The sequence below is a fragment of the Pseudonaja textilis genome, chromosome 7, assembly GCF_049901715.1.
Source record: "Pseudonaja textilis isolate UNSWEBS1 chromosome 7, rPseTex1.2, whole genome shotgun sequence".
NCBI lineage: Eukaryota > Metazoa > Chordata > Lepidosauria > Squamata > Elapidae > Pseudonaja > Pseudonaja textilis.
The window spans coordinates 24737767-24881945 of NC_141996.1; the positions used below are offsets into that span (position 1 = coordinate 24737767).

Below are 144179 nucleotides of genomic sequence, written 5' to 3' on the forward strand. Positions count from 1 at the left end.
GTACAAGTTTTGAATATTACTTGTAAATATTTGTGGTGGCAGTCGAAGTGTATCCTTTGCTTTTATGCAAGAATGCAGTGGTTTATGCAAGAGTCAAGGTAGCACAGTCGTTAGAATGCAATATTGCAGGCTAACTTTACTGACTGCCAGCAGTTTGATTATGACCGAATGTTGACTCAGCATTTCCATTCTTTTGGGGTCACTAAAATGAGGATTCAGATTGTTGGGGACAATATGCTAATGCTGTAAATTGTTTAGAGAAGGCTATAAATACTAGGAAGTGGTATATAGGTCTAAGTGCTCTTGCTAATACTACCAAAAAGAAAATGAAGTATTCTTGAGTGTAATCAAAAATACTATCTAAAATTTCTACAGCTTTAATGATTTTTTTCATGTTTGTTGTTTATTTAATAAATGCTATTTACAGTGCTGAACAGACTTTGTAATAGATCACAGTTTTTTGAATTCAGATTTAAAATTAAAAGTGTTATTCCTCGAATATGATTTAATATAATGTATGCACAAAAGTGACACATAACAATTTTATGAAAGGAGAAAGGGCAGATCCAATTCTTCATGATTTGACGGTATCTGCAAAATGCATGGATGACCACAAGGTGGTAGCAAACTGCTATATGTTGCTTTTTATTTTTTTTAAAGGAGACATACTTTAATTTAATGGCCTTTAAAGCATGTTTAATAGCTTACATACCAAAGTCTTTATCTGGAATTTTGTTGGAATTCTTCCTCCTATGAACATGCTTTAACTGCAGACAGATCAAGTCACTTTCAAAAAGGGAAATCTGAAGCACTGTAAACGGCTTAGTTTACAGCCGATACTTAGAAAGGTTCCAGAACCAATCATAAACAGATCAGTTCATAACTGCCTGCAAAATGATATATTATATACTACATCTCAGCATGGATTTGTTATGAACAAGTTTGTTAGGCAAACCTTATTTTGCTTTTTGATTGGCAATTTCTTTAGTTTATTGAGGAAATGTCAATATTTTAGATCCTGATCTCTGCAAAACATTTGAAAAATATCCCTCAACACTGATTAAACGTGAACTGGATTACATAATTGTGGTTACAGCTAACCCCCAAATTCTATTCATTAGTAATTTTCATCAAACTGGAACAAAGAATCATACTGTTGCAGGAAATTAAGAGACTCAGACCTTGGAATCCAAAAATAAGTTGTTTTTATTTGCACAAACAAGTTCAGAATATTTTAGACAGAGCTACTTCTGAACAAACTTCTTATAGAACAGCACATGTCTATATACTTCTTCAGAAGGGGCAAAACACAGAAATGTAACTTGTCAGTCATTCATTGGTTACTTGAAACACAGCTTTCCCCCTCCCCTGTTGCTAGGCTAGGATGGCTGGATGTCACAAACCCATCTTGCTAAACTCCCTAGCTTGTGGTTTTGTTACAAGCAAGACAAGGTTTCTTGGCAAATATTGTGACCGATAGATGATCCTTGTGGTCTGGCTTTTCACATTTCCTTGTTCTTTCTCTTGCTTATTCCACATATTTCACTATCTATATTTCTCTAAAATTAATATATTTTAATGTCCTGCCTTAATACAATCTAGTTTGCCTCAAAATTTGGGTTTCCATGACATGAAATTTAACAGGGAGAAATGTAATTTTCTTAAACTTAGGAAACAATTCAAATTCAGCAATTCAGAATAACAATTCAAATAAGATATAGTAATTGGCAAGAGAAGGTCAAAGAGGGGAGGGAACAATTAAGTCACCCTTTTGCCAATGCTGCATAAGCTCCACTCCTTTTATATACACGACATCATACATAAGCATGAAAAGGGCAAAGCTTACACTGAAGCAATAGGACACAGCCTTTCTCTTTAGGAAGTGCTGAATCCCACAGATCTCACTGCAAATAGTGATTAATTGCAAACTAATATGAGTCAGCAGTGAAATTTGGCTCCTAAAGAGGCAATTGCAGCTTTAAGCCCTATCAACAAAAGTTTTGTCTCCATTTTTAGAGGAAGTCATTTCAGAATAAAGGACAGATAGTAATGGATTTACATTACAGGGAGACTAATTCTATTTGAATATAAGAAACAAGAAACTTTCTAGCAACAGTTTGACAGCAGAAGTGGTGGGCTTCCTTCCTTCCACATTCAGAGGGTAGAGAACTGCCTAAAGGGGAATATATACAAATAAATTTTGTGTCTGCTCTCTGAATTGCAACGTTGGGGTTTATATTGTTTTTTGTTTTTAATATTTATTTTTGTTGGGCTCCACTCAAAGCTGATTGCTTTGGTGCTGTACACAAATATAGTAAGTAAATAAATATGATTTATTCACAGAATAGCAGGTCGAAGTCCCTTTCCAACTATAATTGCAGTCCATAAAATTTGTGAGCTTTTAAATTCTCCAGAATTCTTAAATCCAGAGCAAGAAATGGAGGAAACAAATCGGATCCGTCTTTAGGTTTGCAATTGAAAATCCATCTGAGAGGCGGTTCGGAGACTGAGCGAAACACAAAAGAGCAATTTGAGAAATGCAAGAGTCCCCTGCTCCGCCCAACATTTAATTGCCGAACTCTAAAGACGGTTTCACTCTTAATTACCGTCAATTTTGACGAGAGCCTCATTAGCCTTAGGTGGCGCTTTCCTAGGATTACGTCCCTACGCCAAGAAGCAACGGGACAGCGGAGGCTTTCGAAACGAGCGGCTCTGAACACAGCACGGAAAGCGAGCGTCCCACGAATAAAGGTCATGACCATTTCTTAATGATAATTAAGGCACAGGTAGCTTTCATGCCATGCTGCGAAGGGAGGGAGGGAGAGAGATAGTGAAGACAGAGAGACGTGTCGAACCGCGGGCTGGAGAGAATTATCTGTTGCCAGGCCCCGTTTCTAGGCAACCACAGCGGCGGTACCAAGAACCGTACGCTCTACTTGCAGGGAAGAGCCTCTATGGTTGCTAAAAGTGGCCGTTCTGCCTTCCTCTCCGTGGTTGATGGGACGTTTGGCTGACAACCCCGGGGCTTAGGAGGGGGCGATGGAACGGAAGGAGCGCTTGGTCCAGCAACGCGTAAACGTAAGTACCGAGCAGGCAAAGGAGGAGGAGGAGGAAGAAAAAGAGGAGGAGGAGGAGGAATTCTTGGTTTCGGATGCTTAACACTTAACTCGGTTTCCTGTCGGACCCGTGTGGACTTATCAGGAAATATAGTGTTGTAATGGGATGTTAGGAATGTTGCTTGGGTATCCCCAGAATAGAATAGAGTAGAATACTTTATTTGGCCAAATGTGATTAGACACACAAGGAATTGGTCTCCGGTGTTGAAGCTCTCAGTGTACATGCAAAGCAATAGAATCCTCACCATCATCATAGCAATAAGAGGGTAGTAAATAAGGATAAATGGCCATGCTAAAGCCATACTACACGGATAAATATATAGACAGATAAATATAAAGTGAATTGACTACAGCTGCAGCTTTTGATCCGTTTTTCCCCGGAGTAAGCCTTATTCAATTAAAAGGGACTTCGGAATAGTCATGCATGAGGTCCTATGGCAAGGCTACTACCCCTCATGCTTCTCTTTGTGGGAAGGCTACTGAACAGATTTACTTGAATGAATGCACTGAAATCAGTTTCATTCACGTTGATCTAGAAGCGAATTCGCTGAGAGAGATGGGATTTGGTTCTGAGCGCAGATCTAGAATACAGGTGAAACTCAAAAAATTAGAATATCGTGCAAAAGTTCATTTATTTCAGTAATGCAACTTAAAAGGTGAAACTAATGTATGAGATAGACTCATTACATGCAAAGCAAGATAGTTCAAGCCATGATGTGTCATAATTGAGATGATTATGGCTTACAGCTCATGAAAACCCCAAATCCACAATCTCAGAAAATTAGAATACCGTGAAAAGGTTCAATATTCTAGGCTCAAAATGTCCCACTCTAATCAGCTAATTCAGCCATAACACCTGCAAAGGGTTCCTGAGCCTTAAAATGGTCTCTCAGTCTGGTTCAGTCGGAATCACAATCATGGGAAAGACTGCTGACCTGACAGTTGTGCAGAAAACCATCATTGACACCCTCCATAAGGAGGGAAAGCCTCAAAAGGTAATTGCAAAAGTTGGATGTTCCCAAAGTGCTGTATCAAAGCACATTAATAGAAAGTTATGTGGAAGGGAAAAGTGTGGAAGTAAAAGGTGCACAAGCAGCAGGGATGACCGCAGCTTGGAGAAGATTGTCAGGAAAAGGCCATTCAAAAGCGTTGGGGACTTTCAGAAGGAGTGGACTGAGGCTGGAGTCAGTGTATCAAGAGCCACCACACACAGACGGATCCTGGACATGGGCTTCAAATGTTGTATTCCTCTTGTCAAGCCTCTCCTGAACAACAAACAACGTCAGAAGCGTCTTACCTGGGCTAAAGAAAAACAGAACTGGTCTGTTGCTCAGTGGTCCAAAATCCTCTTTTCTGATGAGAGCAACTTTTTGCGTCTCATTTGGAAACTAAGGACCTAGAGTCTGGAGGAAGAATGGAGAAGCATACACTGGCAGATGCTTGAAGTCCAGTGTGAAGTTTCCATAATCTGTGTTGATTTGGGGAGCCATGTGATCTGCTGGTGTTGGTCCACTGTGCTTCATTAAGTCCAGGGTCAGTGTAGCCGTGTACCAGGAGATTTTGGAGCACTTCATGCTTCCTTCTGCAGATGAGCTTTATGGGGATGCTGACTTCATTTTCCAGCAGGAAAATGCTGCCAAAAGCACCAAAACCTGGTTCAATGACTCTGGGATTACTGTGCTTAATTGGCCAGCAAACTCGCCTGACCTGAACTCCATAGATTATTTTCTCGCATTGCCAAGAGAGACATGAGACCGAACAATGCAGAAGAGCTGAAGGCCGCTATTGAAGCATCCTGGTCTTCCATAACACCTCAGCAGTGCCACAGGCTTATAGCTTCCATGCCACGCCGCATTGAGGCAGTAATTTTTGCAAAAGAGGCCCAAACCAAGTACTGAGTACATATGCATGCTTATATTTTTCAGAGGTCCGATATTGTTCTATGTACAATCCTTGTTTTATTGATTGCATGTAATATTCTAATTTTCTGAGATTGTGGATTTGGAGTTTTCATGAGCTGTGAGCCATAATCATCACAATTATGACAAATCACAGCTTGAACTATCTTGCTTTGCATGTAATGAGTCTATCTCATATATTAGTTTCACCTTTTAAGTTGCATTACTGAAATAAATGAACTTTTGCACAATATTCTAATTTTTCGAGTTTCACCTGTATAAAGCTTTGTTGTTTCAGATAAAATGTGTGAGCAGTGCCAGGCAAAGCCCATGAAATGAAAAGGAACAGATATTCCCCCACCTTCATTACATTTCAGTAACTCATTCTGTGAGTTATTACTGGATAACTAAGTGCCAATTTTTAAATGCCCAATTTAAGAAGAGAATATGCTGTCAGATATTTAGTTTTGTAATGGGCATCACACTGGTTCCCAATAAAACAAAAGAGGGGTAAGGGGTTATCCTTTTAATATTGCACAAAACAAAATCATCTACTTTCTCTCTTATTATAAATACATGAGTTTATAAACTTAGATAATACATTTTAAGAAAAAAGTTTTTTAATTTTTTTTTAAATGCATGTTTCTGGAGTTTTGCAGAGGTGAAATATCTCAAAGAAAAAGATGAACTTTCTATGACACAAAGCATTTAGGGACTGAAGTGAGAGATACTTTTCTTTTTAAAAGAAAATATCACCCCAGGTGACTTTGTTAAATGCTTGATTCTGTTTGGTTTTATTCTTGGGAGTTTATAAGTAAAGTGCTTTTTACATATATACATTTTGGGAATACATGTACACACCACACAGACGCACAGCACACTAAGGAAAATGTGCATGAATCTCTTCGATTTTGCCAGGCTTTTCATATATGATTACTGATAATATGCATTTCTGTTTTGAATACTAGTTACTAGTTCAGTAAATGATGAGTAATCACATCTGTTGAAACATTTATAGCTCAATTGATCCTGTTTGACTCTTTCCTTCAATGTGACAAGTTAATGAATGTGCTCTCTGAAATCATTTTAGTTTGCTGCTCCTGTTAATAAGCCAGGATTGGTAAATAATTTTGATGTATGGTCCTAGTAGAAAAGGGAGCATCATAGTAAGACTCTGCTGATGTACAGTTATATGTGAATTTGACCTCTGTTATTTGGTTTTTTAATAATATTGGTTTTTTTCTTTCTGCAATTAAATGTACCTAAATACAATCATGTTAGAATCATAGGAAAATTTTATTTAAATGTATAAGCCAGGCTGGATATTTTAAGATATAAAGTTATCTCTTTTTTTTAAGGGGTTGGAGGTTATCTTTAAGTTGGTCTTTATTTCAGGTGAGAGCCTAGAAAATTCATGCAGTTTTTTTGACAACATTTTCAGAAGTGGTTTGTTAATACCTTCTTTCTAGAGTTGAGAGAAAATGGGCTAAAGTCACCTACTGAGTTGGGCCAAGGTAGGACTAGAATTCATAGTTGTCTTGTTTCTATCTGGATGTTTTTATTCACTTCATTTTTGATATTTACAAAATATTTCAGTTTAAAAAAGTCTAGATAGGTGTTTATTATATTAAGTACAATTACAATAGGATTAAGCATAATCCCAAATTGATATTTCAGAAAGTTCATGGTAAAAAAAGTTACATTTAATAATTGTATTTATAGAACTACGAGATCTGGATTATGGAAATAACTGTTAAATAACAGCAAAGAGATGCAACCCCCAACTTTTTCCTGCCAACAAGTGATCATCCAGATTTTTTACAACTGTCATTTGCAAATCCTATACTTTTAAAAAGTAACAGCATTCCAATTTGCAGAACAGGGAGAGAATTGTGTAAATTGTAGTTACTCAATTCTCTATTTGTCCTGCAAATTGGAATGCTGTTACTTTTTAGAATTCAGTATTCTGATTACTTCTTTTTCTATGTTTACCCCCTGAAATCTAAAATTTATGCTGGTCATCTTTTCTTCCTGTTTATTTTTATTGCTGATGACAAAGTGCTTATAAATGCTAAATAATCTGGAAGATTATGGCTCTTTTAAAATGAAAAATAGATTAAACATAAAAATTCCAAAAAAATTAACACTGAATAGATATATATGAATAATAAATAAGCATATGTGGAAATGTACTTTTTCTAAGGAAGAAAGTAAAATTTCAGGTAAGTAGTGACAATAATTTTTGATTTTCCATACTAATTAGGAAGAAAGACCATCCATTAAAACCAGAGCTGAGTTTAATTCAAATGTACATAATAACCATATATTTTAAATACTTATTTAAATTTTACTGAGCTGCTCTGCAATAGAGCTCTAGAATCATTACCAAGAGCCTGTTGTGGAAGATTAAGTGAGCCAGGCTTGGGTAACAAGACATACTTGCATTTTTTTATTAGCATTTCTGTTTTGTTTGGTTCATCTGCCAGAGTTGTATGTGGAGCCCTTAAGTCTATATTAGAAACATGATCAGAACAAGTGACAACTATACTGGAGGTTGCAAGGGGCCATATGAAATGAAGGGACTTTAGCTAGTATATGATGGGTCTTAATCCCAGAAACAGTTTATAATTGCAGTATTGGTGATCATATCTAATGGCCAAGATACCTTAGAAGTTTTATTTTAATGCTGTGTTCATATAGCATATAAAACAGAAACATTCACTTGATAGAAATTCAGGTTTCATCATCTTCGCACTGTGTGCTGCACTTCAACAAACTCTATGGAGTAAAAATGGCTTAATATCTTGACTATAAAATGGTCCAGTGCAAACTCTTATTTCAAGCCAAATAAAAATTTGGCTTTATTGCTTCTCCAATTATAGTCGTCTTGTTCAAAATTGCAAGGCAAAATTCTTTTGAGATGTTTGTGTAAAACATTTTGCTTTTATTCTGAACATAACATGCCAAGTCAGCCAGTTTGTGTAGTGGTTAAGGCATGAAGCTAGAAACTAAGAGACTGTGAGTTCTTTAAGTTAGATTTAACTTCTTGGCAGGGATTTTTCTTAAGCAGTTTGCCATAGTTTCCTTCTGAGAGAAAGCAGCTCCCAAAGATCACGCAATTGGCTTCGTGCTGAAGACCAGGATTTTTCTTAAACAGGTCTTAGGCACGAAGCCAGCTGGGTGATCTTTGGGAGCCATTTTCTCTCGGAAGGAAACTATGGCAAACTGCTGAAGAAAAATCCTTGCCAAGAAGTCAAATCTAACTTAAAGGCAACAAATAAAATAAAATAAATAAATATAAAGCCATGCCAGCCATATGCAGCTATCTAATCTGCTACAAATAACATTACGGGAGATTATCATATATAATATACAAAGGAAGTATGCAAAAATGATGCTCTTAAGAAAGAGAGGACAGCTGGTGTGATTACATATCTTAAGCTGGGGTCCAAATCCTGTGGAAGTGCTGAGTTCTAGCCGAATTAATTTTCAGGATGACCAAATGGAGAAATTATGAAATAAGTATAGAATAAGTCATATTAAATACATTAAGTTTAATTTTAAAAACATGTTTAAATTCAACAAAGAAACATTTATTTTTACTTTTCATTGGCTCTTACTTCTGGCCTGCTGTTCTTTTTGGAAAGGACTCTTGGTTTGAAAAAGTTGCAGTCTGCTAGTTGAAATTACTGAAAAGGAAGTAATTTTTCAGATATTAGCAATCTAATGAAATTTGATTTCTGAATGGCGATATTTATGCACAAATCAAATTAAATAAGGATCTATCCAACTCTTAATTTCTCTGTCAACAAAACCTTATAACAGGAAGAATCTTGGGTTGTATTTCTAAATCTGTGTCACAATCTGATCATACTTTCCAAATGGAAACGTGTCAAATAAATCTAGGAAGAATTGGAGGATAGGGAAAAGTCTATATAGCTATGATACAAATAGCTATGATTACTTTAACTGCTCAGGTAAATTTTGCCCAGATAGAGATATGTATATGTTTTCTAGATAACTAAAATTTAATTGGTTTATTGTACAAATAGCAAGATGGGATGAAAATCCAGCTCCTGTTTTATTCACCTGCAGTTTTTACCCTTCAATTTCAGGACAGATAATGTGATCAGTTTGAGGCGCAGATTGTTTTGTTTTAATTTTATGTGCTGTTTTGAGAACAGCATTTCTTTTTTTTTAAAAAAAGCACTCTGAACATTTTTACCATCTTTATTTTTTAAAGATATAGTTGAAGTATGTTTAATATGTAAATTTTGCCATAAAGGATCCTTTCTGTCCACATGGGATCTCTCTGTATTTTCAGCTATTTCTGCTTTATTTTTAGTACAACTGTGCTCGCTTCTCTGACATATTTAAAATGTGATTAAGCTTGACCCAGTGAAGTTGCTTTACCTTTTCAGACAGCTATGCTTAATAGGGCCTGTAATAATGTTCTAACCTGTTTAATATTAACAGAACAAGCTTGTTCCTTAAGCTTTTACCTTAAACTTACCTTAGTTTAAAATGACTACTGTATTTATCTATGAAGTCTTACCAATTATTGCTGCAGGCACACTTCACATTTAGGAGGAGTTGGGAGTTCTGTCTGTTCCCTTTTATAGGTAGCCCTTGACATACAACCCTAATTGAGCCCACACTTTGCTAAGCAAGACAGTTGTTAAGTGAATTTTGCCCTATTTTACAATCTTTTCTGCCACAGTTAAGTGAATCACTGCAGGCGGTAAGAAAGTAACAGGATTGTTAAGTGAATCTGACTTCCCCGTTGATTTTGCTTGTCAGAAGGTCACAAAAGGTAATCAGATGACCCTGGGAAACTGCAACCATCAGAAATACATGTCAGTTGCCAAGTGTCCAAACTTTGATCATGTGACCATAGGGATGCTGCAATGGTTGTAAGTATGAAAAAAACCCATAAGCCCTTGAATTCAAATATGTCATATAAATCACTTTTTTCAGTGCCCGTGTAGCGTTAAACAGTTACTAAACAAATAGTTTTTTGCATTAACTGTTCCATGACTGAGAGAGACCATTTGGGATGATCCATATCTAGATGGAAACTTTCTAGTTTGGTCCTAAAATGTGTATGCATGTCTTGAAATGTGAATAAAATATGCAGAACCAAAATATGCATGTTCCACACAACATTGTTTTGAGATAGGGCAAGTAGAAAAAAAGGCAATGGTATATGTTAGGGATACACCCTAGCAGAATCTGCCTAGTAGTCAGGCAGGCAGGCAAAATATGTGAGGTAAACGTTTTTTTGTAGCTTATACTCAGTAAAACAGATACACTGTGCTAGTTAAATAGTTTACTCCAGTAAGAGTTATAGCATAGTCAAACAGTCCATATATCATTCACTAGTTCAGTCCATCCAGGGATTATTCAGTTGCAAATTCCAGTGTCGAAAAAGAGAGGTCAGTAAACTTACAAATATCAGTCCAGTAATATATCTCCTCGCAGTAGAAATATGAAGAAGTCAAAACTCCTCTCTTCCTTCAGCAACTCAGCAGTAGGGAAAACAAGCAGTTAACAAACCATCAATCCATGCAATCCAGTCAGGAATCGTCAGGTTCTCTTGCTCCCTCTTATGGCGGTTCAACACCGCACCCAAAATTACATGCTTTGCAGTTTAAAGTGACACACACTTAAACTTACTATCATAGTTTATATATATTATTTTACCCAAACTATGTTAGGTAACCTATGTTATTCCTAACATTCTCCCCTTTTTGGTAATATAATATATATATATCTATTTACAACCTTAACCCCTAGTCATCACAACTCTCTTTGTGTTTCACTGCACCTTGGGCTTTTGTAAATTGATCAGCAATATTTTGCTCAGTCATACAATATTCCAGTCTTATTAAACCATTTTTTACAGATTGCCTTACATTCAGATATCTAAGACCTGTATGCTTAGATCTCGTTTTCACAGCAATATTTGTAGCCAACCGTATGGCTGCTTGATTGTCCTCATACACTACAATGGAATCTTTAACAGTTAATCCCATATCCAATAATAACTGTTTATACAGAATTAAATCAGTACATAATAAAGATAGACATGAAAATTCTGCTTCCATTGTGGACATACTTATGTGTTGCTGTCTAATTGACCTCCAACCAATCAATGCTTTTCCATTACTCTATGCCAATTTTCTTGATCCTTTGCAGGATACATTTTAAGTTCTTCCACAGTAGTTGGAACTTTACTAACTTGGCAAACTACACTTGCTTGGTACCTGTCAGGTGGTCTGGTTTCACGTGTTGAACGTCTGGGCATTACAGGGCTTACAGGTGGACTTTCATGTACTACCTGTTCCTGGTTATCTATTTCTTCCTGTTTACTTATTTCTTCTTGTTCTGGTCCTATTTGCTCTTCTTGTACTTCCTCTCTAATTGGACTCTTCTTATCACCGATATGTTGGTTTGGTGTTTTGTAGGTTTCTATGATTACATCTCTATTCGAATCTTGCTCCAGTCTTTCTCATCCTACATGTTCATGGAATTGTGCACTAGCACTACAGTAAACTCTAGATGTACCTTCTTCCCAGAACCTGTAAGATTTATGGTTAGATTCGTAACCTACAAAAAATAATCTTTTAGCCCTATGCTGCCCCTTATGTCTCAGTTGTGTAGGAATATGCACCCATGCTGGTGCTCCAGATGTGTGCATATAGCTTAGGTCAGGTTTTCTACCATGCCACCGTCTGAATGGTAATTCACCTGTTGTTGAGTTAACAACATTATTCAATATATGATTACCACACATTATTGCTTCTCCCCACAAATTTTCAGGTAATCCTGAATCGGACAACATAGTATGAGCCATTGCCTGTATTGTTTGGCCTCGTCTTTCTATAAAGGAATTATGTTGTGGCCTATATGGTGCAGACTTTTTATGTTCTACACCTGCCATCTTCAATCTATTTTGGAATTTATTATTTATAAATTCCGTACCATTATCAGTTACAAGAGTTACTAGTTTCCTTTTAGTTTTTCTTTCTGCAAACTTCAACCAATTAAAGAAATTCTGATAGGTTTCCGTTTTACTCTTCATTAAATAACAGAAACCATATCTAGAATAATGATCCATTATACTTAATATATAACAAGCACACTTGGTTTTTTAGGACCTATAATATCAGCAAATACGACCTCTAGAGGCTCTTTAGTTTTAAATCCATTAACTCTATTTGCTGGTATTACCTTGCTTTTTTCTTGACTGCAAGCATTGCAGTGCAAATACTTACTGCAAGGCTTCAGTTTTATACCTTCAGACAGTTCAACCGTTTGCTTGAGCATTTTAAAATTTATATGCCCTAAACGTCTGTGTAACAAATGTATGCATTCATCATGAGGTTTAACATTATTATACACTGTGTTAGCCACCTCTAATTATCATTTAACACATACAATTCACCTTTTAAAGTTGCAGCCACTTTTTTACCTTCCTTTTCTATTATGCAGTTTTCTCCCCTAAAGGTAACTACATAACCTAGTTTAATCAAAACTCTAACCGAAAGCAAATTAAACTTAAGTTGTGGTACATATAACATTTTTACATTTTCTTGCATGCAAGAACAATATGCAGTACCTTGACCTCTTGCTTTGATTTTCTAGCCATTAGCTAATGATATCTGCTGTGAACTCGTGGACATCTTAACCAGTCTTTTCTTATCTTTCGTTATGCAGTGCAATGCTCCACTATCTACAACCCCAAAATTATTATTGTTCACAGTTTCGTTGCTATACATGGCTAACTCTAAGCATTTTTTATCCTTTTGATGCCTTTTTGCATTCTGGCTGGCATTGTGGCATTTTGCTTTCTTGCAGAATCTAGCCAAATGTCCTTTTCTTCCACAATTAAAACATTTTCTAATTGTGTAGGCTGACGAAGATAATTCCTCCTCTTGTGGTTGTTCCCTTCTGAGTTGATCCCTTTTCAAGCCTTCTCCTGGCTTCTTCAATTAATCTGTCAGTAATGTCAGTTAATGTGAGGTTATCTTTTGGCAGTACTTCCAGCGAAGTTACATAGTCATCATAGCTCTCATCTAATGAAGACAAAATTATATAAACCTGATGCAATTCAGTGAAGATAAGTTCTTTTTCATGCAGTTCCTGAAAAATCCTCTTCATAGTGTTTATATGAGTCAACATGTCTCCATTCTTTTGAAGATGTGTTCTGAACAGCTTCCGTGTAAGATTTATATGTGCTCCTATACTGTCTCGAACATAAATCTTCTTTAAATTCTCCCAACATTTCACAGCTGTTTCTTCTCCATGAATATGGACAAGCTGCTGGTCACAGAGTGTCAGTCCTATTATACAGAGAGCTTGCTCATTCTTCAGTTTATATTCTTGTATTTTCTGGGCATCATCTTCATCATCCGGATCCCAAGCATCTACCTCTGGTGGGTTTTGAATTATACTCCACAAACCTTCTCTACGTAGAAGTAGGCTGCATTTCATAGACCATGAAACATAGTTTGTTCCATCCAGTTTGGATATTAAAGACAAACTTGGTAAATTGACTTGTGCCATCTTTCTCTGGATATTAAACTATAATTAATAAAACACTGCTGTCTGTTAACAGTATTGTGTAACTACACTAACTCTCACTCTATATAAGCCTGTTATATCCTGGTTAGTCTGACTGTGCAGCTGGGCCCATAACCAGTGTTAGGGATACACCCTAGCAGAATCTGCACAGCAGGCAGGCAGGCAGGCAAAATATGTGAGATAAACGTTTTTTTGTAGCTTACACTCAGTAAAACAGATACACTGTGTTAGTTAAATAGTTTATTCCAGTAAGAGTTATAGCATAGTCAAACAGTCCATATATCATTCACTAGTTCAGTCTGTCCAGGGATTATTCAGTTGCTCCAGTGTCAAAAAAGAGAGGTCAGTAAACTTACAAATATCAGTCCAGTAATATATCTCCTCGCAGTAGAGATATGAAGAAGTCAGAACTCCTCTCTTCCTTCAGCAACTCAGCAGTAGGGAAAACAAGCAGTTAACAAACCATCAATCCATGCAATCCAGTCAGGAATTGTCAGGTTCTCTTGCTCCCTCTTATGGCAGTTCAACACCGCACCCAAAATTACATGCTTTGCAGTTTAAAGTGACACACACTTAAACTTACTATCATAGTTTATATATATTATTTTACCCAAACTATGTTAGGTAACCTATGTTATTCCTAACAGTATAACTGGTAATGTTATGTTCCAATGTGGCTCTCTCCTCTGTCTGCATTTTAGGCAGGAGCTGGGGCTGTTCATTGGCTGGCTGGTCTGACAGCTGCATTATAAAAGGGGGCTGTCAGAAGGTGTCAGCTGTTGCCCGCCACCACGTGCATACTTGTTAACTTATGGCTGTCGCGGGTAACCCTTTTGTGTTAAATAAACACTGTTAACTGTTTTAAAGGGTTTGTCTACATTCCTGGCGCCGCCAATCTAACAAGTAGTGGCACATGGGGGGCTATGAGAAATAGGGAAAGGAAAGGTGAGAACAATGAAGTTGTGGGCAGAATGCTTTCACCCTTGAATTCAAAGAGGGCATATTTGTCTAGCCCACCATCCCCTTGCCCAGGGGTGAAATTCAAATTTTTCCCTACCGACTCTGTGGGTGTGGCTGTGGGTATGGCTTGGTATAGTAATTGCAACCAGGAGCAACCAGGGATGATTTTTAACCAATTCAAATTGTCCCTACCACCTCTCCCAAGGTGGGCCGAGGTGGCTGAATTTCACCCCTGGGTGAACCAACTTGATATTCCTATCTTCTCAGAAATATATCCCAGGATAACCAAAATCATTCAGAGTTTCAGAAACCTAAAAAGGAACCAGACCATCATGATTCTACCCACAACGGCCAAACCACAGTTATTATAGACAGAGCACAATATTTACAAAAGCAAAATAAATACTAGGAGACAAAGAAACTTACATCCTAACAAACACTAACAGAATACAAAAGCTAGACAGAAGACAAAACTATTGCTGTCTTTTTTTATTTAGGGATTCCTGCATTTTTAAACAAACCTAGTTCTGAACCTGTGAGACTCAACAGACAATCCTTTCTGGTGTGAGATTTTTTGATTTAAAACTTCCCTGACCCAAAGTTATTTTAACTGCTATTAAGGGGGGGAAAAAACTTCATAAAAAGAGAAGGAACAGTTAGTGGAAAGACCGGGGTAAGTTCTTTCCTTCCTCTTGGCTGAAACAAGAAGATAATGAGAGCAAGTTACAATCTTGATCTGAATTCAGATTGGGGCAAGGTGAATGGATGCTTGCTTGAATTTTCTAGGACTCTTATTTTTTTCAGCCCTAGGCTAGCTTTTTGGACATTTTCAGCTAATCTTTTTCTAAACATACCAACTCTCTGTTCCTTTTTACTTGTAGTATAAAGTAACCTTCTCTGCTCAAAGATTCAGTCTTCAGTCTCCATAATTTCCAACTGGTGGTTCATATTACAGTTGTACTATGACTTGATACGTAGTGAATATACTGTGCAGCCTTTGCTGCTCCAGTGTCTTTGATAATCAATTGAAACAACTTTCAGTGCCACTCCTAATACTAACTATGCTTTCTTCTAGAGGGAGAATTATATTAGTTGATGATGGCCAAAAAACAAAACAAAAAAAAACCCCACCCCAGGAATCTGGTCGTACCTTTTCTGACAAGTAGATTTCCTATATTAATAAACTTTGTCAGATTTTTCTGATTTTGTTTTCAGATGTCCTGTGATAGGTTTCAGGAGACAGAGATGATCTTGGCAGAAGCAGTCAAGATGATGTTCTGAATATTGAGAAATAAATGGCTACTTCAGAGAATATCTACTCTAAAAAATAATTCTTCCAGTTTATCTTGTATTAGCTTATGTCTCCAGAGCTCTCCTGCTTTAAAAAAACCCATTATTTACTGACTTTTAAATGCTAAAGCATGCCGTTAAGTGTCAGGGAAGCAAATGGCAAGCTTATGTTATCAAGCTCATATAGATCCTCACTTTTTTCTGTTATGTTTTTCAGCGTGTGCTTGTGCCCACTTACGCATACATTATGGTCAATGCTGAGAAATTTCTTAATTACTTGCACTGCAAAATTTATTTCTCTTAACGCTGATCCAGCAGTACTGTGCATCTTTCTCACTCTAAGGCTTATTTAACTTGATTGTGAAATGAATTAATTTCATTTCCCTAAGTTATATTTATGGTTTTATAGTCAAAGTTACACATTGCACATAATCGGGAAGATAATCACAGGGAACTGAAAGAGCAATTAATTATCATGAACAATTAAATAACTTTAACATAAATTAATGATTATTTAGATTTTCATTATAGCCAGTATGTTCAAAGTAATGTACTGTTTTTTCCCTGTTCTCCCATGAAATCTAAGGTTCTTATATCTTAAACTTTGCACATTTTACATTTCCCTGGAAAAATGCGCATTCATTTAATTACCTGTTAACCTTAGAGAGATATTTATTATGTAAACTGTATAATAAAGCTTTCCCCCACTTGTTTTTTTTTAGTAATATTGCCTTGACCATCCTGATTCGTAATGCAGGAAGTGAAACCCAACAAATGTAAAGGCCAGTAAGTTGGGAAAAAAACTGGTTTACCCAAACAGTCACTAGAACTTGTGTTACTGCATATTCAACAGCTTTTGACAATTGATGAGTATTTGAGAAACAAACCTGAGCGGAAACCCTGAAAACTCAGCAATTCTGACCTCAATAGAAGCTATGTGTCAATGGAATTAATTAAGTTTTGTGCTTTCCCATATTTTTCAGTTGCACATGTGGTAATTCTGAAGTACCTTCTTTTTTTCCTACTTATCTGCTATTAAGAAGAAATGCTGTGTTCCTCAAAGCTGTACAGTTTTCCTATCTATTTGTCATTCAAGTTACAGTTAGTATGTGTGCATTTAGTCTGGCTTTGCACCTTTTTCATACCTTCTTGTTCCCAAGACTGAATTGTGAAATTGGCAGTTGCAAGCCTTTTACTTTTTGTATGTGGCTTTAAGGAGCCCATTTCTGCCCTTTCAGTATTGCATTTCTCTGACTATCTTGTTGGTACTTGATGGAGCAATACCTGCAAGAGTCACTAACTGATAAAAGAAGCAAAAGTTATGTTACTTGATTATCCTGGGAGCCCATCTTTAATAACCCCAATTGAACCGGATTTTCAATTGCTAAATAGTTGTTATTTATTTTTATTTTATTTTATTTATTTGTCAATTGTTTACGAGATAAGTAAAAGTGTATACATAATTATGAATACATGGAATGAGTACATATAAGAAAAATAAAAGAAAAATAAAAGAAACAATAGGACAGGGACGGTAGGCACGTTGGTGCGCTTATGCACGCCCCCTAGAGACCTCTTAGGAAAGGGGTGAGGTCAATAGTAGACAGTCTAAGGTTAAAGTTTTTGGGGTTTGGGGAAGAAACTACAGAGTCAGGTAGAGTATTCCAGACATTGACCACTCTGTTGCTAAAGTCGTATTTCCTGCAATCAAGCTTGGTGCGGTTAACCTTGAGTTTGTATCTGTTGTGTGCTCTTGTGTTGTTATGGTTGAAGCTGAAGTATTCATTGACAGGTAGGACATTGCAATGTATGATTTTATATACCATGCTTAAATCAGACCGAAGACGGCGTAATTCAAGGTTTTCTAGTTCTAGAATTTCAAGTCTGGTGGCATAAGGTATTCTACAACGAGTAGAGGAGTGGAGAACTCTTCTTGTGAAATATTTCTGGACTTTCTCAATTGTGCTAATATCAGATACGTAATGTGGGTTCCAGACTGATGAGCTGTATTCGAGTATTGGTCTAGCAAATGTTTTGTATGCTCTAGTTAGTAGTGTGATATTACCAGAGAAAAAGCTACGTAAGATTAGGTTAACAACTCTTAATGCCTTTTTGGCTATGTAGTTGCAGTGGGCACTAGCACTTAGATCATTAGAGGTGAGTATTCCAAGGTCCTTTACAGAGCTTGGATCATCAACAAGATCTTGACTATTCAGCTTGTATTTTATTTTCGGATTTTTTTTGCCAATATGTAAGACACAGCATTTATTTGTTGAGATTTGAAGTTGCCATTTGTTTGACCATTCTGATACACAGTCAAGATCTTTTTGAAGGGTAGCAGTATTGTCTGTGGTATTGAACAGCTTTACATCATCAGCGAAAAGAACGCAGTTGCTCTTAATATGATCACAGAGGTCATTTATGTAGAGTATGAAGAGAGTTGGTCCTAGAACACTGCCTTGGGGGACACCACTATTGACAGGTACAGAATTTGATAGGACACTCCCAATTTTGACCATTTGTTGTCTGTTTGACAAAAATGCTTCTATCCAGTTATTCAGTTGTCCAGAGATACCATAGGATTTTATTTTTAGTAGTAGTTTGTCATGTACCACTGAATCAAAGGCTTTACAGAAGTCTATGTAGATTGCATCTATTGTTTTGCCCTGATCAAGTTGTGTAGTCCATATGTTTTTGCAGTGTAAGAGTTGCAGATTACAGGATAGTTTTTTTCTGAAACCAAATTGTTTATTGGAGAGTAGGTTGTTTGTCTCTAAGTGGAGGATGATGGATTGGTTAATAATTGATTCCATGACTTTACAGGTGACGCAGCATAAGGAGATTGGTCTGTAATTTTCAACTAGGCAAGGGTCTCCCTTTTTGAAGATGGGGATGACTGTGGCTTGTGACCATAGGTTAGGCAAGGAACTGGTCCTGAAAGATTTTTCAAAGATTATGCTTAGAGGTTTGGCTATGGCAGTGGATAACTTTTTTAAGAAATAGACACATATTCCATCCGGTCCAATAGATAGGGATGGTTTTAGATTGCGTAGTGCTTTTTCAACATTGTCTTCTGTAAAATCGATATGTATTAGATCACTGTAGTTATCTGTGGTTCGGCTAGGAAATGCTGGGCATGATCCATTGCTGTTTACAAATACTGAGCCAAAAAATGTGTTAAAGATGTTGGCTTTAATGGTGTCGTCGTTGCAGTCTTTACCATTAGGTCCTATCAGGGGTGGGATGGACCTTGAATCTTTTAGTTTGTTGTTTACAAAATTGTAAAAAGCATTGGTGGAATTGGTGCTTAGAAGGTTTTCCTCTTGTTTAATGTGATAATTGGTGCATTCGGTCTTTATTTGGTGGCATAAATTTTTGTATCGGCTTTTGAAATTGGCAACGTGACCAGATTTGTTTTTCCGCCAGAGTGATCTCTTTTTGGATTGAAGTTTCCTTATTGTTATGGGCAATTTGGTTTTTGGTTTTGTTTTGGGAGTAGTTGTTGGTACATATAGTTTGATGACTCTTTAGTGGTTATGAGAAACCATATGACTGTACCACTTAATGACAACAGTTTTCTAATCCTGGTTGCGGTCATGAGGCCAGAACTTCACACTTCTCCTACACTCTACTTATTGCCTCTACTTCAACTCCCCTCACCCACAACCTCCTGCCATCTCTTTGCCTTTTTGGCCACCCTGCACTCCCACTGCCCTTATCACTTCCTGCTTCCCCTTAGCTGACCCCTGCTATCTTTGTCCGCTTCCTGCTGATGAAGTGCCCAACTGGTCCTATATTAGGCAACTGTTGACCACACATGACCTTCCTGAACTATGGTTTGTTCTGCACAGTCATAGCTTTGAATGGTCCCTAAACAAATGGTTATTAAGTGAGGATTGCCTATATTGCAAATCTATACCAATTTTTAGATCTTGGAAATCTAGAATGGGTTAATGCAGCTTTATTTTTAAATATACATTAAAACAGGAATCTGATTAATGTGTACTGCATCACATTGTATCAATCAGACCTCACTTTTATATGTAGAAAGCAATGATGGTACCTGCTGTTTTAAAGCTTAAACATTGCTTTTGAGGAAATACAATGAAAGCTTTGAAGCTTTGTTTCACAGATCTTTTGCTTCAGTTTGGCAGAATATAGCAGTGCGGCTATGATGATAGAAATGGCAGTAATTTGAAGAGTTGGCCAAAAACCAAGGTGCTTGAAATTAAAAACCAGAGTTTTTGAACAGGAGCCCAGTAAATAATATTTGGAAACTATCTTTGCTTTGTATACCAGTTAAAATACCTGTTTTTCAGCTGAAGATATTGTGAGAATCAAGGATATAGCTTATTGATCTATTAGATTCAATAAGTCCTGTAGATGATAGCAGGCCCCAGTAGAAAGAGACATGAACTAAAGTTTTCAGCTAGGATGTTTTCAAAATATACCAGAACTATTTATAATCCTGCTGAGCCGTTGCTAACTGTGAAAACATATTTTTGCAAAGTACTTGGATGGATAAGTTTAAAACAGGAAGAATGAAACTGTTGGAAATGAGGAACTCAAAGTGATGTACACAGGTCTTTAAGGAAAGTGACAGTGAAGTTGTGAAGCGTGTATGTGGTTAGAAGTAAAGTATAAAGGATAGAGTTGAAGTTCAGCTTGGGGCCCTTTGATTTATGGTAGTCCTTGCAGGACCTGCTATATGTCATTGGACCCCATTGCAATGGCTTATTAATGTAAGTGTATTACTGCTATTATATCTTTTATATCTATTCATCTTAAAGTAAGAATTTTTGTTTGTGTTGCTGTCTGTTTCCTATTGATATTTTTTTTATAACAGTATAGTTTGTATTGCTTACAAATCTGACTTTTCTAATCATGCAGTTTACAGACCATTTTATTGTAAAATATAGGAACATTGCAAGATTTTTAAGTTGAAATCAGACTCTAAATATGTAACAACAGGACTAAATCCATAGGGGGAAAGTTAAGAGAACTCAATACTAATTTTCCAGAAGTTAAGAGAACTCAATACTAATTTTCCAGAAGTCCTCTGGGTCTGCATATCCCAGATGCATATCCTGCCATAGTGGATGGTTGGAGAGTCCTTGATTCTGTTGCTTATCTTCAAGAACTTCCTGCTGTAGGGAATGGTAATTCTCAGTGTATCACTTGCTTTCAAGGAAATATCTCACCTGATAGTCTTTCTGCTAATACAGATGTGACAGAGACATGGGATTTAGGTGTGCTGTGTTGTTTCCTGATACATTTTTTAAAAAATTAAAAGAAATTATATAGTGCTACTTCATTATTGATTTTATTTAAAAAAGGAAAGGAGAAGATAGAATCCCTTTTTAGATAGTCACATGCGGGGGTGAGATTTTACCTGGTCAGACTGGTTCTATAGAGCCAGTTGTTATGATTCTTCCCAGTTCGGAGAATCGGCAAATCACGCTACTGGCTGGCTCCTCCCCTCCCCTCCCCACTCACTCACTCCTTACCTGGCATGAGCACCATCAAACTTACCTGCCTTTGGTAAGTTGCTATTCCCCCGACATCAGATGTTCTGCTGTACCAGGAGATTTAGATTAGCTAGAAAGCAGGAAATCGTTAGATTTCCTGCTTTCTAGCTAATCTAAAAGTAGAGCTGAACCTTCTAGGACTGAAGCTTCTATTTTTCAGTGCAGACTCAGGTAGTAGATTGCAAAATCATAGATCTCTAAGTGAATCTGTGATTCTGTGAACAACTCAATCTGCCTGCCTGCTTTGCTTGATTTTCGGTAAAAGTTGCTCTTTTTTAATAAAAAATTCAATATTTACATAAAAATAATATTTACATACAAGCCATGCCCAGCCAGTCACATGACCACTAAACCACACCCACAAATTAGGCCACAGCCACAGAACCAGTTGTTAAGAAATTTGAAGCCTGCCCCTGGTCACATGCATTTTACCTTTCAGTGACAAAAGAGTAATAAAATATAGAATTGTTCAGATCATTCAGACTGCATCTCAGAAAGTTGGTCCTTTGAAAAATGTAAAAGAAAATATAAAGTTTGCAAACCATCAGGATTTTCTGCTCCTTTTTAGGAGCAATTGGAGCATAAAGGTTCAAATTGCAAAAACAAGGAGTTATTGACAAAACATAGAGCCAATAAATATAAGAGACAAAATGTTAGAATTAAATACATACACAATAAAAACAATTAGTTTTATTCAATGTTTTATGGTAAATGTATTACTATTTTTTAGGATAAATTGATGCATGAAGCTAGAGTCTAAATACTTTTCTTTTTTTCCATCTTCTTGTAAATTGTAACTTTTTATGAGTGATTCAGGAATGCTATATTGTACCTATGAACTAAGAAAATTTAGAATAAGAAGGAACATTATTCTGACATGTGTCTGTTTTGCAGAAGAGGTTATTACATTTTGCACCCATTTCTGCTTTTAATTTTGTGTGTGGCGGACCCCAAAGCTTTTTGCATTATAACCTTTTCTTTTATTTCTGTCTCATTCTGTACAGGTCGTTCCATTTGAAGTTTACTTCCACTGCTTATTTGGTTAGAATCTTATGTGTTCAAAAGCCAGAAGAAATGTGACACAATGCAAATCATACAACATCTTTCTTTAATTTGATTTTCCTGCTTTCCTGCATTGTAGCAGGACTCCATCAAGAAAAGTATCCAAAGAGAAGCTTCTAATCTATGAAGGGCCATGGGCTTTTGGCCTGCCAACTTTCATTTCTCCTACAAACTCAAGCTATTGATGCTCATTACCCTCTGCATCTTATTGATAGGCTGGGCTACCTCTACTTACCGGGTGGATATTTTACATGAAACTCCAGCAGAAAAAGGCATGGTTGAAAGTTTCAGGAAGCCAACCACTATTAAGGAGGAACAAAAGGAGAATTCAAAGGCCATCCTTATCAAGAAACTACCCACAGCAATACCCCCCTGTCCTTCTCTGTCTCCTTATCTACGTAAGTCAATTCACATTTTATTCTTTCTGGGGGAAGAAGGGGGGAAGTTAAGGCCTTGAGCTAATCCCCCCCCCCCAAGTTTAGTCTTTATGATGAAAATGCTAAATCCCAAAATTGTTCTGTTGAACAGATTAGTCATCTTCTGTCTTCTAGTAATATATTCCTGTGTCTGATAGAAAGTCTCTTAAGCAGAGGTGGGCAATTAATTTTCTGAAGGGGGTCACATAAAAAACTGGGAGTTTTGTGGAGGGCCACCACTACCCCCCCCACCCCACTGCCACTTTCCCTGCTACCATACTGATGCCTTCCCCCGCCCAAATGTCGATGTCATGTCCCCAAAGCCAATGACACCACTAGTTGGACTGGGTCTGCCGATGGATTGAAAAACACCCAGGTCTGTTTTTAAGGATTATTTAAATACTTGGGTCATATAGCAAAACTGCTATTGTTGGATCTTAAATTTCATCATTAATGTGACCCAAAATAATAAGATTTTTTAAAATATTTGTATTACTTCCTGTAAAATGTCAGGAAATTCCAATATTTCCTCCATAATCTAAAAATATTTTTTTAAAATATTTATTTCAATGTGTTAGCTTCCAAATGGACATCCTACATAATATCAAATAATAAAATCCATTGATGGGATTCATCAAAAAGCAACTACTATTCTAATTTAGCAAAGTATGGATACAGCTTTAATGAAAAATTGTAAACATCACATATTCCGTTGCTTTTGCAGTTCTTTCTTTTGGATTTGAATCATAAAATGCTAGTGTGGAATTAAATGTATGCCCTATTTTAAGTATAATAGTATGAATTAAGAAGCCAAAGCCCCAAGAACATAGGGTGGGACATCATATTGTAGTTATTTATTTATTTAGCAATGTTTGTAGCCTTTCTCAATCCTGAAAGATTCAGGACAATGAACCACAAAGCATATTGACATAAATACAGCAACAATAAAAATAGTACAATTCAATCATAAAAAGGCATGTGAATGGCATCCATAGCCGTTGGAAAATCCAGATTTAAACAGCTAGTGAAATGCAAAAAGGAACAGGGCCAAATACCCCGCAGGAATCATTTACCAAAGTATGTAGCAGTATCACCATTAGCCTGTTACATGTGTGTTGCTCATTCTTCCAGTAGTCTGGCTGCTATATTTTTTGCTGCTTGACTCACATACACTGTTGCAGCAGCTGAGCAAAATGATGATCATCGTATGAGTTACTATTGCCAGAATATTGTTGGCCAACTGGAGTTTTAATTGACACACACTCTGTATCTGAGCAAAAGCCTCTGTGGTCCATCTTCCACTTGACTGGGGAGCCTGTGGTTAGTTTCCATTTACAGCTTACCTTTATTCCAAGACCCTAAAACCCGGTGCATAAATCTTTCATAATTTATCCTCTCAAAAACAACCCTGTGAGTTCAGTGAGTGGAAATGGCTTAAAGTCAGTGTGCTTTATGGTCAAATGAGAAGACGAAACCCCATCTTCCTGATCTAAGTTGGGTACCTTAACCATTGAAGGACATTCACTCTTAAAAGACTGCAGTGGGCAAGATATTGCACAAAGAAGATTGAAGTTCAGTGCAATGGGTCAACTTAAACAATGACATGTGTTACAGTAAATTCAGTATTTATGGTTTGCAAACCATGTTTTATATTTTTAGCACTACCCATTAGCCATGGTGCTATGATTTACTTAGCAAACTGTGCACCCAAGAAGTCAAGTTCTGGCAAAAATGTAAAGCCAATCATTACCTCCCCCATTCTGTCCCCAGCAAAATCGTGGATAGCTTACCAGCAGTGCCAATTGTTTATATGGCATTTACTCAGGGGTGGGATTCAACCAGTGTTATTACCAGTTCGGTGCTTACATATACGCTGTACATGCATGTAATACAATGAAAGCTGTGCCTCCCGGACAGCTGATAAGCGCTGCACACAGGTGCGCAGCGTTTGAAAACACCCTTTTCCCCTGCTTTTTCAACCTCAGCTGTGCTGCGCAAAGCAACTGAGGCTGAAAAAGCAGGAAATAAAGTTCAGGTAAGAGCCAGGGCGGGCAGGCGGGCCAAACAGCAGCAAACACAGAACCAGTTTGATGTCTGCTGCTCTTCAGAGCCACCGGTTCTATAGAGCTGAGCAGAACCAGTAGCATCCCATCCCTACATTTACTGTAATGGAGCTGAATTTCAAAAAACTGGGAACGGCAGACCTCTTCCTTATCCTTTTTATGATTCTATAACCACAGGAGCTGATCGACAGTGCAACAAACGACCTTTCCTTCACAGGAGAAGTTTAGACAGAGGTTCAATAGCCAGTTGTCAGATAGTAGTATTCGGCAAAGTATCAGAGTAAAAGATCTCCAGCCCTTCCCCACTCCTTACAGTCTGTGGTTCTATCATCCCCAGTCAGGGGCTCTGAAGTTTACTGTAGTGAGAATTGTGAACACCAGACTTGCCTTTTCCTATAGGAGGCCCCAGCAAGCTGACTTTCAGAGCTTCCCTCACTCTGGAAGAGCTGCAAAAAGAGAATCCTTCGGTAGCCAAAGGGCGCCACAGGCCAAAAGATTGCACAGCTCAGCAACGGGTGGCTATATTGATTCCACACCGCAATCGAGAGAAGCATCTGCTGTACCTGTTGGAGAATCTTCATCCATTCTTGCAGAGACAGCAGCTGGATTATGGCCTTTATGTCATCCACCAGGTGAGTCCATATAGAGTAGACTGAGAAAAGCAAAAGTCTCCCTCAAATCGAGTAACTTCTGGTGACTTCATGGACATGTCCAGGCAGTTTGTTTGGCAATAGTATGGAAATGGTTTGCGTTCTTTGGTGATGGGTTTTTAAAATGTAATTTAATTTTTTCATTATTTGACTTTCCAGACTAACCTGAGGTTATTTCTGGTGATCTCCCATCCAATACTAACTAGGTCTGACCCTGTTTGTTCAATCAAGAACTGAGTACTACTAATGCCCTGAGATATTTTTGGGTGCCCTTTGCTTATTGTTTTTAACTGTGTACTTTTTTTTTTAGTTAACTAGTAATGTATTGGTTCTGGGAAGTCAAAATATTATTTCTATAGCTCCATTTACAAAACCAACCCAGAGTGTCACCAGCCCTGAAATGTCTTTGTATGTGTCCGTATTAAGTTTATTTTGTCTTTTGCTTTAAGAGCTTAAAGCAGATTAAACACATTAAACAGAGTAGGTGGCAAATTAAGTTTATGCACCATTGGTAGAGTATTATTGTTTTCTAACTGCAGGTCCTGAAATATATATTATCTTCATTGCCCGTTTGCATCCTGCTCATGGTTTCGTATCTGACTTCTTTTTAAGCTATAGCTATCACTTCTTGTGCTCACTTTTTTTTTAAAGACTGAGACTTTTTTCTTCTTGAATAAAAGTTCTCAGTCTTTAATTCTATGAAAGCAAAGGCATTACAGCCTGAGAAGCAATAAAGCTGTACATTTATTCATTAATGTATTTATGGCTAATGTGTTGCTGTTGGAGGCTGTTATCTCTCATTAACAAAGAGCTGTTAGTTCAGTTTCAAAAATGCTTTAAAGTAAAATCCAGAGTTAGAACATCTGATTTCTCATCACCATATGTGGTGTGCATCAGGGTTGTGTTTGACCTCGGTGAGCGTGACCAGGATTGGCATGGCCAGCTCGATGTCACGCGTGTCGGGAGGCCCTATGGTGGTTCAAGCACTCTGCCAGCAAAAATGGTCACCCAAGCACTGTTTCAGCTGCGACAGCCTCATGCAACCCTCTGCCAGTCAAAACGGAGCTTGGAAGGGCTGCATGTGGGCCGGGCCAGATCTGGCCCCTGCTCCTTGAATTTGATACCCTTGATTTATATGGTCACCATCTCTTCATGATGATTGTCAGCAGCTAACTGCAGTCGAAAGCCAAAAAAATAATAATACTGTATAATTGGTCAACAATATAAAACCACAACCCCCCATTTACATAGCCACGCCGTGGACTATATGCTACATGTTCCAACCCTCATGCCTGGTGATGTCTTCAAGGCTTTACAAAAGAGCAACAGGATCAGGATCAATCTGACTAAATCATTGCAACCTCAGATTGAAGGACATATTCTGGCAGACTTGAGAGGAAGAGTCAAATAGAAGTCGGCCCAGCTGCCTTGGCTCTTGTTCGAGGCAATCAGAAGAAATAAGAGGTCTTGGTTTTATACCCTTGCCAGGGTGTTGATTGCATTGACTTTTGAAGGACATTGTGAGAGTGCTTGATGTGGATAGAATAAACTAGTGTATATTTATTGTTTATAGGCTGGCAATGCCAAGTTTAACAGAGCAAAACTTCTAAATGTGGGATACCTGGAAGCACTGAAAGAAGAGAACTGGGGTTGTTTTATTTTCCATGATGTGGATTTGGTGCCAGAGAACGACTTCAACATTTATGTATGTGGCAGTCAGCCAAAACACTTGGTAGTGGGGAGAAATAGCACAGGTTACAGGTAAGAAATATATGTGCTTTTATGTAATTTAATATATTTATGAGTTATATTTTTGACCCTGGTTTGTTTGGCTTTGAAGTAACAAATCTTGCTGCAGCTAAATTTAGAACCTGCCTCTAGTCCTCTGAATTATTAGCATATCCAAGTTGAATCAATGTAGAAATTAGTGACCTAAACTGAGGATTTTCCAATTTCATGCAGATGTTTAGATGCCCAGAACTGTATATTGAATTAATGGATTGTAAGAATAATGTTGAGAGATAAGAGGAAGAACTGCAACCTCGATAATGGTTTGATAAGAGATATCCAAAGTCCAAAGTTTTTTAAAATGGTGGTGGAGAAAGTATCTGTGAAACATAAAGGTGGAGGAAGGGGAAACTGCTTTCAGACTTCCAAAATTATATTACCATAATCTTACTATAGAGGTAATATTATGGATAGTATTTTTGAATATAATGAATAACAAATCCCTAATGTATTGAGGAAAAACAGTTTTTGCAAAAAATTTCAAGTAGAGAAAAATAAATAATAAAACTCTTCATGTTTACAATACATAAAAAGCCTTACTGATAAGTAGATGTTTTAAGATAATGCCTGGAATCTGCCCAAATGGGAAAAATTTTGGTTCCTTTCAGTTTTCTGACTTTATCTGTAATCTTCTCTAGCATGGCACTCGAAGAAGGCTTAATGAGTCATATCTCATTTGTTAGCTTGTGTAAGGTTTTCTGTTGTTCACCTATTATTATTTTAGCTGTTATACGTAAGTAAACAATAAGTTTACTTAATTAATAATAATAATTAAACAATTAATTTACTTTCAATCAAATAAGTCCAGTACATTCATTTTTAGTAATGAAGATATTTGAAGAAAATGAAGATGCTAAGGATTTTAAGTGGAAGAGTATGATTTTCTCATGACTTCCATAAATGAAAAACTCCTTTTGTAAACATCTTCCACAGCATTTGGAAGAATAAATATGACACATGTATAGTCATCTAACCAAGGTAAAATTCCAGCAAAGTGTAATCTTTCACTGAGGCTCCTACCTTGAATTAGAAGTAAATCCACTTAGTTTCCATATTGTCTGCCATGTTGGCTCCTTTATAGTTTTACCAAAATCACTATTCCACACTTCCTTTAAGCTTAGGAATGAATCTCCTTTTTCTAATTGCAATGATTAATTTTGTACCATCAAATCAATGTGGACTTTTAATCATATATAGATATTTATAAGATAACCTGTCTCTAACTTGGCCCTTGAGCAATTCAAAGGCATCCCCATTACCACTGTTAAGTCTATCCAGGTTGTTTCTGGTTGTCCTCTTTTCTTTTCTTCCACCTTTCCCAGCCTCACAGCCTTCTCTTGAGTAGGGCAATTTGAGCCTAGTTATTCATCCCTCAAGTGTGAATTCTGGATCCTTTTGTTTGTTTTTTTGCCTGTAATGTTTTCTCAGTAGTCTTTTCTATAACTAAAGATCAAAAGCATCAATGCTTTTTCTATCCTGCTTCTTAAAAGTCAAATTTTCACTTCTACCCAGTGTTGTAGGGAAAATAAATGCTTGCACTGTTCTCATCTTTGTTAAACATACACACATTAGAACATCTGATTATGTTTTCCAAGATCTTCATGGCTGCTCTGTCAAGTGCGAGGTACTGGTATATTTCTTGACTACTTTTTCCTTTACTGTTGATGGTTGATCTTAAAAGGCAGAAGCTATGATATTTATCAATTATGTCTTTCCACTGTCAATTACAAGGCTCATTATTATCTGAACTTTGTAATTTTAGTTCCATTTTTTTCATTGTGGTCCTTGACTTTTAATACTATAGCTCTTAGTTCCTTGCTTTTTTAGCTCCCCAATTAATATCATCATCATAACACACTTCTTCATTGATGTATCTTCCGCCAACTTTAAAAACACATGTTTTCTTTCAAATTCCTTTTAAATATTTTCACTGTTTAGATTGAATAAATAAGTGGAGAGTGTACAGCCATCTCTCACTCTTTTGCCAGCCTGGAGCCTGTCTTTTTCAGCATGTTATCTCCAGAATGTGACTTCCTAACTTATGCATGGGCATCAACATTTTTAACATTATTACTTTTGATTGTTTCAAATAGTTAAATATGAATTTTCCAAAACTGATATAATTTTGGATGGGCAGCTCAGCTGACCCCTGGATTCCTGAAGGAAAAAATAATAATTATTCTGGATTTCATAATTAGATACTAAGTATTAGCCACTTTCTAGAAGGTGACAGAAATTGGACAGACCTACTTTCTTTCTCCTGGTTTTATTTGGTAGCATTTACAGCATGTATTTCTACCTGGGATTCAGGGTTGAACTACAGTGCCAATGTAATTTAGATGGCAACTTTTTTTTAGCAAAGGAGGGGAAAGTGCCAGGCCATCTGAGCTTCCTGTCTTCTGATAAGTTGCTGCCACCTACTGCCCTATTCTGGTGTTTGTAAAAAAGTATGCCTTACATTTTTACTTGCCCCATTTTGTTTTAAAATAATACATATTACAGACAAGGTAATGTCGCCCAGTTTTGTTTTCCATTGCTAAAGTGTAATCAGCTTTGTTATTCTGAAGAATCATGGATGTTGTGAAATATGGAACTGAGCAAGACTTACTTAAATGTCCACAATTAGACGCAGAGAAGATAAATCCTTATTTTGACCCACCACATGCATTTTCTTTTGTTGGCCAAAGTTAATATGATTAAAAAAATAAAAAATAAAAACAAAGTTCTTTTTTAAAGCACGGGTTGGCAACTATTGGCCAGAACAGAATTATGGACAGATCTCACACTCCCTGTCTTGTTTGACATTTTATACCTTGTTTCACTTTGTACAGTAAGGTGCTAAGAAAACTCCTAGTTGCTTGCTGAAATAGGTTCATCAGCTGTTCCATGGAACAAATTACGCTGCTTACTGGTCGACCTAGTATTTGTCACTGCTCTAAACAACTTGGTTGTAATTGTAATTTTTGAATCTTTTGGGTTAAGCAACAATTTGATGAGAGACGTATTTGAACTTTGATGGGTGCACTCATCAAATGGTTTAATCATGATCACCACCCTTCATAAACACTCATGTACTAGAAGATGAATAGTTGTCAACCTTGCAGCATTTCCACCTCCTGTCATAAAGTTATGGATATGATAAGGGTTTCAAGGATCTTCTCAACCAGTTGTCTATAACATCGGTCGCCAATTCGTGAGAAAATTTTGATGAGCCGCAGAGAAATTTCACCCCCAGAGCAACCCCCGAAAGCAATTAATCCAGGCTGCACAGAAACACAAGGCTGCGCAGCCCACATGGCCCGTGGGAACCCTTCGCGCCCACTCACTCCTTACCTGGCAAACTTGCCTGCTAAATTGCTATTTTTCCTTTTTCCGACCATCATCTATTCTGCTGTGCCGGGATATTTAGATTAACTAGGATGTAGGAAATGGTTGGATTTCTTGCTTTCTAGCTAGTCTTTAGATTTTCGGCTCTGCTTTTAAGCACATCTGAACATCCCTTACAACTGAAGGTTCTATTATTCAGTAGAGACTCATGGCAAGCAAATTTGAGAGACGGAGCTAGCTGATGATAGATAGATAGATCACTGAATGATTCTGTGAGCAACTCAATCTGCCTGCCTGCTTTGCCTGATCTTGGGTAAAAATTGCTATTTAAAAAAATAAAAAATTCCATATTTATATAAATATTTATAATATTTCAATACAAGCCATGCCTAGCCAGTCACATGAACAATAAGCCACACCCACACATTAGGCCATGCCCACAGAACTGGTTAGTGGTCCCTGGGATTTAAAATTATGAGTTTGGTGGTCCTTGAGGTCCAAAAGGTTGGCAACCCCAGTCTATAATGTCCCACAAAATTCTTATGAGATGGTTGCTTAGCTTAACATGGTAGGCTCATACATGCATGCACAACTCCATTGGTGTGAGAGGACGGTGTGCGAAGCTCCCTTCAGATGAGCAGTGGGCACTTGCACTTGTGCATGAAGCTCATTTGCATAAGCTAAGGGTGCTTAAGTGGAGGGGACTTGGGCTCATCTGCAAAGCTCCATTTGTGCAAATGGAGCTTTGTATGTGAGCGCAAAGGCCCACCATTCGCGTAAGTGGAGCTTCACATGCACAAGCATACATGTTTGCCCATCACTCGTGCGGTCTGGTTTCGAACAGGTTGCAGCCTGAGGGTTGGGGACCCTTGTTTTAAAGGAATGTTTCATTTTGGGAAAGGAACCCTCACTATAACAGAACCAGTCCCACAGGGTCTGTACATTACCACAATGGATTAAGCTAACTTATTTATATCTGCTGAAGAAACTTATTAGTATCTGCTGAAGAAAGCCCAACTGGTGTCAACTCCTTTATTTTCATTTTGCTGTACTTGCTACTGAAGGAGGTAAAGATGCATAAGGCTTATATCTTGATTTATATGATTCTCCATTGGACCGTCCATTATTATAAATCAAGATATATAACATTAACTTTTTTTTCAGGGTAGAGGGAGTCAGAAGTGAATAAAGTGAATCAAATAGACAAATCACCCCTTCGATCCTGTGATTTAGTGAATGTAAATCTCACACCATATGGAATTAATCAAGAGGTTTGATTTGGGGAATTCCCAGATCCCCACATTCCCCCAAAAGGGAGATAAAAGGGAGATAAGATGCAGGTGCTTAGTATATGAGTTTAATCCACCAGTACAGAATAAATGGGGTCATTATAATCCCAATGGGTAGTGAAGAGGCTTGTCATCATTGTCAAAATCAATGTGCAGTATTAGTTGAGATAGTAACAGCCGAAAATCTTTGCCATACCTTTCTTGGGAAAACTTAGGAAAATGTATTGCTGGATATTAATGCTTTTTTATCTTTGTTTTAAAACTTGGAATTGTGCAAACTTTCTGTTTCTGATAAATATGTAAATGCCATTTTTTAAAAATAACTTTCCTGCCCCTGCATATGTGCTCATAGGTTGCGTTACCAAGGATACTTTGGCGGTGTAACTGCTCTGACAAGGGAGCAATTTCTGAAGGTGAATGGATTTTCAAACAACTACTGGGGCTGGGGAGGAGAGGACGATGACCTCCGGATCAGGTACATTTCAGTCAAATGCAAAGTGGGTGGCACAGATTGTGGGTGACGGGAATCTTTCTTGTGGCATGACTCACATTTGGTTAAGGCAAATTATCTTAAGAGAGTCTGGAAACCCGAGACCAGAGTTGGCATTGCAGGAAGCTTAATTAGAAATATGAAAGTGTGTCTTGACTTTTTTAAAATGTGGAAGCCCACTCCACTGACTAGGATTGGCTGCACTTATATGAGATGATTTTCTTAAGACTGCTTGGCATGACCACGAACAACTTTCTTGTTACTTGTTTTTTTAATCACCCCTCTGTATTTGGCTTATTTCAGGTATCTTCTTCCATGAAGCAGCATGAAAGTAATGCTGCCCTCTTAGTGCAAGGTGGGAATAATTCAGCAACAGATGAACAATAATCAAACCATTCAAAATTGTGCCAATGTATGGAAACCTATGATGTAACTGTAGGCTGATGTCTTAGGCTTGTTCTAGTACTTGTCTGCACACTACCATAGTTGCTATTTGCAGAACAATACAACTGCAGTGTATCTGCTTTAGGGTCCAGCGGTACAATTAAGAGAGGAATCTTCAAACAGTCTCTGGCTTTTTGTGCATGTGCTTCTGATGAGCATGAACTATTCACGGGGAGACAATGAAAGACAGCCTTCAGAACAGTTGTGCAAGGCTTCTGAGCTGGCTGAGCTCTGATGGCCCAAACAGAAGGATCTCACTAGACCTAGTTGAAAAAAAACAAAGGAATATAGAGTAGAGTTCCAGTAAAATGAATAGCAATTATATAAAATCCTTTTCAGGTTCATATCAGAAATTTCTGATGTCTTTTTCTGGTTGTGTTGGCTCTGCCTGTCAGTAAATGTAGCATTTAGAATTGGTTCATTCTGTTTGTCTTTCTTCCTAAAGGTCAACAGAGATGGGTTTTGCAAGAAGATAAATGCTTAGCATTCGGAGGAACAGATAGTGCAGTCCTCATTTTTAAAAGAAGGAATGCTAAAAAGTGCTATGCTAGAATCAAGAATGCTTTGTTTGCTGTGGTCTGTTTTTCATTCTATAAATTGTGATACCAGCCTCTCCTAATCTGGTGCTTTGTAGTGTTTTGAAATTATAACTTCCAAAATTATCTCAATGCTTCTAGAATCTAGATGATACTTGTCTGGCGAACACTGGAAATAGATCAGGGCATTTCCATTACCCACCTTTAGTCAATTCATTCCTAGTAAATTTGCAAATGATCAGTATTGCTGAAATTAATCCAAGGTCTTGGCCATTGAATCCTCCTGCTCAGTGTATCAGTTGAGTTTGAAACATCCTCAACAGAGAGTTTTCCAATCTGTTTGACAGTGTCAGTGACAAGCAAAGCATCTCCCTATGGAGATGGTTCTGTTCTCAAACATCTGGTCTCTGTTATGTTTTTTTTCCTTTATAATCAGGGGCAGACTTCCTTCCTGCATTCTCTCTCTCCTGTAGCCAGGAATAGTTAAGGACAAGACCATGATGACAAGACCATGTTCATACAGGTAGTCCTTGACTTAAGACCAAAATTGGGACCAATATTTCTGTTGCTAAGAAGGTAGTGTTAAGCAAATCACAAACATACAGTGCATAATCCTCCTTCCTCCTCCCCCTATTTTCCCCACAACAGCAACATGTGAAGTAAGTTGGGCAGAGAGAAAGTGATTGGCCCGAAGTCACCAAGCCAGTTTTCATGCCTATGGTGGGATTAGAACTATAAACCATATCCTGGTTTCTAGGCCAGCACATTATACCAAACTGGCTCTCTGTCACTGTAATTGAACAGTTACGAGGGAAGAAAAAAATACTATAAAACAGCTGCTACAATTGTCAACTCTTGTAGATGTCACATGATGAATCCTATGGTTAATGATATCAATATAAATTCAATAAATAAATAAATAAAAGCCCCCATCAAGCCTAATAGAGTAACAAAGATTGCCCTTCCCCATCCAGGTCATCCACAACAGCACTCAATGCAGTAACAGATGATTATATACTCAGGTCATCTGCTTCTTTCAAGGACCTCTGTAGCTGAGCCCCAACTACAGATTTTTCACCATCCCTTGTGGTCAGAGTGTAGGGCTTCAACATAGGCTATTGCTTGTGATTGGTTAAATTCCTTGTTTGTTTTTTTCCATTGCTTTAGGCAGGTAAAGATGCTTGGCAGGTAAGTCACATCTAGTATGGCAACAAGTCTCAGTCACTTGTGAAAAGCTAAGAAAGCATGATGCCTGCCCAGATATCAGAACTTACTGGCCATATTAGATACAATGTGCAGGAACAATTTCAATGATTATTTATGAGATCTACCTTTCCTCTAGGACCTGAAGGTGATATACATAGCATTCCTGCCTTCAGTTCTTATAATAGTTTTGCAGAGTGAAATGGATTGAGAACTAGTAACAGGGATTGGCTATCCTGGTTTAAAATGGACTTGAACCTGAGTTTCCTATGTTCTAGCCTAGTACCCATTCCATAACACCACAATGTAATATGAATTATTCTGCTTACTATTGGCAGTATTACATATATTGACATGATTGGTACTTCTAGGGAAAAGTGGTTTCAAAGGCAAATTTAAAAGGCAGAAAAGTAACATGTACGTGAACAATTTTCCCTGCTCTGTTTTCAATTCTTTGCAGGCCTTTTCTTTCATTTTGTTAAGAATAAAAGCTCATCTGGAATCCTGAAAAACAGAAAATCAGCTGCAGAGTGAAATGCAGGAACAAATTAATAGGCAGTTTTCTCTATTTCACATCCCACTCAAGCTATTTCACTTTAGAAGCAGCAGCAGTTGGAGAATTAAGATTAGGAAAGACAGTTCTGAGATCAAAAACTCATCTAGTTCAGGAATTTATTTCCAAGTTGACCAGTAAGTAAATAAATAGTTGTGTTGTCTTATCCTGGTGATAGGTACAAAGAACCTAATTGATTAATAGTTCTGACCAATAGCCTTATCTATCATTTTAATGTTATTAAAACTTTCTGCTCTAATTGCCATCCCTGTATCTTGTAGCAATGTATTCCACAGGTTGCAAATTCTTTATTTTCACAAATTTCCCATAATTCAGCTTCATCGAATGTTGGTTGGGGTGCGCCAAGGGAGAAAACTTTGATCTTATCCACCTCTTCATCAGCATGAATTTGTTGTATATAATTCAGCTGTGCAAATTTGATATTTGATTCAGAAGAGGTACTTTGGAGCACAAATGCATTGTCTACAACTCATTAAATCAGTTGTATATTTCCAAGATCACTTGGCTGCTATGAACGCTTCCCCAAAGCATCATGATTCTGGAAAAAGGCATATTATTTTAATGAATTACAGCTAGATACAGGGCTTATATTCCTGTATATTCTGATACGTTCTTCCAAATTAAACATGTATTAGTCTTAACATGCAATTGCAGCTTGTACAAGATTGTCCTTCCTTAAAACAAAATCCATTTTCATCCATTAATCAAAAAAAATGCCAAATAATTTTTCTGCCCTCAACATAGGGTTTTTGGAGAGGAAGTATGATTCATGAAAATTGTGCTATTTCCACTTTTCAGTGCCAATTTATGTAGTGCTCATTCTGTGCTTGCTGCATTCTCATTCATATAACCTTATAGTTAGATTTAAGGGAAGTAAAATGTGCAAATTGAGAAAGAGCCTTTATTCTAGAGGTTCTCTTTTCAGGACTGGAATGTTGAATTCATGTCATGGTTGCTTTCATGTGCGCTTTCCTAGTCACTATCAGTAAGCAAAATGGCCAGGTAGCTCTCCATCATGTTTTCTAATCTACCATAATGCTTGTACTTCACAACTTGTCATTACTCACAGATTGTCACATTTTTGTTTTCAGGGTTGAAATGCAGAAAATGAAAATAATCCGACCTTCCCCCAGTATAGCCAAGTACACTATGCTCTTTCATACCAGAGACCAAGGCAATGAGGCAAATGGCCAGAGGTAAGTTTAGAAAACTCTTCTGTCTATGAAGCAAATTCCACTGAAGAGTATAATTGGTGATGGGAAAAATTAGACTGGACTGTGTTCCTGATAGATACATTTAAAATTGCTTATTATACAGCCTCTTGAGGTGCATTTTAACATATGACTTAATATTGACCTGTTTTTTCTCTTTTCCTCCTACCTCCAACATTAAAATCTCTTCAGAATGAATCTCTTGCATCAGGTGTCTCAAGTATGGAAGACCGATGGGCTAAATTCATGCTCCTATAAACTGCTTTCAAAAGAATACAATCTTTTATATACGAATATTACAGTGGATTTTGGAAGGCAAACTAAGTTCACATAACCATTTCTTATGGCTAATAAATTTTATTCAAATGGACCCCCCAAAAGTAATGACTTGAGCTACAGCAGTGAAATATTTCATTTTCTGTTGGTGGATACTCAAGTTCTTTATACAGGGAATGTTTTTGAGCTATAAGACAACACTGGAATTAAAGACTTTCTTTGGATAAATGTAACCCTTTGTAAAGAATTCTACTGAACATTTTTTTTAAAATGAGATATAAGAACAATTCAACGGTTAATTTTTCAATAAAGCAAGATTTTTTTTTCCAATCCAACTTTTTAAAACATGTTTTTTTTAGTTGAAGAATTGCTCATCATAATATTCTAAAGAGAGATGGTACATAATTTCTTTTTCTTAAATAAGGAAAAAATTAAACTTTGAATAAAGTGTAACAGCTGTTGATCTTCAGTTTTCATAATTATCCGAATATCTTCTGTTCATTAAGAATGTGTGATAATTTACTACTAAAAGAAGTTGATTAGTCTGTGCTTTTCATTTTTTAAATAACTGCCAAACTTATTTGAATAGAGTACACAAGTAGATAAATTGATATTAAAATGATAGATACTCCTTTATAAGGTTAGAATGCAGAATCGTCTTAAAATAGAATACTTCTTCAGGAATGATGGGAAAGCTGGGAGATAATGAATATGAGATCTTAGTATTAAACATACAAACAGTCCTATGGTTAAATGTGAAATCTCATTTTTTTTAAAAAATGAGCCAGAAAAATAATTTGTGTTCTAGCTACTCAAAGTCAAATTATTTTTATATTGTCAAAGTGGCTACTAGCAAACCACATCATAAACTTGAAAGACAAACAATCTTTATTTTCTCAATTGTTTACAAATGAACAGAGGGAAATAGATTCAACATTGGTATTTTGAACTATCCGCGGTCTTACTTAAATATTTATAGATTTCCTACTTTTGCCTTTCTATAGGATGGCTGCTATGATGGTTCAGTGAGCTATATATATATATATATATATATATGAGATATAATACAAGGTAAATCTCCATATCCATTAATTCCATATTTTTAATATGGTAAATACATAAACAGCTGTTCTGTCTCAGCAGTTTGTTTACACAAATATATCAAACTTTTAAAAATAACACAAGTCTCCAATGAAATGTGTTAAAAGAGCACACAATTGGTTCAAATACTTATGTAAGATGTTTATTAATGTTTTTTAATTAATGTTTATTAAAACTCACTAAAATATTTTTAAAATAACACCCTGAATATAATTAAAAAGTAGCTTTCTTAAAATATGGGTATAGAAAACTGAATTTAATGAAAAACCTTTCAAAAGGAGACCCATAAGTCAATTCCAAATTCATATATTTCCTGAAAAATTGGTAATAAGTAACATTAATGTAACTTTTTAAATATTTGCTATGCAGAAGACTTGTGCTTAGAAAAGAAAAGAGCACAGGATTCAATAGATATTTTGCGATTGTTTATAGACAGATTTGTTGCTGGTACTTGACAATTCCTATAGCAGAACTGTAGCTTCTAGCTCCTGACGGTTTACTGCAGAACAAGATAGGATAATTTCTATGTTGCTAATGTCAAGCAAAACCATTCTGCCCCAAATACTAATACAGGGTTTCTTTAAAACCCTGTATTAGGCTCCTGATTAATTTGGTTAAATGAATGCAATGTTCTCTTTCCCTTCTTGCATTCCTAGTGAGTTTAACTTGTAAAAAGCTCCAGCATTTCAAAGCTTCAGATGATGCCAAAGTCAAGTGTTATTCCCTTTTTTTTTACTTGGAGGCGGTAATGCTGGAGTGGCTCCAATATCTACCATAATGTGTGTATAAAGATGTTTTTTCTTCTTTTCTAAAAGTTTGAAGACAAGGGAATTTGTTCCATCGTCTTTCCAGGTTTGGGAAGTATGCAATTCAGCAGGCCTATGGAAAGGAAGATTCCAGTTTAGATAAGCCAGGAATATTTTGCATATAGAAATGTAAATCAAACAATGTTGCATTACTAACTTTTTAGAAAGGCAAAAGGAAATTGTTTCTCATATTACAAAAAACCATAGGTAAAAGGAAACTTGTTTCTAATATATTTTTAAAAAGAATCCTCGTAAGGGGAAAAATTAATATTACTAAGGACATACTGTATATCAGAAGTTCTTCATGAATGGAACATTCATTATGCAAAAATATATTGTCAGAGTTTAGTAAGTAATCTAGGCAAGACCCCAATCATATATAGTCATTTGGGCAAATTAAAAGAAGTGAATTATAGCCAGAGAAGCCTGCTTTTGGTGAAAAACCTTTGTCCTGATTGAGACCTCATTGATGCAACTTGAACTGGGATTACACTCCATGTTCTAATTTATCATGCAAAAACAACGAGGTGGGAAAAGGAGGGATAGAGCCAGCCTTCTCTGATTCTAACTAAGTAGAGCGTAACAAATATTTACTTTCAACCAGAGGTGGTATTCAGCAGGTTCTGACCAGTTCTGGAGAACCGGGTAGCGGAAATTTTGAGTAGTTTGGAGAATTGGCAAATACGACCTCTGACTGGAGATTTTACACTATCCTTTCCCAGCCACGCCCACAGAACCGGTAGTAAAAAAAAAAAATGAATCCCACCAATACTTTCAACCCATGTGATTGGTGTTCTGTAGCTTTTGCCTTTAAGAGAATGTTTACTTTTGAATATTGGAAACCGTTTTTGAAATATGGAGATAGGATCTCTCTCCCTCACTTCCAGTAATAAGCAGTTGATCATGTATAAGATGGAGGGGAATTTCTAGGTCAGATGATATAGTTACTAACCACACTGCACTTCTGTTTGGCAGTTCCAATAAAACCACAATTCACGCTTCCAGAATATATATTACTAGTATTGTACTTAAATGTATTTGCTCTACTCAGCTGATGTTTAGTTAAAATATTTAGCCCTGCCAATGGCTACAAACATTCCCTTTTTAAAAATCAATTGTTTAAAAGGAGCCTAGGTAGCCTACAGAACTTACATACAAGTCAATTATATTACTACTTTATATTTTTAATTTAATGAAAATGTCAACAATAAGTTAACACTTATTTGAATGTAACATTGCTGCTTAAAATTAATTGCTGAAGGTCCTCCAGAAGAACCATATTTCCACTTTCTGAAAGGCCAAAGGTCACTGTTGTGTGAAAGGACAAGTTATTCACAATTACAACAGTGCTGAAAAAATAACTTAGCAATGGCGTTGCTGGCCCTAATTGTCACAAAGCAAGGATTACCTGTAGCGATCTGCCTCTTGAACTGTATGGTAACCAGAGTGGCTCCTGCAGCATTGGTGCAATATCTACGTTGATCTATTACATCAATGGTGCAGGAACTGCTCTGGTTATTCACAACTAACCACAGCAATTCTGCCACTGCATTCTGGATCAACTGCATAAGATGGTTCTACTTCAATTTAAAATAGCTACATGACAGATAGGAATTTGATCTGCAGTGTTATACGTGAACAATACTTCATATAAGGGAGATAAAATTATGATTGAATTTGACCAGAAAAGAAAACAAAAACAAATAAATGCAATCACCTTTTTAGATTCAGCAATGGGCTAGCTGTTTGTCCATAACCCATCATTTTATAACGTCCAACATGAAGAGGAACCTGAATTATTTTCATTCCCGCTATATGGATCCTTTTTGAAATAAAACATGGTAGGAAAAATCACTTCCTCAATGAGAAAACAGGCAAATGTACAATAGAAAAAGTTATGGCAACTACTTTTTAGACAGTAAATAATACTTCTCTCTTTTCTGGCTGAAATAAGTTTATAACTTTAAATATTCCTTATAGTGCTGACCGCTTTTCTTTAGTCTTGAGAAGATTTTTTTTTGCTGAAACTGGGTTCCTGTGGTTTTATGTAGTGGATGGGTAATATTGTCTATATGAGTGTGTGTATGTGTGTGTGTGTGTGGACAATTGAAAACATGCTGTTAATTTTCTCTAAGAGAAACTTTGCAAGAGTGACTGCAAAACTAGTGCAGCACCAGGAAGGAAATACACAAATGAGAATCTTGCTCTTCAGCAAGTCACTTATATTCATCTGAGAAAGAAAGCTAACTATATATTGTTCTATAAATAAAATGAACAGATTGAATTATGGGTGGTTTTTCATAAATACAGAATTGAAGTTTGGTTGCGAAATGAGAGGTGAATGAGAAAAAAACATGTATGAATATGTGATGCTAGTGTAAAGCTCAACATTGAGCAGAAAGTTAGAAACTATGTACAATGACCCCTTGGTCATTTAATGCATTTTTAGAAAAATCTATATGGAACATTTACAGTGAAGATAGAAGCATAGATATACTTTTGTTTACAGATGATGCCATAACCCCCAAACCCAAATTATATGAAATAAATGTCAGGTTATAGTATGTAAAAAAGAATACAAGTATGAAAATTAATGTTTTGAAGACAAAGATTAGTTGAAAATGAAGTTACGCATAATGGATGAAAAACTACAGCTAACAGATGATTTCTCATATAGCTTGGTATAATGTTTATTATAGATGAGAAAAATGACAGAGTGCAAAGAACTGCAATTAAAAAATATAGGAGTTCTAAATATGCAGTTCTTTGAGTAAAAACCCATTCAATGTATGGCAGGAAAAATACTCAGTTATAATGTGTTTTAGCAGGGGGAAAAATAAGGAAGATATCCTTGCATAGACTAAATAACATGTATGTGTTCCTCAATACTTGCTATGTTCCCGACTTCACTTAAATATGATTTTTTAAAAAAAACACTTTTAAGATTAAGTCAATGTTGGAAATATGGCCTATACTAGAGGCTGTCTTAAAAATATTTTTTTAAAAAAATCATATTTAAGTGAAGTCGGAAACATAGCAAGTATTGATGGCAGCCAAAAGCTTTGTCTTGTGGTATATGGGGTGCTGTAATTGCTATAAGAGATGCAGTCAATAATTTTGTTACGGTATCTATCTACGGATTTTTGAACTTTGAGATTATTCCATTGTTTCACTCTATATTATTTATTATAATAAAATGATATACCAAAATACTTAAGCATGTCTGATACTGATCATAGTAAAAATATTATTTCTTGGTCATAAAGTGCTTGCTGAAGCTAACTATTTTGAGGTCTTCATCAAAAGCTTTTGAGGATATTGTTTTTATTATTTTGAGAAATGGTATAAAGTAGTCATCTGAAATAAAATGCAGCAAACTTTCGATAGCCTTCTCTTAAGTTACTTAATTTATTAACCTACCCATGTTTTAATTCTATCAGAAGACAATCTAAATTACACCTTTTGAACTAGCTGAAGAAAAAAGAATTTGATATATTGTGGGAAATACTGTAGATTAAATACTGAGTGGATGCATATTAGATCTTCTATAACCTAATAATGTTCCAAACTGATTGTTACCGACAGATATAATTTGGCAGCAGATGGTAGGCAGCAGGAATGTCAGAATTGTGCTAGACTTGCAACTTCTGAAAGGCATGGGCAAATGATAAAATATAGTGAGTTTACTTTCTTGTGAGAAGCATTTCTTGAAATTGTGTTTATCCTAAAATATTATGATGCATGGGAAGAATATTTTAATGTTAGGTAAAATCACACACAGCAAAGAGGTTTTCCAGCCTTTGCATGATTTAAAATGGTCCAAGGACTGAAGTGTAATAAAATAAAAAACAAGTTAAACATTTCATATATTGGACAGTAGCCAGTCTTAATAATTCTGGATTTACTGATACTAACAAAATCATCAGATGAGTTCTTAAAATAGACTTTAAGAAGTTTACTTGAGAGCTTTCCCGTGTAGTCACCCATCACTAAGACAGACTATTGTATCAGGAACTAGATGTAAAGCAGCACATACCTTTTAATTTAGCATACGGACTATGATAAAATCACAACATTCCTTGGTTTTGGTACTGAAGCTAATTTTTCAGAACATATAATGTGTATATATGTATAAGTGTGCCAATGAAATATCAGCATGGCTTATTGGTTGATTAAAAAACAGAGATACACAAGTTTTGGAATACAAATGAGTGTTTTGAGAAACAGGCAAAAACTGTTAAAAAATTCTAGTAATTTCTTAATAAACTAGAATTAATTTTTATACAATTCCAATTGAATATTTACTTTATTGTAATCTGACTTTTATGGAATTAGGAAGATAGCTTGAAATGCTAAGATAAGCAAGACAATAGTATGTGATGATATTCAGATGTATTTCAACCTTTAAAAAAAATGTTTATAATACGTTGTACGTACAAAATATAATGATGGGTTTAGCTTGATTTTTCTTCAAACAATTTTAGGAAGAGGAATAAAATGGTATTATTTGATTGGAGAATATTTAAATATTCACTATTAATAGCTGATGAAACAAGGATGTCTTTGTTGCTTTACTTAATACTGGCAATATTTATCTTGCTTAAAACTTTAATGCTTGAACGTACTTTAAAATTTCAGTCAATAAATACCTTTTTGCAATGTCATCATCTTCATCAAGACGCTCCCAGTATGTATTTGGAAACCCATTTATCTTCATGTAGTGGTCTGGGGTCAAAGCAGTAACACCACCAAAAACAGATGAATATGGCAGGCTGCACAGAAAAATAAACTTAAGGTAATTCATATGATTTTATTAGTAAAGACACACTGATTCACCATACAACCAAATGAACTTGGATACTTTTTTTTTTTACTCCAGCCCTTTCACACCTATACAATATATTGCATTAATTAGAATTCTATTGTTGATGCTTTTTGTTGTACTAAGCTAGAAATGAACATAGGAAAATCAATATGCTGTAACAATTAAAATTCTGGACTGGGAATTCTTAATTCTTAATGGGTGACTACTAGGTCAATTATTACTTTAAGGCAGATATATTTACAAGCTGTTGTAGTTAAGGTAATATAACAGAAGAGACCTAGAACTCAGAGTAAAGGTAGCTATGCAATAATTAAATTGTGAAAGAATTATTATGGAAACAAATAAAAGCAAATTCTATATATAATGCTGAAATATATATATAAGTCTTCTTAGATATATAAGATTGATGTCTAAATAATTATATTTAGTATCAGAGTTTAAAACACCATTAGGAAAATATTTCAGCATCTGAATTTACCCATGTTGCAAATTAAAAAGTGGCTATGATTTCTGAAAATCATTGCTTGAGTGTCTAAATAAGCTCCTGCAGTAACTTTTTAAAAATAAGACACTTATGTGCTGCCATCCTAACTATAATTCCTAAATGTTTAAAATGTTATTCAAAAATGTATACATTCAATCCAAATGAAACCGGATCTCCTGAACAGAACATGAAAAGTTCTGAATTAATTTTTAAAAAGTGAGGAATAAAAATTTATGTTTATTCATTATACATTACTCAAAAAATGAATTAGTAAATATATTCAATAAACCATGTTTGTTTAGATTATTTTATTTAATAAAGATATTTACTCTCATACTCTTAGACATTACCGGTATAACTTGTCAACAGCAGTGGATAAATGTTTGGGATAATATTTATCACAGACATAAAGATTATAGTCATTTTCTGGAATAAGATCCATATTATGTAGAAGCAGACAGTCCCAATCATTGTCTTTCATGGCCTCATGGACGCCAACATTAAACAGCTTTGCTCTGTTAAATGGTCCAGTTCCAGCCTGGAAAGAAAACAAGACACTCAATCAAGTTATATAACATTGAAGAATGACAGCAATGACTCTTCATATCTGTATTGTATTCATTTTACAAAAAGCTTCTGATGTGATTGGATGAGTTGTGTTGGGTATTGGATGATCAAGTGGTTGTGAAAATTGGATAATTTGTTAGTCCTATATTCATAAAAGATAAAATTAATGATTTATCTGTGATTAACATACAATCTGAATACTGGGAAAAGAACTAGAGACAAAGTAGAAGGAAAACTGTGTTAATCTAATGAAAAAATCAGGAGTAGCAGTTTTTCTGACTAAATTTCAATAAGGTGCATAAGCTTAATGAGGTTTAGCACCCTTTACTAGAAGCACTCAGATATAAGACAAAGGGGCTAAAAAATGAGCAGATAAAATAGAATAGGAAGGAAAACAAGAGGTAATGCAAGTTCACAAAAACAGTAAAGGACATATAATTTGAAACGAGAAAATCCATCAAACATTTAAGACAAGAGTCTTAGTATCATCAGAACTAATAAAAATAAAAATATTTATAATCTATCCCAGTTCCTTGTGGAGGACTTGATAGGTAGATAAAATGGCAAATCTAGTCTAAACATCTAATGAACTATGAATAAAAAGAATGTATTAAATTTGTATGCTGCCTGACTTTCAATGACTGGGCAGCTCCAACAATCAAACCGAAATTACTACTACTACTACTACTACTACTACTACTACTACTAATACTAATAATAATAATAAACACAGTCCATAACTGAACTCATGGGTAAAAAGCCAGGTCTTATGACTCTTCTAAATAATAATAGAGTCTATTTGGTTCTTAGATCTTGTATTGAACTAACACTATGCATGAAACTGGATTAGAGTCCATTGTAATACATAGAATCATCAAGTTTCATATAATATCTTTAAAATATATGTTTGATTTTCAATTAGACATTCCTCCAAATGCCCTAAAATTAAATAGTAAAATTAACAACTTTCAAATGAGCTTTTCTATTAGTATTCTATTCTATTCATATTAACGAAAATATATATGGAACATTACTTTAAGAAGAATCAATACAATGATTTGGCTAAGGCTGTAATCATAGTTTCTCCCAGACAGACATAGAAACTGATTTATTGGAATATAAACCATGCATGTTTTAAAAAGTGTTATCACTGTTGAGATTTCATCTTTCTTTAAAACACATAGAGTAGTTTCTACCTTTATGACATCTTTAAGGCAATCTTATCTACATGTATTTAGGCTTCTCAGAATCTATATACTAAAACTCTTGTCTATAACCTTTAACTGAAATGATACACCATAGGCAAAACCGTTTCAACCAAATAGGTATCTTCAATGGGCTACTTTACAGAATGCGTTAAAAATCCAGGACCCATGACTCCCATGAAATTAAAATTTGAAAAATTTTATAAAATTTTGTCACATAAAAAATATTTAATGACATAATACAAAATGTCACAAAACATTTACTATGGTCAGCTCCTAAATTCTGACTGTACTATATATTCAATGTAGGTTACGTTCAAGGCAGATGTTTCTCTGAATATCACCCTGAATTTTAAAGAAATTTTCAAGATATGCCCAGCCACCATTGAAGGCTTAAGGAATATGGTATGGAAATAGCTCTGAAATGACCCATGGGAGCATGGATTTGTCCAGTTTCCAAATCATATTGACTCAGAATATGAAGCTGGGGAAGGCCTATCCAGATCTGCTAAGATAGTCAACAGAATTATATGTAACTATTTCCAGTATCTTCAGATACCATCTACTCAACTAGAGAATTGCTTAATAGTTTGGCTTACCTGATGAATCAAGTAGATACAATAGCTAAGCTGTTGACGTTGGAGAAAGGGATGAAGGTAATAGAGAAATTGGTGCAAGTGCTTTTCACAGTTTCCGCATGGTACAATTACAGCCGTTTGGTAATGGGCTAGACAATGAGGTGGGCTGTAACAGCCACCCAACTGGACATACGGATTTTTCTGGATAATTGTCCTTTCACTGTGTAGTGTATCAAAGGTGATGGTTAAGAGTCCAACTGCATAAAATATTGATTGACCAATGAGAAAAAGAAAATTATGAAAAACTTAGATTTGTTCACATTTCAAAAAGCACACCTGGAAAAAAGATGATTTTTACTATTTTTTCTCTAGAAATATTTCTAAATGTAATCTCATGGAAATACTGGCTATGTTATTTCATTAATATTTTAGCATTACAACAAGGAGCTCACATGAACTTTGGATCTAAACTCTCCTATCCTTCAGCATAGCTTTTAAAATTTCTTTAAGTATGGGTTATTCAACTAAGCCATTTTCAAAGCTCCAAATTGTCTTCTTTGAGTCAATTATACAAATTTGTCTATGTTAGAACATTTTGCCAGTTAATATAAAATGAAAGATTAGGAAAAGATGATAAAAAAAGTGAGAACCGATATTGTAAACACTAAACCATGTCCCATTGAAATATTTTTTCTGTATGAAAATCTGTATACTCATTAAAAAGTGAATAAACATCTTTCTTAAAAAAAGTATTTGAATTTTCAGTTCTATCATATTTAATCTAGGTCTACCCATTTTCCATGGTAAGTAAAAATCACATAATGCGTATAAATTACATAGAATACAATTTCTAACTAAACCATTCAGATCAAGCCAGATATTACATATCTTATATTTGGATTGGAAATTCATAATGGCATTGAAATACATAATTTTACTGCAAAACCAATGGTTTCCAAACAGGAGTAAAATTCAGCAAACAGCAGTTGGTCTAGCTGGCGCTTTTTGGCTGCTGATCAAAATGAGTTGGGCAAGCTTTGTGAAATAGAATGGATGATATATTGTGTTATGGTTTCCTTGCCTTTCTACTTACTTTACCATACTGTTATCTCTGCTTTGTATTTAAACAAAAATACCAGACCATAAACACTATGAACACAACATCTGAAATTAAAAACAAAAGGTTTACAGAAATATTCATCCAAATACATTAGTGCAAGTAAAACACTGTATAACTGACTAAAAAAATAATTTGTACCATAATAAAAAGACTTGTTCTTACTGGGAAAGGAAAGCAGCTGAGATTATCATTTTTCTATATTATGTTACGTTTTAATTTTATTACTGTTTTGAGATGTCTGTAAACAGGATCAAGATCAGGTATGATTCAAATGAAACATAAACCTAGTCAAATGAATAAACTTGCTGTCCTTTTACAAAATTAGTCTCCTGTGTTTCTCACAAAATAAGGCCGGGACTTTTTTTTTTTTTTGAGCCCCGAAAAAACGGCTATGCCGTCTTTTCGGGGGTGACTTAATTTCCTCCCCCACCTAGAGCAGCCCATACGCACGTACCTCTCCACGAGGCTATTTCTATCGGCCGACAAAAGCTCCCCCGAAGGCAGAGTCCCCACGCCTCTTTGGGGCGAGGCATGGCTGCCCGTGTCCCCTCGCCATTAGGCAGTGTCTTTGGGGCGATGAAAGCTCCCCAAGGGCGGTCACCAGCCACTTCAATCAGCCAATAGAAGCGGCCTCGTGGTGCTTGCCCTGAGGCTGCTTCTACCAGCTGATCGAAGTGGCTGGTGACTGCCCTTTGGGAGCTTCCATCGCCTGAAAGACACTGCCTAATGGCGGGGGACACAGGCAGCCACACCTCGCCCTGAAGCGGCTGGAGACTCTGCCTTCAGGGAGCTTGTCGGCCAATAGAAACGGCCCCGCGGCAAGGGGAATGTGCGTGCGCTCGTCCCAAGGCCGTTTCTACCGGCCAATCGAAGTGGCTGGTGACTGCCCTTGGGGAGCTTCCATTGCCCGAAAGACACTGCCTAATGGTGAGGTGATATGGGCAGCCATGCTGCGCCCCCAAGTGGCTGGGGACTCTGCCTTCAGGGAGCTTCTATTGGCTGATGTTCTTTCGGTAGATCGGGGTATTCTAGCCTAGGCTATCTGCAGGGCACTCCTAAAGACAAGTTTTATCCCCACTCCCCGCCCTTCCCCCCCCATTTCTCTTTACCTCGTGCAATTCTAACGAACGATGTGAGAAATGGCAGGGAAACGCATGGATTAAATGGGCCTAAATTTTGGGGGTGGGGCTTAATTTCACCTCATGCCTAGAAATCATGCTGGGCCTTCCTACTGGTGGAAGCCGTATTGTTGGAGAAACACAGTATTATTTTGACCTACTTTGAAGCAAACAGCAACAGCAGCTATTAATGCATACAGTAGTAGTAGCAGTCATGTTCGCAATGAGTGACCTCCAGAAAGTGAATAAAGGAAATCTATACCAATTATTGTTTAGTAAGTCTTAGGATCTTGTATAACATGGCACACTTCTAATCACCACTGATAGACAAGAGAACAAAAATAATCAAGTATAGCTTTCAAATGCTAGTCAAATTATACTGACACATATCAGCGTAAGGAAACTGGGAAAAATTAGCTTGAATTGTGAGTATCATTTTATACATACCAAGTATGTTTGACTGCGGTGTACAAGTCTGTATAGTATTATGAGGAGCAGGAGTAAATAAACTAAGATTTATATAGACATCCTCTGATTTTGAATAGTCCAGCGACTTATGTATTTCTGAATGACCCTGAAATAAAACTGAACTGCTGCCTCGGTAAAGAATCAAGACGAATATAATTTGAAAGATTACCAAGAGAAACAGAAAGCAAGAATTTTCTGCTCGAGAAAAATTCATTTTCTTCATAAAGAATTTACTTTAGTTCTTCAGAACTTTCCAGTGTTTTAACTTTGCAGATATAGTAGCTAAAGTTTCAGTAAATGACTCTTTGTGGTAACTGAGTATGAAAATTGTCATTTTTTGGAAGTATTCTAGATTCTCAGCATGATTTCTTGCAATTCACAGGACGTTCTAGATGAAATGCTTTATATTTTAACCATCTTTGGTGAATCAATTCTTCCATTATCCAATCTGCAATTGTAAGAGAAAAGCAGTAAAAATGTGCTAATAATATAGAGCTTAAATACAATTCACTCCTCCAATTGTATATTGGATTTATACACCAATTATATACCAAATTTGTTATATATTATATACCAATTATATACCAAAATAGTTATGCATGCCTAGTATTGATGGTCAAATATTAATAGGAATTCCTATCTTAATATTCAATTACAATTATAATTATACAATTCTGAGGCATTCTTCAAAATATTTTTTTTTAAATATTGACAAGTGCCTTTTAAAAAGCATTTTTCTCTTTCTCCTATTACTCTACTAGCACAATCTTTCCTGGTTTAAAATCAGCTCATTTTCTGAGTTAGGAAAGCCTGTAGTTCTACATTCAATCTCATTTATATTCTTGTTTTCTGTTTTTGCTACTCAAGAATATTTCTTCAGAACTTTTTTGGAGATGCTGTTTTAATTACATTAACTCAAACATACATCTCCAAATGTTGCAGTTTCTCCTTAATTTACTGATATAAATTATGACAGAGTGAAATCTAGTTTAGTGCTCTTTATCTTCCTCGTGCATCTGAAAATACATGCTTCTTCCATAAAGATAAAAAAAGTTGAACATAGTATTTATTGGAATCAGCTGCTGGCTACTAGTCTTTTTTTCCAGGCAGTTAATTCCAAATGGTCTTCGATTCCAACGTTGATAAAATACTAATTTGAAATAGCAGACAGAGGCTCACTTCCTATTACTAAGCATGGCATATTCACTGCTATATCTGATCCCCATAAAATGTTGTTCAATATAACTAAAAAAAGGGATGTACTAAAAGATAAGATTTTACCATTAGCCGAACATTTGTGTTTGTGTCCATGTTTTCCTCACAGAAATCCTTTCTTCATAACTTTTTCCAGCTTCAATTTTATTTGTGAGCATGTGTAAATAAGTGCGAACATTTAATTTTAGGCTGGGCTAAGCGTATAGCTAAGAGAAAATAATTCGTAATATCGTAGATTGGCAGGCTTGGCTAATATTAAAGGCACATAAAAAAAAAAGAAAGCTGAAGTTCTGAGAGAAATAATACGTAACTTTATTCCAGCAAATTTTCTTTTATTCACATCACGTGAGGGAAAGTGGAAAGCAAATATTTATCCGGATATGTCTATTAGTGCTCAGAAAGGCAAAAAAAAAAAAGTTTTAATGCACGCCCTCTTCGCCAAGCAACAAACTTCGTTACAATTCCCCTGCCCGTCCAAAGCACCCGACAATTTAACTCGGAAACGTCCTTCTCCAAGGATTTTTGGAGGGAGAATCTGTGCCTTAACTTTCTCAACGCTTGCCGCGGAATTGGGCCTGAGGTAAAAATAAAATAAAATAAAAATTAACTACTTTTTTTGCGGTGCTGTTTTCGCCTGCCTGGTGAATTAAGTTAACAATTCCACCACCTTCCCCCACGCCGTCGCCGTTCGAGTTCACCTTCTTCCAATCCGAGAAGTAGCACCCCGTAAGCCCCAACTTTTCCTTCCTCGCCCCCAAAACGGACCCACCTCAGAAGCCTCACCAGCGCGGCGCTTCAAAGCGCCGAAACGTAACCGCACTGCCCTGCCCGCCTTCGAAACGCGCACAAGGAACTTCCAAGAGGCGTCCGCAGGGGGACCACGCCCCCTTGTCTTTTTTTTTTCCCCAACGAAGGAGTATCTGGGACTACATATACCAAGATGCAGTGCAACATCTAGGCCTCCCCCTCCCCCGAGTTAAAGCAGTGTATGCTGGGAATCAGAGACGGGAAGAAAGGGGATTACATAAGCGCCCTTTGTGGGAGGTTTGCGTGACGCAAAGCGGTGATGCAGACTTTGGCTTTCCTTTAGATTTCTTTTTAAATGACCTACACATGCCCTTTTCGTTCCTTATATAAATAGCGTCATATGTATTCATGTTGTCGTGGTTCGCATCCCCCACGAAATAAAACCAAACAAACCACGTTATAGCTTACTGCATGTAAAGTAAATGTAAAGTCAAAGCATGCCTTTTTTCCCCAGTCAATCCCATTGAACTTCATCATCTTCTCAATCAAATGCGCGCTCGTTATAGAGTAAGCAGTTTTAAAGTTTATGGGACTGACTTTTGTATAGGGAATGGGAAATGTGAAGGGGACCAGCCCGATGAAAGGGATCTAGGAGTCCTACTGGGGACTGACAGCCACTTAAATATGAGCCAGTGGTGTGCTAGAAAAAGCCAATGCAGTCCTATGTGCATCAACAGAGGGACAATATTAAGGTCATATGAAGTATTAGTATACTTTATACTGCTTTGGTAAGATCACACTTCGAAATAATGCATCACGTTCTTGATCACCGTGATTCAAAAAAAGATGTTGAGAAAGGGTGGAGAAGAACAAAGGGGGCTGGAGGCCAAAACATATGATGATTACTTGCAGGAATTGGGTATCTAAGAAAGAGAATTACTAGGGGTGACATGATAGCAGTCTTCCAATATTTGAGAGATTGTCACAGAAAAAAGCACCTGAAGGCAGGACAAGAAGCAATGGATGGAAACTAATCAAGGAGAGATCCAATCTAGAACTAAGGCGAAATTTCCTGACAGTTCCAACCTCCCTTACAACTATTCTGTATGTCAAATTTTGTACAAATACAATCCTCACAATATTTTTTCACTTATCAGGGAAATATGCAACTGTATATACAACTGTATAAATAACAATTATTATAGGATTCTTTAAGACTTTTAAGAGGCTTGTGACAGCAGAGGACTGATTTCTCATTTCACCCTTTCCTCTTCCACTTGGTTCTCACTGTATTCTACATCAATCCAGTTTTATTTTTGTTCATGTAAGTCAGTGATCTAAATGGGATCCATAAGTGGGAAAATGTGAAATAACTCTTGCTATTATATTTTACTTGGGTTGTTTCTCTGCCTTTAATGAAAAATGTTGATTTATCCGATTATTTTAAATATTCAATTATAATTGATACATTGATTATATGCCATCAAGTCATTTTCCACCTGATGGATTTTCTCCATGAACTAATTTCACTGCAAAAATTGGATGACCACTAGATGGCACTAAAGATTTAGAGTGTTCTGTATCCTTTTGTCACCATCTTATGGTAAATTTAATTTTGCACTCTAGATACTACAGCCCTAATTGCACTTACGTTGTGATAGCATTGCGGGAGACATTCTCATTGTCTTCTTCTTCTTCTTCTTCTTCTTTTTCTTCAGCGTTTGTCTCGCGCTCGGGCGAGGTCCGCTAATGTCCTTGAGTACTGCTTCCACACCTCTCTGTCTGCCACGCGTGTCGGGTCTGCCTTCGCGATCTCTAGATCGGCCTTGATCGTGTCCATCCAGCGTTGTTTAGGTCTACCACGCGGTCTCGCTCCTCCGACAGTCACCTTCATTACAGATTTGATGATGGATTCTTCCTTGGCGCGGCTCACGTGGCCGAACCATCGTAGCCGGGACTGCCTCATGACCGTGGGGATGGGCACGACGTTGAACCGCTCACGCACTTCTTCGTTCCTGACGCGATCGAGTAGGGTGAGGCCTACCGACCATCGGAGCATTCGCATCTCCATTATCTGGAGTCTGCTTTCGACTTCTTTGGTCGTCGGCCAGCACTCTGCGCCGTATATGGCCACGGGCGCACCACAGAGTTATAGATTTTCGCCTTCAGGCGCATCGGCATCTTCTTGTCACAGAGGACGCCCGTGACGGACTTCCATTTGCCCCACGCTGCATTGATCCTGGCTGCCACCTCAGTTTGTAATAGGCCTTCTTCCCCAAGAGTAGTTCCCAGGTACTTGAAGGTGGAGGCGCGCGGTAGCTCCTGCCCGTTCACGTGGATGGAGCCTGTCATTTCATTGTCAGTGGTCAGGTATTCAGACTTCTTTAGGTTCAGCCGGAGCCCGAACTGCTCGAGGCGGTCGTGCCACTGTTGGACTCGGTGCTCGAGTTCAGCCTTGCACAGGTTTGCCAGGAACACATCATCGGCGTAGAGCAGTCCATGGGGCGGGCGTGTACAGGTCGTGGTGTAATTGTGTCCATCACCAGAATGAACAGCAGTGGTGAGAGAGCAGAGCCCTGGTGTACGCCGACGGTAATATTAAACTCTTCTGATATCCCAGCTGCCGCTTTTACACGGCTTTTGTGACATCTGTATAGGAGTTGGACCCATTGTACGAGCAGCTCAGGCACGCCGTGATCTCGCAGTGCGTACCAGATGAGATCGTGCGGGACACGGTCGAAGGCCTTTTCCAAGTCTAGGAAGGCGGTGTGGAGCGGGATTTTCTTCTCTCTGTGAGCCTCCATCAGCATCCGCACACCGAAGATGGCGTCGGTGGTGCCGCAGTTCTTGATGAATCCAGCCTGGTTGACGCTGATGTCGACGATGTCCCGAATGCGCTTATCAAGGACGCGTTCAAAGATCTTCATAGTGTGTGACAGTAACCTGACCGGTTCTGTAGTTGGAGCAGTCCGCTGGGCTGCCCTTTCCTTCCAGATCGGAACAGTGGTGCTGCGGTACCAGTCGTGTGGCACTTTTCCCGTGGAGACGATGTTGTTGAACAGCTCGCACAGCCACAATGCCGAGCCCGGTAGTGCCTTTTTCCAGAAGTCGGCAGGGATGTCGTCTGGTCCTGTTGCCTTACCGCTTTTCATGGCCTTGATGGCGTCGGCGACTCGCTGGCATAAATGCCTGAGACTGGGCCTTCAACTGGGTCACCTCGCGGGGTTCGTGGGTGTGGAACTCCTCGGTGGAGATCTTCTCGAAGTATTGCCGCCACCTCTCCGCAGCGTCTCTGGGGTTGACGATCAAATTTCCCTTTCGTCGTTGATCCCATGAAACTGGTCAATGTCCAGGGTCTTCCTGTGTCTGCTTTTGGCTAGGCGGTAGATCTCATTCTCGCCTTCTCGCGTGTTCAGCTTCTCGTAGATGTCATCGTAGTGGGAGCTTCTGGCTGTCGCTACTGCTTTCTTGGCTGCCTTTTTGGCCGCCTTGTATTCGCAGAGCTCTCGCTGGTCTTGTCCTGAAGAAAGGCCTTGTAGAGCCGTTTCTTCAGGTGTACGGCATCTTGTACTTCCGGTGTCCAGAGCCATGTATCTCCCTCGATGCGTCTCCGTCCTGGCTTGGTGCAACCAAGCTGTTGGCAGCCGGCAGTGTGAACAGTGCTCTTCAGCATGGACCACGCTTCCTGTGGCCCGTCGACCATCTGCAGGAACTGCTCCGGTTTGATGAGGGGTCCCGCCATCTTCTTCTGGTTCCACCACTTGATTCGTGGCTGGTCTGCATTCCTTTTGTCAATCCTGGTCTTGGGCTTGCTGATCCTGATCTTCGCCATCAGCGGCCTGTGCTGACTGCTCGATTGTGACGGGTACACCTTGGCGTTGAGCACGTTTTTAGCGGCTCTTCGTCGTACGATGATGTAGTCGATCTGTGTGTGGTGGCTCCCTTTCTGCTATGGTAGGTGAGGAGTTGAGATTCTCGCCTAATGAAGCAGGTATTCGTGATGGTCATATCATGGGAGTCGGCAAAGTCCAGGATCCTCTGGCCATTCTCATTCAGATCGCCTGTGCCGTGCCCACCGTGGCACTGGTGTCCGCTTTTGTCCCGCCCTACATGACCATTCAGGTCGCCCGAGATGATGATGTCGTCTTCGTGTGGGATCTGCCTGAGTTGGATGTCGAGCAGTTCCCAGAAGGTATCCTTCTCCTCCTCGTGACATCCGGTCTGAGGGGCGTAGGCAGACAAGATGTGTAGGCGCTGCCTCTCGGTCGCCACGACGATTATCATCAGTCGCTCTGTGAGGCGCTTAACTTCTGCGACGGAACTTTGCCAGCTTGGACTGACAACCACAGCTACACCGCCGCGGTTTTCCTTACAGCTGGTGTATATGATCTTGTAGCCGTCTATAGTCGTAGCCTTGTTGCCCTTCCAGCGAGTTTCCTGGAGGCAGCAGATGTCCAGCTTCCTGTCCCGCATGGCCCTGACGATCTCGGTCGAGCGTCCAGTCAGCGAATCCACGTTCCAGGTGGCCACCTTGAGCGCCTGGCAGTCCTCTGTTCCCCGCTATGCGTTTTTCACACGGATCGGGTAGTCTCCGTGCGCATCGGACCCGGACGCAGTCGCCATAGCTTTCTCACACGGTGCAGGTGCGCCGTGCTTTCCGCGTGGACCATTTCGTTGATTTTTGGCGCAGGCCAATGGTCTCCTGCGCCCGTCGGTTCCCCCGAACGCGGTAGCATTGGACGTGTGTTTTGTAGTGGACGTTTCCACCATGTTGATGCGGCATTTGAGTACTCCAGCCGGCCTGTCGCGTGGGCCTGTCGTCGGAGGGTCTGCTCTCAGTTACGGTCAGCGTTTGGCGGCTTCGCGCATCCAGGGGACACCACTTGGAGGTGGCAGACCGCTCGTCTTCTCTCTTTAAAAAACACTGATTGGCAACTGTTAGTATAACTCTTAAATTATCCTTATTTTATGAGTGCCTGTCAAACCCAGAATATTTTTGTCAAAGGGAAAAGAGAAACCAAATAAATCCCTATAATTAAGTTTTATGCAAAGTACAATTCTAGATATTAAATGTTTACACTTAATTTTAATCCACAGATGTCCTACACCAAAAATCCCAAACTCCTATCCTCCAACTTTTAGCTATTGTTCTATTCCCAGGGTGAATTTATCTATGTGCCTATGTGCCTGTGTCTGTGTGTGTATTTGGTGCTTTAGTGTTGACTCCAAGTAAATGCCTGGACAAGTCTCTGCAATTTTGTTAACAAGATTTCAGAAGTGGTTTACCTTTGCCATATGCCAATTAAGAAAGGGAGTAGAAGCATGGATAATGACCCACAGGGCGATCAGGAGAATAGAAATCTTTGAAATGGATCAAATGTGTATAAAATGAGATGTTCCTCTAAAGAATAGGCAAAGATGGGGAAATTGTAAATAATAATTAAAAAAGGAAATTGAAATTGTTGGATCACATGATATACAGTGAATAATTTCAACTATTTCAATTAATTATACAAGGAAAGATTCAAGAGACATGCACCACTGGATGACTGTATTATACTTTGGCTGAAAAATCTACATGCATGGTTTGGCCAAAATGTAATTTTGTTCAGAAAGACAAATCACGTTGACAGTTGCCAACCTCCTCTAGGAAAAGAAGAAGAGTTAACATTAATTGGATGATTTAGCAGGAAATTTTAATCTTTTGCATCCTTCCAGATCCTACTTATAAAAGAATCATTTATTTGTTTGATTGATTGGTAAGCCATCCATTGCAAATTCATGACTCTGGGTATAAGCAAATAATTCTCTATGCACAAATTTCAGTCTTTCTGAATTAAAAGTTGATTAAAAAAAACTGTTCCCACTGAAGCATGTGAATGATATGGTAACTATTGCTATTCCATACATCTGCTGTGGAGTTTAGAGGAGGAAGAAGTGGAAAAGGAACAATATTATTTGAAATTTTATGTACTGAGCAAGAAACTATTTTGCTAGCCAAAAATCTGTCTTTCTCATTTTTTATGCATCTGCTTTAGAAACTAAAGTGATGCGTTTTTGTAAAGAAATGGGGCTAAATACAATCTTCAACAGAGCTTGAAATTAAGTTTGGGCAAAGTACTGTAAATATCTGAGGAAGGTGACAGCTTCTGTCCCCCCAATATAGTCTTCAAATATGTTTTTCTTTTAAATCAAAGTGGAGTTGGGTGAAAGAAGCTATAATAAAATTGCCTTACCTACTGGTATTTAATCAAGTATACATCAGCTCTGTACACTTAGTTCCCAATGTTAATTGCAAATAGAAATAGGAATGCTGGACCAAAATCTATTCTGCAACTTCCCAAACTGTTTCTTCTTCCTCCACAAAAAAATGACTCTGTTTTTCTACTTTATTTTCAGTGCACTGACTGGCAAATGTTAAAAAATTTTGTTCTGGTGGTAAGTTCTTTGTGCTTACTTTATACTTGCAAGTAATTAAGTGTGTACCTGCTAGCATTGCTTTTGTTACACATCTCTCTGAGGCTTTGCTAGCTGCCCAAACTTCTCAGGCTAAGAAAGACCAGTGGAGGAGTGAACACACCATGCCTTTCATTGGGATTTAATTAAGCAGTCTGGGAGATCCCTGAAAATGTTATGATACAAATGTTAAACACACTGTCATTAGATGCATTGTAATTAAGTAGAAGACCCTCATCTTACAATTTATGAGAATGTGCCTGAAGTTCTGTTCTTTGTTGAAAGAGATTCTGCAAGAGAATTCTCTTTGATTGAATTGAATTAAGGCTGATAGAAGGTTTCCATCATGGCACAAAATGATATTTTGGTGGCTCTAGTAATATAAAGGTCTGTGTCACAGCAGCAGTGGTATCTGGCGGAGAAGACAAGGAGGGGATCAGATTAATATCAGTGTTGTACATATATATCAAAACAGGTAGAGTGTGGTGATGCTACAACACTGTCTTATCTTAGTTATTCTGGCCAAAGCTACAAGTTTCTCGAATACTACATGGGGATGGTAAATTCAGAATGGGAATTCAGTCTCTGCTCTCATTAGACTGTTCTATTCCTTTAGACTGTTTTTAAAAAAGCATGTTGCACTTCTGTATATCCAAATCATGTTTACCTGACCACATTGATAACATTCTGACACTTTTCTCTTGTCCAGTGAATGTTCCTAGTTTATGTTCTCAGTAATATTTTGTGACAGAGATTCTTTGTCTTTGAGAATTTTTTTACTGCCATTGGATATATATTCCTATCCTTTCTGACCTCAAAATTTCTGTGCAGAAAAATACAGAAAATATAAAAAATGTAGAAATCAAAGTCTACGGAACAACACAGCATTGCAACAGAAAGCAACTTTAACATCTATTTGGCAGAAAGAAATTGTGATTTTTTTTCCATTGACAAAGAAGAATTCTCAAAGCAGCCTTTTCTGTATTCTGGAGTACTAAATGCTAATTATAATAAAGATGCCAAAGAGACAAATGAGAACAAAAGAAATATCATTTTTTCTTTCACAGATTTGGAATCATAGATGATTAGGAAAAGAATCTATCACATCATAGATTCTTTTCCTAATCATAGACATGAGAGTTAGAAAGGGCCATTCAGGCCAGCATGTCCTAATTCCTGACAGGAATATAACAGACAGATGCCTGACTAGCCTCATCTTGAACACATCCAATGATAGGGAGCTCATCAATGATTAATGATTCTACCGTAGCCATTGATAGGAAGGTTTTTCAGTTGGTATCTATCTTTCTATAATTTGGGTCTATTATTCTATATTCAGCTCCCTGGGAGAATGTCTAGAAAGTCTTGTTTTCTTCTATATCACACACTTTCAGGTATTTGACATACAGTAGTTGACATTTAACATATGCCATTCCTATTCAGTTTTCTCTTCTGGCTAAATACTTCTTGTTTCTTCCATCACTCTTCATATAATTGAATTTCTAGTTCTAACTTTCTGATAACTACCTTCTTGGAACTTGTTCCAGTATGTATCAACCCTTCCCAAAAATGTGATGCCAAGAACTGGATACAATAATTCATAATAAGAATAATTTATAATAACACTCTTGACAGTTAATAGGATGTTTTACAGATATGTAAGCAATTTAAAAACAATTACACAAAACCACAAAGATATTAAATGCATAGTTTGAGACAAAAAAGCATAGAGTGCATAAACAATAGCCAGGAAGGCAGGGGGAGAGAGCAGATTTTAAAGCACTTATTAGTGCTGGTCCCTGATCCAGCATCTGATGCAGCTAATATTTCGCCATTATGCTTCAGCCTGGGGGCTTGGCAATTCTGCAGCATATTGAGACCTGGATAACATCTGTCATGCAGAAACAGGCATATGATACTCTGCATCTTCTGCAGTCAGCAATGCCTTCTGGTAAAACGAGCCCTTCCTAAGCAAGCTTTGTAGCTGCCTGTCACTGACCCCTGTTGACTTACTGTGATTAGCTAAAGGCAGCCAGAAATGGAGTAATAGTACTAACTATCTTAGGTTTACTTGTATAATTCATTATTTAACCTGAATAAATGTGATTAAATATTATTGTTCTGTATCTTACGCACATGCATATTTATAGATGTTCTATTGACAGTGGAATAAAGGGTAACATTGATCAATGAGTAAGTATTTTCTTGCAGATCTCAACCTCTGTCTTTTAAATGAATATGTCTATGAGATCTCAGTCATTACAGAAGTAAAAAAGAATAAGAAAGATGTTGCTTTCTTGTTTTCAATGAATTTGCTTTTATCATGAGCTTGTCATACTTTACTGCATATATAAATATTTATGATGCAGTTACATGGCAATATGGTTTTCTTCTGTAATTGCTATATTTCATCTCCTTGTGAATAATAGTTCCCCAAATGATATTATCACCACTATGGTCTATATACTACTAAAACTGTTGTTGTCATGACCTTTAAATGGATGAAATGGTACATCATGCAGAATCAATTTTTAACTAAAGTACCTCAGATGCACTAACTTGTAGAATGCATCCAAAATCCAAAATCCCACGACACTTAAGGAAATGAAATTTGGGAAAGTTGTAACTGATTCATGCTACTTGCTGGGGTTGGACTGCTGCAGTGGGATGAAATAGCAATAGCACTTACACTTATATAGTTTTACAGTGCTTTACAGCCCTCTCTAACTGCTTTACCAAGTCAGCATATTGCCTCCCAACAATATGGATCCTCATTTTACTGACCTCAGAAAGATGGAAGGCTGAGTCAATCCTGAGCCGGTGAGACTCGAACTGCTGAATTGCTGGCAGTCTGCAGTTAGCAGAAGTAACCTGCAGTGCTGCATTCTAACCATTGTGCCACCATGGCTCTTCATATCTGTTTCATTTGCACTGTCTACTGTGGCTTGATGAATCATCCAAAGCAAGACCATAATATTGTGATATATTTGTGTAAGCTGAACTTCTTAACCAAAATAAAAATCCAGAGCTACATATATTGAAGCATGTGATCTATGATCCATATTGCAGCAGAAACTCAGCATGTTGAAAAAATGGTAGACACAATAAGAGATATCAGAAGCCATCCAGGGAATGTACAAGATGTGGCTGGCAATGATTCCTATCCTATCTGAAGGAGATGGTCTTCAGAAATGGGAGAATGTGAAGGACACCAGGCAGGACATACTATTAAAACTTAGGTTCCTATAACCTAACTGAGCAAAATGGTGCAACATAGGGCAAACTTTTAAAATTAAGATACCTCAAATGGGCTAATTTACAGAATGCATCCAAAATCCAAGACCCATGACACCAATAGAATTGAAATTTGGCAGATTTTATAAAACATTTTGAGACAAAAATATTTTCATAAAACAATTTATGAAATAATATCCAATATCATAAAAAATTATTTGCAGATATTTGAGTGTACTATAGATTTCAACAGATACATCTCTGAATGTATCCCAACATTTCCAGTGAAGGCAATATATTAGAAGATCTGTCATTGTTGAAGGTATTGAGGAATCTGGTAAAGGGATAACTCTGAAAGAATGACTAAATGAAGGAGGGAGGGAGGGAAGGAAGGAAGGGAGATCTGTGTGGTATTCAATATCTTCCAGCATTTCAAGTGAAAGCATTATATTAGAAGCTCTGCTATTGTTAAAGGCATTGAAAAAATAGTAAGGAAATATTTTTGAAACAAGTCACAGATTGTCTAGTTTATTTTTTTTAAAAATGAATATGTCTCTTACCATTGATCTTCTTTTGTTCCTTCTCTAAACACCGGGATCTTTTCATTAGATAATATATTTGGGCAACATGGTATCCAAGCACTGAAACAGTTTTAATCTAGATGAAGGATGCCTTCATGTTTCACCAACTTCCTTTGTTTTAGTAGTTGTGATGATTCAAACAAATAATCTCATTGAAATGATTCTCTAAAAGTCTTTGCTTTTGTGATTATGTGAGAATGAATTTGCCAGAATGTCTTTTCTATAGTATTTTCTGACTTCAAAGATTTATTTGAACAAAACTGCTGTCACTGTAATACATTTTTATTTCTGATATTTTGTGAATAAGTTTGGCAGAGAAAGAAATGAATTTGTTATTTCATAAAGAGTCTTTGAATCCACAAATATATGCATGATTGGAACTTGATTCTTTTCCCTCTTTTATTAATACACATACTTTCATGAAGCAAAAACAAGAAGATTGCATAGCCATGTTGCAATATGGCATTTATTTTTTGATATTTGTATATATTCTTCAGACAGATTGGGTGTTTTTTTTTTTATAACACTGGAAACTTATTTTTATTTCATTGGTATTTTCCCTTACAGGTCTTTCAGAATGGCCATCCCTGGAGAGACAGGATATGGTGTACGAGGAAAGAAAGTAAAGGCAGACATTTTAGAAGTAAATGCTAAAAATCTCTAACAAACGTTGGTAACAAATTTCTACCTTCTATGTATTCAAAGGAGTCTATCTTCAACCTGCATTTTTTGTTCAAACCAGCATATCTCTGAAAAAATAAACTAGAGATACAATCTAAAAGATGCTTATGTAAACTGAATGGGGAAAAACACTATAAAGCATCTATTGTTTCTTGTTCAGAGCAGAGAATTCATGCGCTAAGTAGGCTGAATCCTCTCTAACCCCAAATCATTTGCTTGTACAGAATCTGTTTCCAAATTAAAAGATAAACCAACTACAAGTATACTTCATAAAAACTTTTGACACACATGCTATGTGGTCTACACATCAACCAGGGGTGGTATTCAGCAGGTTCTGATCAGTTCTGGAGAACTGGTAGTGGAAATTTTGAGTAGTTCAGAGAACTGGCAAATACCACCTCTGACTGGTCCCGCCTCCATCTATTCTCTGCCTCCCAAGTCCCAGCTGATTGGCTGGGTCTTCTTTTGTTGCCCTTCACAGGAGAACGGAGCTGGAAAGCAAGTTAGTGGGATGGGGACAGAATTGGATTTTGCAGTATCCTTCCCCTGGAGAGGAGTGGGAATGGAGATTTTACAGTATCCTTCTGCAATACCCACCAAGCCACACCACGCCTACCAATCCACACCCACAGAACTTGTAGTAAAAAAATTGAATCCCACCACTGATATCAACCTACAATTTGTTTAACCTTAATTAATAAACCACAATTAGTTGCATTTGCAATGTACACTGTCACATATATTTGTGTATGTATATATGTGTATCTGTGCGAATATATACAGACTTTCTCAGTGAACACATCTGCATGTGCGTACCTCTCACAGACACACACACTTTTTTTTTTTTGCAAATTCCAGTCCCAGCAATTTTTCTATCAAGTGCGCACAACCAAACATATTTTAATGTAAACCAGCCACTTAACAGCAAGAGTTCTCAGTCTTGGGACAATATAGCAGTTGTTTGGTGAAAAGGGTGAGGATTGCAAATGACATAAGGAAGCATCATTTTGAAATGGATAACAGTGCGAAGAGAATATCCATTCTTGTAACAAAGAAGCAGGTATCTGCGTATTAGAAATTCATATACCCCTGAATTACTGAGTTAAATAATATTAATGAGTTCCAGTTCTAAATTCAACAGATTCAGGCTTCACCGCATAGAAGAACCTGCTTTCCATCTGATGCCTCCCAGATTTCTTTCTAGCTGTCAAACATAACAGACATTCTATGAACAGGGTACATTTTTTTCATTGCGCTCACCTTTTGTATTATGCTCTGTGCTAAGAACCCAAGATAAATAGTTGATGCTGCATTATGAGAATGGAAGATATTCTTTTAAACATGACAGTCTATGTGCCAAGTTTTGGAATGTATGACTCATCAAACTTTAATGAAGCCAACATTTATTCAGCTAAATTTGGGGAAGGTCATAGTTTTTACAGAAGTAAAACAATGACATAAACTTTACCCAAGAAGAAATTGAGAGTTTATTCACATTACCTATCCTCAGAAGGTTCTATCATGTCCTATCATCAGAACATTCTGGCAACTGTTTCTGAAGGGCAGAATTCCTATTAATCTCTCATTGTTGGAATGTGTTTTTCTGCTTCCCTTGGCTCTGTGCTTTAACCTGGGGGCGCTGGTGTGGGACAAGGTCATTTCTTGGTTATGTTCAATGTTCAATTGTGACTTTATACTTTTCCCCCACTTGCTATGGGAAAATCGTTTGATTGTTTACATGTTATTTACATTTTTATCTGCCCAGAGCCATATATATAACTCCACCAAATAATAATAATACTAATAAATATTGTACTTTGATGTAACTATTCCAAGTAATGTGCCTTTTATAAATGACGTGGTGGTGATTTTTCAATGCTGATAATGTTCAAGTGGTGATCCAGATATTTTGGGATTGCACCTTGTTTTGGGATTACCATTGATACTATCTTCTTCTGTCGGAGTTCTTTTTAATATTATTTTTGTTTTCCCCAGGCTACCTACATTTTTCCTGTATAAATGATACTTAGTTTCATCATTTTCCAATCACTGAAAGTAGAAGTGTTTTCCAGTAGATATTTATGGGATAGGATGAAAAGCTTAGATGATTGGAAAAATGTTAACTGTTAGATTTTAAAAATAGCACAGCAAGAAGTAGGAAACTTAAAGATTGGTTTGTGTTTTGAATTTACCTTTTTTTTTGTAAAGTAATAAATTATAGGTATATCTTTCTATATCTATACCTGTGCAGGTGTGTATGTGTGTGTGTGTGTGTGTGTCTGTATATATATATGTTTTCTTAAGTTTTCGTGGGTACTTACATGTATGGCATTCAGCTTTGTTCGGGTATTTTCCCACGTCATTGTAGTTGTGCTTTTAAAGTTGTAGCAACGCGTTTCGGCAGAATCTCATCTGCCGAACCGTTGCTACAACTTTAAAAGCACAACTACAATGACGTGGGAAAATACCCAACAAAGCTGAATGCCATATATGTAAGTACCTACTAAAACTTAAGAAAATATATATATATATATATATATATATATATATATATATATATATATATATATATGCAATAAAAATATAAATTATAATTAAAATTATGGTAAAAAGTCTTATGATTATGCAGTCAGTACATTTCCAGTATTTCAACAAACTATTTGTGATAAGTTGTTCTTGGAACTATTGGAAATGAGAAATACCAACATATTTCCTTTATTGAACCCAAATGGGGCAAGGGGCTGCAGCAAGAAAAACAGATACGGGACACCAGTTATCTTCATGTGAAATTTTCATACTATATTTATCAATAGCCAACATAAATAAGCATTAAAATGGCTTCGTAACACTTAGTAAGACACTTTCTTATTTTGGTATTGATTGGTATTGTGGGTTTTTTGTGGTATGTTTTTTCTCTGACAATATAGTGTATTAATAATTCATGAAATTCAGGGATCAAAACAGTGGCTTATGACATACACCAGAGCTTTTCTGTACAGTACTTTTTAAACAGTTCAATTCTTTCACATTACATTTCTCAGGCAATTTTGCAAACACCCTTCTAAATACTGCTTCAGTGGCTTCTGTGTCAGACTTCACATAGCTCAGGATTCCAGTAACTTTCTGCTCACTGCACCAATTCCATTTGCACCCTTGTTGTAATAGAAGTGAAAAGACTTTTGTCTCCAGCCACACAGTTCTTATTTTTCATTTTGTAGCAATCATTCAACATGCACAAAAGGCAGGCAAGACAGGAATGAACTTTGGGAATTTGAGATATGTTTTTAACCAGCTGCAAGTTTGAAAGCTCTGTTTTCAAGTTCTGCTCCATTTTCTCTGTAGCTCAGTGGAAGATTTCCATGAATCTTAGCCTACTTGGCATTTTTACCTCACTCCCTTCACATTGTCCTCTCTCTCCCTTTCTACATCTGGGCTCTTTAGGCAAACCCAAAGCCCTCCCCCCAAAATAAGGGTATACCAGACTGATCCATTAGACCAAATAAATCATAATTATTTTATCACTGGTGAATAACTTTCTTCTGATACTACATTTTAGTAAATATATTTGTTTCCATGGAATGTTGGGCACATGCAAGTGAGGTATTAATATCATTAATAGGCTAGATTGAATTTTTTGGCCTATTCTGGAAGCTTCAATTTGGTGCTAAAAAGTCTGCCTTTCTTTGGGAGTTTATATCTCATTATCATGTTATATTGCTTCAGGCAAATCTGACATGTCATTTAGCAATTTTTATTAAGTAATAAATAAAGATATCTTATGCTAAGAAGAAATAAAAAAACAAAACACCACGGAAGAAGATAATGGCCAACAAATTCCTTTTTGGCAGTATTTATTTATTTTTTACTTTACTTTTTTTCTTACTATCGACATAAATAGGTGCAAGGTGGGATCTAATAGTTAGTCCTCAGCTATTTTTTAAAGATAATATTTTTAGAAGCTTCTGAGGATTCTACTGGCCACTGAGTTCTATTAAAAAAAGACATCCTTGGTTTCCCTCAAAGAAGTAGATGATAAGAGAACTAAAAGGCTCTTGACAAACTGTTTGTGTCAACTTGAACACCCACATAGTCTCTTTTCCTTTAAATTATATACTTTTCACATTATTATGCTTCTAATTATTTTTCTAATTTAAGACACCAGTCATTTCCTGACGTTATGCAGTGAGCATGAATATATATGACATTTCAGCAGTGAGTAGAAAAAATGTAATTCCCTGTTGAGTTTCAGTTGAACACAGGGTGGAAGAGAAATAAAAATATTCTCCATAAAAATAGCAGACAATCCAGGTTAATACAAATGAAATACAATAGGCAGAAAAGACCTGTTAAATAAGTCAAGAAATAAAGACATGTTCTGACATATCTCAGAATCATACTCAGAATTGGCTCAGTTGCTAGAAAATGTTCTCCTTCAGTTTTTTCAGTTGCAAGAACTTAACAAATCACAAAACATCAAAAGTATGGGTTTTTTTTTTTGAAGTGAACATAGCCCACCTTAATAAAAAACTTTTTTTTGTGCTTTTACCAGCCATTATATTTTGGCCCATATATATCCCCACCCACTTTCCCATTTGAATTCACACTTGCTGATGACGTACCAACACTTTGTTATCTATTCTACAGATATGATTGTTGATTGCTAATAAGTACTTCTGTTTGCAACTGATGCTTACAATTGATGAATGTATTTGTAATTAAAAAGTTAGGAATCGGGATAGTGGCTTTTACTACTGTTTGTGAATGTTCACTTTTTAGTATTACTTTTTAAATTTTTTTGCTTTCATCACATCTATTAAGCTAGGAGTCCATGGCTCAGTATCAGTAAACATTATCTATTCACTCCAAGCATGGCTTGGTTGGAGTCTGTATCATTCCACACAGAGTTGAAATTCATCATGCAGCTGCATTGACAATTTAAGAATATGCTAGATATTTACAAAGCTACAAAGAATAAGAAAAATCTTTCTAGATTGGACCAAAGGAATACTAATTATGTGAGATTTCCTAGTTCCAAAAGTAAACTCATAACTAGTTCCTGTCTGATATATTGCCCACAGAGAATTAAGTAGTCGAGTGCTTCTTATTGTTCCTATTTCTCATGACAAAGATTTATCTACATAGCCACAGGACATGATGCTGAGTTGCTGATGCAGAAGTTCTCAAACTTGCTACTTCAGTTTATCATTCAGATTCAAGAGGAACTATTTGATCTTGGTTGGATATGAAAAAGGGAACTGATGCATATCCCATTCTCCAGTAGACATCTTCATGGTCTTCCAGGAAAGAATTGCCTACCCACATTCTTTCAAACAAGAATTCCTAAGTCTAAAAGAAGTTTTAAGTAGGTAATTCTGAGAGTGACTCTCTCTTTCCTGCAATAGTGTGGAATATTTCATTGGCAGTAGGCAGGAACTAGTTCATTTTGAACTGCCATTCTTTGGAGTAGATTTGCAAAAGCTGATGTCTTAATACATATTGCAAAACAAAGCTTCGAACGTGGATTAGCAAAGAATAATTTTGCCCCTTATTCCAACTACGCTTTTCTTAACAGTATCCCAAATGCGATGTTTACAGAAATGCTTCAAATGTTCTTCAAAAAAGTATTCCAACACAGAAATAACAATGAAGAAACAGGTCCTCTTAGTTGGTTGTGAATGACTAGAATATAGAATAAATGGCCTTGAATATGACATTGACTTTGTTTCTTTATTCCTGATTTTAGAGAACTTAGAAGCTGGATGCAATACAAATATGGATGTTATTCTTGATTGTTGCATCAGTATCCTGCTGATCATAGATAGGTGTGCAAGAAGTTGCTATCTACAAAGTAAACAACAAGAAAGGGAATTTTTAAAGGGCACATATAAGTATACAATATATTCTTGGACAGATTCAGCACAATTTGGAATACAAAGAACTACATAAATTCATGCCAGGATTTAAACTATAACAGTAGTTTTAACCCAAACTACTAACCTCTTCCTAACACAAAAAGGAGAGCATGTTCAGAGCAACAAAACAACAAAACTGTCAGTCAGCATATTGAAATGAGAGACATTGCTCCAAAGCTATCCAATAATCCTGGATTTCTGACATTCCATCATAAAGAAGGAGTTATTAAAATGATACCATCCTTTAGCTGAATGCAGTTTATAATGGCAACAGAAACAACATTGAAATCTTGAGAAAGTGAAATTACATGTTACTCTGGGAGCAGATAATATATGATACATTCAGATTGTTTCTTTCTCAGAAAGCTTAGTCTCTGTACCCTACCCCTTTCTCCTTGCTCAAGAAGTTTACTCTGGTTTGTTTTAGAGCCTCATTTTTTTCCTCTGAAATGCAGAGTGTCTCCAAATATGAAATATTTCTGCTGCATCAACACTGAAAAAAGACAATTCACTCAGTGTTAGATAAGGAAATTTCCTTTCTACTTAAGGTGCATGGGGCAGTTAAGGACACGGGAAAATGTGTAAGAAGAAGGATGGAGATGGAATTAGCCATTATTGAGAACATACATTCACAAGATACACATTGATTGTGGTATCATTCTCTCATTTTGGCAATCTGGTGGAAGATCAAACTGATCTTACAGGGAAGAGCTGCTTTGCATTAGAAAATATATTGAAATTTCCAATATGAATATTCTGGTTCAAATGTAGGAAGAGCTTGAGGGAAGTTAGTGACGTACACAACTCTAGGATTGCAGGGTTGCTCTCTCCCATCTGTCCATGGAACTATGTGCATCCATGACCATTTCTACTTTGGCTTCTGGAGACAAGAGAACATCCCCAGCAATGAAAGTTTTATTTAGTTTTTGTTTCAAGGCTCAGTTATGAATAGATTTTCATAAGAGTTGTTGTTCCTATAATTAACCAGTTTTCTTCCCCTCAGGCAAGCCAAAAAAAAAAAAGAGTGAGAGAAAGATATTTCCCAGGAAGCATCTATGCAGTGTTTAGGTGCTGAGAAAACAGCCTCAAAGGACAGGTGCTAATAATCCAAGTTGTTTTATGTGGTACCAGGCAGAAAAACCTATTCTATTTTTTTCTCAGTTGATTAATGAGACTTCGTTTTACAAATTATTTTAATGGTAAGGAGAAATCTGCATTGCTGATGCATGGTGTTTTTGCATTTCTGGCATTTGTTAAGGTATGAAGTAATCAAGTGCCAGGAGTGAATGTTCTGTTTTTACTCTATAATCCCCTTTCTAGCAGTCTGTAGACATGTTGGCTTCAAACTGCTGAAGAAAGATGATAGTACAGGTAAAAACATAATGAAGGAATTCTTCCACTGAGCTTTTTTAGAAGTGGTGCCAACTCTCATTACTCTGAGGAGTTTTCTTCTTAAGAAATTGTACCATGGGAGATAGAAATCATCCATCCAATTTCTTGCTCATCAATCTGCTGGATGATATTAAACAGTCTTGTGTGCCAGTTCTAGTTTAAGAAACAACAGTCAAACCTGAAGCTGTTCAATTTTAAAAATTCCCCTGTCCCACCATTGGGGGAGGGGGGGAATTAATCTACACATTACATCTCAATAACTTCAAGTCACAAAGACATTGAGTTGAGTCAGGACCAAATGAGATGTTATATCAAACATATAATGCTAGTAGAAAATTAGTGTTCCCTTCTAAAGCTCAGCATAATGTCCAAGTTCTCTTACTTTTGTCTTCCTAGTCTTCAGGAAAGGAACTAAACTCATGTCAAATCTCTTCATGGAAGAGTCATAGCTCAATAGATCAGGATGTAATTTGTATGTAGACAATTCAGGCACTTTCTTTAACATTGAATTTAAAAACAACAGGTAATAAGTACACATTCAACCAGGGAGTCATTGTTAACGATGCTAACAAGAATATATAATTCTGGGCTGAATGATTGAGTAGTTTCATTTGATTAAAGACTATCTGGTATGTTCCATGTCTGGCATCTAATATGAATTATTTTACCTAATTTCATTCTTTATTCTAAGCTCATGATAAACAGACGAATACACAGCCCATTTTTATTTTGCACAGGAATTTGAACATTGCATTACCAATACCTACTGTAATTAACTAGAGCAGAAGCCTCAATCCCTGAAATCTTGACAGAGAGCCATCTTAGTTTTTAGAGCTGCCAGCCAATACTTCTCCCTGGTTCTTTTAAAATTATTCCTAAAGCTTGCAATATATCCTTTTTGTAACATTGAGATTGTGCTGAGTCAGGCTCAGCTTCATAATCAATTACTTTCTTCAAGCAGTGAGACTGTCCAAGAAGAACAAACCTGGCAATATATAGATTAACAGAGCTTTATCAGTTCAGTTTTCAAAGACTGAAATACAGGTTTTCTTCACAAATCCTCTTTTAATTATTTTTTTTAAAAAATAAATAAATCTCATGTTCTGGAAAACAAAAGACCACTTATGTTGTCTTGTTAGACGTAAGTGGTTTAAAATTCTTGGTTTTAGACAGGTTTAACTATTAAATGAAATCAAACAACCGCCTTTTTTACTTTAGGGCCCCTACATTGATTCTTTGTGTTAGGGGATATAAAGAGCTACAAGAAAAACTGGGTAGCACATACTGTGAACTAGATTAACCAAGGGATGATGGGAAACTATTCTGACTCTACATTAGCTAGCCCTTGTTCTTAATATTTTAAGTATCTCTATTAGCTATTTTGGTGTGGTGGCTAGAAACTAGGAAACCATGAGTTCTAGTATTTTCTTAGACATGAAAGCCAGCTGGATTATTTTGGGCCTGTTTCTTTCTGTCTCTCTCTCTCTCAGACCATGATACCAGGCTCAGGTAATGAGCCTATCAATTCCTGTTGCAACCAATGCATCAACACAAATGGACTCTACATTTGCAGGAAAAACACTAGGAAGAAAAAAAAAGACACTCAAATTTTTAATTCAGAGGCCTATTTATAAAGTAATTGAAGAAAGGCATATAGCAACAAGCTGTGAACTGCTACTCAATGCAAGAAGCCTCGTAAATAAAATACCTGAATTTCTCCTCTTACTAAATACGGCTAAATTCAACATTATATTTGTCCGTGAAACATGGCTCATGCATCTCTCCCTGACTCCATTATCACAGTAAGAGACTATCATGTTTACCGATCAGATCGTGAAATCTGTAGAGGAGGTGGTGTTGCTATCTTCTCTAAAAAGTCCCTACATCTAAAAACCATCCAAGTTACCCAGGAGCTTGCTCTTCCTGAGACCATTGTCTGTGAACTGTCCTTAAATATCACATTTTGGTTCTTACTATGTTACAGAGCCCCTGAATATGACATTGAACATGGAAACAAGCTAAATACACTACTAACATGGGCAGCATCCTGCCCACACGCTTTTATCTTTCTTGGTGACTTCAATCTACCTCATATTAACTGGACCCTTAACGAATGTACAACTGAACCCACACATGCAACCTTCTACAATGCAATAACAAATCTGGGACTAGAACAACTAGTAACCAACAACACTAGATTTAACAACTGCCTCGATCTCATCTTCTGCAATAGTTTGAATTCAATTTACGGAATACAAATTAAAGAACCCTTTTCCAACAGTAACCACAACATGATTGACTTTTGTCTCAACATATGTCCACACAAAAATCATCACAATGATAGAATCCCCAATTATAACCTCAAAAAAGGCAATTATGATCTTATAAACAATGATCTCTCATCCCTTGATTGGCAATTTCTATTCTCTGGATGCAATACTGCAGAAGACCATTACAACATATTTTTACTTGAAGTCAAAAGAGTCATCAAACTATACGTACCATTAACAACTCCCAAAACCAGAAAAAAACAAATTATCCAAAACAATAAGGAAGCTTCAATCCAAAAAGAAATCACTTTGATGGAAAAACAAATCTGGTGAAGTTGCCAACATCAAAAGCCGATACAAAAATTTATGCCACCAGATAAAAACTGAATGTACCAATTATCACATTAAACAAGAGGAAAACCTTCTGTGCACCAATTCCACCCACGCTACTATTTTGTAAACAACAAACTAAAGGACTCAAGGTCTATCCCACCCCTGAAAGGACCTAATGGTAAAGACTGCAACGATGACACTATTAAAGCCAACCTCTTCAACACATTCTTTGGCTCAGTATTTGTAAACAGTAATGGATCATGCCCAGTATTTCCTAGTCGAACCACAGACGACTAAAATGATCTAATACATATCGATTTTACAGAAGACAATGTTGAAAAAGCACTTTGCAATCTAAAAGCATCTCTATCTATTGGACCGGACAGAATATGTGCCTACTTCTTAAAAAAACTACCCACTGCCATAGCTGAACCTCTAAAAACTATGGTCACAAGCCACGGTCATCCCCATCTTCAAAAGGGGAGACCCCAACCTAGTTGAAAATTACAGACCAATCTCTTTATGCTGCATCACCTGTAAAGTCATGGAATCAATTATTAACCAATCCATCATCCTCCACTTAGAAACAAACAACCTACTCTCTAATAAACAATTTGGTTTTAGGAAAAAAACTATCATGTAATCTGCAATTCTTACACTGCAAAAACATATGGATTACACAACTCGATCAGGGAAAAGCAATAGACGCAATCTATATAGACTTCTGTAAAGCCTTTGATTCAGTGGTACATGACAAACTACTACTAAAACTAAAATCTTACGGGATCTCTGGACACCTGCATAACTAGATAGAAGCATTCCTGTCAAACAGACAACAAATGGTCAAAATTGGAAGCATCAAATTGGAAGCATCCTATCAAATTCTTTACCTGTCAACAGTGGTGTCCCCCAAGGCTCCACTCTAGGACCAACTCTTTTCATACTCTACATAAATGACCTGTGTGATCATATCAAGAGCAACTGTGTTCTCTTCACTGATGATGTAAAGCTATTCGACACCACAGACAATACTGCTACCCTTCAAAAAGACCTTGACTATGTATCAGAATGGTCAAACAAATGGCAGCTTCAAATCTCAACAAATAAATGCTCTGTCTTACATATTGGCAAAAAAAATCAAAAAATAAAATACAAGCTGAATAGTCAAGACCTTGTTGATGATCCAAACTCTGTCAAGGATCTTGGAGTACTCATCTAAAATGACCTAAGTGCTAGAGCCCACTGTAACTACAGAGCCAAAAAGGCATTAAGAGTTGTTAACCTAATCTTACGTAGCTTTTTCTCTGGCAATATTACACTAATAACTAGAGCATACAAAACATTTGCTAGACCAATACTCGAATACAGCTCATCAGTCTGGAACCCACATTACGTATCTGATATTAGCACAGTTGAGAAAGTCCAGAAATATTTCACAAGAAGAGTTCTCCACTCCTCTACTCGTTGCAGAATATCTTATGCCATCACTCGGAATTCTAGACCTAGAAATCCTAGAACTACACCGCCTTCAGTCCGATCTTAGTATATAAAACCATACTTTGCAATGTCCTACCTGTCAATGAATACTTCAGCTTCAACCATAACAACACAAGAGCAAACAATAGATACAAACTCAAGGTTAATCGCACCAAACTTGATTGCAGGAAATACGACTTCAGCAACAGAGTGGTCAATGACTGGAATACTCTACCTGACTCTGTGGTTTTTTTTCCCCAAACCCCCCAAAACTTTAACCTTAGACTGTCTACTATTGACCTCACCCCTTTCCTAAGAGGTCTGTAGTGGGTGTGCATAAGCACACCAAAGTGCCTACTGTCCCTGTCCTATTGTTTCTTTTATATATATTTTTATTTTTCTTATATGTATCCATGTATTCATAATTATGTTTTTACTTATATCTATTATCTTGTAAGCAACTGACAGATAAAAAATAAATAAAATAAATATTTTGGTACTCTTCAATGTATTTTAAAGTATGTTGTGGACAACTTGATGATGAGAAAAACACTAGATCTCCAAATGAGGTCCTCTTATATGCCTAGCAGACTCCACGCTCCAAATTATGCAATTTTTAAAAACATTATATTTATTAAGTTATTTAAAATGTGAACATGCATGAAGTGAAGTAAGGCAGGGGCTAATTTTTATTTTCTAGATAGCCTCTGGCATCCACATAACTCCCCTAAATTATTTTAAGCAATAAAAATGATTGATTATAGCTGCCTGCTTAATCTATTTTTTACTGGATTTATATCTGCTGCAGTTTGAGGACTCTTGGTAACTCTTAGACCAAGATACATTCAAAACTGCAAGGAAATTCCTGGAAGCTTGACATTCAGACAAATGAATAGACACATAGAAACAATCCTTCTTACACAATATTAAAAAGAAGCAATAAAAAAGCCAAGAAGGAAACAGAAAGGCTATAATACTCTTCTCCAGAGTATCTCTTAGACCTAGATAAGCAGGTATTAGCACCAAACAATCAGTCAGAAAACAGTGCCCTAATCAAGGAACCCCATGCCTGGGCCTGAATTCTTATTTTAAGAATGGGATTCAAAAGTACATTTCAGATTGCATCACAGGCAGACCAGGACTGATAAATTGAGACAGTAAACCATTCATACACTTACCAAAGAGCTCATCCTCATGCATATTAAATGAACACTACATTGAAGAGCTACTTGCAAATAATAGGAAAATCTTGAGACAGCAAAAATCTTATACTTACAGCAAAAAACAAGTTATCTACACTTCTACCCTTAGGTCTGTGAATCCACGTTTGCCTTCATTAACTAGTGTTGGCCTTTCAGTCCTTGTGTGCCAGACCAAAACCTATCAAGAAAATTTAATATTAAATATTAAATTTTAGATATTAAAATTATACAACAGGCAATAGGTATCAGGAAACCTGCCTAGTGCATAAGTACACATATATTTATGCATATGAAATCTCGGAATAGGACTCAAAAGAAATTGAAAGTCTTCTTGGAAGGGTATATTTACATAATCACATATTTACCTGGTTTATTTTTAGACTCATTATAGATACAGCAGTATCCTATAAAAACAACAAAATATTTATTCCCGCAAATGCTAGAAATAAACTGAACGAGGAGGGGAATGTGCCTACAGTACATTCAAAATAGGCAAGAATGGCTAGTTGAAATAGAGGATGAGAGGCACAAATGGGGATAAGGAGAAGCGTGGAAACTGGTGGAGAGCTGGTTCCTAACTACTTGTGTGTCATTTGCAAAAAAAGCCAATTTAGAAATGTACAGAAAGATATTTGTTCTGAATCTAGAATACAGTATTTCTACTGCAATAATTGATCACCTGTATCCATCTTTTTTTTAAAAAATCTGCCAATGTCTCCATGGAAGGGCAACCTGGTGGGGGTTGCAAAAATCTTCATGGTCTTTCTCCCCTGCTTTTTATTCAATTGTCTTCTTTACTCAGAAAGTGCCTGGAGAAATCCCTGTAGTTTTCTTGGCAAACTTTTTCAAAATGGAAAAACTTCCTAAGACCGAGTGGAAAAATGCCTGGTCCAAGGTCAGCCAGTTGTCTTTATGTCTAAAGTGGAACTAGAATCAATGGTCTTCCAGCCTTAACCAATACCCAAAACTGGCTCTCACATGACCTTTAGATAGCAGCCAAGTCATTTGGATTTTTGCACCTGTTTTCATGTTCATGTATTAAGGTATATGTTTTTGTTTATATAAGACCCTAGCTGCAATGTTTTAATATCTCTAGATCTGGACATTAGGTATGTGCCAGTGGTGGGATTCAAATTTTTTTTACTACTGGTTCTGTGGACGTGGCTTGGTGGGTGTGGCTTAGTGGGCATGGCGTTGCTTGGTGGGCATGGCAGGGGAAGATTACTACAAAATCCCATTCTCTCCCCACCCCACTAACCTACTTCCAAGATCCGTTCTCCTATGCAGGCCAACAAAAGAAGACCCAGCCGATCAGCTTGGACTTGGGAGGCAGAGAATAGATGGTGGGACCAGTCAGAGATGATATTGGCCAGTTCTCCAAATTTCCGCTACTGGTTCTCCGAACTACTCAAAAATTCTGCTACCGGTTCTCCAGAACTGGTCAGAATCTGTTGAATACCACCTCTGGTATGTGCATATAATTATACTTATATAATTAACATAAACGTAATTATAATTTATCTAATTGACAACATAAACATGGGAATAATGATCCACTGGGTAGGGGAAATTATTGTGATTTCCCTCCCTCGAATTTTGCTAACCTTTGTGCAGTTGGCAGCTTTCGGCTCTAGCCCATCCATTGTCACCAGATCCTTTAATAAACTAGTTTCTTGGTAGCCTCCTTTCACTCCATCCAACTTGAAACTGGCCTGTGGTTTCTCCAAAATCAGTTTTATGCTGATGGCAAAGCCAGCCATGTCAATGGCAAAAGGCCGGTTAGGATCAAACACAGTCTTCCAACCAACAACTTTGCCTGCTGGACTCACTTTGGGGGATTCATACCTGAGACCACCAACAAAAGCAACTGGCCAGACAGATACCTTCTTTGTGTAACGCATCTGCTTGTCAGAAAGAAAACAAGAATACATGAATACGAGTCCTTCTAATCTTTTTATATATACTGTGAGCCCCTCCTTTGGGTTGTCTGACTTCTTCTACATGTACCCTTGCAGTAGTTACATATTATCATACATTTATTATTTTCTTTTTAGTTTTACTTTTCCATGTCAAATTTTCTGCTTTACTTTCTGCCTTGCCCTTCTGAAGGCCTTTTCCTGAAAGAGTTTTGTCTGCATTTTCAACATGGATGCGAGATATGCAGGAACAGGATTAGGTGTGGTTTTAAATATCTTATTTGTTTCCAAACACTCCTATCCATATTTCAGAACCATAATTATAATTGCAACCCTCACTCTCCAGCTATAATTACTGGTAGGTTGTATGGGCAGTTAATTGATCACCTATTTCATCTTCACTCATCTGATATCACATTGATTGGAATTTCTGGCAATTGTCCAGCACAAATATAGGACACCTGTCTGGGAAGGGCTAATTTACATTTAGTGCAATAGCGAGTCAGGGTTTCACTGAGAAATGTTCCCAACCTTAATGTGAAATACTAGAGACTGAAACTGTGATATTTTATATGCAAAGCATGAACATATCCACTGACCTTTATCCCTTCTTGATATACCTCCCTATGACTCCTTAACCTATACCTTCTTTTGTATATCAAAAGAATGAAGGAGAGAGAATATAATCATTAATCTGCCTAAATCATGGGTTAAAAGTGAAGTCATTAAAACTTTGAATAACCTACCTCTTCAAATAGCTCCAGGCTATAGGTATTATCATCATCTGCAAAGTATACTACACCTTCAGGTGCTGGTGTGGTGCTAAAACTTTCCCTAAGCCAATGCAGTCCAAGGTTCCTCTGGAATGTACCCCTGGGAGTGTAAGATGAAATCCAGGACAAACCTAATTTCAGACTCTTAGGAGTCTCAATATTTAGGTGAGTAAAATGAATCCCTGTTTTCTCCAGTAGATTGGACACCAGGTTGGTTCTTCTAGGAGAGTCTTCCACCACTACCCAGTGGAGGTTCTGTACATGAAGGAAAGTATTCGCCAGTCGGGTCAGCTCAGCCTTCTGTACTGGTCGAGTGTAGGTAGGTGTGATCACAAATATGGCAGGCAATGTGTCTGACCATGGGGGAGGCCTAGAGTACACATAATTCCGGATTATTTTGGGAGCTGTCCCAATTGCTGGCTGTCGAGTACATGATGCAAGCCCATCCTCCCTCACTAGAGATGTCCCATTGAAGAGTGACTTGGCTGTGCCATTTTCATCTGTTTCCTCTAAGGCAAAAGAAAGATAATACATCATAAGCCATCCATTAAAACATTTATATAATCAGTTTCTCATTTAATACTGGCATATTTCCCGATCTTTATATCTTGGACCACCTTTAAAAAAAATATAAAGGAAAAACTAAAGTGAAAAAAGAACACCCCCAAAAGTAAAAATAGGATTTGCATCAAATCCAAATATTTATTGTAACAACAATATCCTTAAGAGTTTGCAACTATGAATCATGGAAGCAGGAGAGTGTTTAATTTTCTTTCAGTGGGTGCACTATGAGGTCACACTGACTGTGGAGGGGAGGAAGTTATTCCGAACACTGATGAGTTGTAACATATTTGTGTTGCCATTATGCAACCCATAAATTTTTTGTCCCCCTTCCCAGCTGTCGGTGGTCTTGCTACCTTTGTAATTTAGTTACTTCTTAGGTCCTAAGATTCTTCCTGCTTTCACCTTTGAAAGCAAAACACCCACACTGTGCTCTGTGTTAGACAGAATGAAGGGAAGAGAATCTAACCAAAAGCTATTCTCTGGGGTTGGCTGTGTATATTTCTGCTGTAGAAAAATTAGAGATAAAAATATATATTTCGATTTCAGCTTGGATTGCAACCTGTACGAAATATTAGAAATGGACTACATGCGGTTAGATGTTTGTGGATGTGCAAAAGAGCCAGCTGACCTACATGGAACTCAGCTTGTGCAAATGACTGAGAAATGGAACAGTTGTTTAAACGGGGACTTGCTTATAGAAGGGATAGTAAATAATAGTCTAGTAACAAAGAACAAAAGAGCCTCTGAGGAAATGAAAACAAGTTGATTAGTATAAACTGCCAATGAATTATCAATGAACATGAGGTACACATGATCAAAAAGAAAAGATGCCTTACTCTAGCTATATATTGCATATTAACAGTGAATTAAACCTGAGTAGGCAACAATGTCTATCTCAGAAAAGTTAGTCGAGATCCATGATGGCAAACCTATGGCACACACAGCCATTTCTGCTGGCATGTGAGAGGTCGCCCAGAAGAGCCCCACTGCGCATGTGCATGCCCCCCCACCAGCCTGCTGATTGTTGGGCTTCTTCTGTGTATGTGCGTGGGGAGACGCATGCAGGGGAGACACGCGTGCATGCACAGAGGCATGCGGCATGAGGGAGGAGGCATGCAGTGTGTGTGGGGTGTGCGCATATGCACAGAGGTGCACAGTGCACATGCAGGGGGTTGTCTGAGCATGTGCAGGGGAGCAGTGCATACATTGCATGCATGCACACTTTGGGCACACAACGTAGAAAAGGTTAGCCATCACTGGTTTAGATAGTACTTAGAGCAAAGACAGGTAGGAAATTCTCTAGTCTGAGAACCAGGAAAGTTTGTCTGTCTGTTTCTGCCTGCCTGCCTGCCTGCCTGCCTGCCTGCCTGCCTATCTATCTATCTATCTATCTATCTATCTATCTATCTATCTATCTATCTATCTATCTATCTATCTATCATCTATCATCTATCTATGCAGGTCTTGGCATGTTCAGGTCTTTTCCCATGTAAGACTGAGAGTATCTTGGTGATGTTACAACGAGGTCCCACTCACCATCTTCAGGCTGGTGCTTTCGGCTTCGTACTTGTGTGAGCAAAGCGTGATTGGAGCCGCTGTCTCTATAAATACTGGTGGGGAGGTGTGGTGTGCTGGCTCTGTTGTAAGCGGGCTGGTTGGCTGTGTTGTTATTTCTTGATTGGTTGATGGAATTGATGTTTGCAGATTGGTTGGCTTTTTCATAAGAACATGTGTGGCTGAGGTATTGGCTGTGTGTCTATCAGCCTCCTGTGTTGTAATGACCTGGGTAATGGGCTGTGTGATGATCTTCTGAGTTCTATTGTTGTGACATCCTGGGTATTGTGCTGTAATCTCCTGAGTCATTGGCTGTGTTGTAACATCCTGAGGTTTTGTGGTGTAACCTCCTGAGTTTCGTGATGTGATATCCTGAGCGGGTGGCTGTGATGTCATGTTCCGGGTTTTGGTTTGGCTCCGAGTTTGAGGCCTGGCTATGTGTTCATGGCGTTCAGTTTGCTATCTGTCTGTCTGTCTGTCTATCTATCTATCTATCTATCTATCTATCTATCTATCATCCGTCCATCCATCCACCCATCCATCCATCCATCCAAGAATTAGGTAATTGCAAACTGTCCAAAATGACATCATCTCTTTGCAACTGATTGTTTAATACAATTTAGGTACCATTCTCATAAAAATCCAATACAAAACTCAAACAAGTGGGGCTCTGGGACTGTTCACAGACAACAAAAAGAGTAACATAAACACCCAGGATCTTATCAGTCTATTTTACAAGAGCAAAGGGCAAGAAATATGTGAGAAAAAAAAATCTATGCTGTTTGTCAAGAATCTTTGCTGTTAAGAGATAAGAAATATCTTGTCTTTGGTGCTTCAGACTTTATTACAACTTTCCCTGTCTTCAAGATGTAATTTAGATAAAAGAATGTATTTTTTTTCTTTCCTCTTAATAAATCTAGCTTTTTATACAAATACTATGAATGTCCATTAACACTTACTTATAGCTGGGCTATCTCTACATCCTAGATAAACTTGTGGATATTTTTTAAAAATGGGATATGTTTTATATTCTACTACTTAATTACTCAGTATTCTTTCAACCCTCTGGTTGTGTTCAAGAGCATATTACTGACCAAGAGTTCCTGAATTCATATCTCCAGCACAAATCACCCACACCTTGTACCTGATTTAATGAAGTCTTAAGCTGCAGAGAATTATATAAACACTATTTTTAAAATATTCTGATTTTTATGTAATTGAATACATTTTTTTGGCAAAAGATTTGTTGTGAAAGAAAGTTACAAAATCTTTTGTAAGCCAGGATTTATATACTTACTTCTTAGAAGGCTCAGATAGCGGGTTGTTGGATACTGATGCCACAAAGTTAGGAGAAGACCCCATGGCAAAGCAATCAGAAGTGTGGTGAGAAGGTTACGTCTCCTCAGCATGCTGCAGAGAACTTCCACTGATTGGGCATTTCCCTACCTTCCAGAGGAAAATATGGTTTTTAAAAGTGAGATAACTACAAAACATACAAAATGAAACAGGGTTTTCACTGGGTTGAGTCAATAGGTTCTAACACAGGATTTGCAAATATGGTGCCAGTTTTCAAAGCAATTGATTTTACTTTGTGATCTAACATGGTAGTTTTTTCTTTTGAATTAATTAAAATAGTAAAAATACAATAATGTAAAAAAGGAAAAGAAATAAACATAATCCTAAATTATGTTTAGAATTCTAACTATGCGAAAATGGCATTCAGCTTTTGCATGGTACAAATATAAGATTAAACCAAAATATGGTTGAATTATTTTTGGTTTAGCTTGATATATACAGAAGCCATGTGTTAAAACTTCTAGCTGTAATATGCATGTATACTGTGTGTATAGCTTAAAAATAATGCAGCGGTAACGAGCAAATGAACACACTTGTTTTATGAGCAACAACCATTGTCTCAAATAATCTTTTCAACCTTGCTCCAAGATCAGAAAGGAAATGGCAGGGAGAAAACATACAAAAGCAATGGAAGGTAGGAAAAATAAGAGAGGATGAACATTTTTAGTTCTTTCCATCATTTCTTGTAGTATACAGTACATTAATGCTTTTCTAACAATCTCTTCTCTGTACACGTACACTTTGTATCATAGTAATAATGCCTGGGATTGAGATATTTGGGGTTGATGGATCAAAACAGGTCAAAAGTAATTGGATATCAAAAATAAGGGTCACTATTCAACTAAAGTAATTTATTCCACATACCACTCTAAACCCTACATTCCCATCTCCCTCACAAAATCAGTGACCTGATTTGAGCCTATAGCATAATAGTAGTAATATGTTGTTATCCACCACTCTACTTTTAAAAACAAAACAAAACAAAACAAAACAGAGACACTGCACTGTAATGGTTCAGGGATTGGCCTCCATTATGCAGTGTTTTCTCAATTTTGAAAGTATGGACATGAAGAGAGGGCAAGAGAGGAAAATGATAAAATGAACATTGTGACATTGTGATGCAAGTGCTGTCCCTTGTGTAAATACATTGTGTATTCATGCCCATACGTTTTTGATGAAACTGTCTGATTTTGTGGATACCTCTACAAAAGGCTACACAAACAAAAAGTTTTATGTGTTGGGGCAGAGGGGGAAGTTCGTCCGGTTGGACAGATGATACTAGAAGTAGAAAAATACATGGAGATGAAGTGATTACTAATTCTATTCAACCATAATCCATGTGCAAAATATGTGATTCAGAACCCCAGCACTTAATCTGCATTGCACTGTTGCAAATGACACTCACCAGCAATCCGTCGCAGCAGAGGGCATGCCTTGACACAAATTGCTCTGAGAAACAGGAAGAGGCTGGCAGATCCCTAGTCCCTTGGCTTTCTTGGAATCAGCTGGGATTTGAGGTTCCCTGAGAATTTCTTCAAGTGCTAAGTATGTATATTTAGCAACTTCTTTGCAGCCTGCCTTCCACATTCCTGTCAAGTAGAAGCTGTACCTCTGGAAGAGACACAGAGTATAATCCTCTGTATAAATTCAACTGCCTTCAAAGGAATCGCGCATCTGGCTGTAATCATAGTTCTTATGAGCTACAGAATAACATTTTGTTCATGCTAGAAGAAATATGATATTATAGACATCCCACATAAAGTGCAAAACTATGGGTATTACTGCTGACTTCTCTCAATTCCTTCCTGGCAGTCTGCTTCATAGACACAAAAGTCTATATAACAATAAAGTCTATACTATCTTAGTAAAAGAAAGGAAAATATATGATATTACGGAGGTTTCTAAATTCTGTAGGGCAGCTAGTTAATCTCAGAATCTATTGCCCATCAGTTATGAAGCTCAAGCTAACATTCCCCTTGTGTCGTATTTCACCCACTACTAATTAATACTTAACAGTCTTGATATTATAGACTAAAATAGAAATAAACACACAAAAACTGATTTGCTAGCCCTGATCATAATGCAATTTTATTCTTTTAAAATGGAAATACAGGAAAAAAAGATCTTAGCTGTATACACATGCACACATGCACACACCAAACCAGAAAGGGGAAAAAAGATAGCAAAAAGACACACACAAGAGTTAAATCTCATTTAAGAAAGCTTATTTCTTAAAACCCCCCCCCCAAATTTTGATTACCCAAAGCAATAGTGAGCACACTTCCCATTATGTCAATTTAATATTCTTCACATATAGAGAATGAGTATATCTTTAAGCTTTTTTAAAAATCAGAAATAACACAGTATTTCCATCAGAGCAAAGTAATATTTTTAGTTACAGACTTTGCATAGCAAACCGTTTTATACTGTTATGAGCACATTCTACTTCACATTTTAAACTCCTTAAATCAAGGCTATAAGAATAAAATGGAGTTTTTGTGCCTTGATGCTGCATGCGTTCATTTTGAATTAAACACAATTTCCTTCTGCTAGTTAGTTTCCCCCTGCTTGTTAGGGACTACTGGGAGTTGAAGTCCACATTTCTTAAATTTACCCAATTTGAGAAACATTGTGTTAAATTAACTGACAGCACCATGAGACATCAGTGCAAAACACAAAACAGAACAAAATTCAATGGATGCCTCTTTCTTAAATTGTTGCTGTTCCTGAAATAGTTATTTCTGAGTAAGAACCTTGGTAGGGAACCCATCTGACTGCAAAGACACCCTTACTTGTTTTATTATTAAGAACTAATAATATGTAAAGCCACAAGGATAGCATACTGGCCTTTTGGCATCTATTTTTTGTAGTAGGTATAAGCATGGTTTGTTGTTCTAGTGCAGAGCTGTCAAACTCCTGGCCCAGAGGCTGGATGCATCATGCGCTGGCCATGCCCACACCCGATCTAGCAAAGGGGAAAAGTCCCGATACATCATGTGACACCGCCATGATGATGTGAATTTGTTACCCCTGTTCTGGTGGCAGGAAAGAACGCGACTAGAATTGTGTTGTGTTGACCTCTTGTATTTTTTGGGAACTGTTCCAGGATGTGCAGTAGCCCAGTCACAGCCATAGGGCTGGGAGTGAAATTGGCAAGATTTCAGTTTGTTTCCTCATTTTCTTTGACAGTAGTATAAAGTGCCAAGTTGCTGCTTGCTTTTGTTTCTATTTCCTAGCAAATACCTTGACATCCAGACCTTGGGTTCTCAGTAAGTAATTGACTGCCTGTCCCAACTGAAAGCTGTACAGTGTTAAAATCTGCAGATGCATCCCCGTTCAAAGATTTCCCTTGTGTCACAAGTCCCTCTATTTAATATGTGGAAGAAAGAATGCAACTCCTTTGGCAGCAAATACAGTCCCCAATCTCAATACAGTCAGGAAATCTATAAAGATTCTTTGTCAGATTTTTAATAGTTAGATTTGGGGTGGGTTTTTTTTGTGTCCCCAGTCAATTTTATTAAGGTCACAGACCAAAGTTTAATTGCATTTCTAACTTTTTATATTATGCTTTAATGCCAATCTTTTTCAGCTGATTTAAATAATTTTTTCAGCTGATTTTTTTTTTGCCATAATAGGAAGGTTACTGGGGATTTTTTTAGTAGTATGGAAAAACAGTGAATATAATTCTATACAATCATAGGAGATGAATAGTCAATAATCAATGTAATTGTGGAATATAAACGGGCCCAGGGATTAAGAGATGGCATGGATTCTAAATGATAGAAGAGATTTGGAAATGCAGAACTAGAAACTTTTCAGCACTTTGCTCTTTTTTTGAATATTCTTTTTCCTTTCCTTTTTTCCCCCTTAAAAATCTTCCCAAAATAAATAGTTGTTTCATGGCTAGGAACCTTTAATAACAACAGCACATGATGGATGCCTTCAATATGTTGTATACGAGCTTCTCGAGCCAACTTCTGATTAAAACATGTCCTTACTTAATTTCAGTCATTGATCCTCCATTACATTTTACACAGACTTTCTATGGCAGGATCAATAATTAAAGGTTTGAATTTCAACCTTAGAACAGAAACCTGATTTTAACTCCAAGCCTCCTTCAAAAAAAATGTATTCAGGTAATATGTATCCATGGGGATAGTGTGTTTGCTAATAACAGACATATAAGAAAGGATTAAAGTAAGGAAAAATATTGAAAAATGTTTCAAAAATTTGGTTGATGTGACCATCCAAGTTTAAAGTCCAGAGGAATATAAACTGAATTTAAACTGTGTACTGTATGCTTAAAATGCACGAGATGAAACTGCAGTGTGTGAAATGCTGCCCCAAATGATTTTATAGGGGTCAGTTTATCAAGTCCCTCACAAACAGCTAAGTATTGGCGTGAGCATCCGGAGAGAGAGGCAAGTGATAACATAACATGCCATAATAAAGATTTGATTTGATGATTTGTTGATCCAAAGCTGCATATTTGTGTGTGATAAAAATATGTGATCATTTCCCTCAATGTCATTTTTAGCAGGAACTCCAAAATAGCGCCTACCGCACTACAGTTCACTGAAAGCTCACCTTTTAAAATGTTTGTTTCTTAAAGGGTAACTCAGACTTAAAGTGCAAGAAGAGAATGAGAGAATGAATGCCTTTCATAAAAACGTCATGACATTTTGTTATGCTCATAAAAAAATGAGAAATCTGCTAGATGTTTAGTAAAAAATTTTTTTAACGGTTTCATTCACTGTTTAGTTTTACCAACATACTTTTGCCATAGTACTATTTGTCAGCAATGACCATGATGTATATTTTTTTTCCAGAAGAGTAAGAAATAATTGTTCTAAGTTTTATACAGGTAGTCTTCAACTTACAACAGTTACTTTAGTGGTTGTTCTAAGTTACAATGACACTGAAGAAAGTGATTTAAACCCATTTTTCATATTTATGACCATTGAGGCATTTCCATGGTCATGTGATCAAATTTCAGATGTTTTGCAACTGACTCATATTTATGACAGTTGTAGTGCCCTGGGATCATGTGATCACCTTTTGTGACCTTCTGACAAGCGAAGTCAATAGGGAAGCCAGACTCATATAACAATTGCTATTAACTTAACAACTGAAGTGATTCACTTAACAAATGTGGCAAGAAATGGAGCAAAATTCACTTAACAAATGTCTCACTTAGTAACCAAAAATTTGGCTTCAATTGTGGTCGTAAGTTGAGGACTGCCCATGTATTGATCTAGGATAATTTTTCATGACCAACTCACCAAGGCCAACTTACTGCAGGACAACTTGTCATTGCCAACTCACTGCGGGACAAGAGTTATCGTAATATTAAGAAAATGGTGGAATGGAATCATTAAAGAAAGGATGCAAGAGGAAGGACAGAATGAAATGTGAATGACAAAAATTAAAATATTTTTTTACTTATTTTAAATAATTAAATTTAATTAAATAATTTAAATTTAAATGTTAAATTATCCTGTGGCGAGCTGTCTGTGGTGAGTTAGCTGTGGTGAGTTGTCTGGTTTATAAAAGAAAATCTGAAATACTATTTTTTTATAGCCAAGTAGGTAGTGGCTTGAAATGTTAGAACAATGTAAGATTGCAAAATCTAAATTCTACGGTCATGATACATGTTAATTTTTTTTAGGGACATTGGTATCCCATCACCCTTTTTCCTATTACAGCTGCTATATCTTGACTGAGCTGGGGCTAATATACTACTCTTCCTTTACTTTTTTCATACTAATATAAAAATTAGTATTAATATACCTGATTTGAATTAATTAAGTCATTTTTTTTCTTCTAACAACCACATCGATTTTCTCCACGACAATCTATCCCTAAGTTGATCTTTCAGGTCTCGTAGTTGTGCACTCATCACTGTAACCAAGTCTGGCTGTTGGTTGTCCTTTTCTTCTCTTTCCTGACACCTTTCCCAGCTTTAAGCCTTTTGCAGAGAGCTGGGTCTTTGCATAATGTGCCCAAAGTAGGATACTTTGAGCCTGGTCATCTGTGCTTTAGGTAAGAACTCTGGGTTGATTTGTTTAATGACTCACTGGTTTGTTTTCGTGCCTATTCACAGTATTCTCAGGAGTTTCTCCATAACAAAGTTCAAAGAGATCAATACTCTCCCTGCTCTGCTTCTTTAAAGTTAAACTTTGACTTCCATATGTATCATAGGAATACCATAGCTTCCATGATTCTGATCTTTGTAGGTACAGAAACACCACAACATCTGAATATCTTTTCCAAGGTATTTCTTGACTGCTTGTCCCTTTACTGTTGATCGTTGATCCTAAAATCCATTCACTATCCATCACTTCAGTTTCTTCACTGTCAATTCTAAGTCTGGTTGTTCTACCTTAATTAGGTCTTCTAATCATGTCTGCAAATTAATCCTTAAATTTATCCAGAGCCTAGTAAATATGCACTGAAATTTGCTGCATATTGGCCTGGTAGCATTTTCTACAGCTTCTTTGTTCAGTTCTGAAAAATATTGAGGAAATCCATGCAGATTTCATGAATTGCTGCTGACATGGAAAGATACAAATGGGTGGCAAGAAGTCCTTGGTCCATTATTGATGATGCTGACCTCTCTTTAAACAAGGGATGCATAATTCATGTCAACTCTGGTATCTGTGGCTTTCCAGAATCATTCATTCTGTTCCCTGAAATTGGTAGGACCTTGCAGTTGCTTGGCTTCCCTCAAATTTTCCTCAGAAACACTGGAATCTTCCATGATGTGTAACAAACATTGATTTAAAATGTTCAGCAGTATCTGTTTCTACCTTAGAAGAATGCCTACCTGTTTCAAACACTCAGATAATTAAAAAATGATTGTTTGTATGTTAAATACTTACTACTACTAAAAAGTAAAAAGTAACTAGCAACTTCTCACCCAGACCACTCTTCTTCAGCAGCCTCAGAAAGTGCAGGTGCTGTTGGGCCTTCTTTGCAGTGGCCATAGTGTGTACTGACCAAGTAAGGTTGTCAGAAATATGAGTTCCTAGAAATTTAAAACTATGAACTCTTTCCACACTGTCTCCATTGATATATCGTGGGAGAAGCTCTGCTTTGCATCTTCTGAAGTCTATAATCAATTCTTTGGTCTTTTTGATGTTCAGGGTGAGGTTATGACTCTTGCACCACAAGACCAGTCTGAGAACCTCTGACCTATAGGCCGTCTCGTCTTCTCCTGATATGAGTCCCACTAATGTGGTGTCATCTGCAAATTTTATTATAGAGTTAGTGGGACAAGAGGGAGTGCAGTCGTAGGTGTAGACTGAATACAAAAGGGGGCTCAGCACACAACCCTGTGAAGAGCCAGTGCTGAGAGCAAGAGTGGAGGAAAAATAGCTGCCAATCCTAACAGTTTGGGGTCTGTTAGTAAGAAAGTCCCTTTTCCAACAGCAGATGTAAGAGGAAAGGCCCATTTCTAGCAACTTCTTAATCAGTATATCTGGAATGATGGTATTAAAACCTGAGCTGTAATCAACGAAAAGCATCCTTACATAGCTCCCACTATGCTCCAGATGGTCCAGTGCAATGTGGAGAGCCATGGCAGTAGCATCCTCTGTGGATCTGTTATTCTGATAGGCAAACCGGTATGGGTCAAGGTTTGATGGGCGGCAATCCTGTATATATTTTAAGACCAGTCTTTCAAAACACTTCATAATTATGGGTGTGAGAGCTACTGGTCTATAGTCATTTAAAGTATCAAGAGAGGACTTTTTGGGAACTGGAATAATAATGGAAGTTTTGAGACAAGATGGAACAATGGCTTGTGTAAGAGAAAGGTTACAAATATTATATTTTTAAATATTATATATTAAAAAATATCATACAATAGAATCGTATTTCAAAAATTTATTGATGAAAAGATTATAAGGGAGCAAGCAGGTCTCCAGGGAGGTCATGTGGTAGTTAAATCCTAATCTTACATAATATATTAAGGATGGTTTCAAAAGAAAACCAATTACTGGAATAACTTTCATCAACTCCACTGCAGCATATGACACTCTAAACCATATGGTATTGCTACATAAATTAAATAATATGACCAGAGATAATAAGCTAACCAGAGTCATTGGCAGCTTCCACCAGCACTGGAGATTCTATATGCTACTATACAGTAAGAACAGTAGATGAAGGATTCAGAAGAATGAGCTGCCAAAAAAAAGTGTATTATCTCTGACATTGTACAAAATATATACAAAAATAAACCAGTCCCTGACAACACAAATCTATTCATCCATATGAATGATATAACAGTGGCCGACAAGGATAAACTTTTGATGAGGTAGCTGGAACATCTATGGTAGCACTTGAAGAATTAGGATGATACTATACCATCAATAATTTAAAATTCAACCCAGACAAGACCCAAATGTATACTTTATACCTCCAAAATCAAGATGCAAGGGAAGAGTTGGTTATTATGTGGCAAGGGAACCAACTACAGCACTGTCCAATACTGAGTATCTGAAAATACTCAACAGGAGGCTGTTTTTTGCCTGAACACTAAGGGTAAAGTCAGCTTGAGGAGCAATATCACCAGGAAACTCATAAACTATACATGGGGAGCTCAACCATCTATATTGTGCACATCAGCTTTGGCCTTCAGCATCTCTGCAGTAGAGTATGCTACCCCAATGCAGAGTGCATCTTCACACACAAAACAAGTTGACATTGCCATCAATGAAGCAGTATACTTAGTGACAGGATGTCTCAAATCTACAACAATTGAAAAAATATATTCCCTCACTGGCATTGCCCCACTTAAGATCAGGAGAGAAGTAGCAGCAGATGCCAAAATAACTTAGCAAGAGAATGATCCCTGATATCCTCTGAATGGCCATATGCCCCAAAGCCCACCGACTCAGACCTAGGAAAAGCTTTATTAAAAGATAGAGGAAGGAGACTGTTGAGCAAGAAATAACATTAAAAGAGGTTATGGCTAAAGGATCCAACTTCCCTTATACTATTTGGAGGACCCTAAAAAGATTGAGGGTTGGAGTGCCTAAAGACCAACATACTCAAGTGGAGGCTTTTAGTGGATAACAACATCCTGTGTGAATGTGGAGAGACACAGAGCCCGGCCCAAGTGCCATTTTCATATTAGTGTAACATTTAAATCAATTGCTTATCTCTGCAACTTGCTGTTAGAGCCCTTTTAATACTTTGTTTAATCCCTGAATTGTGTTTTACAAAACTACCGAAGGAGCTATTGAAGAAGAATGGCTTTTTACTGACAATGCAGCTTCATACAATTACAAAAGTCATTTTACCTATACTTGGGCAAAAACTTTCATTCAGTTATAGAAACCTCTTTTTATACTGAGTGAAACCATCTCTTGATTTAATCTTCCTCTGATGACTGGTTATTTTTCAAGTTCTCAGGAAATTATATTAAAAAGAGAACTGTAAAGAGTATTTCCTGGAGACATACATAAGATCATTGGAAATACATATGGTCTGTATATTGTTTAACCTTTCTCTATACAGGTAGTACATTTTGCACCAGGTGAAACTTCCAAATCCTTCAAAGAGAATCTAGTGTTATACGCATTACAATCTAACCTGAGTGTGACCATATCATATCAGTTTAACCTGCTAAAATGCATGACTCACCACTGTCATCATTTGTGCTTTCACAGATAGTCCAGAACTATCCTGAAGCTTTGAAGTTGGTTCTTTAGAAGTGAAACAATATTATTGATAATCAGACTCATATACAAACGGCAATGGCCATCATAATTATCTCTGTCTTTCTTGGATTGATCTTTAGTGTAGCTCATCTCAAAACAACATCCAGATATTGTTCAGCAGTTCCAAAGTGATTTTCTAATTAATAGTTCAGCTATATATGTTTTTCATTCTGATGGCACTTTAGTGTAGACCATTAGGAGATTCTATTTCCAATTGTTTGTTTAAGGAATTAGAAAGAAGCTTGTGGCACTATATGGAAGCTGAAGAAACAAAATAAAACAAAAGAAGCCTACCAGGGGAAAAAACATTTTAAAGTGTTTTATAATTAAATCATTGATTCAAAAGATTCTTTGATCAATGGTAACAAAGACTGCCACAAAGTTCAGAAAAATTATCATGGAGATTCTATTTGATCAGCGATGCATTTTTTAAAAAAATGAATTTGCTTGTCCCTTTATAAAATTGCTCAGCTAGAGACCATAACATAAATCAAATTCCCTATTAACATTATGGTATCATTTATATCAGATATTATTTACCACAGAATAGCAAGTTAAAATAAGTATTTACATAATTTCCTTGCAATTTCAAGATGGCATCTTGAACTTTTGGGTGGAATAAGTAGGAGTAAGCTTGGTTAGCAGGTCCAGCTGAAAATGGAGTTTTGAGAATGACAGCAGGTAATTTGTAGTAATAGCACCTTTCAAAGAGGATGGTAGCATGATACAAAGTTATATTATATTAATCAATTAATTAATTGAAATTGTATAAGTTGAAGTTTTGCAGTTTAATTGACAAGCCCAGTTCAACATTTCTGAATAGTATTACAGAAACTGTATTCATGCTGGTACTGAGATCATAATACATAAATTAAATCCAAGTACCTGAATATATTCAAACATTCTGAATTCTTGATTAGACTGGATGCCCACATGAACATAGCAATTAATATTTAAGTATTATTCTCAGAAAGGCAATAGAGCAGAACATACAAATTGACATAAAAATCCACAAAACATTTTTTTCTGACAAGAAACTGCAATGGGAAGCAATATATATGACACTATTATCAGTTATGCAAGGAGAAGATGATCCACCATTAACAGGGTGAATCAAATCTGCTGCATGAGATTTATTAAAATAGGATGAACATATTGTGAGAATCTCCAGTGGGTGCCATGGCAAACTAGACATCCCTGCCAAAGTGGGATAATGTTTATGGTGAAAATCAGCAGCTGGATGCCAAAACCTGGCCAGCAACATCTCTCCAGAGAAAGGAAATGTTGTGAGATAGCTCATGTACTCTGAATAGCTGCTTCTCATGAGCAGACCACATAAATCAAAATTTTGCATTTGGCTTATGAGTTGGGTAGCTGGATGTTGAGGGATACCATCTGAATTCGCAGTCTCATACTGCTGCTGGTCATAAAGCATATATTATTATTAGAGCTTTGAATCAGAAACTACTTAGTAGGAGTTTTGTCACAGCTCAATTTTTATCCTATTGTAATATGATGGTTAGCAGGGATAGTAGCTCTTGAAGCAGCTGTCTACCTAAAAAGCACACCTGTGACTATTAATTTAGCACACTGATTTCTGACTGTGGGAGCATCATGTCTTCACATCTACAGCATGTCTACACATCTAATCTGCACGAGCCGTACTGTGACAGTGTTCTGCTTTACAGCATGGGAAAAATGAAAGGTACATATTTTAAGGAAGAGAAAGTGAAGTTAGGAGGGAAATTGTCACAGTTTGCTTGGAGTTAGAACAATGCCAGTGCTTAGTCTTCATTTATCATCCTAATCCTACTTATTTATTTCAACTTCCACAGAACTGAATGGTAGCCTAGATTAAAATTTTTAAAAATTAAGCACAATACGTTTTAAAAGCATCAGTAATGCAGCTGTTAAGTCTAGTTGTTATGAACTAAACTCAATATCTTCCAAACTTCACACACACACACACACACACACACACACACAATTTCAAAACATTTTTAAAGTAAATAAGCTTTGCAAGATATCTAAACACAATCCAGATCAGGCTGGGGAATCATAGTTGTGATGAATCACCCACAATAATCCAGATTTTTCTCCATATCATGTCTTGAGCCATGATATGAAAAGGACTATGATAGTCATTTGGGAATCTTTCACTCTGAATCTGTGTTTGTAGAAGATACAATTGTCTTTTATTATAACAGAGCACAATACAAAACAGAAATTTATTTCTAATACAAAACAACATCTTACACCTTTAGTTCCTTATGTCTGATTTGCCTTCTTATATCTTTCCCGATCCTCCTATTTCAAAATACGTTTGACTAGTGCTCATATTTGAATCCGTGTCTGAACAAAACTTTTATATTATGTGCAAGGAACAACATGTGATGGAACTTTCTGCATAACCCTTTCAGATTCTTCCCTCTAAAACAAGTTGGTTCTGCATAGGTACTAAATTACAAGGCTTTTTGAGATATAGCATCCCAACAGCACCTCCAATTGTGACACCTGTGCATGGTATCTGTGTGGTCTTGACAGTACATATAGGGTAACAACTTCAAGCTTCATCACCTGGTGTATTATGTTGTGGAGGAAAGGGCTTCTGGAAAAGAGTCTACATTAAAATTTCAGAGTAACAAAAAATAGTTTCATTTTAGTGGAACATTAAGATGGATAACATCCTTTTTCAGATCAAGTGGACTTGAATAGCAAATTTACCCAAGAATAATTTTAGCACCTACAGAACAAATCTATATGTCTCCAAAGTATTCAAAGTTTGTATCCTATTGTACTGAAGCACTGAATCTAGGTTTCTTCTGTTCCCTATCATGACAGTTATACAATAATACCTTATCAATGTTTCATTGAATGTAAAAAAATAATCCTACTGGAAAGACCACTCCACAGGATATTTGAATTATACTTAAATTGCAAATGCAACAAAACAGAAGCAAAGCAGACAAAGACAAAGCAAAAAACTCTGTAAGCCATCTTTTTCACAACTTACCTAAGTCTCCTTCAAGTCAAATTTTATGGAAAACATCAGTTTTATTGGCAGCATCATAGAAATGGTTTCCTATTGTCTTCTTCTGGACATCTTTTTGACCTCTTAGTATGATCTGCTGATCCTGAAGCTCTCCATTAAAGTATTAATCAAGCCCAATCTTGCTTAGCTTCATACAGAGGCTTCCATCAGCTGACAAACTTGAAACAGTTCAAATTACTCTTACAGCAATAGAGCACCTGGAATAGCTGGAGGAGAGTATATTAGAATAAATTCAAACATGTATTTTTTTTTAAAAAAATCACAAGCTGATTAAGAGAACCATCAAGTACGTCCTCTAATCTTTTGAGGGGGAAAAGTATAATCAAATTATCTGAAATTATCTGAAAGAGATAGGTGTAAATACTAACATTTTGTTGAAATCTGCCCACTGGTTTCTACCAAATTTTCTTCCCTGTGTGGGGAAAATATTTTTATATTTTATTCTCTGGGTGTTTTCATTTTAATTAGCTGTGTTTGTGAGGTTACTTGCTGGGACATAGAGCAAGATGCTACTTGATGTTGCTTTCCATTGCATGCCTCTAAGTCCCCACAAGTGTCCTTCTTTCAGTCATGCCCTATGGTAGGGTATTCCTTGTGATGGCCTTCCTTTGGCTAAACTGAAAGATGGAAAGCTAGAGTAGCAGCAAGGTGTATCTATATGAGACTTGACACACATTCTAGCTTAGCTCATAATTAAGGTAAATCTTTGTATCTTGCACATTGCCAATGATAATTTAACTAAAACATTCTTTTATAATAAAATGTCAAATTAAATTGCGACCCAACAGATAAAGAATACATATTTTTATTACGTTAAGAAATACATAGCACATGTACTGATTTTATCCAATCAGGCATGGTTTTTATCTGATTAGATCCAGTCCAGGGATTTCCCTCCCCTGCCCTTCCCAAAAATCCCTTAGCTGTCCTTCACTGACATTCCAGCATGTGGAATTATTAGTAATTCCGACTGAAGAAAATTACATACATGAGTTTTAAAACTGCACAAATGAAGGAAAATCCTGGGCATACTTTTGGTTTTATTTCAAGGAATAGAGAGAGTTTGAGAACTAGAGGCAGCAAGAATCTATGTTACTGATAGGGCACAGAAAAATGTTATGTCTGGGGAATTAAAAACAGTCAGAATGTTTTGAGTTTTTTCACCAATATAACAGCAATTTATTAGACTGCTTCATATTGCCAGTTCCTACTATTCCACATCAGATTACATAAGATGTGAAAATATAAAACATACCAATATTTTATGCAGAAATTGCAATACTTCAGAATTGATTGAACATTTGAACAATGGATTTAGTCAGTTTTGAATAAATTACTATTTCTGAACTATAAGTTCTCATCAATAAAATCAAAATTGGAGAAAACCATTAAAGTTTCAAAGTCCCTAAAAAGTACAGTTTAAATTAATGTTTCACATAAATGGTGAGCTTTCTGGGAAATATTCCACTTCAATAGTTTTTATATTTGGTATTCTGAGTTTGTGTGTGCGTGTATTTCTATGTTGGAAAGATGAATGCAATAATATATTGGCTTATAAAGTAGTCTTTGATCCAAGTTTGTACAGAGTGGCATTGATGTGCTTGGGGTGAAACTGGCTGTGCTTCAATTCAAAATGTACCAAAATATTACCCTTACTGATAGCATGTGGCAGGAACCTGACTAAGACTGGCATACTTTTCGACTTCTTCATACAAGTGCATGAATTTATGTGAAAGCTTTGTGATAGTATAAGTCATGATAGATGGTGGTCAATAGATTCTGAGGTCATCTGAAGATACCCAGGGCAATGAAAGACTGGAAGATTGTGACTTGGAATGTAAGAGTTAATGATAGAGAATATAAATAAAATAAATGAAAGGAAGGAAGGTATATCTCTTGTGTGTCTGTAAAAATAAGAAAAAGGGAAAGAAGAATATAGATTAGAAGGAGGTGATCTGACCTTGTGGAGTTGATGGATACATGTAGAGAATGAAGTTGTAGGATCAATTATGAATGGAAAGATTAACATGCGTGTGAGAAGGTATGTTATTGTGAGTGCACATGAAAGTAGGAATTCATTGATTGGTAACAGTTGCATATGATCTTAGAGCATATGGGAATAATGGAAAAATCAGATATAGTTTGGAGAAAAAATGGAAGGGATAAGGGGAAAAGTCTGCTAATGATAAATATGGAAATCTGATAAGAGACTACAGTAAAAGTGACGGGGACATTTAAAGATCCAAGAATGAATGGGGCTGCTGAGTAGTGACTATCTGCTTAGGATATGTATTTATTGTGAGTAGGAATAAATCTACTGATATGTACACATCACAAATTAATGAAATTAATATATCACAAACACTTTAAAGATTTTTTTTTTTAAAAAAGGAAGGCTGAAATAGATGGTATCATTGGAGAACTGTTAAAATAGAAATGTGACTTGCTTATAAAGTTATTGTGTTTCTATCTGCACCTGGCTACTGGAAGAATACTGCTATACTTGCTCTATACCAAGAAGAATTTTGCAAAAGTGAATGTAACAATTACAAAACAATTTGTAGAATTCTGATTGAAAGAGTATGGAAGGAGACAATAAAAATATTGTAGATGAATGCAGGTTTGCTGATATTATGATTTAGAGAAAACATGTAAGAGTATAGCCTCAAATTATGAAATTTTTCTAAGTGTATTGAGTTTAATGTTGGTTACGAGTGCAGTAAAATGGCACATGACGAAAGTAAAGGATGAGTGAAAATAAAATGTGTACTTTGATAATGGTCCAGTATTGAGCAGAAGTTTAACTGTGGTGTCACCCTGGTATTCAATGAATGATTGAATAAACATATTGATTATATGTATGGTAATGTTATAAAGATGTTGGTTGGGATATAGGTAGTTTTGTATGCTTTGTTGATTCTTAGATTGAGCTCTGAAAAACTCAAAATATGGGACACAGTAAACCCTTCTCCTTAAAAAAATACCTATAGAAATGGTAGTCTTCGCTAAGAGAAACAAGCTTATGCCAACCAGTTACATATGGGAAGTGTGTGTATACCCTGGTCCTGTTAAACCAGTCAGTGGTTTTTGATACCATCAACTATGGTATAGAAAAGGATGGGACCTTGGAAGTCTTCTAATCCAACTCCCTGCTTAGGCAGGAAATCCTATAGCATTTATCTTCCTGGACTGTCTGCAAATGTTGGGAGTTGGAGATACTATTTTCCTGAGGTTCTGTTTTAGTTCAGTGGATAGGTCCAGTCATTAGGCTTGAGTCCTTGGTTGCTCCAGTACGGGCTACTACCTGATTCTGTTCCTTTCCTACGCTGCCTAATATATATTTGAAGCTGCTGAGTTACACCATCATTTGATGATTTGAGGTGTGATATCAGCAGTATGCTGGAAATATTCAGCTATTTATAGATGCACCATACGAACCAGGATCACTGTAAAAACTCTTAAGCAGTAACTGGAGCTGTTAAGACCCATTGGGATGTTGCAGCATAAACGTCCTCTTGGTACATGCATTGCAACATTGCTCATACATCTAAAAAGAGACAGAACTTGCATCTCAACATCACCATCCTCATCTTGACATTCTGATTAAGGTACTGAATGTCACAGATACCTTTAAAAAAACTTATAGCAATAGCACTTAGACTTACATACCACCTCGTAGTGCTTTACAGCCCTCTCTTACAGAGTCAGCATATTGTCCCCAACAATATGCTGGGTCCTCATTTTACCGACCTTAGAAGGATGGAGGGCTGAGTCAACCTTGAGTCGCTCAGGCTTATGATATAATACATGTTAAAAATATCTCTAGATAAACAATTAAAGGCCTATCAAAGGGATAACACACACACACACACACACACACACACACACACACACACACACCACACACACCCCTAGCTTGATTTCCATGCCAGGGAGATCCAAAACATGAGAATCACCACTGAGAAGGGTCTTTCCTTTCTTTTGTCTAACTTTCCCTCAATGTTAGAGAAATCATAAAGTAGGAATTTCCCAAAGGTCCAGTCACTTAGTCAGACTCAAACAGAGGATTCTGCTTTCAACTGTTTGGTTCCAAGACCGATAGGCTTTCATAAATCAACATGACCGCTGAATTCTGCTCAGAAATGAAAGGCTGGAGGAGGAAGAGAACGAGAAGGGAGGGAGGAAGAGATGATAATGTAGCAGAAAACTAATAGTACAATAGAGCAAAGCATTACAAAAGGGAAGAATACAGGGGAAACCAATGCATAATAAAGTGGATAAAAGATTTGGCTGCAAATATGCAGCTCCTCTTAGAACAAATTTCCTCCCCCTTTTAATTTCATGAGCTTGCCTTAAAATTGCAAGAATGTAACAGCATAACACCAGCTCTCTGATTTATTAATTCTATCCTACCCTAGAAATCTTCCAAACAAAAGCATTAGTGTTTCCTCCAGAGGAACATATGAAGGGACTTATTCATATTGAAGGTGGGGAGAGAAGCACCAGATACCAGAACAGCCATCCCAGACTCCTCCTTGTTCCTAATTACCTTCCTGCGGATTGTTCAACAAGGCAGGGGTGGGAAGAATGAGGGAAAAGAACTATGGGGTGTCATGATAAGACAAAAGAAAGAAAAATGAGATCAACTGTAGATGAGGAAGCCGATCCAAAATGCAAAGTAAGGATATCGGTTTTTTACCTTATCTTAATCTTGCTCCCACCCAAAGCCAAATAAATAAATAAATAAATAATAATAATAATAATAATAATAATAATAATAATAATAATAATAATAATAATAATAAGTGGGATCATAAGCCTGAAAAAGTGGTTGAAAATGTGTATGCAAAACTGGGGTATTGGAACACAATACCCCAGATATCACGATTGCGGAGAAGAAAAAAGTGTGGATCGTCAACATTGTCATACCTGATCACAGCAGAATCGACAAGAAACAATTTGAAAAAGTCACCAGATATCAGGACTTGAGAATCGAACTGCAGAGACTCTGGCATAAACCAGTGCAGGTGGTTCCAGTGGCACTTGGCACACTGGGTGCTGTGCCTTATGCAAGCACTTAAAAACAATTGGCGCTGACAAGATCACCATTGGTCAGCTGCAGAAGGCCACCTTACTGGGATCTGCTCGCATAATCTGCCGATACATCACGCAGTCCTAAAACACTTGGGAAGTGTTTGACTAGTGATTTGTGATACGGAACCCAGCATGGTTATCTTGTTTACTGTGTATACTGTCATTTTTGTATAATAATAATAACAACAACATTGCGCCTCCTTTGGTTTTTCTTCAGTTTTTTTCGGAGGCCATTTGAATCTCTTTATAATCTGAGCAATTCATCCCCTTGTTTATAGCCCATGGTGCAATTAATACTCCCCCTCCCACTATGATTGCTAAGAGTGCAGTTCCAACCTTGCTCAGATCACTCATTGCATTAAACTTTAGTTTGTTTTGTGTCATATATAATACAACCACCACTATGGTTCATTGTTGTATGCAAACTGGACCATTATGCAAGGCTCAAAGTTTAAACATCTCGATTTAATATCAGGTGTGAATATAGTCTATAACTGAATTAATATGACACATGAAGCACAAAACAGGTTATTAACCATTTTTACCTATGAGGCAGTGCAAACTTATGTTTATCTCTACCATGCCATTTAAAAAACTGGTTGGGTAAGCCATACTTCAATTAAACATAGATAAGATTGCTGTGCGTTGAATTGTGCTTATAAATCAATGTCATGAGAGATTGCTTTCCTTGCTTCTAATATTCTTCAAACAGAAACACAAAAGAATTATTATGAGATACTAGTCAGCATAGGCAACCTATGATTCTATAGGGCCTGGAAGATGTGACGTCCTTCAAATATTACATCACTTACATGATTTTGTCTTCATTTTTTTTCCTTCTGCAAACAAAAACAGTTTAAAGATGAGCAATAGGAAAGCTACTTTATCCTTCTTTCCTTTTCCTTCCTTCCTTCCTTCCTTCCTTCCTTCCTTCCTTCCTTCCTTCCTTCCTTCCTTCCTTCCTTCCTTCCTTCCTTCCTTCCTTCCTTCCTTCCTTCCTTCTTTTTTAACATTCATTCCCATGTGATTCTTCTTTTACAGGAAAAAAATATAGTTTCTACCATTTCCTACAGAAAGGGAGAAAAAGTTGGGAGTAAGAATATGATCTCACCTCACCTGCCACTTGAGTACAGCAGCTTCTTGAATGTCCCTCCTTTTTTTCTAGAGAGAAAAAAGTAAATTTTGCTTTGCTTGTGTCCAAATTACTATATTACAGTAACATGTTTTACAAAAGACTGCCTCTGAAGTGTTCTCAGCAATAACAATTAAGTAGTAATCAAAGTGTGACTGCAGAAAACACATACTAATTCTAAAGTAACTTGAGTAGCTCCCATGTAGTTAGGAGGCTCAAATCATAGTAATTGCATTTTAAAGCTATTATCAGATTGTGTTTGTGATATCTAAAAGCACACTTCTTTCATATGTGTCTATATAACAGGAGTCTTCATCCTTCTTAAGCAGATTTAAAATTTTGAGAAATGTTCTGATAGACCTCCCAGACTTGGACTGTTAAAGGTGCTGAGGAGCAACAGATGATGGTAGAAAACACTCAAAAATCAAGATCATCTACAGATTTCATCCAGATTTGAGAGCCTGGTTATAATTGGCATCCTTCTCTAATCTCTTTGCAACTCCCAAACTCATCCACCATAAAGTCTTAAAATCTGTGAAAAACAAGCCCTTCTTTCTCTCTAGTGCCAGAAAACAGAAGGAATTTTCTAACTAATTGAGTTTTGGCTTGCAGCAGCCAGCAATTGTGAAGTCTCATCCTAGGAATATTGCCAGTCTCAAGAAGCAATTCGGATAGCTTCCAAGAGACTTGGGGGAAAGCATCCTAAAAAGCTACCAGGGGTCAAAGTCTTTTCTATCTTGTGCTCTGGGAATAAATGAGAAAAAGCTTCTTAAGCAAGACAAGGACGTTCTTGAAGAGAATAGAAAGAAGTCTTTAAATTAAGCAAATTCTCAAACCTCTGAAGCAGAACAAGTTGAAAATCAATAATGTTGCATATACTGTGCACTGATTCAAGGGGCCCTCTCATAAAATATTAAATTTCATCTCCCTCTCCTTTCTAGTTAGTGGCCTCAGGGCTGGTTGACTTTTTTAAGCAGCAGGTGCACTGTTGTTAATCATATTAGCCGGGGTTTTACAGCTGCCAAGCCCTTTATAATTAATATAAAAAAGGCTATCATTTGAAGAATACAACAGCCAAAAACCTCAAAGAAAAAGAAATAAAGGAATGACATGAAAAGGGCAATTGTGGCTAAACAAATCAAGAGTTACAGAGGGCATGGCTAAGAAACTCCACGAGTATAAATGCATTGATCTATTCTGGTTTGAATCTATCATATGCAGTGACTGTAAGTAGGTAGACGAAAATCCCAAGTTCAATTCTTGGTATGTCCATGCAGGAATTTGAAAGAATCTTCCCTGAAATCCCAGAGAACCACAATTCATTAAGGCCACAATTGGAATGCAAAGAGCACCTTATAAGGATTTATGCAAAATAACTGTCATGGTAGACATAGCTAGTGAGCAGCCCTTCATTTGATTGTTGCAGTTGGGATGCAGTTATATCCCACTATTCTCCTACCATTTCAGAATTAGGCTACCAGATCTAGGCTACAAAAAATCATTTGGCCAATGGATGGGAGTAAATTTAGACTGTTCTGTAATCCCTGATACCTTATAATGGTGATCTGTATTCCTGCAATCCAGATCTGATTGTCCTAGTGTTTCACCCCAAATGTGACTTGCCATAATGAACAACCAAGTTTTGCTTAAACCAAAGAGTCATGGTTTTTGAGACATTAATCTAGTTTGCCAATGTTCTAGTGTGTCATGTGATTTCATGATACTTCCTGGTCTCACAAAATACACAAAGCATTTATGGATTTTAAAACGTTGATTTCAAAATGCTGAGGGAAACATTATTCTTTCCAGTGACACACTCTACCACTGCCATAATATGAATGAGCAATTTGGGAGCTAAGTTGTATAACTTCAAACAAGAAATGTGAAACTTGCTGTTTAACTATTGTAGAATGAGCCATGATGGGTATATGAGCATCATATAAAGTCATATTCTTTCATCCCAAAATTGTTAATTAGGTTGATGCAGATCACATGCAGTAACATCCACATGGATTATTATTCACACAATGACACCTGAGCAGAGGGGAATAGGGCTATAGCACAGACATAAAGCCCATTATTTCCCTGGTGTTGTATGTAATTCTGGTTTATCAATCTGGTCACTTATCTAAAGATTATGAACAAAGCTTTATTACCTTCCTCCCTAAGAGTTAAGGGGGGAGAAAACATCTGCTTCTGCATTAATTCAACAGAATTGACAATCAGAGTGCTGGGCCCCTTGGGTAAAGACCTTATGTTTTTGTTATGTTACTCTGTAAAATATCAAGTATATTGTTGATACTAGTGTCTCACATGGGACTATAGTAATAATGATAATCTCTGTACACATTTAACAAATATTCACCACTAGGGTGTATTATGGTTCACTATTAAGTCATTTTCTACAGTGGTATTGAAATGCATCCATGTGATTGTTACAGTGCCTAACAAAATAGGTTTTGTTTTTGTTTTTTGTTTTACCTTCTGTAATTGGTCTCTTTAAGCTGAATATCCAGCTCATGCAGCAAATGTTATAGATGTGAATATTTTTTTTAATTTCCAATTTAATGTATCATTGCACATGGAATCAGAATGCCCATGAAAAGACCTGAACATGTTAAAAAAGTAGCAATACAAAAGAGATTGCTGGTATTTGTATTCTAGTGTGGTTCATGAAATAATGTCTCAAGGGAACTTTGCAAGTAGTTTTTTTTTTTTAATCAGCACTGGCAATGCAAATTACATCCTCAACAGACAAATCCACTCTATCCAAGTATTTGTGCTTTCAAACGGTATGAAATATGCGTCTTTTGGAGATGACTGCATATAGCTTTCATCAATATGTTCAGTATTTATGCAGAAATGACAAGTGGCCACATTAATTGGTTAAATTTGTATTACTTTCACAATCAGCATTATCTGTTTCCATTCAGTATCATCAGATTTCATCCCCTAAATAATTTTTAATTTCACAATGCCTATTTTTCAGATAATATTAAGTGAAACTTACAAATTTATGCTACAAATAATGAGCCACTTTTAGTTCTGCCAGGAAATTTTCCATGCAGTGTTTTTCTGTATAATTATTTAAACCAGTATTTCCTTATCATTGACAAAAGCTGGAATCTTGTAAATTACTATATTGGACAATCCAGCAATCCCCAGTCTATTTCCTCTTTACTGGTTGCACCCATACATACTTAGCATTCATGTCATATACCTGAATCTTTTTAAATTTTATAAATGCAATTGGATTTCATTGAAACTGTGGGTTCTGCAAAATAAGTAAATGAATATGGAATTCTGTAAGGAGTTACAATTTATAAGAACTAGTAGCTAGAAAAGACCACCGAGTGTGATAAACTGGGAAAGGGGAAAGACACAGCAATTTGGCCCGTTCCTCATGCTTTCCACATTCCCAATTCTTCTAGGCTGGTTGGGCCAATTTTTGCTTGTTTGTTTGTTTGTTCCACTGATGAAATTAACAGAAATGGGAGCTACTGTAACATGATGGCTGAACAAACCTATATCTGTTTCGCTCAAATTCAGAAGTCCAGAACCTTTTCAGAAAGTGGGTTTCATTAGACCACCCATGACAATGGCAGCAAAAAATAAAAATGATAAACACTTAAAAATATTATTAAAATATTAATATTATTAATACGAGTTGAAATGGGTTGAAATCAACAATATTAAAACTAACATGAGCATATGTGTGTCCATATCAAAATACATAAATGGAACCATGAGTTCTTCCAGTTATGTCTTAGGCATGGAACCTAGCTTCTTTTAGTCATAGGAAAAAAGTACAAACACTTCAAAAATGTTGTGTAGAAAATTGCATGGACATGTTCATATCAGTGGTGGTGTTCTACCGGTTCAGTCCGGTTCTGCTGAGCCGACAGTGCCAATGAGCAGCGGTTCTCTCTGACACTCTGATGTTCTGCCCACCTACCCACCCAGGCTCCCATACTAACCTTTATGTCCTGCTTTTGAAGCGCAGCTGCTTTGCGTGGCACAGCAGATTGCTGCGCAGCAGCTGCTGAAGCGACAGGGAGATGGCAGGATTGCAGGAGGCGAGTCAAAATGCCTCTGTGCCTGTGCAAAGTCATGCCCGCCGAACCGGTGGTAAATTTTTTTGAAATGCACCACTGCTCCATATAGTTGCCAAGAATTAAGATAAGTCAAAGGCATAAATATAATAACAAGTAATCCAAATCATACTGAAGCATAGCAATCTTGTAAAATTTATTTGTTGAGATTTTGGTTAGTGATTGCCATCTTGAGTTCCAAAGCCCCAATTTGGTATCCCTATTAATTTAGGAAGCAATAGGGGTACTCACTTTGTAAATCAAGTAATTAAAGAAATATGCAAGGAATCGTCAGGCCACATTGAAAGAGTTAAATTCAACCCTCAAGCCTGCTTTTCCTCCATCTGTGGAGAACCTGGCTGACATAACAGCCCTGGACAGCATCATGTTAGACTATTGCTGTGCCCTTGTCACAACCTTAAAGATGTGTCATTCACAGGTTGCTGCTGTACTCTCCAAAGAGATTCTACAACCTTGCCACTCCTTGGCACCTGGTGATTAGGTACTGGTGAAGGTATTTCAATGAAAGAATTCCCTGGCTCCCCACTGGAAGGGTCCATTCCAGCTCATCTTGACCACCAATACTTTTTATTTTTATTTATTTATTTATTTGATTTGTCAATTGCTTGCAGAATAATAGGTATAAGAATAAACATGAGTATGAATATAGGAAATAGGTACGAATAAATGGGAACAATAGGACAGGGATGGTAGGTACGATTGTGCACTTATGCACACCCCTTACAGACCTCTTAGGAATGGGGTGAGGTCAACAATAGATTAAGGTTAAAGGAGTGGGGGTTTGAGGATGTAACAACAAAGTCAGGTAGTGCATTCCAGGCATTGACCATTCTGTTGCGGAAGTCGTACGTTCTCCAATCAAGTTTGGAGCGGTTTACATTGAGTTTGTATCTGTTGTGTGCTGTTGTATTGTTATGGTTGAAGCTAAAGTAGTTATTGACTTGTAGGACATTGTAGCAGATAATTTTGCGTACTATGCTTAGGTCCAACCGCACGTGGCATAGTTCTAAGTTGTCCAAGCCCAAAATTTCAAGTCTGGAGGCATAGGGTATTCTGTTGTGAGCAGAGGAGTGTAATACTCTTCTCATGAAATACTTCTGGACTTGCTCAATTGTATTAATGTCCAATATACAATGTGGATTCCAAACAGATGAGCTATATTCAAGTATTGGTCTAGCAAAGGTTTTGAATGCCCTAGTTAGCAATTCAATATTACTGGAGGAGAAGCTTCATAAGATTAGATTTACAACTCTTAATGCCTTTTTGGCAATGCTGTTACAGTGAGTTCTGGCACTTAGGTCATTTGATATGAGTACTCCAAGATAATTGACAGAGTGAGGGTCGTCAATGAGGTCATATCCACCTAGCTTGTATTTGGTGCAAGCTTGTATTTGGTGCAATTGAAACCAATTTTGTTTTTTACCAATGTGTAGGACAGAGCATTTGTTGGTGGAGATTTGGAATTGCCAATTGTTTGACCATTCAGACACATAATCAAGGTTGCTTTGAAGGAAGGTAGCATTGCCGGTGGTATTGAATAGTTGTATGTCATCAGGAAAGAGTATGCAGTTGCTTATAGGGGGATTGCAAAGGTCATTTATGTAGAATATAAAGAGTGTGGGTCCCATGGATTGGTTAATGATTGATTCCATGACTTTGCATGTGATGCAACACAGAGATTGGCCTGTAGTTTTCAACCAGGCTGAGGTCACCTTTTTGAAGGTAGGGATGACCATTGCTAAGGACCATAGGTTTGGTAAGGAGCTGGTTCTGAATATATATTATGCTTAGGATCAACATCTGGCCTCCTGGGTGCATGCTTCACACTGTAAGAAGGTACCAGCCCCAGACAAGGAAGCCATTCAGCTCAGGTCACCTGACTGCTACAAAGCAAAGACTGAAGCTTTGCCCAACAGAGAAGCAAGTGCTAGTAACCTCTGCCCCTGCTTTCCATACAACCTTCACCCAAAGCCATGCCAGCATTGAGTAACAAACGACCATCTTCATGGAAGCCCAGTGATGACTGCAAGAAACAGCCTGCATTAGGAGAGGTCTTATGCCTGCAGTTTAGATTCTAGTCTAGGCCATTGCTGCATTGCTCTTCTTCAGTACCATGCTGTATTTAGGATTGCACATCCCACCATTCAAATGGTTCAGCCAATCTATCCCCTTTATATATTTGCCTTGCTGAAATGCCTTTTAATCAAAGTAGCTGTCCTTCTTCATCTCAAATGAAGGATTTTAGTTTATTTCACTTACCTCCATAATTGATATACAGTAGCTTATGTGCAGATATTGCTTCGTATGTTTCATTTTGTGTTGTTCTTACGAACAAGAAGTGGGAATCAAAAAAAGCTTATTGATCTATTAGATTCAATAAGTCCTATGGATAACAGGCCCCAGAAGAAAAAGATATAAACCAAGTTTTCAGCTAGGATGGTTTCCAAATGTACCAGAATTATTTGTAATCCTGCTGAGCCGTTGCTAACTGTGAAACATGTTTTAGCAAAAGTATGCACTTGTATGGATACGTTTAAAACAGGAAGAATGAAAGTGTTGGAAATGAGAAACTAGAAGTAATGTACTCAGGTGTTTACGGAAAGTGACAGTGAAGTTGTGAAGCGTGTATGTGGTTAGAAGAAAAGTATAAAGGATAGAGTTGAAGTTCAGCTTGGGGCCCTTTGATTTATAGCAGTCCTTGCAGGACCTGCTATATGTCATTGGACCCCATTGCAATGGCTTGTTAATATAAGTGTATTACTGCTATTATATCTTTTATATCTATTCATTTCTTATGTTCCAAATTATTAGAAACAATAAACATCTGATCTTAAAGTAAGAATTATTCCTTGTGTTGTTGTCTTTGTTTCCTATTGGAATTTTCTTATGACAATGAAATAATTCATCTTCCCGCTTCTAATCAGCAAAGCAAAGCTGTTTCTGCTGCTAGACAGAACGCAAAAGAACCTCATAGCAAAAGCACATGGAGGAGTCAAATCCTGTCATTCCTGTACTTAATGAGGCAAGCAGTGTCACCTGAATGGTGTGGAGCACCTTGGAGAGATGAAATAAAGCTGCCACCCAATAAAGGATAATAAGCAGGCAATGTTCCACCCACAATGAGCTATTAGTGGCATTCTAACCCTCCTCATACCACAGTGGTGTTACTGAAGGAGAAGTAGGAAAAGGAAGAATGTGAGGGAGATAAGGACATTGTTAGGGGCTAGGAAATAACATAACACACTTTCAACCTGATAACAATGAATCTTAACGAAAAATGCTTTTCCTTCCATCAATGTCACTGTGCAAGTACTATAAAATTTACATTGGACATATTCCTCTGTGTCAGAACAATGTTAGCTAGATATGACCTGAACCGTTTTACTGTTTCTCAATTCCCATGTCCCTCAGTTGCTTGTTTTAAGGAAAAGACGGGAGAAATTTTATTAGCAACCTATTTCTGTCTTGGATTCCAAAATATTTTTGTGGATTTATTAAGTCTACATCCAGTACAACAGACAGCAGTTCCCCAGTTTAAACAGGGCTGATGCTGCTTACAGCAGAGTTAAGAAACGGTGAGCAACCTAACACAGAGAATTCTATGGGCACTGATAAAAAGCTATTGATGGAAATTCCATTGTTAATTTAGGAACAGAGGAGGCACTGCAGTGGGAATTAAAATTAAGATTGCTTACATAATGCGGCATGGTGACAGCCATAACAAGGTCAAACCCAACTCACCAATGAGATTTACATTCAATTAATCCTATAAGTGTCTCTCACAGTGCGGAGAGTCCCACTTCAGTGGGATGTATTCCATACTTAGTATGGAAGTTCAATAAATTACCCAAACTATTCTAAAGTCCACAGGCAGTTTGTACTATGGTTGAGGATCAGGGTCAGGATTAGAATTTAACGAGCTTGAATCTCATCTCATGTTATGGAAATTGATCTAGGAAAGATAGTCTTGGAGGTCTTCAGGGAATAAGACTGCGGTGAATTTCCCTTCCAAGTCTCGATGTTTTGTTTGACTCTAGAAAGGGAACTCCAACATAATCAACATTTTCCCAGGAGGTAGAAAATTCCCTTTTTCAGATTTTAGACCAGTCACTATCTGTTTGGAAAGTTAGTCATCATATCTCATGTCACAGAATACTAATGAAAAAATTAATTTAATTACAATGTGTTTTCTAGTATGCTGATTATTTTTGTTTTATTTCAGTATATCTTCTGATCTTCTACTTGATTTCAATTTGGTTGTAGCAGGCCTATGAGCGATGGGGTCAGTAGCCTAATACAGAGACCCAGCAATTTATGTTTTTTGTTAATCATTCAAATAATCCATATCTTCACACATATTCAATCTGGGATGATATGAAAAGAGAATAGGCTTTTAAAAATTCCTAAAAATAAAAATCCCTTTCCAAGTGGGCCATAAGAATACATTTTCAGAAAAGTTTGAAAGCAGTAGAACAGGGCTGTCAACTTCGCAGCCCAGGGCTGGAAGAATCACGTGCTGGCCATTCCCATGCCGGGTTTAATGAAGGGGGAAAAAGTCATGATATGTCACATGATGACATGAGTTTGACACTCCTATAGTAGAAGAATAAGCATGTTATCATAGTACATCCATCCCAACAAGAGGCAATACGCTACAGAAGTTTTCGCACTATTTCAATTGACATTTTCAGTTATGTCTTTTAACACCAGCTTGATATGTGGAAATTAAAAAGTGAAGTTTCACATAAAGTGTAGTTAAAGATTATTACCTATTAACTTGGGCAGGTAAAGCTCCTGCTAAAGTTATGGCTACAATAATGGCTGGTTTAAAATTTTAAGCAGAAGGTCCTTTGTGGATTACTTGAGTAATATTCTTCCTCACATAATGAGGAAGATGAAGAGAGAAATTGTTCCCGAGGGATGTGGAGAAGAAAAGATAATGGAGCTTGTATTTCATACTTGCTAGAGGTAGTATAAAAACACTAGAAAGAAATAAGTCAAAATTCAACATTTTTTTAAAAAAAAAGAAAGGAAGAAAAAAAAATAGGGATAAGTTCCCTGAAATGGAAGGATACAGGAAAACAAAGAAGATATTTCTTTGCTTACAGTAATACCTTATACCAGGGGTGGGATTCAAATTTCTTAACAACCGATTCTTGGGTGGAGTCTAATTTGTGGTGTGGCTTGGTGGTCATGTGACTGGCTGGGCATGGCTTGTATGTAAATATTATAAATATTTATATAAATATTGATTTTTTCCTATAAAAAAGAGCAACTTTTACCCCAAATCAGGCAAAGCAGGCAGGCAGATTGAGTTGCTCACAGAATCACAGATTCAGAGATCTATCTTTCTGCTATCTGTGTCTGTCATATAAAATTTGCTTGCAAGCAAACTCACAAAATTAACTCACAACACACCATGTTTGTAAATACTGGATTTTTTATTTAAAAAAGAGCAACTTTTACCCAAAATCAGGCAAAACAGGCAGGCAGATTGAGTTGGTCACAGAATCACAGACTGATTCAGAAATCTACGATTCTGCCATCGCTACCTGCACTGAATAATAGAAGCTTCAGTCCTAAGGAAGGTTCGGCTCTGCTTTTAAGCAGAGCAAAGAAAGCTAGAAAGCAAGAAATCCAATGGCTTTCTGCATTCTAGCTAATCTAAATCTCCCGGCACAGCAGAACAGCTGATGGTCGGGGGAAAAAAAGGAAAAATAGCAACTTAGCAGGCAAGTTTTCCAGGTAAGGAATGAGTGGGGGGGGGGGACGGTTCCTGCGGGCCATGTGGGTGGTGTAGCCTTGTGTTCCCATGCAGCCTAGATTAATTGCTTTGAGGGGGGTGCTCTGGGGGTGACATTTCTCTGCGGACCACCAAAATTTTCTTGCAGACCACCAGTGGGCCATGGGCCACCAGTTGGCGACCACTGGTTTAGAGGACTTTGTGCTGCAAAATTAGGCATGGTTGATCACTACTTAAAACTTCAGCTTGACTACAAATTGCATATAATTCATATAAAACAAAAATGGCTGTTCTGTATTTTTTTCCTCCATATTATAGGAGAATTGAGTCCTGTATTTCTACCATCCAGATCTAAGTTAGAACAGCCCCTTCCAGATTAAGTCATGTTTCTTCATGTCTGTATCATATTCTTTAAAGAGATTAAGTGACCTGTTTTTGTCCCCAATAAACATATATCTGAATGCATTATTTAATGGTTATTTCACTTAAATACTGTATGCAATCCGAAAGCTGGAAACAGGACAGCAAGTACAATCATCATCCATGTCTTGCAGAAAAAGGCAATGCCACATTGCAATTATTGGCTTCTGCTCAACTTTACATGGAATAAATATCTATGGGGGAAGAAACCTTGCAAAAATTAATAATCAGTATTGTGTGTTTTGAAAGGCTGTTGATATTGAATTAAAGCAAGCTAAGCCAGAGCCAACACCAAAGGCAGCAAACTGGTGCCTAGTAATGAATCATTCCCAGTTTTAAGCAATCCTTGCTGTGCAAATCCAATTAAATTTGCTTTGAGAGTAACTAGTTCAGAAATAAAAATTTAGCCATAACATGTATATACGTAGTCCTCGAGTTGCAACCACAATTGAGCCCAAAATTGCTGTTGCTAAGCAAAGTGTTTTTTAAGTGAATTTTATCCCATTTTACAATCTTTCTTGCCACCGTTAAGTGAATCACTGCAGTTGTTAAGTTAGTAATACGGTTGTCAACTGTATCTGGCTTCCCTATTAACTTTGCTCATCAGAAAGTCATAAAAAGTGACCACATGACTCCAGGGTACTGCAACTGTCATAATATGAGCCAGTTGCTAAGGCACCAAATTTTGATCACATGGCCATGGGAATGCTGCAAAATGGTCATCAGTGTGAGAAACGGTTATAAGTCATTTTTTTCAGTGCTGTTGTAACATTAAACAGTCAGTAAATGAACTGTCGTATATACAAAAAGGGTAGGCAGGAAAAAGAATTTTAAATATTGAAAAACTATATTCCCTCATTTTGAAACATTGGTTTACTCTAAATTCCACTGAATTATTTTTCAGTAATTTATTTATCATTATCCTTCTTTTACAAAAAATGTCACATTATTCTCAGCTTATTTTGAAGTTCAGATGGTCTGATACTTTTGTCAGTAACCAAGAAGACCCAGATTTTCTAGCTAAACCCTGGAAACTTTTGAATCCTGAATCGTCTTCTAGAAATGTATTTGATACATTGTGATTAATAGCATATAGTTGGAAGTCCATATGTGGTAATTTCTTCTTTCTTTAACCAAGCACCAGGCTTCAGAGACTTTGAGAAAAAAACATTTTCTCTCACAGAAGCATCCAAACACAAGGATCCATGGGTATGTCATTCGTGAGCACCTAATAAACATACTGAATACTTACTTGTCCCCCCAAAAATCTATTCAAATATTGCTTAAGGGATATGGAAGGGAATAGAGTCCTCATTAAAAAAAAATCTATCTTAGACTTCTTTTTTAAAATTATGGCAAAGAACAGCAACTATAATGATATCATGACAACAGTGGCAAATTCCTTAGGATCTGGTTTCACTTGTCTGGGGGTGAGGTAAGATATTAAATGTATTTATTAATTGGTTTATATAGCCATCTTTATCACTTTTACACAACTCTTACTGGTATAATAAAACAAAACACAAAATACAAACAGGTAAAGCAAAAATAAAAACATATAGCAGCCAGGCACGATCTAATCCATCATCCATACAACCAGGCCAGGAGATGGCTCTAACCAATGGCCAGCACAAAGCCAAGTTTTTAAGGCCTTGCAAAAGGCAAATAGGGATGGGCCATAATAATCTCAAGGGAAGAATGAACCAAAGGGTTCATTCAAACCATGATGGCAGAAAAGGTTTGGCTTCTGGGCCCTGCCAACCAACAGTCTTGCCTGATGGTATCCAAAGCATGCCTTTACTGCTGTTTTTGTCTGTCTGTCTATTAATTTGCCAAGTAACTTCCCCACTTTTGAACCTCAGCATGTTTACTAATTATCTTCATGGCAAATGCAGCTTTGCTAGAGAAGCCTCTAAATTGCATATCTTACTGAGGTTTTTAAAATATTTAATGGGCTCAATCATTAAGAATATATCTTCTTCAGGTGCCTCTATAGGAAATAAGAATTTACAAGAACACAACTGTGCTTTTATCTAATATCATTTAGTTTTCCTTATGTCTTATGAGAGATTTCTCAGGGATTTCTGCCCGATAGTGATATAAAAACTGCAATTATCCAGTAAGTTTTATGAAAAAGAAGGATGCTTTCAGTAGAATGGATTTCATTTATAATACACATATTTTTTTGGCTCAACATGGAAGCAAATATATTTCCCTCCACACTTTAACCTTTGTTGAGATTCTAGAGACCAATTTTATTTGCACATTGGGCTGTTCACAAATGGATTTTTTTCCCCATTTAGAAAAAATGCCATGCCCTCTCAAGGTGCTTTGTATTTTTGCCAAAAGGATATAGTAGAGACACTGTTTATTTATCACTCATTTACTCAGGTGACATTGCCTCAATGAACAATTTTATTGCATGGGAAGAGCAGTTTTCTACCATCACTAAAATACTAAATGCAGTGGTTGAAAAATAGCAATCATAGCTCCAGCTTTGTTTTGCTGTGGGGATATGGGAAAACACTTTTTAAACCGTGATTGTGATAGTATAAGGTAGGGGTGGGATTCTACCAGTTTGCACCTATTCTCTAGAACCGGTTGTTAACATTCTAAGCAGTTCGGAGAACCGGTTGTTAGAAAAAATTACTGGCCTAATCCTATAAGGAAGGCAGGAAGGAAACATTCTGGTGTTGCTTACAGAAACTGGCTCTCCATTAACCCTTATTACATTCTTGGCAGGACTAGACTTCCTGTCTCAGGAACATCTCTGGAGTTTTTTTCCCCTCCTTTGCTGGTACTTTGCTTGTGTGGAGTGACCATTCAAAGTTAGAATGGAACTGAAAATAGTGACTTATGACCATTTTTCACACAACTATTGCAGTATTCCCCACAGTCATGAGAGGTCAGGCAAGGAGATGCGTGACTCAATGTGAGTGATATTGAGTTGGCCACACCAAGCCAACATGACCACCAAGCCATGTCCACCCAGTAACATGACCATCAAGCCATGCCCACCACCTAAGCCATGCCCACAGAACCGGTTGTTAAAAATTTGAATCCCATCCCTGCCTCCATCAATGAGCTTGTACTGACAGACAGGCCTGCACTCCACACATTAAATTTCATCATGTATAACAATTCCTCTGAAGCTGAATTAGCATCTTCTCAGTGGCTGCTTGATGCAGAGAACACCACCAAGCAGATTATGCCTATATGCAATACAACGTTTATTTGCAATGGGTCCATCAAAAGAATTGATGTATGTGAAATAATGATACCACCATACTGAATGATGTGTTGTCCAATTTCAGCAAAGTAGCATATGCAAGTGGCAATTTGTATTAAAGTTGTATTAAATCATTATCTGATGGATTAGTGACCATGAATGTAGGTCACCTTTCTATTGCCAACACTTTCAATATGTGGAGGGAGGGAGAAGACAGGGAAAAGTTGCTACTCTTTCCAAGGGTTCAGAAAATTCTTCAGTTTTATGGACAAAGAAATTGGGTATATGATTTTCTGAAGTTTTCCAGACAAACAGAATTTTTCCAACAACTTGGCTAGGCAGGATCTTAATTGCTGCCTGCAATTTTGGCAGTTCGAGTCTCACCAGGCTCAAAGTTGACTCAGCCTTCCATCCTTCCGAGGTGGGTAAAATGAGGGCCCAGATTGTGGGGGCAATATGCTGATTCTGTAAACCATTTAGAGAGGGCTATAAAGCACTGTGAAGCAGTATATAAGTCTAAGTGCTATTGTTATTAACAGTAACATCATCACTGCTACTGAAAAATCCCAAGGGTTGGAATTCCTTCTTGATACCCTACTTTCTAAATTAAATGAAGGCCAAGAAGCCAGGGGGGTTGAAGACAACCAGAAAAACGCTTGAGGTTCAAACACACGATGTTTATCTTCTGGGAAAGAAAAGTCTCTTTCATCAAATGGAAGAAGAACCAATAAAAGAAAATAGTGGAGAAATGTCAATGCCTAGCAATTGTGCATTATATTTGGACATGCTGGTGTAGGCATGGAAGGGAGGGGTGACTGCTCATGCTATCTCTGCTGTGCCTTAATGATTTTTTTCCCCTGTCTCTTTTGCTAGCAATACAGACCATCACAGCCTCTTTGAATGCATCATCAAACTGCTAATGCTGTACTGTCCCGCTTTCTCCCTCCTGCTTGGGTGCTTTTTGCAATGAGAGCTGCTGTAGCACTGCCACTTCAGAATGACCCCAGACCATGCTGGTTCTCGCTTTCTACCTCTCTGCAGTCACTCTGGAAATACTGCCTGGAAATGGGAATGGTCTTTCTTACCCACTTTCACTAGTCAGCTAGTTTCTGCAGAAGCCTAGTCTCCTCTTTCATGCATGCTGTTGCTCACTCCTTTTCCAGGATTTGTGCAGCTTTCAAGAATAATCCCATTCGTTTGCCACTAAGTCTACCTCATTAGTTTCAGCCTTTTGAAGCTCAGATGGTTCTGAAAGAAGAAGCTGCCTTCTTCTTTCGCTAGCAGCTCTGAAATTGACACTACCAATTATTATACACCAGTTATATATATTAATATACCAATTACTTCTTTTGCTGCACTGAATATGCTGCGGTATGATTACTATCCTCCATGGCCTGTCTCCTTATTTTCTCCTTAATTAAAGACTTTTTAGCACTACTAAATAGTTACATTTAAGGGAATAAAAGAAGATTGAATTTATTTCTAAAAGAATATGTTTTATTTATTTAAATTTATTGGGTGGCAAAAGGGGGTAGAGATTGGAAAATATGTTAGATAGATTAGAAAGGAGATAATTTGCTTTGTACAATGATGAGATTATTAAATATAGTGGATTTATGATGCCATGGCAATACTATTGCAGTGTAGATTTTCTACCACAACATATTTATAGGTAGAACACCCCATTGAAAGAGGCCAAAGCTTAGTCAGAGTTTTGGAGGTTCAAGGCTTAGTCAAAATCCTATGTTAACTCAGAGGTTATTCTTGGCTCTATGTACCCATAATGTAACACTAATGATAGACACAGAAGTAAAGTCATATCACAATTATTGAATTCCACAATATTTCCAATACCGAACTATATTACAGAATTACATTTTTGATTAATTCAAGAATCAATATAAGACAATATTGATTCACAGGGAAGCTTGATATTTATTTTTAAACAAACTGATCTCAGCCAGGCTTCTTGACTAATAAATAGGTCAGAACACAGACATCCTTTGGAATTTTCCTTTATTGGAACTTAGCAAAATTGTTCATGATACTGGAATCATATATAAAATATGCATTTCACAGAAAAAAAAATAAAAAGTTTCATGAAAAATGAATATTTTCTCTAAAAATGTTGGATTAATAAAGAAATTGAGAAGATCAACTATGAATTAACTCATATGAAACTGAGGGGACTAGTGGGTTACTGGAAATAGATGCAGCTGTCCATTCTTACATAAAAATCTGAAAGGGAACACAAATTTTTCACATTAAGATCTTCTCCAATCTGGCGTCTTCCAAGTATGTTGAAATTACAGTTACAAGCATTTCCTAGTGCAATCAGCCTCAACAATCCAACCTTCAAAAAGGAAGACCATAAATTATAGTATAAAATCATGACAACTTCCATATCCAAGGTGATTCAGTGTGTGCTAGGGTTCTTTCAGGTATTCTTTTTAGAAATGATTGGTGGATGTTCTGTACCTGTTATATTATCTCAGAAATCTTCATGACAACGCACACATTTGGAAGATAGAAAGACCAAAGCCATATTGGCCAAAGCCTTACAAGATGAAAAAAGAAGTCCCAAACTCCAAAAAATACTCATAGTAGGATAAATTCAATGGTGTGGCTACCATGATATGAAATATAGTTGGTTAACTAATCGCAAGGTAAGCTAAGAAACTAGCCAGATATTGTTCAGGATTGAAGCAAGAATGTGGGGCTAGGTAGAAAGAAAGACAGAAAAAAAAAAGAAAGGCTTTGGGAATGAAATAGGAATTCACTAATCAGATGAGGTCACTTGCAGGAAGATTTGGCACTGTAGCATCATGTACTTCAAGATGAGACTCTATTAGTCTTCTTCTCAACCAGTAAAATAATGGGTAAGGAAATAGGATCATGACTTCAAAGACCATGGACATGACTGCAAGGACATGACTACAAAATTGCTGGAGATAAAAATGACCATTCATGGTTCTTGAATAGGGGCTGTTCATTAAATTTCTCCCAAACTTAAAGGACACATTTTCTCTCTTAAACTTCCATTATTCCAAATAAGCGAATTTGATCTGTGTGAAAGTAAAGCTAGGGGCCCATAGATGGGCCACACAGGCTATACCTTTTAAATTCCCCATCCCTGATGGGGAATTCCCCGATGTGACATATGCTGTCTGTACATGGTACCCTACTACCCACCAACCTGTTCTTGAGATGTGTAAGCTTCGATAAAGGAGTAGATATGTTCCTATTGAAGTGAAATTATTCATTGTATAAGAGATGTGTGGAGTGTTTTCTATGACAATTTTGTTTCATTGGGAGCTACCAGAGTAGGTTAGAAGATAGGCAGCTATATTGTGAGCCGAGCCTTTTTCAATCTGACTTGGAGCACTTGGGAAAGCTTAGAGAGTCAGGGTGGAGGAACAGTAAAACAAATAAGTAAATAATAAGCATATTAAGCCTGTTAAACTTTTCATGTAATTGTTTTGTATATTTTATTAATAAACGAACCTGACCCTCAAAACAAGCCCAACTCCAATCTGAAAAATTGTGGCAGTGGGAATCAGGTAGCCAAATGTTGGTGATATAACCTGAGTGTAACCTGAGGGCTATCAAATACTCTACAGATTCTGAGTTGCCAAACAATGTTATTACATATAGGCATAATTGCCAAAAGTACAGATTTTGATTCCTATAACTAAAGAGAAGAAAACTTCTTGTTCTACTTACTGTTTACAGATAGAAGAAATCTTCCTTCATTTCAGTTAGCAGCTGTTCTTCTTCAAATATTGAATCAAATATTGAATCAAATCATTTCTTAAATATCAAACAGTGGAATTTAAAATAATTTCTCACTATAACACTTCACTGGTTTCTGCATTCAAGACACATCAGGAATGTTTTCCAGGTAGCACTGAAAGCTAAACCCAGTGCTTTAATCTTCAAAGTACTTCACACATTACAGTTGTTGCTATAAACTTATTTCCTCTACATTTCATATTTTTATTTTGTTGTAATTTTGCTAGCTTTTTTTCTTTTTCTTCCTTACTTGTGCTTTTAGATCACTTCAAGACTTATCAAAGGAATACTGCATGTCCATTAAAAATTCTGTTATGCAGGAAAAGCAACCAGAATCAATATTACTTTCATGTTTTCTGATCAGAAGTCTGCAAGCAAGAAAAAGCATCATGAAAATCAACACAAGGCCAAATTAAAAGCCATGTTAAATATATTTTTGTACTTAATGGCCTTGGGTGTTTTCTCCCAAATGCAGCATACAGTATGTAAATTATGAAGACTGTACCAAATCAGTAGGGAGAGGAAAACGCTGCTGCAGCCTTAATAAAAAGCCCTCTTCTGAAGCTGCTGTTTGCAATGGGAGAAAACTTTCTGCATTTGTACCAAAGAAGCAATTTCCTGCCAATGAAAACTGCAGGTTTTTCATCAGGACTACAACAAACAGAGAAAACTCCCTTTCAGCTCCCTGCTTCAAGCCTTTACAGTCTTTTTAATTGGGCATAAAACTTAGAAAAGGACAAACTTGAGATTTAACTTTTCCCAAAATGGGGAAAGTATGAAATGGCACTGATTATGCATTCTGGCTGAAAACTGAACCCATGCAATATAGAAGGCACATACTTTGCAGATAGCTGTTTACCAACTGAAGGTTATTCAATATTCTATCACTACCCCACTTGAACCTGCTGCACTTCTATTTGTATTTGATTCACCTTCACTCCACTTTTGCCAGGAGCCTAAATTCTGATTTGGGGAAGCATTTGCAGTTTGTTTGGGAAATCTCTATGAAATATGTAAGCGTGTAAACATGTATGTACACATTTATGTACAGAAACATTCAAGATTATCTTGACATTTCCTGTGTTCTAAGGATGATAAATATACATTATAACATATCCAAGTTGGTCTGCTCATACAATAGCTTCAACCAACACAGATCTCTCATAATACACCTTTTCAGTCATTTGACATACTCATTCTTTGTATGTAGCATATTTTAATTTGTGTAACATTCAAACATATGAAAACTGACAATTTTGGCTAGTTAAAGGTTTGTTCTTGCAGTACAGAAAGAACGAAGTAAAAATGACCCTTTTAATTCCCAAAAAGAGGTCTTGCAGAGTAAGACCAGAAGCTAATGGAGATGTAGATGATCCCCAAGCCTATATGTGATGCGTTGTAAGAGATTTTTTAATGCTCTTTTGAAGGGTAGATTGCTGATATTTTTTAAAAAATGTCCTTTTGCTGGAGAATGCTAGAGACTTAATCTGCTGATCATCTGGATTCAGTTCACAGTATATCTCACTTTTTTGTAATTCCCTGAAAGAAAACCCAAGAAACTCATTTTCCTCTAAAAATGCCTCAATTGCAGTATATTGCAGTATATGATCTTGATTGGAATCAGATTGTCTTTTTCTGTATATGTAGATTTTGTGTACATTTCACCTGAGTGATAGTGACTTCTCTGATACGTTCTTCTAGGCACTTTTATTGCAAGCATGACTGGAGGAAATGATACATTGCTAAAGCCATTTTAGATTCTAGAAGCAGATGAGAAACAGATGGAAAGACCCTGAAATTCCCTATGCTTCCTACTCATTTTTCCCTGTGACAAGGATTTTTCAAAAGGAGCTGGAATTGTATATTGCCATTATTCATGCTAGGCAGGATCCAAATTATCTGGATTAAAATAATCTACCCTGCAATGAAGCTACATTCAAATGAAATTGGATTTTATTTAACATTGGGACGTTCTTCTAAAGTTGAACCTGCTGAACTTCAAACAAAAGGTTCAAAACATTGGGTCTTCTGTCCAAATAAACTGGAGGGGGAATGATTACTCAACATTTATTAGATGTTACCAAGCCAGGGCTGCAGAGGAATCCAAAATGACCATTGACCTTATGTTTTTTTCAGAGACATCTATATCAAATCCATAATGAACTTCCCATTTCATTGGTACTGTATGCTTTGCTTACCAAGAGGGTTTGCATTAGAAACTGTCTTTAATGTCATAACTCAGTTCTGTAAATGCTTTAGGACAAATCTAAGAGTTTTCTGAAAACCAAAGTGCAACTCATGCTAGTCCAGAATCATCCTAATGATAACAATAGCTTTTCGAGTAGCCCAGTAGGACTTTACACAAAACTCTCCTTTGGGGAATTAAATCCCCATTTCACTTGCTTGATATTTCCCTGATTTTTCATTTCTGATAGAGCTGCTTGAGAACAGCAAGAGAAATGAAATTCTTATCTTCATCTAATTTATCCACCGGCCAAAAACTAAAGGAGAAGGATGGTTCCTATGTAAAATCAGCCATAACAAGGACAAAGGGATTGAGAAGACCAAGAAAATATATATATTCTTCTACTTAATATTTAACTAGCACCCCATCACATCGCGCTGCTTCCGAACTTGAGATAGATCTCTCTTGCCATCTTATAATTAGTCATTTTACTGCATCTTGAAAAATCGTTCTCCCCCTACTCGCTACAGCTGCTAGTTGTAATCTCTTTTGTTCACTCAAACAAAAGGAGGTTAGCTTGAAAATTAGCAGAGGGAGTCCTTTTGAATTTCTCTACTCCTGCTTTGCTCTTTCTCCCACAGGCATGTGAGATCAGCAAAGTGTAGCAGCGCATCCCACATACACATTCCCTCATTAATTAAGCCCAGGTGACTTTTGCCCCTGGAGAAGATGGATGGGTTAAAAGAGAATTCTTTCATTGGAATAGTAGAGATACATAACGGGGGGAAAAATACAGGGGACGTAGGGGGAAGAATTTTGTAGTATGTCTTCTTTTTTTCTTTTCAAAATTTGGTGGAAAGACATAAATAATTCATATTTGAAGATGGGGGAAAAAAGGGAGCCCGAGGCTTTACTAATAACCAAATCTATTTTATGCTTGCTGTTGAAAGAGTTGCTCCTGTCCAACCATATGTCCCACCTTGACCAAAAAACCCCGGAAAAGTGACGAGAGAGAGAGAGAGAGAGAGAGACCATTTGTCCCCAATGTAACATCAGTGGTAGAAGATTCAAGCTGTGTGTCTGCCTTACCTGCCGAAAATCAATGCGTCGCTTTGCTTCTGAAGCCAGTCTTGAAGATCTCCGAGAAGCTCCGAGCAAGTGCCGGCGGAGGATCAGCCAGCGTATCAAAAAAGCGGCGTCTCCCGCAGACCAAGGCGGCTGGTCCAGCTTCTCGGCTACAGGTTCACGAGTGCGATTGCTGCACGTGCCCGGCGGCGGCGACGACAACAGCCACTTTCCAGCGATTCGCCTCTCTCTCTCTCTCTCTCTCCCCCCGACTGGAGCGAAGCCGGTGCGAGGCTCTTCCTTACATGCAGCGCCGCGGAACGCAGCTTAAGCTCGGAGGCTGGCGGTGGAGGGAGGCGAAGAGGTTCCTTTTAAGGCCCCTCTGCCCTCGGAAAAGCGCAAAGCTTTCAGCGGAGGCCGCCTCAATTCGCCGAGCCACCTTAAGAGGGGAAAAAGCGGGCTAAAAAACGAGGAAGGCAACTTGAGCAAAAGAAGGAGGGGGGGAGAGGAAGAGTGTGGAGTGGCGGGCCCCCACGACGAAAGCAGCAGCAATAGCAACAGACCAACCTGAGAGGCGCCTTTTCCTGGTGCCGATCATTAGTGAAGTGAAAGTCTCTCCACTCTTTTCCCTCCAGGCGCCTTTTATTCTCGACGGGCACCAAACCAAAAAACCCCTCCACGATTTAATTCCACGGGCCACCCCCTACCCACCCACCCACCCAAGGGGTCTTCGGTTCGCTTGAGCATTAACCCGGGAGACAACATTGACAAGCTACACGGGATGAAGTGTTTCAAGAAGCAGTCGGTAAATGCCTAGTAGAATCTATTGGGTTTGGTTGGTTGATTTTATTTATTTATTTGATTTGATTTGTCAATCGCTTACAAGAGAATAGGTAAAAGTATAAACATGAGTAAGAATACAGGAAATAGGTACGAATAAATGGGGACAAAAGGACAGGGACGGTAGGCACGATGGTGCACTTATGTACACCCCTTACAGACCTCTTAGGAATGGGTCAATAGTGGATAGTTGAGGTTAAAGGAGGGTGGGGGTTAGAGGATGTAATTTATTTGCTGCCAGCTTGCCCTGCCAGCTATTCTGGGTGGCTTACAACAATTCCTAACGTGGTGGCTTCTATGAATGTGCTGGAGGGTGAGTTACAGTAGAGGCCACACCTAAAGGCCCCTAGCTTTGCTGGGTGGAAATGATGGGAGCTACCAGTGGGCAGATGAAGGCTCACTGTTGTCCTAAGCACTGACAAATCTTGGTGCTCCTCCCTCCTTTGTGCCTACTGTACAAACGAAGCCATATTCTCAACTTTGTGGTGCTTCCTTTGGGCCTGGTGCCCTAAGCGTGTGCTTAGTCTGCTTAATGGTTAATACGCCACTGGGAGCTACCGTTTAACATTTGCAGAGCATCTCCTGTAGATGGGGAAAGGCTGTGGAAGAGTGAGAAGGTTCTATTTTAGATGCTAAAAGGGAGGGTGAGAGTTTGGAAGAAATCAGATGGAAGCCAAGGGGATAGGGTGGGAAGATAAAGCTAGATAATGCAATCAGCGCATATATTGCTCAGTTACAAACCACAGCATTCCGAGGAAGCATAGACATTGATGCCTGTTAATGAATTTCAGCAACATCTGCCTACCTGGTTGTACAATACAGCAGCAGTCCTAATGAGGGCTTCTTTTACATTTATTAATGAATTGGGTTAATCAGACCAAAAGCTTATTACTGGATTTACATCAAACAATGTGAGGCAAAGCCCCTATGAGAACAAGTGTTTCCTTCCAGCAAGGAAAATGAGACTTGTGAGATTACAAATCCTGAATGTCTTTTTTTTTTTAAGGTAGCAATTCCTCCCAATCTCTGCCTCTAATGCTCATGTAAACACAAACTGCAAACTTCCCTTTGTAACCATGACACCTGAAGCTCCCTTTTGTGAGTTTTCAAGCACAATACAAAACTAAGTATTTTGTTTCTTTCATGTTTTATTACTGCCTTAATACGGTCATTAATCTTACCGAATGAAGGCATTTTAAACTGAAACAATTTGTAAATCCATAATCATATAGGATTTGAATTGATTCCTGGTGTTGATCACAGCTAGGTTTTCTGCATTATGGGAAATTCTTGGTTAGTATTGTTGGACACAGGGAAAACTAGCAATTCTGATATGAACAGAGTACATTACACAGGAGGGAATGCCTTTCTAGTTAAAGAAGTATTAAGTGTGCTTGATTAAAACGGAATACATTTACATATGAATAAATAAATCTCTGTTGAAAGAAGAACTTGGCACCATGATATTTAAGTATTTTTCTGAAACCAGGATTTTGAATAGCATAATTGCTCCGTCACAGGAAGGTAGTTTGCCCACTCTCCCTGCATCATTCCATTTCATGATGTTCTTAAACTGCCTCTTATGCTGCAATGTTGATTTCCAAGTGACAAGATTGTTCCCTTGGAATGGTAAGTATACTTTTTAAAAGAAACTGAAGTAGAAAAAATTTAATGCCTCACTTATGCTTCCTTTTAATTAACCAAAACATTTACTAAATAACTATCAGTTAACAGTGCAATCTAGAAAAATAAGACTATCATGTCTGACTCATCATTTTTACTTTATCCACAAAAGACAACCCAAAAGTGTTCTAACAAAGAAATCATAGTCAATGTCAAGTTTGTTTTCCATTCTTCTTTTTATTAGCTCTTGATCTGCCCCTTTAGGGAACTGAGCTGAGACCAGGGTGGAGCTCATGGACCCCAGTCAGTTCCAAAACACCTTCTTTGGTATCCATCCTTATTTTATCTAATCGTTCAACTTAAAAGACATGCCACATAGCAAAAGATAAGCTTCCAGCATTTTCTTTTTTTCTCTCTCGAAAGTGCCTTGAGCAGTGTAGATTCTCTTAGACAATAAAAATATTTCATGTGACTGAAGTCTTCTTGTTCAAAAGAGAAAAACGTGGAAGGCTTCAAAATACATTATCAAAATTTCAAATATGCCCACTGGCTTAAAAAAGTTGAGATCCTTGCAATAGAGGATACATAAAAACATGCCAAGAATACACTAGGAAACAACAAACAAACAAACAAAATAGCAAAGTGCATTTTCAAATAGTGATGTATAGTCTGAATACAAATTTAATTTATTCACTGACTCTTCTACACATTCCACTAATTCAAAATCAAGCAAACCATATTATATGTACATTGAACTCTGCCAACATATTGCAGGGCTCAGGTTAGTTTTTGATACTTTTAATTCAATTACTTGATTACTTTGAATTGTTGAACAATGGCATTTTCTCCACTAATCACAGCCTAATATTTTCTTTTACTGGTCTTTTGAAAGTGAAGTCTTCCTCAAGCTGAACAGAGCACCTGTTGATTTCATGTTGTTTTCCAGGAAACAATTCAGAACATTGCTTTTTTCTTCAATCTAGCCTGTACCCATAATATTTTTGGATGTTCTAGCTGAGTCCAACACGATTTCAATTTATTAGATTAATCAAGGTTATCTAGGTGATTCAATTTGGACAATTCCTTTAAAAGCTACAGTTTTATGTACTAGTATAAAAGCTACAGCTTTATGTACTAGTATATACTAGATTTTTTTTAAAAAAAATGCAGTTAAGAGAGGCTGTTGGTGATCTTTCTCTCTTGAAGTAAGATGCCTGGTTTTTCTTCACTGACTTCATTTGGACTGATTGGGAAAATCAAGTAGAGGATAGGTCTCCACAAAATGAGAGGGGCATGTTTTCCTGACACCCTCAGCTACTGCATTTTAATCCCAGCTGTGTGGTATAATGAGAGGCAGTGTCTTGTCTCTAACTTCTAGCCTTACTTTGCTGGCTTCTAGCAGAGCAGTATAACTAACACTGCAATATACACTTGCCAGATTTAATTGCCCTAGGGAGAAAAGTCTTATCTATATATATCTATATATCTATAGACATATAGAGATATAGACACATAGACATATAGACATATATATATATATATAGACATCAATTGCCAGAAAGTCTCAAAGCAGCTAGACAGTGGTATTCTAATGCTTCCAATATATCAACGCTGCAGCTCTGGGAACCATCTGCTCCTGCTGTCTTTAGCCAAGCAAAACGAAGGCTGGGGATAGTATGTGAGTCTATGATCTATTGCTCCCATCCCATCCCATTAAGGTGTTAGATCATATGAGATAATTTTTTCAAAAGCAGCTGCATGTATCCTTGACCATAGGAAAAGAGAAAAGAACTGCATTTGAGTGATGCGGGCTAGATTTTCTTTCCTTAAACGAAGACTGATATTGTAACACTGCTACAATTAATTTTTCACAAAGAACTGGCTGCTTTCACAATATCAATATCTTCAAGGCGAATATCTGAAACCTTGTTTCAAACCTTGTTTCTTGTTGGTTTTTCTCCTTCACTCTCATCTTTCTCCCTTGACTTAGGAAACGGTGCCTTTGGAAGTACAAACAGGATGGTTAAATTCTCCTCTTCAAGACATCCAGTAAATAACAGATAAGAAAAGATTTTGAGAATATTTTGTGATGATGGTAGGAATGGCCAAAGCTCTTTTGTGTTGGGCCAAAGTTATAAATGATTTGATCTATGAATAAAAAATGAGCGTAGAACATTTCTGCCCAACTTTTTTCAGGCTACTCTGTGAACCTAAACAAACAGACAAAAAAAGCTGCAGCTGTGGAATTTTATTACAGCAGTAGCATCTTTATTCCAACCTTGCTGAAGAATCTTGAAATAGGGTAGGTCATATTTACTAAACTAATATTTTGCAGAAAACATTAAAATTAGACCCAAGACCATGGGTTTCTTGACCCTACTTTGAACATTTATATTCAGGGCATTAAAAAAAAATGCCCCTGAAGATATAGCTCATGCCAATTTTCCAATCATTTCAACACTAATTCAGATTTCTGCAAGTGAAAATATTAAAGATTAAAAATTACCTAAATACTGGCTAATTACTATCAAATATTCTAAAGCTCTTTTCTAAGCAACTTCCAAACCCACACCCCAATAATGTATACCATCAATTTAAAGACTGTATTAATGGAAGAATACTTTGGTAATGGTTTTTGTAGTTTTAGTTAGATTACATTATGGCTTTTAAATTGTTGATTGTGCTTGTTTTGTTATTTATATATATAAATAAATGAACAACTCAATGCAAACTTACCAAATACTCCTTCCTCCTCCTATTTTCTCTACAACAAAGCTGTGAGATGAGTTGGAATGAGAGACAGTGACTGGCCCAAAATACCCCAGCCAAGGTGGGACTAGATCTCAGTTTTCTGGTTTGTAGCCTGGTGCTTTTAACCACTATACTAAACTGTCTCTCTCTGTCATTTATATGAATATAATGAAGTCTTTAAAAGTTCCTTTAATCTACTATCACTGGCAGATTTTAGATTTATTTCTCTCATCTCAACCGTAGCTTTGTTTTTAGATAGTAGACCTTTAGAAATATATATATATCCTTTTAAACAAAACACTGAAGATTAACTTAACACTTAGGTGAGATAGGCAGTAAGAAATGTGATCATAACTATAAGTATTTTTTGCAGATTTAAAAAGTCTGCAGTGTTGTCAAACATCAGACTAAAATGGAATATATAAAAGTATAATAAAGGCTGAGAAAAAAAAATACTATAAATGAACAAAGGAAAAAGCCCAAGATTCTGAAAAATTGCTGGCACTGCTTCAGAAGCAGATCAATCACCACTCCTAGTACAAGGTAGCTTTTTATGTCCATGTAATTCTGCTGGAATCGATACAACTTTATGTGACCTTTAATTTTAAAAGTTCCACTCAAAAGTCAAATGTTGTAGGATAGACCTCCAGCAGTACACAGCTTGTTGCATTTAACCCAGAAACAATAATTTGCAACAGGTAACTCCAGCTGGTCTATCTAGGTAAACCTAGTTAGTATGTAAACCATGAAATTACAGTACAGGTAGATCTCAACTTACAACAGTTCATCATGTGACCATTCAGAGCTAACAACGGCACTAAAAAAAAGTGACCTGTGACCATTTTTCACATTTACAACTGTTGTAGCATCTCTATGGTGACATGATCAAAATTCAGTTGCTTGGCAACTGTTTCATACTTACGGCGGTTGCAACGGCCTGGGATCATGTGATAAGCTTTTGCGAGCTCCTGACAAGCAAAGTCAATGTCAAAGTCAAAGTCAACCAGTTATGTTACTAACTTAATAATTGCACTCATTCACTTATCAATACTGGCAAGAAAAGTTGTAAAATGGGACAAACTCGCTTAACAAATATTTCACTTAGCAACATAACTTTTGAGCTCAACTGTGCCTGTAAGTCAAGGTCTACCTGTATTACTGTACCATAAAGTCACTGCTACTGGCAAGATTTGGAAATAATCAAAGGTATACTGAGAAGCAAACAGCATTTTCTGAATGGATTATAGCAATTCTTCCCCAGCAAATGGGGCAGTTGTTGGAAAAGAAAAACCCAGGCAGGAACAAGTTGTTAATCTCATATCCTTTGCTTGTTCAGATGCTGTGGGAACATAACACTGAATTAGAGTCCATTAGTGTGTTTATTTTTGTATGAAGAAGTTTCCACTGACTTTAGTGAACATTTCAAGTAAATAAATATGCTTGACAAGTAGGTGAATACACTATACTGCCATATCTGGCAGATAATTAACTTATTCTTAATTTGTCAGTTTTATTTTCTTAACCACCCTTAAAAGAAAGAGGATTTTGAACTCAAATACTCATATACATAATCACATTAGCATAAGTATTAACCAGTTTATCTGCTTTAGATCTGCAACTATGTGTATGAAGTTTTCGATCAGTGTATGCTACCTGCTCTAAGATATGCCGGTGAGACATAGACAGTAACTTCACAATTGATAGACAAGCTACGAGTGGCTCAAAGAGCCATAGAAAAATACATGCTCGGCATTACAAGACAAGATAGAAAGGCCTGCACATGGATTAGAGAACAAATGGAAGTATACAATAGCATGAAGAGAGTAAATGAATTGAAATTGAAGCGAGCGGGTCATATAGCAAGAAGAACTGATGGCAGATGGACCAAGGCAGTCATAGAACGAATCCCATTTGATAAAAAACATCCAGGAAAGAGACCTAAAACAAGATGGATCAAGACATCAGCAAATATTGCAGGCCCAACTGACAAAAGAAAATCTACACCCTATTGATTGGAAACATGTGGATTGGAAACAACTTTATCTTGCAGTGGATAGATAATGGCTAAGATGATGGTATGATACTTGTATTGTAATTGTTAATGCAAGCCTTTTATAGTTTACTTTAGTTTTCTTGAGAGCTGAGAAGTGAAGTAAACTGTAAAAGATATGGCAGTAAGGTAAATTTTTTATCATTTTTAAGAGGTGAACCACAGCAAAAATATGTGAATAAATTTGGTCCAAGGTTACTTACTCAATCAATATCAGAACTATAGATAAAAGCTAGGAATCCCATTGCAGTTCACCTATTCTAAATGACTAGAGACATTATTGCTGTGTTGATTAAGCTGCATGGCTTTTGATCCCCCAAATCTGCCTTGTTGCAAAGGGCATGCACTGCTGTGCTCAGCAAGGCAGCTGGGCATTTGCAACCTAAAAAGAATTTCAGAATGTCAGTTCTGCAAGCTAAATGCTGCACTTTTCCCCCCCTTGCTCCCTAGCTGGAATAAACCTGTACACTTTTAAAAAAATCAAGCTATTTTTGCCACAGCTTGGGAGACAATATAGAAAAGCGAGAGAAAGAGAGACGATGATCAGGGAGAAATTGTTTTCGTGTCACATCTATTTTTAAATGTTTGGGCGGCATTCTACTACGACAATGATTGTAAGAAAGGGCTGGATATGATTGAGATACTTTGCGTATGCACCAGTCCTTTCTAGAACTTGGAAGCTAAGGTTCTCTTACTGGGAAGTATAGGTAGGAATCAAGAGTCACATTTATCTATCTACTAATATTAATATAATGTCCCAATCCAAAGATCAGTTGGACTGACCAGCTGACCAGTACAAATAAAAAGAAATCCGAACAATCCCTCTCCACAACCACATTCAGCATCAAAACATACACCAGATGTCACCCACAATTCCTCATTATGGGTCAAAGGTCTGCTGAAAAAGAATGGTTAGAGAAGTTTTTCCTCAGTCTTGTGCAAACTTCAACCCCCAGAATTCCCCAGACAGCCATGCCCCAAACCCTGGGTGAGAGAATAGATCTGCTTTCTGGTTCACACCTTCCTGTTATTTCTTCAGCAGATCCCCTTGACGCCTGGATCAGATGAGCAGAAAAGCTTAGTAAGCAGGAATGTGGAGTTATTAGAGACTTACACACAAAACTAGTTTTTGGTCTGCATTGTCAGCATCTCCCGATATTCTCAATAGTTTATGGAGCAGCAAAACAAATGCCAAGAAAATAAATGTCCTTCTGGCTACACAGTAAGATAAGGATGCATATAGAACTTCAACCATCTGGAATTCTGATTCAACTTACTTTACATTTGCATACAGAAACCACGTTGATCCATCTATTAAGGCCCCTACTAGCAGTCTTCCCATATTTCAATGCCATCCCATAAACGTGTAGGGTAGATTCAGAAAACCATTTAAAATATCTAGTTATTTGATTTGATCATACAGTATATTGTATTTTATTGTCTTTAAATATTCTTTCAAGATGTGCTAGAGTTGCCTTTCTGGGTTCTGTTCTGATTGATTTCAGAAAGATGTTGATTGAGGGAAGCTGAATTGATTAATGCCTGTTTGTTTTCAGCGTATTGAAAACCACAGATGTTTCTTCTGAATTACTTATTCCAGCTCTATAAATACTGTGGTAATTTCTTTTCCCACTGATGGGGATAGTTATTTCATCTCATCTCCTGGGATCAAGTCAGCTACTAATTTTTCTTTACCCGCACTCTGGCCACTTTCATTCAATATTGTACACCTAAGGTTTGTCTCTTTCTATATACATTTCTTAGACATTTTCTTTCGGCTTTATCCAAGTCAACCACAATAGTGACATACAATTATGGTAAATAGTGACATACAACTATGGAGAAAAGCTCCCAGTTGTCAAATTTCTAATATGTTATCATTTCACCTTCACAAGGATGTTTAAATGCATCAGAGGACTGTCAGGTAAGAAGCCTTTGGAAGATTATAGTGATTTTGTTATCATTTCCTCCCATAATTGATCTTTCCTTATATAGTTTCCTATCACACAAACTTCTCACTTCTAAACCATCATCCAATCAGGAACAAACATGCATACTAAATATGAATGGTAGGTAGAAAAATGCTAGCAATTCAGAATAAAGGTGCATTTTTAAACCTTCAATGGCCAGTAGTAAAAAGTTGATAATATCCTTTACATTCCATATTAATCAGCTGTACAAAAAAAGAGAGAACATGGATTGATTCATAGAATTGTGTGCGTGTTCTCAATATTTTGTGGCTGATGAAAATGAAATGTAGGTTTGTTTCATATTATATTTTATGGAAAAGCTGGTAGCAATATAATGAAAAGCTGGTCGAAATACAGTGAGAAGTCCTGAATCTCAGTGTGGCTTTTAAGTCTTGTGCTTTATGATGAGATACATTACCTGTAATTTTTACCTTGATTTATTGCAATTTTATATTCTAGATTTATTATAAAACATATAAAATATTTTATGAAAGTACTTAATTAAATCAATACAATTGCAAATGGATGTTATCGGATGAAACAAATGGAAGACTGAAAACATTAAAAACAAAACCACAAAATGGTAGAGGAACCAACCTAGCTGCCAACATATTAGGTTTCTGATATATATCTATATCTATCTATCTATATCTATATATCTATATATTTGTTTTCTTAAGTTTTTGTGGGTATTTATATGTATGGTATTCAGCTTTGTTCAGGTATTTTCCCATGTCATTATAGTTGTGCTTTTAAAGTTGTAGCAACGTTTCAGCAGAATCTCATCTGCCATCATCAGGCTTCTGTATTGTGTTCGTACGAACACTATACAGAACACTATACAGAATGAACACAATACAGAAGCCTGATGATTGCAGATGAGATTCTGCTGAAACGTTGCTACAACTTTAAAAGCACAACTATAATGACGTGGGAAAATACCTGAACAAAGCTGAATATCATACATACATACATACATACATACATACATACATACATACACATATATATGAACTAAGCTGCTTTTCATGAAGATTTTTTGCACTGCAGATGCTGAAGTGTCCTTTCACTCTTCTGTGGAATATGCCATAACCTTGTATAAAACAGAAGGGGACAGATATGCCATTCCCTTTTATCAATCAAAAGGGGAGGCGAGGAGGAAAAGCATTTGAACAGAGGAGACTTGTCATGCAGCTACTCTGAGATTTGAGAAAGTAACCTCTTTTCTGTAGCCCCTTTCTACTCAATGAATTTCATCAAAATGGATTGAAACAAGACTGCCTTTTGTTGATGGAAATGAATAGACTGAAGAAAGGTCAGACACAAATGCAATAGTTGAAGTTGTATTACATAGTATAATTGGGTACTGAAGAATCTTTACATTTATCAATACAGAAATATAGATGTATGTACATATACATATTCACACCAATGTACATATAAACATATATATGCACAGTGACCACGAATCCTTTTTCCATTTGGTCCTACTGTCTGTAAATAGCACTCTACTACCACGATGGGTACATGGAAAACATTTTTTTTCATAGATTCCATTTTAAATCAAGATATTTTGAGATGGCAATTTATTTATCTGTCAAATGTTTATGGTTGCCCATTTCACACAAAGTGATTGTGGCACTGTACAAGAAAAGCTATTAAAACATACTACAAAACCAGTTTAAACCAATTAAAAGTTATTTTTCTATGTTAAACAAATGAACATATATAAAAATTCTTCAATTTTTATATATAAAAACTGCACCCTTTTTCAGGGTTTTCCTCATTTGGAAGTTATGCACTGATTCTGTTTTCATGATAGATTCACCTATTCTTAATAATAGTTTCACTAATCATAGTTTCACTAATCATAGTTTCACTAATTTGTGGTGGAGATGGTTGAATGCAGCCTTTGCCTACAGGGTGATTTGTTTTCTTAGTTTTTATTTTTGAATTCAAAAAAGCTATTTATTGTTGATGTGCTGAAATGAAGCAAGATGAAATACTGTGCTAAAAACAAAACACCAAAATGATTCAATCATTTAAATAAGTTCAAAATGCTCATTGTTTCCCCAATATACCATCCCTGCAGCTGTCCTGCTGGTGACCTCTCTTTAGGGCACAAATAGGCCATAATATGTGGGCAGCTGAATTTCAGCTTCTGTTTTCAGTGAACATCTTCAGTTGGCAAGGCTATTTCCCACACAGACTCTGCAAAAATGGTTGCCATTGTCCAAGGTCAGGAACTCTTAGAGGGAAGGGAAGATATAATTTTCTGACTCCACACATCATCTTATTTGTAGATATTTTCAAACCTCATTATTTGCACAGGAGAAGGAAAGGGGCAGCTGTATTTGAAAGCTGCTTCTCCACATTTTGAAGCCTGAAATAGAATATTCAGCCATACATATCTCTCGGCACAAGGCTGATGAAACAATAGCAATATCACTGTAGTGCAGAGGGTTAATGAGACTCCTTCCATTCATAATGGTGGAAACCAACAAAATATAAATTCTTCAGCTCTTCATTTAAACTATTGGATTGGATGATGGAATCAACTAGGATAGAAAATCAACTTTTTTTAAAAAAAGCTTCATATACTGGCTTACTCTGAGAAATTAGTTAGAGATACCCTGTTCAGATAGTGTAATAAGTTGGTGGCCTTTTACAAATGCATTAGCAAAAGGAATATATACCCAAGTCAGGCCTTGATACTTATGTATACTTATATCCTCTTTTTCAAAAAAAAAAGAGAGAGATAATTGCATGGTTACAGCTACTGGTCAGATAACTATATTTTCTTTTCCCAGGATATCAGAAAGCTCCTCCAGCCTCCTTAATATGTGAATATTAGTGACTGAAATATTATATATACAATATAGGAGATGGTAGTACTGATCCTAAAGTACAATTATGAATCAAAATAGATCAGACTTCCCTAAACTTCTTCTTTGTTGTTGAGAATGGATGATAAAAATTGGTAACAAAAAGCCTAAAGAAGGCTCAGGATCTTAGATCACTTCTCTTCAACAGCTCTTTTAATTATTCTGCACTCAGAATCAGTTTCACAATTACTCACACTTAGCTTCTTAGAAATGCTGATTCCAACCCCAGAAGTCTACCAGTGGACATTCCAGCTGACCAATAGAAGAACACAGAAATAGATTTCCAACCAGTCCCTTATCCCTTAACCCAAGGGTTCCCAACGGGGGATGCTCGTACTCTCTGGGAGTGTGAGACGATGCCTAATTGTATGCATATAATTATTTATTTTTAAGGAGTATGAGAATATATCAGAAGTGTTCTAGGGGTGCAGGGTATAGAAAAGGTTGAGACCCCCTGCCTTATCCCAACCTCATATTTAATATGAATTCTGTTCATTTCCTTGTGATGTTTTTAAAGTGGTTGATTGCTATGAGGAAGAGTTGCAACCCTGACCCTTTGCTCAGTGCAAAAGACCAGAGGACGAGTAGTACAATGCTATGGTGTTTTCACCACTGGAAATACTCAGAAGCTGAAGAAAAACTGAAATTGAACTGTGAAAGATTATGCTGAGGCTGAGAAAGGAGGGATACTTCAGGCACGATCAATCAGCAAAGGGAAAAGATTGTTGTTGGCTCATCAAAGAAAGTCTCTTGGCTTGTCATGCATACAATCTAGGAAAGAGAAATTCAAAAGCTTCAAAAAGACTCAATCATAATTAACTTAGCAATGTGGGAGGACTGGAGGGTTCCTATCTCAATTTTTAAGATTTGATACCCTAACTCCCAATTCCTGGCAACAGCACCCATTTTAAAAAGTCAGTTGAAGTTTGTTTGTATTCTGCATTTAAGGGCCCCCCCTCCCCAATCCCTGCAAGCACCAGTATGTAAAAGTGCAGGGACTGTTACAGGGGCGGGACTCCACCAGTATAACCACCAGTTCGGTGATCGCGCACTTCATGGCAAACCGCTTTGCCAGATAAATCAGCTCTGAACAAAGGTATAACGCACAGGAAAGAGCAGGAGTGAGCGGGCGAGCCACTTCCTCATCTTAGCAAACCGGTTTGGAGCGAGGTGAACTTCGGAACAAGGGGTTTTCCCAAACCGGTCCGAACTGATAGAATTCCACCCCTTGACTGTTACAGAAACAGCCTGACCCAGATGTGCCAGAAGTTAATTGATTTAACGGCCAAAACCAGCTGTGGTTCCAATTCTGGAGGAGTACAAAGTTCTGTGACTATATGATTAGACCAATTAAGTCAACAGCAAAACAGTACAAAATAACTGTCAGATTTTCCCATTATGTGTCCATTGGGTGGCTAATCCATCTGAATAAATTGATTGATATAAAGCACATTTTCTTTCAAATCTGGACTGAGTGGCTTGAGAATGTTGTTTCATATTTAATTGCCATAATTTGCTTTGTCTTTTGCTTTATCTATTTATTAATTTCTTAATAGAAAGGACATTCCTGTGCTTTGTTAATTCTAAGCGTGGTGGTCCCCCTGTTATAATTACTTTGGTCTTTATATTTAATTTTAGTTCCATTTTTTCACTGCAGTCCATGATTTTATTAGTTGACCTTGCAGGTCCTTTGCATTTTCAGCTAACAAAGAGTGTCATCAGCATATTATTTATGTATCCAGTTTTAATACCATTCACATCTTCTAATTCAGCCTTTCTTAAAATATTGATTGAATAAAAAAGGTAGTCTCATTACTTCGCTAACCTGGACCCAGTCTTTTTCATCATGTTCTGTCTGCATTGTAACTTCCTGTCCTATAGTTTTTCTGGAAGACAATGAGATATTCTGGGATCCCGATTTTTCTAAGCACTTGCTGCAACTTTACGTGTTCAATACAACTAAAAACCTTTCTATAATCAACAAAGCACACAGTGACTTCCTTTTTATATTATTTGTCTTAATTGACCTCTACCTCATTTTAGCAATAATATAGTCAATTTGAATTCTATTTACTGCATCTGGTGATCTACAGAAGCATTATTTGGTTGTGGAAGACAGAATTAGCTATGAAAAAATTATTGTGGCAACAGAAATTGTTAAGTCAGTCTCCTACTTCATTTCAGTTTCTTAATGCTACAGTCCAATTTTATGTTCATCCTTAATATTTCCGATGTTGATATTCCAGTCGCCAATCACAAGCAGTTTCCTTACTTATTCTGTCAATTTCAAATTGAACTTGATCATAAAATGCATCAACCTCTTTTTGCATTAGTGGTTGAAGCATAAACCAATCCCTCATTGCACAATCTAAATAAAGTGAAAATAAAAATAAAATGACCAAAAATAGGCTTTTCTGCTAGGAAACAAGGGATTGGACTAGAAGGCCTCCAAGATCCCTTCCAACTCTGTTATTCTGTTAAAATGCCTAATTTCATAGTGAAATGACTAAAAAGAATATTTCCAACTTCAGTACAGTCTTAATACCAATTGATCCTGGTGGGAATTTCATGACATATTCTTGAACTAATGCAGGACAGAAGAGAAAATTACATGTTGTTTGATAAATTATGAAGATTGCAAGGAATATGACAGTACATTCCCATCCATATGTAGTGTGGCAGACTTCATTTCTTTCTCTTCTATTATTTTTTTAAATTGGATAAAATGGTATTGTCATCTGTCTGAATAACAAACCCAAGAAAAGCAGGCACTTTCATGGATGATGTTTTTATGTTTTATGTGTTTTTGTTTGTTTTTAAAATTAATAAAACTGTTTTCAAAAAAAAAAAAAAAAGCAGGCACTTTCAGAACTTTAAAATTCCCAAAGCAAAACTTTATTGAGTACTTCATTTCAGTATTGAAAGCAAAATCAATCTAAATTTCTCCATGCAAGCTTGCATAATTAAAAAATAAGTTTCACCCCCTCCTCCCATGGAACAGGTCATGTTGTCCAGTTAGGAAGTGTTCTTTTGTTTTGATAACAGTCCATGTCTTGGCTGCCACCTGCAGAAGTGTCCTTAGGTCTCATGGTTGAAGTCTGGAGCCTCTGCATTCTATCTCATCATTCCCTCCCCGCAGTTCTTTGGCAAGTTGAAAAGCAATAATAATCACAAGAAGCTTAAGCATTTTTCAGTTTTGACAGGTATTTATACTTTGGCTGGAGATAATTTTAACTTTTAGATAACTTAAATTTCTAAAGATAGAAAAATGTTTATCAGTATTAGCTATGATTTCTAACACATTATTATCAATAAACATAAGGTTGTCTGAAATTTACAAATAAAGCTTCTCATCTGTTTGATGATCATTGCATTATATTACTCTATGTTCTTTTGATCCAGGGGCGTTATGGCTCAGTATTAAGGTTGTGCAACATTATGTTCTAGACCATGGGTGTCAAACTTGCCACATCATGTTGCCGTCACGTGATATATCATGAAATTGTTTTCACTTTGCAGAGCTGGGGTGGGCGTGGCCTGCACGTGACATGTCTGGCCCCCAGGCCACCAGTTTGACACCCCTGCTCTAGACTCAATTTGGAAGTTTTGCTACACCAAGGAATGCAAAAGGCAGCATTTATCTTTCCAGCATCTATCTTTGTGAATTCCATTTCATTCCAGGAATGGCAAAGAGATCCATATTCGCACTCTTTTACACTTATAGACTTTCTCACATCCCAGAGAACTTCTTTGGAATCATTCTTTGGAATCATTGCACAGCCCTATTTAATGTTAGTGTTTTATGGGAAGGATGTAAAGGATGTTTCAGGTGATCTGGAGTTCTGGCAAAAGCATTCAGAGTAGCAAAATGTTTCCCACAAGGGTGAGTCAAGGTGGGGCCAAGCTGCTTGAATCAGAAATTTGCCTTGTAAATTACTGTTTCTGCCTATGTGCCATTCATGTGCAGAATCTTCCATCAGAGCAATGTGAATCAGGATAATAACCCACTTCACTGCATAAAAGTAGCCATTGTTTCATTTCACAGAGGCCCTTTGAAAGAGCTCTTCCTTTGGATAATTAATGAAGCAATCCACCCCCCTCTGGCCTTCAAAAAGTTGCACAGCCTGTATTTTGGATTGTCTGGAGTTCAGTCACTGACATGTGGCAGTATTTTGGGGGGTAGATATATTGCTCCAGGTTTATTATGCTTTTTTATTAAACATTACTAGATTTTATATGTTGTTCTGGAAATCTAATATGAAGATACCTAGTAAGGATATGCACAGACACAGAAAAAAATTAATTTCCAAACTTCTTTCAGAGATTGAAAACAGGAATATTTTAGTACTTGTCTTGATTCGGATCCAGGTTGGCAGCCATGTCTCCATGTGCCAGGTTTTGAATATTTGTCTGTGGATTCTATTGAGGAATCAACATGGTAATTTAAAAAATTAGGCAGAAGTGGATGAAACCTGTAGGCATAGTTTCCTCTTCTGATTAGATGAACTAATCACTTAAAAAAAAAAGAAAAAGAAATGCAGGGATTTTGTACAAGGAAGCCTTCAAGTTGATAATGGAGAAGAGAAAATCTTGCTAAAATCTGCCTTGGACACATCTGCAGTATTGATGCAATGGATACATCTAATTTGGAGTTAGAAATATAGGACACTTATAGCAATGCAGATCTAACAATGGATGTAGCTAATTCCTCCTTCCTGCCCCTCCAGTTAACAAAATACTTTTGTTGTGCTTCACTATCACCCTGGATGCCAGAGTTCTTTCTGAACTCTTCCTAGAGTTCTGTCTTGAACTCTCATCGGATAATCATTTGCAAACAGGAAATGTTGCTGCAGAAATGACATCGTTTCACCAAACAATGAGGCTATAAGAAGGTGATGCCAGGTTTAGCCCTATGTCCCAAGTCATGGGAGGAGGGGGTCTTCAGTGCAACCTTAGCCATGGAAGATTTTAGATTAGTCATTGTTTCTCAGGCTCTGAGTAGTGCGGTGGGCTAGAGGTGGATTTCTCGCCTCACAATCAGGAGGCTGTGAGTTCGATCCCAGGTAGAGGCTGATACTTCTCTCTCTGGGCACAATGAGAATATTTCTGCTGAATATATCTCTGCATGGCGACAGGAAGGGCATCTGGCCAGTAATCACTCAGCTCCATTCAGTTGCCCAGGCTCCACCCCACAAGGGATTATGGGGTCATTAAAAGATGATGATTGTTTCTCAGGCTCAAAACTGCCTCACAGGGTTGTTTGCCGGTAAACACTCTTAGACTGGATTCCTGCACTGAGAAAAAGACTATAAATCATTGTGTAAAGCTTTCTCTACCTAATACAAAAAGCATGGCAAAAAATAGTCAAGAAGTGAACTGCTTTGAATTGCCAATATACTGTATAAGGTCCGCATTTGAAAGCAAAAGTGCTCAGAATTCTTGAGCTAACATCTTAGGCTTTTTCTTAATAGATCTTATTACTCAGAGTCATACTAGCTCCTTGACTGTTTGTTCTAATTCTGATTGCTGCTAGTAGATTTTGACATCCATACATCCTTTTTATCTTTGGAAGGAAGATGGCATATAAATCAAAATCATAACAACATAATACTACTTCTTTGAAAGCTGCCAATCCCAAAACTATAACTGGTCCTCTACAAATTCCAGAAATGCATCTGCATTAAAATAGATTAGAAATTCTGAAAGCAGTGTGTTAGTTTGTTTCCACTTGCATAAACATCCAGTTTGTTTGGCACTGGAGTTATATCTAAAAAAACATAAATTTTCAAGGAGCTGAATCTGATGGAGCTATTTCTACAAGCAATGCAACAGATGCTACAACATGTAGTTTGGGAATTCTGGGAGTATTTTAAATGCAAAGTTGAGACTGAAAGCTTGCCACCAGGAATGGAATTAAATTTCACTCTACAGTATAGAAGAAACTTCACCAGATATGGAAAAGACTAGACAGATCAATATTTTTACAAATAATTCTTCATACTTGTCTGCTGTAATCTGGTAGAGCTATTGACCTGGGTAATTTCGATAACAAAGCTTGGGCACACAGACTTGCTATCATTTTAGCGTTTATAAAAGTGTGAATAGATCCAACTTTCTAGACAGCTGCAGAGGTCACAGCTGGCCTGAGCTTTTTACAGAGTCATTAGATTTGGGCAAATTTGGCAGATTATTGGTACAGAAAACTCATCTAGCTGAAGTGCTTTACAACAGTTCACCAATGGGGTCTGTAGCAAGAAGCATTTGTTTTTCATTTTATTAAAGGCAGCTTCTTTTTGATAGTTTAAACTCATTTTTTGCTGAGATTAGAGAAAAGATGTGCTTTTTTAAATTGTCAAAGCAAGCCTTACATGCATATCATGATTAAGTGCCCTTACCCATCCAGTGAAACCGCAATGAGACTACTTGGCATTTCTTCAGGCTATCGAACATGTAAGCCAACTACAAGCTGTGAACAATCTCCTGTTTTGCTTCAAACAAAATTCTAAAATGGTTTTAAAATAAATCTCCATTTCCAGATTTTGCAATTAGCCATCAAACTGGTTTGTCTGAAAAGATGTTGTATTTGACATGGCAAGTTAGCAGTTCAATATTTAAACAAAGATGACTGGGATGAAAGACAGGAGCGTTATGAACTGGAGAACTGTGAAGTATGTACTAGAAGACAGAAAAGCAAAGATTTAATCTGAATTAGAGTTTACTGGAAAAAAAAATCAGTTCTGGATATAAAGAATGCCCTGAGCCTGTTAAGAGCAGCACTTTAAAAAACATTTGGGCAAAGTTATAAGCTGGACTTGTTCTCCATTTTATTTTTCTGTCATAGAACTCATTGTCTGGTTTGAAAAAATGGAGAGTTAGTCTTTTCTCTACCTTGTATTTTTGGGTTGTCTATTTTGTATTTATAGCCTGAAGTGGTAGTTTGCATACATTTTTTCCTTTTATTTAATTGTGTCTGGTTCTCAGAGATTGGCTGGATAAGTCCCTGCAGTTTCTTGGCAAGGTTCTTCTTGGTTTGCTATTTTATTAGGCTGAGAGAGTAACTGGCCCAAGGTCATCCAGCTGGCTTTGTGCTTAAGATAGGGCTAGAATTCCAGGTCTGCTGGTTTCTAGCCTGATGCTTTCACTACTATACAAAACTAGTTCTCACTTTATATGTAAATAGGCACAAGAGCCCTAGATGCTGTTCTCTGAGATATTCTATCAGTTATTCTATGTACTTTGGAAACCAGAGACCAAACTAACTTAGACAAACATTTTCTGCAAGCTGGCCATAAATTCTATCCAGCAGCATTGACTCCCATTATCCCTGGAATTATTTTATTTTATATTATTTTTATAGCAATTATTTCTTAACAAACTCTGGGTGGCTCCCAATAAAAAATTAAAACAACTTAAAACATAAAAACCATATCAAAACTGTTATAGAGCGGCGGAGGAACGAGGCTGAACCAGAGTGCAATGTAAAAGGCTTTATTACAATGAATAAAAGGTTGCCGCGTCTGCCTTCTCACTAGGCAGACTAGCTGGCGGCAATGGGGCTGGCACTGCTCGACAGCCGCCCTTTATAGCTGGCTGTCAAACGGTGCCAGCCAATGGGAGCGGCTGGTGCTCCCGCTCAAACAGCGCACCTGGTTGGGGACTCCAACCAGTTCCAAAGACATAACACTCCTTTCCCCCAGCTGGGAGCATGCGTAGTCCTTCAGGTAAGTTGGTTGTCTGCGCTGGCGGCCAGAACGTCGCAACCCGGGCAAGCTGCTGGCTGGCGTCAAGTCCTTGCCCCCAGGCATCGTCTCGGAGGTTGTTGGGAAGTGGGTTCGGTCTGGTGTGGTGCTCTGTGAATTAGGTAAGTCCCCATGTTCGGGCTGACCTTGGGGAGTTGCTTGGTCCGGCCGGCAGGCTGGTTCGCTTGGCTGTTGGCTCGGTGTCCCTTGTTGACAGCTCGGACCCTCCAGCAAAGTCTCCTGGTCGATGGGGTAGCTTGGATCCTGCAGGGAGCTCCCATCTGGGCAGGCTGGTACCGGCAGGGAGTCCCCGGTGCTAGGAGGTTGGGTTGGGTTGGTATCAGTTGTGCTTCTCCATCGCCTTCGGAGCTGGTCCACGTGTCTACGCCACAGGCGTCCATCTTCCAGGAGGACCCTGTAGGATCTAGGACCTGTGACTGACACAACTTGACCTGGTACCCACAGGGGATCCCCTGCATAATTCCTGGCGTACACCAGGTCGTGCAAGGCAAAGTCCCTGACCAAACTGTCAGATCCTAAAGGGGTGTCTGGGCAGTAGTGGGGGTGCAACCTGTCCAGGGTGGTCCTAAGGCGTCTCCCCATCAAGAGTTCAGCAGGGGATTTATTTGTAGCGGTGCATGGCGTCGTATGCTGGCTCAGGAGGTAACGTGACAGTTTGGAATGCCAGTTTTCCTGGCCAAACCTGGCAAGTGCCTCTTTCGCTGACCTGACTGCCCTCTCAGCCATCCCATTGCTAGCGGGGTGAAAGGGGGCTGTAAGGATGTGTCTGATGCCCAAGTTGGCAACGTACATGCTAAACTCACATGACATGAACTGGGGGCCATTGTCAGACACCAGTGTGTCAGGGAGTCCATGGGTAACGAAGAAACGGGTCAGAGCCTTAACAATTGCTTGAGTGGTTGTCGAGGGTAGTAGGGCCAAATCTATCCACTTGGAATAAGAGTCTACTACAACCAAGAAGGTCCTGCCATGTACTGGTCCAGCCAGGTCGATGTGCAGGCGAAACCAAGGACCACTAGCACTCTCCCACTTGGTAGGCGTGGCTGCTGGTGGGGCAGCCCTGGTTTCTTGGCAAGGTTGGCATGAGCTTACCCAGTTGGAGATTTGGGCATCCATGCCGGGCCACCAAACGTAGCTGCGGGCCAGAGCCTTCATCCTTACGATGCCCGGGTGGCCCTCGTGAAGTACCTTCAGGATGGGTACACAAAGAGTGGCTGGAATGACTACCCTTGTCCCCCACAGCAGACATCCTTGTAGTTTCGACAATTCCTGCTTACGGGTTTTGAAAGGAGCAAAGTCAGCGGTGTATTGTGTTTCCGGCCACCCCCTTCCCACCCAGTCCATAACTTGGGAAATTATTCTGTCTTTTTTTGAGTGCGCAGCAATGTCCTCGGCTGTAACCGGCAATTTAAGTTCGTTAACTTCAAAAATGGCATGAACAGGTGCTGGGTCTTCGACTGGGACTGGTAGGGGGCAGCGACTAAGGGCATCGGCGTGACTCAAGTTTTTTCCAGGGCGATGCACCAACTTGAATGAATAAGCGGCCAGGAACAAAGTCCACCTGGTCATTCTAGGTGATAGTACCTGTGGGGTTTGCTTATCCCCTGATAACAGCCCCAGGAGTGGTTTGTGGTCAGTTATAAGTTCAAAATGGTGTCCAAACAAAAATTCATGAAACTTTTTTACTGCAGCTACTGCAGCCAAGGCCTCCTTATCAATTTGGCTGTAGTTCCTTTCTGCAGTAGAGAAGGTCCTAGAGAAGAAAGCAATTGGTGCCTCGGAACCGTTGGGAAGCCTGTGGCTCAGAACAGCCCCAATCCCAAAGGGGGATGCATCAGCAGCTAGGACCAGGGGAAGTCTTTGATCAAATTGGATTAAAACTGCATCAGATGTGAGTAAGGATTTGACTGACTTGAAGGCATGGGCTTCCTTGGGTCCCCAATGCTAGGGGGATTCTTTGTCTAACAGTCTGTGTAAGGGTTCAGCAATAGACGCTTTGTGCGGGAGAAATGGGGCGTAAAAGTTTAGTAGCCCCAGAAAGGCTTGGAGCTCCGTCTTGTTAGTTGGTGTAGGCGCCTCATGGATGGCCTTTACTTTGGATTCGACTGGGTGAATGCCAGAGGCATCTATCCTATACCCCAGAAAGTCCACTTGTCTAGTGGTGATGGCGCACTTCTCCCTTTTAAGTTTGAGGCCATGCTGCCTAAACTTCTCTAGGACTGCTCTGACTCTCTGTATGAGCTGGGGTCTGTCAATTGCTGAGACTAAAATGTCATCGAAGTAAGGGACAACCCCTGGGAGACCTTGGAGGATCCTTTCCATGAGGGATTGGAATATACCCGGGGCTACACTTACGCCGAATTGGAGGCGTTTGCACTTGAATGCCCCTCTATGTGTGACTATGGTTTGTAACTCAGCTGTCTGATCATCCACAGGGAACTGCTGGTATGCCTGGGACATATCTAATTTGGCAAAGATGGTGCCGGGTTCGAAGGTGTGTAACAGGTATTGAATAACGGGGACAGGGTAGGCGCTGACCTGTAGATAACGATTGAGGGTGGTCTTATAGTCTGCACAGATTCTTAAACTGCCATCCTTCTTGAGTGGGGTGACTATGGGGGTCTCCCACTTGGCAAAGTCAGTTGGTTCTAACACCCCTTGCTTAAGTAACTTATCTAATTCTAAATCCAACTTTGGACGGATGGCGAAAGGCACTCTGCGTGGCTTAAGGTGAAGAGGGATTGCCTGGGGGTCCACAGAGAAGGAGATGGGGGTGCCAGAATAACAACCCAGCTCGCTGCTAAAAACATCAGAGTAATCTGAGAATAGGGCGTCTACGTCAGAAGTTGAGACAGCATGGATCCCAGTTACACTAAGGCCGAGGGAGGGGAACCAATCTAGCCCCAACAGACTGGGGAGGGCATCATTAACAACCACCAAAGGCAAATGGCCTTTAAAGGCTTGGAATTGAACTAAAAACTTGCCTTTCCCGAGGACAGGGATGTTCTTGCCCTGGTAGTCCTGCAGTGTCAGGTGGCATCTCTGCAGCTTCTTCTTCGCAAATCTGGGATGAATCTTCTTTAGGGTTTCCCAGGAGATGATTGAAAGTGCAGATCCCGTGTCTACTTCCATCCTGCAGGGCTTACCTTCTAAAGAAACAGAAATACTGATTTTATTAGGAGTCTGGGAAGTTTGGTTTGCGTGGTAGCAGGTATAGCAGTCCTCCACTTGCCTTTGGAAAGTAGTAGGTGGTGGAGGTCTTTGAGGAAAAGTTCGCCCTGCTTGGCAGATTCTAGCGAGGTGGCCTTTCTTTTGACAATTCAGGCAGATGGCGTTCTTAAACCTGCAGGATGCCCTAGAGTGGGAGCCCCCGCAAGCTAGGCAAATGGGAGGTTGCTTGGGGGCGAAGTTGTTTCTCTGCCCTGCTCCTACCTGTGAAGGCTTTTGTTGCTTAAGGCGGTTAATGTCTGTTGAGTCTATGGGGTCTTCTTCAATGAAAACTTCCTCTGAATGGATGGTGGAACTGCTGGGTTTTACAGGAGTTCCTTGAATTTCAGCTGCTGATTGGGCAGAGAGCTCAGCAGCTTGGGCTTCCTCCACGGCTAAGGCTAGGTTTAAGTCCTTTTTTGCTAGCAATCGTCTTTGAAGCCTAAGGTCTCTAACCCCACAGATGATCTGGTCCAGTAACATGTCTTCTAGGTAGTCTCTGAAACCACGCTGTAAGGCAGCTGTCCTCAGAGCTGCCACATACTCATTAATTGACTCTCCCTCAACCTGTTTTCTGGTTCGGAAAGCATATTTCCTGGCTATCTGGGATGGCTTAGGTGAGTAGTGGTTGGAGAGGATCTCTTGGAGTTCATCCCACGGAATGCTCCTGATAGCGCGAGGGGCGACTAGTGCTGTAACGGTGTCAAAAACCGCAGCCCCACAGTAGCTGAGGAAGTAGGATTTTTTCCTGTGCTCAGCAGCATCTGCTAAACCGATGGCATCGAGGAAGTAGCTGAAACGATTTTTGTATGAGTCCCATGTTTCCTCGGCTGGCTTGAATGGCGGGAATGTCGGATTGGCATTCATTTTGGAAATGGCAGGGCTCGTCCCTTCAGTCTT

General features: G+C 37.5%; 3 protein-coding genes, 1 long non-coding RNA gene and 1 pseudogene across 19 annotated transcripts; 2 read left to right on the forward strand and 3 right to left on the reverse strand.

The window, feature by feature from the left end:
• Positions 1–2594: 2594 nt before the first annotated feature.
• B4GALT4 (beta-1,4-galactosyltransferase 4) lies at positions 2595–37168 on the forward strand. 4 transcript variants are annotated; one of them, XM_026708795.2, is made up of 7 exons: positions 2595–3078; positions 22383–22838; positions 25319–25551; positions 27143–27330; positions 32326–32448; positions 36312–36416; positions 36624–37168. In XM_026708795.2, the coding sequence occupies exons 2-7, from the start codon at positions 22574–22576 to the stop codon at positions 36763–36765; spliced, it is 1056 nt and encodes a 351-aa protein (XP_026564580.1). In that variant the 5' UTR covers positions 2595–3078; positions 22383–22573; the 3' UTR covers positions 36766–37168. The 4 variants fall into 4 exon arrangements, with proteins under 4 accessions (XP_026564580.1, XP_087793387.1, XP_087793389.1 ...); XM_087937261.1 differs by having other exon boundaries at positions 2595–2751; XM_087937263.1 differs by lacking the exon at positions 2595–3078 and adding an exon at positions 9818–9927.
• A 409-nt stretch (positions 37169–37577) lies between these two features.
• LOC113441667 (beta-1,4-galactosyltransferase 3-like) lies at positions 37578–51057 on the reverse strand. Of its 6 annotated transcripts, none has more exons than XM_087937255.1 (8): positions 50964–51057; positions 50261–50587; positions 48959–49427; positions 46295–46530; positions 44274–44461; positions 43264–43386; positions 40332–40436; positions 37578–38687 (listed from the first exon to the last, which is right to left on the reverse strand). In XM_087937255.1, the coding sequence occupies exons 3-8, from the start codon at positions 49200–49202 to the stop codon at positions 38519–38521; spliced, it is 1065 nt and encodes a 354-aa protein (XP_087793381.1). In that variant the 5' UTR covers positions 49203–49427; positions 50261–50587; positions 50964–51057; the 3' UTR covers positions 37578–38518. The 6 variants fall into 6 exon arrangements, with proteins under 6 accessions (XP_087793381.1, XP_087793383.1, XP_026564578.1 ...); XM_087937257.1 differs by having other exon boundaries at positions 50261–50769; XM_026708793.2 differs by lacking the exon at positions 50261–50587.
• A 129-nt stretch (positions 51058–51186) lies between these two features.
• On the forward strand, positions 51187–64135 carry LOC148125270 (uncharacterized). 3 transcript variants are annotated; one of them, XR_015744295.1, is made up of 4 exons: positions 51187–51257; positions 57341–57379; positions 59548–59590; positions 61780–64135. It is a non-coding gene; the product is annotated as an uncharacterized LOC148125270 (long non-coding RNA). The 3 variants fall into 3 exon arrangements; XR_015744293.1 differs by lacking the exon at positions 59548–59590 and having other exon boundaries at positions 60470–64135; XR_015744294.1 differs by lacking the exon at positions 59548–59590.
• A 1592-nt stretch (positions 64136–65727) lies between these two features.
• LOC113441713 (galactosylgalactosylxylosylprotein 3-beta-glucuronosyltransferase 1-like) lies at positions 65728–120863 on the reverse strand. 6 transcript variants are annotated; one of them, XM_087937264.1, is made up of 10 exons: positions 120761–120850; positions 120218–120632; positions 99632–99676; positions 93383–93627; positions 82047–82252; positions 80583–80731; positions 77141–77676; positions 76083–76379; positions 74553–74656; positions 65728–67734 (listed from the first exon to the last, which is right to left on the reverse strand). In XM_087937264.1, the coding sequence occupies exons 6-9, from the start codon at positions 80692–80694 to the stop codon at positions 74570–74572; spliced, it is 1032 nt and encodes a 343-aa protein (XP_087793390.1). In that variant the 5' UTR covers positions 80695–80731; positions 82047–82252; positions 93383–93627; positions 99632–99676; positions 120218–120632; positions 120761–120850; the 3' UTR covers positions 65728–67734; positions 74553–74569. The 6 variants fall into 6 exon arrangements, with proteins under 6 accessions (XP_087793390.1, XP_087793392.1, XP_087793391.1 ...); XM_087937266.1 differs by lacking the exon at positions 99632–99676; XM_087937265.1 differs by lacking the exon at positions 93383–93627.
• On the reverse strand, positions 104480–107161 carry LOC148125271 (uncharacterized; annotated as a pseudogene).
• Positions 120864–144179: the final 23316 nt, after the last annotated feature.

Bases quoted from the DNA above. Each gene is read 5' to 3' on its own strand.
- B4GALT4 (XM_026708795.2), top strand. From the start codon at position 22,574: ATGGGCTTTTGGCCTGCCAACTTTCATTTCTCCTACAAACTCAAGCTA. The intron at 22,839-25,318 runs GTAAGTCAATTC...CTTTTCCTATAG, and splicing joins TTCTCTGTCTCCTTATCTAC to GAGGCCCCAGCAAGCTGACT. The intron at 25,552-27,142 runs GTGAGTCCATAT...TATTGTTTATAG, and splicing joins GCCTTTATGTCATCCACCAG to GCTGGCAATGCCAAGTTTAA.
- LOC113441667 (XM_026708793.2), bottom strand. From the start codon at position 49,202: ATGAAGAAAATGAATTTTTCTCGAGCAGAAAATTCTTGCTTTCTGTTT. The intron at 44,462-46,294 runs GTAAGCCAAACT...TTTTCTTTCCAG, and splicing joins GTATCTACTTGATTCATCAG to GCTGGAACTGGACCATTTAA. The intron at 40,437-43,263 runs GTATTTATTGAC...TATTTCAAAAAG, and splicing joins GATGATGACATTGCAAAAAG to GATCCATATAGCGGGAATGA.
- LOC113441713 (XM_087937267.1), bottom strand. From the start codon at position 80,694: ATGCTGAGGAGACGTAACCTTCTCACCACACTTCTGATTGCTTTGCCA. The intron at 76,380-77,140 runs GTAGGTTATTCA...TCTGACAAGCAG, and splicing joins GCCTGGAGCTATTTGAAGAG to ATGCGTTACACAAAGAAGGT. The intron at 74,657-76,082 runs GTTAGCAAAATT...TTTTCTTGATAG, and splicing joins AAGCTGCCAACTGCACAAAG to GTTTTGGTCTGGCACACAAG.